Here is a 128931-nt window from a genome sequence, read left to right on the forward strand (position 1 = left end):
TAATTTAGGGAGAGAGGTGGTAGAGAAACGGTTTTGATAGTTTTACAGCGCTCATGCAACATCGCCAACAGCCTACCCAAGACAGTCCATAGACAGTCCGCTATATAGGTTCACTTGACTTGCAGACTCTGTTCTCTGACGCCTCACATGTAGAGGCGGAACGCATCACACCCGATCTGTTCAGCTTTAAGACTTTTGAAGCATAGATTTGATGGTCAAAGTGTAGAATATTTTGTTATTGCAGAGGACGGAATTAAATAAATCTCATTATCACTAACTCCATGTACTGCTCAACGGGTAAGTCGTTTTTTTTTACCAGTATTAATTTGTTATAGGGCCAAGTTAAAATTAAACATTGTGTTCTCTTTAATATGCATATAAATACGTTCATAATAACGTCTATATTGCATTATTTTCTAAAGGTGGGAGAAGTCTGTAGGGTTAGCCTATACATTACGTCAGTGGTGTAAAGTAGCCTACTTAAGTAAAAACACTTTAAAGTATTACTTAAGCCGTTTATTTTGGGTATATGTACTTTTATTTTTTTATTTTTACTTTTACTGCTCAGGCAGGACAGGATTATGATCCAGCTCACGCACCTATGAATATAACGCGTTGTCTTCCCTACTGCCTCGGATCTGGCGGACTCACTAAACAGAAATACTGCCCATGACTGTCCGTAAAAAACAAAAACAAATCGTGCCTTCTGGTTTGCTTAATATAAGGATTTTGATGTATAGCATTTACTTTTACTCAAGTATGACACTACTGTACACTCAAGTAGTATTTTACATGGCGACTTTTATTTTTACTTGAGTAATTTTCTATTAAAACATCTTTACGTTTACTCAAGTATGATCATTTAGTATTTTCCCACCACAGCATTACGTTAATAATATTGTTATAACAATTGTTTATATCATGTTTAGATATTTTTGTATCCCAGTGCAGTTTTTAATCAAGGATTATGTTAAATATAGCATCATATTGAAGTTGTATGAAATTGAAATTGTATTTTGTGCAATTGCCTTTTTTTGACTAGGACCTCATTCAACTCATGTGGATCATCTTTTAGTCTACATATTGCTAGTAGGCTTATCTCAACCTTTTATTGAATTCATATCGTCTATGTATCACCTTATATGCTCAATAGACCCCCCTTTCCCTCCAAAACAATGTCCTGTTATAATCAAATTGCCTAATCATGGCAGTGAATCCATCAACAGAACAATAGAAAACCCATAGGTTGGTACATCAACTGAACAAGCCTTAACAGGCTCTGTACTCCTCAAATGCCTACAGTGAATCAAGTCTGGTGATCTAATCACATAGAATGTCTGGACTCCCCAGTCTTTGATTTGGACATTAAGGAGTCCACACACCTTGTTACTGACAACTAAACAAACAGCTGTTGAAGATGTTAACCCTCTGCACACACCTGCACACTGTTTGGCCCTTGAGGACCAGTGTACTCTAACATGTTCCGTTCTTGTATAGGCCTACTGCCTGTGAAAGGCCAGGTTTTCCTTTACTCCGTGGCAATGAGGTTGACCTTTAAGTTTGTTGGCTGTGCCATGCACCCTTTGATATGGAATCAGTCAAACATGGCCCAGTAATCATCTATGCTATGATATTCAGTGAAATCCAAGTCAGTTTGATACAGGAATGGAGTTTCTGTGTCATGTTTTTCAAAGAGATGCCTGAGGGGCATGGATTCGAGGGTCTGTTATGGGACTGTTTCATCTTGAAATACTGGTTTCTATGTTTACATTCACTCCATATACTATGTTTTATTAACAATAAGATGTCAGAACTACTTTTTTAATGTGTATAGTGGAAAAAGAGAGGAGCCGTTTTAAACTTTGCCCAACGGGCAGACGGCATGTTTGAACCCAGACGGTTTACGTGGTAAAAGACCCAATGAACTGCCTATAAAAGACTGGTGGGTTAGCTCTGATCTGGCCGTGTGGTTATATCAGTTTTTCTTTCATTGTCTAAGTGAAGGTTGCCTCTGTAGCTGATCTGAGGTCAGTTTGGCTATGTACCTCCACAAGAGAAGGGATAATCATTGTGGTTGTGTAAACGGATCCCAAATCAGCTCTTAGGGACACCCTCTGCCTGGAGGGCTGTTTCTCCTTGCTTTGTCACAACTTCCCACTGGCTCTCTTAAACAAGTGGATTTCCCAGCAACGCAGACACAGGAGCTTAACCACAGTGTGTTTTTTATAGCCGCTGAACCACGCTGGGCTTGGCTGGCAGACCTCTAAGCCTATGTTCAGACAGACAGTGCTTTACAGTAGGCCTGAATCCTATAGGCTGCTGTACGTATCCACCATGCTCTATCATGGCTAGTACTGGCTGTTTAGTGGTCCCTCTGTTTCTTTTGTCAAAGACTCATCTTGCGTCGTTCACAGATTTTTGCTTCTGGTTTGATTGCACAAACGTGTTTTTTTGAGACCGGGGCCTGGTGCATTGCAGACATCAAAGCAGCACAGCTGGCCTTCTGTTTGCCAGGTGACTACAGTCTCAGTGGGTAGGAGTGCAGCACAGCTGGCCTTCTGTTTGCCAGGTGATTACACTCTCAGTGGGTAGGAGTGCAGCACAGCTGACCTTCCGTTTGCCAGGTGACTACAGTCTCAGTGGGTAGGAGTGCAGCACAGGGGTTAAGACCTATAATCTGACAGAACTGATGAGTATGCTGCTGCTGCTGTTGTTGATCTGTTGAGTCAATCCCCATGGCGATGGGACAAACATCAGACAAACAACACTGTTTGTGTCACTTTGCGTAACCAACCTGGTGCGGTGCAATGCTACTGAAAATAAGCTCCAATTGATTCGAGTTTAGTTTTCATCCACTAAGCAGAGTGTTATAATGCTACAGTACATCAAAGGTTAGAATGCAACGTTATACAGTGGCAAGAAAAAGTATGTGAACCCTTTGGAATTACCTGGATAAGATCTGATCTTCATCTAAGTCACAACAACAGACAAACACAGTGTGCTTAAACTAATAACACACAAATTATTGTATTTTTTCTTGTCTATTTTGAGTACATAATTTAAACATTCACAGTGTAGATTGGAAAAAGTATGTGAACACATAGGCTAATGACTTCTCCAAAAGCTAATTGGAGTCAGGAGTCAGCTAACCTGGAGTCCAATCAATGAGATGAGATTGGAGATGTTGGTTATAGCTGCCCTGCCCCATAAAAACACTCACAAAATTTGAGGTTGCTATTCACAAGAAGCATTGCCTGATGTGAACCATGTCTCGAACAAGAGAGATCTCAGAAGACCTAATTGTTGACTTGCTGTAACGCCCTGGCCATAGAGTGGGGTTTTTTGTTCTTTATTTTGGTTAGGCCAGGGTGTTACATTGGGTGGGCGTTCTATGTTTATTTTTCTATGTTGGTTTGTTTCTTTGGTTTGGCCGTGTGTGGCTCCCAATCAGGCACAGCTGTAGTTCGTTGTTGCTGATTGGGAGTCACACATAAGTAGCCTGTTTTTCCTTTGGGTTTTGTGGGTGATTGTCTTCTGTTAGTGTGTTTTTCCTGACAGGACTGTTTTGTTGTCGTCTTTGGTTTATTTTTGTCAAGTGTTCTCTTTTTTCAATTAAAATTCTAATGATGAACACATCCTCCGCTGCACCTTGGTCTAATTCTGACGACGGCCGTTACAGAATCACCCAACAACAACGGACCAAGCAGCGGAGGAAGGAGCAGCACAAGGAGGGGATGAAGCAGCGTGCTCGGGAGGTAATGGCATCCTGGTCGCTGGAGGTTTTGGAGTCAAGGATTGACTGGACATGGGAACAATTATTTGACCACTGCAACAACCTGCCGAGGGAGCGCGACGGACACGAGAGGCAGCCCCCCAATTTTTTTGGGGGGGGGCACACGGGGAGATTGGCGGAGTCAGGCGTTAGACCTGAGCCAACTCCCCGTGCTTACCGGAAGCAGCGTGGTACTGGTCAGGCACCATGTTATGCTGTGAAGCGCACGGTGTCTCCAGTGCGCGCTCATAGCCGGTGCGCTATAGGCCAGCCCCCCGCAAGTGCCATGCTCTCGCATGGCACTTGCGGGCATCGAGCCAGGTCGGAGTGTTCCAGCTCAGCGCATCTGGTCTCCGGTGCGCTGTCTTGGTCCAGGCTATCCTGCACCGGCGCTGCGCACTGTGTCTCCGGGGCACTGGGAGGGCTCAGTTTGGCCTATGCCTGCGCTCCGCCCATGCCGGGCCAAAGTGGGCATTCAGCCTGGAGTATGGGTGAATAGCCTACGTACCAGAACTCCAGTGCTCCCCCATAGCCCGGTTTATCCTGTGCCTCCTCCTCGGACCAGGCCTCCAGTGGGTCTCCCCATCCTGGTCAGTCCTGTGCCTCCTCCACGGACCAGGCCTCCAGTGGGTCTCCCCATCCTGGTCAGTCCTGTGCCTCCTCCACGGACCAGGCCTCCAGTGGGTCTCCCCAGCCTGGTGAGTCCAGTGCCTGCGCCCAGAGCCAGGCCTCCTTCATGTCTCCCCAGCCTGGTGAATCCTGGGCCAGAGCCGTCAGAGCCGCCCGCCAGTCCGGAGCCGCCAGAGCCGCCCGCCAGTCCGGAGCCGCCAGAGCCGCCCGCCAGTCCGGAGCCGCCAGAGCCGCCCGCCTGTCCGGAGCCGCCAGAGTCGCCCGCCTGTCCGGAGCCGCCAGAGCCGCCCGCCTTATCCGGAGCCGCCAGAGCCGCCCGCCTGTCCGGAGACGCCCGCCTGTCCGGAGCCGCCCGCCTGTCCGGAGCCGCTAGAGCCGCCCGCCAGCCCGGAGCAGCCAGAGCCGCCTGCCAGCCCGGAGCAGCCAGAGCCGCCCGCCAGCCGGGCGCAGCCAGGGTCGGTCGCCAGCCGGGCGCAGCCAGGGTCGGTCGCCAGCCGGGCGCAGCCAGGGTCGCCCGCCAGTCCTCCGGCGCAGCCATGGGCGCCACCTAAGTGGGCGAAGCCGAGGGTGGAGCGGAGGCCACGTCCCACACCTGAGCCGCCGCCGTAGGAAGGCCCACCCGGACCCTCCCCTTCAGAGTCAGGTTTTGCGGCCGGAGTCCGCACCTTTGGGGGGGTACTGTAATGCCCTGGCCATAGAGAGGGTTTTTTTGTTCTTTATTTTGGTTAGGCCAGGGTGCTACATTGGGTGGGCGTTCTATGTTCATTTTTCTATGTTGGTTTGTTTCTTTGGTTTGGCCGTGTGTGGCTCCCAATCAGGCACAGCTGTAGTTCGTTGTTGCTGATTGGGAGTCACACATAAGTAGCCTGTTTTTCCTTTGGGTTTTGTGGGTGATTGTTCCAGACCGTTGTGCAGGTCTGATCCGCAACTACAGAAAACATTTGGTTGAGGTTATTGCTGCCGAAGGAGTGTCAACCAGTTATTAAATCCAAGGGTTTACATACTTTTTCCACCCTGCACTGTGAATGTTTACACAGTGTGTTCAATAAAGACATGAAAACGTATAATTGTGTGTGTTATTACTTTAAGCAGAATGTGTTTGTCTATTGTTGTGACTTAGATGAAGATCAGTTCAAATTTTATGATCAGTACAGGTAATTCCAAAGGGTTCACAAACTTTTTTTCTTGCCACTGTAGGTTATAATGCTCTGTTATAATTGGTTATAATGCTGAATAGAGGGTTACAATGTTGAGAGAGTTGTGTCCTCCTCTGGTTCCTGGATCCAGCTACAGGAGTCCGTCTGCCAGTAAGATGAGGTTGCTACAACGCTGACCGACAACACGTCTCACAAACTGGATCACAGGTAGGGGAAGTAAAAATCAGATGAAACTTTATATGCTGAAGTTCATTGTGACTGTTGGCTGTGGATGTTCCATGGTGCTATTTTTAACAGTAGTCATGTTCTTTATCAGTAACCTGTATGCCACACACTCCTGCAGACCAAGATGTGTGGATCTGCCCTGTCTCGGTGGCTGATGCTGTGTCTGCAGCTATTGGTGATGCTGGTTTTCAGGACACAAGGTAGCCAACACTCAACATATTTCACTACGTTACAGTAGGTTTAGGTGCCATGTTGAATCAAAAGTAGTGGATATTTCCAATAGAAAATGCTATTCTTCCTTTGCAGTGAGAAAGCATGTTTGACTTGGTATGTGGTCGACCACCTTAAAATAGTGAATTGTATTGAGTTTCAGTGCTTCTCGTTGGTTGACTTCCTGTCATGTGTCAGGTGAGGTCATCGCCCCCTCCAGCATGACCGCTGTGGCGGGCCTCCCCTTCACGCTGGGCTGTAACATCACCATAGCGACTGGCGACACGGTCAAGCAGGTCCGCTGGCTGAACAAACACAAGCAGGTTCTCTTGGCGTACGAGCCGGGCGAGTCGGTCAGAACCACCTCCCGCCAAGACGACGTGGAGCTAACTTCATCGCACCGCAACGTCAGCGCCATCACCATCAAGAGGGCGGGGCCTAACGACGAGGGCTGCTACCACTGCATCTTTGACATCTACCCCAGCGGAGCACAGGAGGGAAAGACCTGCCTCAGTATCGAAGGTGAGTTTGGCCTCAGTCTAAACAAGGTGGTTTGGTAAACCACGCTCATGTGATGAGTAGCCTTGACTGAGATCTGAAGACTTGCATTAGTGCCCAGAGGTAATGCATAGGCTTTAGCTCAGCATGCAAACCCTGTCTTGGGGGAACAAGATTTGAACCCCGGTCAGTCACACTAGCAAGGACTTCCAGATATACTGTAGATTCCAGGACTATGGCATGCAATAGCTTCCTTAATTTCTCCTCCTCAAATACTCTCTCTCCAGCACCAGGTGACCTTTCTCATAGGGTTGGCACATTCCCAATTGTTACATTTTTCTAAATTGTAAAACAAAGCCGCCTGTGAATTTTGTTTATTTTTACAAGGCTTGTAGTTCCCATGTTTTTCAGCACAGTTGATTTGTCTGCTGATTGTGTAAGGTAATGAAAAGTCAGCATGCTCACTTGGCCCTCCCATCCCGGAATATATCAGTTGTGGATAATCAGAAACAGGAAGTGGGTTGAGGTCAGCCATACTCAACAGACCAGGGCCCAGATACTTTCTCTAACTGTAACGACCACAACAAGAGGACACCTCTAACCCTCTGTCGTATTACTGCCCCAAAGATACTGCTGAAAATATAGTGTATGTGGACACCCCTTCAAACTGGTGGATTCGGCTATTTCTGACAGGTGTTTAAAATCGGCTACACATCCATGCAATCTCCATAGACAAACATTGGCAGTAGAATGGCCTTACTGAAGAGCTCAGTGACTTTCAACGTGGCACCGTCATAGGATGCCGTGGAAACGCGTTCTCTGGATTTATGAATCACGCTTACCATCTGGCAGTCCGAAAGGACGAATCTGGGCTTGGCGGATGCCAGGTGAACGCTACCTGCCCGAATGCATAGTGCCAACTCAAAAATTTGGTGGAGGAGGAATAATGGTCTGGGGCTGTTTTTCATGGTTCGGGCTAGGCCCCTTAGTTCCAGTGAAGGGAAATATTTTTGTGTATATATATATATATATTATATATATATATATATTTCCCTTTATTATTTTCCCCTAACCCTACAACCCCTGCCCTAATTGGAATAAATTAATGGACAACAACACTTAGGCCTCTTCTTCCAGCTTATAAATACTATATACATTTTACAGACACAATGTATTTTACAATAATAATCTTTTGTTTGTTTTTAATCCCATCCTTCAACTACCTCCAACCCCTCTCATATACATTGGCAAGAAAAAGTATGTGAACCCTTTGGAATCACCTGGATTTCTGAATAAATTGGTCATATAATATAACATTTGATCTGATCTTCATCTAAGTCACAACAGTAGACAAACACAGTCTGCTTAAACTAATAACACACAAACAATTATACGTTTTCATGTCTTTATTGAACACACCATATACACATTCACAGTGCAGGGTGGAACAAGTATGTGAACCCTTGGATTTATTAACTGGTTGACCCTCCTTTGGCAGAAATAACCTCAACCAAACGTTTTCTGTAGTTGCGGATCAGACCTGCACAACGGTCTGGAGGAATTTTGGACCATTCCTCTTTACAAAACTGTTTCAGTTCAACAATATTCTTGGGCTGTCTGGTGTGAACCGCTCTCTTGAGGTCATGCCACAGCATCTCAATTGGGTTGAGGTCAGGACTGACTGGGCCACTCCAGAAGGCATATTTAATTTTTTCTGTTGAAACAATTCTGTTGATTTATTTCTGTGTTTTGGATCGTTGTGCTGTTGCATCACCCAACTTCTGTTGAGCTTCAATTAGAGGACAGATAGCCTTACATTCTCCAGCAAAATGTCTTGATAAATTTGGGAATTCATTTTCCCGTCGACGATAGCAAGCTGTCCAGGCCGTGAGACAGCAAAGCAGCCCCAAACCACGATGCTCCCTTCACTATACATTACAGTTGGGATGAGGTTTTGATGTTGGTGTGCTGTGCCTTTTTTTCTCCACACATATTGTTGTGTGTTCCTTCCAAACAACTCAACTGTAGTTTCATCTGTCCACAGAATATTCTGCCAGTAGCGCTGTGGGACATCCAAGAGCTCTTTTGCAAACTTCAGATGTGCAGCAATGTTTTTTTGGACAGCAGTGGCTTCTTCTGTGGTGTCCTCCCATGAACACCATTTTGGTTTAGTGTTTTACGTATCGTAGACTCGTCAACAGAGATGTTAGCATGTTCCAGAGATTTCTGTAAGTCTTTAGCTGACACTCTAGGATTCTTCTTAACCTCACTGAGCATTCTGTGCTGTGCTCTTGCAGTCATCTTTGCAGGACGGCCAGTCCTAGGGAGAGTAGCAACAGAGATACTTTAGAGATACTTTTGTAACTCTTTCCAGCTTTATTCAAGTCAACAATTCTTAATCTTAGGTCTTCTGAGATCTCCTTTGTTCGAGGCATGGTTCACATCAGGCAATACTTCTTGTACATTGTTGTGATTATTTTTATAGGGCAGGGCAGCTCTAACCAACATCTCCAATCTCGTCTCATCGATTGGACTCCAGGTTGGCTGACTCCTGACTCCAATTGGCTTTTGGAGAAGTCATTAGCCTCGGGGTTCACATACTTTTCCCCAATGTTTAAATTATGTTTTCAATATAGACAAGAAAAATACAACAATTTGTATGATGGTAGTTTAAGCACACTGTCTATTGTTGTGACATAGATAAAGATCATATAACATTTTATGACCAATTTATTCAGAAATCCAGGAAATTCCAAACGGTTTACATGCTTTCTCTTGCCACTGTATTTCTGAAAACCATCCAGTGAAGGGAAATCTTAACGCTACAACATACGACATTCTAGACGATTTTGTGCTTCCAACTTTGTGGCAAAATTTTGGGGAAGGCCCTTTCCTGTTTCAGCAAGACAATGTCCCCCTGCACAAAGCGAGGTCCATACAGAAATGGTTTATTGATATCGGTATGGAATAACTTGATTGGCCTGCACAGAGCCCTGACCTCAACCCCATCGAACACCTTTAGAATGAATTGGAACGCCTACTGCGGACCAGGCCTAATCGCCCAACATCAATGCCCGACCTCACTAATGCTCTTGTGGCTGAATGGAAGCAAGTCCCCACAGCAATGTTCCAACATCTAGTGGAAAGCCTTCCCAGAAGAGTGGAGGCTGTCATAGCAGCAAAGGGGGACCAACTCCATTTTAATGCCCATGATTTTTGAATGAGATGTTCATCGAGCAGGTGTCCACATACTTTTGTTCATGTAGTGTGCATAAGGTTTTAAATGGATCCAAATGATTTCTATATTTAAATGCCTTGCTGAAATGTAAGCCTCCAAACACTTTGTTATATCTCTCTAACCCACTACTATGAATGTGCTCCTCCCATTCCAATGCTCACTTACTGATACCTTCCTCTGTCTCCCTGTGTCTGACCCAGTCAAAGTGGGCAACGAGGGTAATAAAACAGCCATCAGCGGGAAGCTGGCCACCATGTCCTGCTGGTACGGCCTCCCAGACAAAGTACGCCAGGTCCTGTGGAGAAAGACTGCAGAGCAGGGCGACACGACCACGTTGGCCTCCTTTGCCAAGCGAGGCCAACCCAGCATTGAGGAACCTTATCGGGGACGCATGACCCTGAACCCCTCCCTGGGAGACACCCAGCTGTCCATCAGGCCGGTGAAGACGGAGGACGAGGGCTGCTACACCTGCGAGTTCCACACCTACCCAGAAGGCACCAGGAGTGCCACGGCCTGCCTCTTTGTATATGGTGTGTATGGATGGGGGTTATTAGGGGTCATTTGGAAGGTTGTATTGTTGAAATGAACTTATATCTCAGGGAGTATATCCACTGAGGCTATTGCTGTAAGGAAAGTTTTAATTGATAATGGTTTTTGCTGGAATGTCCTGCTGTCAATCTTCATTGATAAAGATGTGGCTCAAAACCAGTAGCAGTCATCTACTGCCCAGCCATTCTAGTATACTTTATATTTAGTTTGTTGGAAAACGTAGCCATGTGCCCCAAGGTAGTCAGTTGTTGTGCTCATTGAAGGCCAAACAGGCCCATTGAGACTGAATGAGAGGATGTGTGTTTATGTCTATACACTCCAGGTCATTAAAGGGCCATGTGTAATCACACTGTAATCACACTGTTATCACACTGTAATCACACTGTAATCACACTGTAATCACACTGTAAAAATGTGATGATTTCCCGGATGATGTTGTCATAGTAGACATTCTAATAGTAAATTGGAAGGAATAGTAGATAGGAAGGAAGTCGTATTATAAGATGATACACTTCTCCCTGTCTGTGTGTGTGTGTGTGTTTCCCAGATATAGCACAGGAAAGGGAAGAGCTTTATGTAGCCGGTGGAAGGAGCCAGAATGGGTCACAATGCTACTGTTTAGACCTGCTGTGGAGACACTATTGTACAGTTACTAAACCCAGGGCCCTTTAGGGGTGGAAGGCTACCCTTTAGTGCAGGGCTGCCCAACCCTGTTCCTGGAGAGATACCCTCCTGTAGGTTTATACTCCAACCCTGTTCCTGGAGAGATACCCTCCTGTAGGTTTATACTCCAACCCTGTTCCTGGAGAGATACCCTCCTGTAGGTTTATACTCCAACCCTGTAGGTTTATACTCCAACCCTGTAGGTTTATACTCCAACCCTGTAGGTTTATACTCCAACCCTGTAGGTTTATACTCCAACCCTGTAGGTTTATACTCCAACCCTGTAGGTTTATACTCCAACCCTGGAGGTTTATACTCCAACCCTGTAGGTTTATACTCCAACCCTGGAGGTTTATACTCCAACCCTGGAGGAGGGTATCTCTCCAGGAACAGGGTTGGAGTATAAACCTACAGGAGGGTATCTCTCCAGGAACAGGGTTGGAGTATAAACCTACAGGAGGGTATCTCTCCAGGAACAGGGTTGGAGTATAAACCTACAGGAGGGTATCTCTCCAGGAACAGGGTTGGAGTATAAACCTACAGGAGGGTATCTCTCCAGGAACAGGGTTGGAGTATAAACCTACAGGAGGGTATCTCTCCAGGAACAGGGTTGGAGTATAAACCTACAGGAGGGTATCTCTCCAGGAACAGGGTTGGAGTATAAACCTACAGGAGGGTATCTCTCCAGGAACAGGGTTGGAGTATAAACCTACAGGAGGGTATCTCTCCAGGAACAGGGTTGGAGTATAAACCTACAGGAGGGTATCTCTCCAGGAACAGGGTTGGAGTATAAACCTACAGGAGGGTATCTCTCCAGGAACAGGGTTGGAGTATAAACCTACAGGAGGGCATCTCTCCAGGAACAGGGCTGGAGTATAAACCTACAGGAGGGTATCTCTCCAGGAACAGGGTTGGAGTATAAACCTACAGGCGGGTATCTCTCCAGGAACAGGGTTGGAGTATAAACCTACAGGAGGGTATCTCTCCAGGAACAGGGTTGGAGTATAAACCTACAGGAGGGTATCTCTCCAGGAACAGGGTTGGAGTATAAACCTACAGGATGGTATCTCTCCAGGAACAGGGTTGGAGTATAAACCTACAGGAGGGCTTCTCTCCAGGAACAGGGTTGGAGTATAAACCTACAGGAGGGCATCTCTCCAGGAACAGGGTTGGAGTATAAACCTACAGGAGGGCATCTCTCCAGGAACAGGGTTGGAGTATAAACCTACAGGAGGGTATCTCTCCAGGAACAGGGTTGGAGTATAAACCTACAGGAGGGTATCTCTCCAGGAACAGGGTTGGAGTATAAACCTACAGGAGGGTCTCTCCAGGAACAGGGTTGGAGTATAAACCTACAGGAGGGCATCTCTCCAGGAACAGGGTTGGAGTATAAACCTACAGGAGGGCATCTCTCCAGGAACAGGGTTGGAGTATAAACCTACAGGAGGGCATCTCTCCAGGAACAGGGTTGGAGTATAAACCTACAGGATGGTATCTCTCCAGGAAGAGGGTTGGGCTGTTTTAGTGCATTCTGCCCACTGAAATATAAGAACCACAAATGTTATGCCCTTGGTGGCATACTGAGATAGATATGAGTATTTCACACTGGAAACTCAACATTGCCTATTGTAATTTCACAGTTATGGAATTTAACTTATAGAATTTGACTTTGATAGAATGCCTCTTAGATGCTGTGTGGCAGGCTATGGACTGATTACAGAACTCCTCTTAGATGCTGTGTGGCAGGCTATGGACTGATTACAGAAGTCCTTAGATGCTGTGTGGCAGGCTATGGACTGATTACAGAACTCCTCTTAGATGCTGTGTGGCAGGCTATGGACTGATTACAGAACTCCTCTTAGATGCTGTGTGGCAGGCTATGGACTGATTACAGAAGTCCTTAGATGTTGTGTGGCAGGCTATGGACTGATTACAGAACTCCTCTTAGATGCTGTGTGGCAGGCTATGGACTGATTACAGAAGTCCTCTTAGATGCTGTGTGGCAGGCTATGGACTGATTACAGAAGTCCTTAGATGCTGTGTGGCAGGCTATGGACTGATTACAGAACTACTCTTAGATGCTGTGTGGCAGGCTATGGACTGATTACAGAAGTCCTCTTAGATGCTGTGTGGCAGGCTATGGACTGATTACAGAAGTCCTCTTAGATGCTGTGTGGCAGGCTATGGACTGATTACAGAAGTCCTCTTAGATGCTGTGTGGCAGGCTATGGACTGATTACAGAAGTCCTTAGATGCTGTGTGGCAGGCTATGGATTGATTACAGAACTCCTCTTAGATGCTGTGTGGCAGGCTATGGACTGATTACAGAAGTCCTCTTAGATGCTGTGTGGCAGGCTATGGACTGATTACAGAAGTCCTCTTAGATGCTGTGTGGCAGGCTATGGACTGATTACAGAAGTCCTCTTAGATGCTGTGTGGCAGGCTATGGACTGATTACAGAATGTGAGTGTTGGGACTTGGGATTGATAAAGTTGTTAGAGGGTGGGGTGATGATTCTGGAGACAGGAAAGAGGGGATTTAAATGGGCTGAGACCCAGGGGATGACTGGGTCACTGTTTTCCCTAGACACAGGCCCTCTCTGTCTGTCTGTGTCTGTGTGTGTGTGGTGCTCTGATCAGTATGTCTCTGTGTGAGTCCCTCTGCTCCAATCTCATCCAAACAGCCCTGCTTTTGTCCACTGTAAAGACAGCAGAAAACCCAGGCACCGATGCCCATCTGTCATTCCGTCCTGTTTCCATGTTGTGCAGTCTGATATAGTGAGGTCTCATTGTGTCAGATGGAGACTGGAGGGTTGGAGGCCATGTCCTGTTTCCATGTTGTGCAGTCTGATATAGTGAGGTCTCATTGTGTCAGATAGAGACTGGAGGGTTGGAGGCCATGTCCTATTTCTCTGAGTCTGTTATGCCATGATGAAGACAGAGGAACTAACACAACACCAGACAACACAATAAAACAACAAATACCAGACAAGATAACACCAGTCAGACCACACCAGACCAGATAACACCAGTCAGACCACACCAGACTAGATAACACCAGACTAGATAACACCAGACTAGATAACACCAGACCACACCAGACTAGATAACACCAGACCACACCAGACTAGATAACACCAGCCAGACCACACCAGACAAGATAACACCAGTCTGACCACACCAGACCAGATAACACCAGACTAGATAACATCAGCCAGACTACACCAGACAAGATAACACCAGTCTGACCACACCAGACCAGATAACACCAGACAAGATAACATCAGTCAGACTACACCAGACTAGATAACATCAGTCAGACCACACCGGACCAGATAACACCAGTCAGACCACACCAGACAAGATAACGTCAGTCAGACTACACCAGACCAGATAACACCAGTCAGACTACCAGACCAGATAACATCAGTCTGACTACACCAGACCAGATAACACCAGTCTGACTACACCAGACAAGATAACACCAGCCAGACCGCACCAAACAAGATAACACCAGACAAGATAACACCAGTCAGACCACACCAGACTTGATTACACCAGACTAGATAACACCAGACTAGATAACACCAGACAAGATAACACCAGTCAGACCACACCAGACTAGATTACACCAGACAAGATAACACCAGACTAGATTACACCAGACAAGATAACAAGATCAGTCAGACCACACCAGACAAGATACCACCAGACTAGATTACAACATCAGTCAGACCACACCAGACAAGATAACACCAGACTAGATTACACCAGACTAGATTACACCAGACAAGATAACACCAGACAAGATTACACCAGACTAGATTACACCAGACTAGATTACACCAGACTAGATTACACCAGACAAGATAACACAAGACAAGATAACACCAGACTAGATAACACCAGTCAGACCACACCAGACTAGATAACACCAGACTAGATTACACCAGACTAGATAAACCCAGACTAGATAACACCAGACAAGATAACAAGATCAATCAGACCACACCAGACAAGATAACACCAGACAAGATAACAACATCAGTCAGACCACACCAGACAAGATAACACAAGACAAGATAACACCAGACTAGATAACACCAGACTAGATAACACCAGACTAGATTACACCAGACTAGATAACACCAGACTAGATAACACCAGACTAGATTACACCAGACTAGATTACACCAGACTAGATTACACCAGACTAGATTACACCAGACAAGATAACAACATCAGTCAGACCACACCAGACAAGATAACACAAGACAAGATAACACCAGACTAGATTACACCAGACTAGATTACACCAGACTAGATAACACCAGTCAGACCACACCAGACTAGATAACACCAGACTAGATTACACCAGACTAGATAACACCAGACTAGATAACACCAGACAAGATAACAAGATCAATCAGACCACACCAGACAAAATAACACCAGACAAGATAACAACATCAGTCAGACCACACCAGACAAGATAACACAAGACAAGATAACACCAGACTAGATAACACCAGACTAGATAACACCAGACTAGATAACACCAGACTAGATTACACCAGACTAGATAACACCAGACTAGATAACACCAGACTAGATTACACCAGACTAGATTACACCAGACTAGATTACACCAGACAAGATAACAACATCAGTCAGACCACACCAGACAAGATAACACAAGACAAGATAACACCAGACTAGATTACACCAGACTAGATTACACCAGACTAGATTACACCAGACTAGATTACACCAGACAAGATAACACCAGACTAGATTACACCAGACAAGATAACACCAGACAAGATAACACCAGTCAGACCACACCAGACAAGATAACACCAGTCAGACCACACCAGACTAGATAACACCAGTCAGACCACACCAGACTAGATAACACCAGACTAGATTACACCAGACTAGATTACACCAGACTAGATTACACCAGACAAGATAACACCAGACTAGATTACACCAGACTAGATTACACCAGACTAGATTACACCAGACAAGATAACAACACCAGTCAGACCACACCAGACAAGATAACACAAGACAAGATAACACCAGACTAGATAACACCAGACAAGATAACAATATCAATCAGACCACACCAGACAAGATAACACCAGACAAGATAACAACATCAGTCAGACCACACCAGACAAGATAACACCAGACTAGATAACACCAGACTAGATAACACCAGACTAGATAACACCAGACTAGATTACACCAGACAAGATAACAACAACATCAGTCAGACCACACCAGACAAGATAACACAAGACAAGATAACACCAGACTAGATTACACCAGACTAGATTACACCAGACTAGATTACACCAGACTAGATTACACCAGACAAGATAACACCAGACAAGATAACACCAGACAAGATAACACCAGACAAGATAACACCAGACTAGATAACACCAGACAAGATAACACCAGACAAGATAACAAGATCAGTCAGAGCACACCAGACAAGATAACACCAGACAAGATAACACCAGACAAGATAACACCAGACAAGATTACACCAGACAAGATAACACCAGACAAGATAACACCAGTCAGACCACACCAGACAAGATAACACCAGTCAGACCACACCAGACTAGATAACACCAGTCAGACCACACCAGACTAGATTACACCAGACTAGATTACACCAGACTAGATTACACCAGACTAGATTACGCCAGACTAGATTACACCAGACTAGATAACACCAGACTAGATAACACCAGACAAGATAGCAAGATCAATCAGACCACACCAGACAAGATACCACCAGACAAGATAACAACATCAGTCAGACCACACCAGACTAGATTACACCAGACTAGATTACACCAGACTAGATTACACCAGACTAGATTACACCAGACTAGATAACACCAGACAAGATAACAAGATCAGTCAGACCACACCAGACAACACAAGACAAGATAACACCAGACTAGATTACACCAGACTAGATAACACCAGACAAGATAACAATATCAATCAGACCACACCAGACAAGATAACACCAGACAAGATAACAACATCAGTCAGACCACACCAGACAAGATAACACCAGACTAGATTACACCAGACTAGATTACACCAGACTAGATAACACCAGACTAGATTACACCAGACTAGATTACACCAGACAAGATAACAACATCAGTCAGACCACACAAGACAAGATAACACCAGACTAGATTACACCAGACTAGATTACACCAGACTAGATTACACCAGACAAGGTAACACCAGACAAGATAACACCAGACAAGATAACACCAGACTAGATTACACCAGACTAGATTACACCAGACAAGATAACACCAGACAAGATAACACCAGACAAGATAACAAGATCAGTCAGACCACACCAGACAAGATAACACCAGTCAGACCACACCAGACTAGATAACACCAGTCAGACCACACCAGACTAGATTACACCAGACTAGATTACACCAGACTAGATTACACCAGACTAGATTACACCAGACTAGATAACACCAGACGAGATAACACCAGACAATATAGCAAGATCAATCAGACCACACCAGACAAGATACCACCAGACAAGATAACAACATCAGTCAGACCACACCAGACAAGATAACACCAGACTAGATTACACCAGACTAGATTACACCAGACTAGATTACACCAGACAAGATAACACCAGACAAGATAACAAGATCAGTCAGACCACACCAGACAACACAAGACAAGATAACACCAGACTAGATTACACCAGACTAGATAACACCAGACTAGATTACACCAGACTAGATTACACCAGACAAGATAACACCAGACAAGATAACACCAGACTAGATAACACCAACTGGAGTTGGGAACCACTGTTGGGGATCCTGGAGGACTGGAGTTGGGAACCACTGTTGGGGGTACTGGAGGACTGGAGTTGGGAACCACTGTTAGGGGTACTGGAGGACTGGAGTTGGGAACCACTGTTGGGGGTCCTGGAGGACTGGAGGGAACCACTGTTAGGGGTACTGGAGGACTGGAGTTGGGAACCACTGTTAGGGGTACTGAAGGACTGGAGTTGGGAACCACTGTTAGGGGTACTGGAGGACTGGAGTTGGGAACCACTGTTAGGGATACTGGAGGACTGGAGTTGGGAACCACTGTTAGGGGTACTGGAGGACTGGAGTTGGGAACCACTGTTAGGGGTACTGGAGGACTGGAGTTAGGAACCACTGTTAGGGGTACTGGAGGACTGGAGGGAACCACTGTTAGGGGTACTGGAAGACTGGAGTTGGGAACCACTGTTGGGGGTACTGAAGGACTGGAGTTGGGAACCACTGTTAGGGGTACTGGAGGACTGGAGTTGGGAACCACTGTTAGGGGTACTGAAGGACTGGAGTTGGGAACCACTGTTAGGGGTACTGGAGGACTGGAGGGAACCACTGTTAGGGGTCCTGGAGGACTGGAGGGAACCACTGTTAGGGGTCCTGGAGGACTGGAGTTGGGAACCACTGTTAGGGGTACTGGAGGACTGGAGTTGGGAACCACTGTTGGGGGTACTGGAGGACTGGAGTTGGGAACCACTGTTAGGGGTACTGGAGGACTGGAGGGAACCACTGTTAGGGGTACTGGAGGACTGGAGTTGGGAACCACTGTTAGGGGTCTTGGAGGACTGGAGTTGGGAACCACTGTTGGAGTACTGAAGGACTGGAGTTGGGAACCACTGTTAGGGGTACTGGAGGACTGGAGGGAACCACTGTTAGGGGTACTGGAGGACTGGAGTTAGGAACCACTGTTAGGGGTACTGAAGGACTGGAGTTAGGAACCACTGTCTTATACTGTAATTCACCATAAACATGATCTCTCATCCATTGTGTGTGATGTCTCCCTCAGTGCTGCCCAACCCAGAGATCACCTACATGGCCTCCAGCGGGGTCATCGAGGCCAACTGCACAGCCGCAGCCCGTCCTGCAGCCCAGATGGTGTGGAATGTGGAGGGGGACAACCGGACGCTGGGGCCGTCCGTGTCCTCGTCCTACGACCAGGGGGACGGCACCACCCTGGTCACCAGCACCCTCCTCCTCCAGGAGGGCCTGCCCCACGACCTATCCGTCAAATGCATGGTGCACCACCGAGGCCTGGACTCACCCATGTCCGTCAACCTCAATGGTGAGCAGCTCAGAGAATCACATTGGCTCAATGAAGATTTATATATTAGCAGTAAATCATTAATACATGTCTTATAATTGATCTAATAAAGGTATATTAATGATACTTTTTTTTAATAAAGTGTCACCCAGATTTTTTCTGCTTATGAAGACAAGTCTGCTTAACAGCCCTCGCAATGTGACAGTGCTGGGTTCAAATATTTTATTTTTTTCAAATGCCATACACGGAGTGCGATAGGCAGGGTTTGCACTTTTAGGACTATTGTTTTGGGTCCATTCCGCCAGGAGAGGTCAATCAAGCCCAGGACTTGGGACCACTGTTTGAACCCAGGTCTGCATTGTGGTTCAACATGTGTAGAGTTGTGTGTTGAAATCCTGTATTGTAACACTGTCCTTCCTGATCTAGTTTTGTGATTGGATCCATTTGGGGGAGTGATTCCTAGGAAAGCTTCAGTTGCTATTCTAGTTATGTACAATTATGGCTCGTTTGATAGACCATTAAGTGCTACAGTTTCCAGGAAGTGGAAAACCAAAATAAGCATCAAGCCTTTTCCACAGTACATCTATCTCTCTTGTTGTGAAGCTCATATCATGAGTTATGGTCAAAATGAGGCATAGTTTAATGTCCTTGAAGTCAATAATGTGGTCCTGTCTGGCTCAGTTGGTCATGACACTAGGAACGCCAGGGTCCTGGCTTCGATTCCCGAGGGGTCAGATTTGTTTACCAAAATGTATGCACTCACTGTACTGTAAGTCATTTTGGAGAAAAGCGCCTACTAAATGGTATATGCTATTAAATCAAATGTTATTTGTCACATGCGCCAAATATGACAGATGTAGACCTTACAGTGAAATGCTTACTTACAAGCCCTTAACCAACAATGCAATTTTAAGAAAATACAAAAAAAAAGAAAAAAGTAAGAGATAAGAATAACAAATAATTATAGAGCATAAGTAAATAACAATAGCGGGGCTATATACAGGGGGTACTGGTACAGAGTCAATGTGCGGAGGCACCGGTGGCCAGGTAATTGAGGTAATATGTACATGTAGGTAGAGTTATTAAAGTGACTATTTGATTAGCTGTTCAGGAGTCTTATGGCTTGGGGGTAGAAGCTGTTTAGAAGCCTCTTGGACCAAACTTGGCGCTCCGGTACTGCTTGCCGTGCGGTAGCAGAGAGAACAGTCTATGACTAGGGTGGCTGGAGTCTTTGACGATTTTTAGGGCCTTCCTCTGATACCGGCTGGTATAGATGTCCTGGATGGCAGGAAGCTTGGCCTCAGTGATGTACTGGGCCGTACACACTACCCTCTGTAGTGCCTTGCGGTCGGAGGCCGAGCAGTTGCCATACCAGGCAGTGATGCAACCCGTCAGGATGCTCTCGATGGTGCAGCTGTAAAACCTTTTGAGGATCTGAGGACCCATGCCAAATCGATGAGAATGGGGGCGTGCTCGGTCCTCCTTTTCCTGTAGTCCACAATCATCTCCTTTGTCTTGATCACGTTGAGGGAGAGGTTGTTGTCCTTGCACAACACGTTCTGGTCTCCATGACCTCCTCCCTGTAGGCTGTCTCATCGTTGTCGGTGATCAGGCCTACCACTGTTGTGTCATCAGCAAACTTAATGATGGTGTTGGAGTCGTGCCTGGCCATGCAGTCATGAGTGAACAGGGAGTACAGGAGGGGACTGAGCACGCACCCCTGATTGGCCCCCGTGTTGAGGATCAGCATGGCGGATGTGTTGTTACCTGCCCTTACCACCTGCGGGTGGCCCGTCAGGAAGTCCAGGATCCAGTTGCAGAGGGAGGTTTTTAGTCCCAGAGTCCTTAGCTTAGTGATGAGCTTTGAAGGCACTATGGTGTTGAACGCTGAGCTGTAGTCAATGAATAGCATTCTCACATAGGTGTTCCTTTTGTCCAGGTATGAAAGGGCAGTGTGGAGTGTAATAGAGATTGCATCATCTGTTGGTGTGGTATGCAAATTGGAGTGGGTCTAGGGGTTCTGGGATAATGTTATTGATGTGAGCCATGACCAGCCTTTCAAAGCATTTCATGGCTACAGACGTGAGTGCTACGGGTCGGTGGTCATTTAGGCAGGTTACCTTAGTGTTCTTGGGCAATGGCACTATGGTGGTATGCTTGAATCATGTTGGTATTACAGACACGGACAGGGAGAGGTTGAAAATGTCAGTGAAGACACCTGCCAGTTGGTCAGCCCATGCTCGCAGTACATGTCCTGGTAGTCCTTCTGGGCCTGCGGCCTTGTGAATGTTGACCTGTTTAAAGGTCTTTACTCACATCGGCTGCGGAGAGCGTGATCACACAGTCGTCCGGAACAGCTGATGCTCACATGCATGTTTCAGTGTTACTTGCCTCGAAGCGAGCATAGAAGTTGTTTAGCTCATCTGGTAGGCTCATGTCACTGGGAAGCTCTGTGCTTCCCTTTTGTAGTCTGTAATAGTTTGCAAGCCCTGCCACATCCGACGAGCGTCGGAGCCGGTGTAGTACGATTCGATCTAAGTCCTGTATTGACACTTTGCCTGTTTGATGGTTCGTCGGAGGGCATAGCGGGATTTCTTATAAGCTTCCGGGTTAGAGACCCGCACCTTGAAAGCGGCAGCTCTACCCTTTAGCTCATTGCGAATGTTGCCTGTAATCCATGGCTTCTGGTTGGGCTATATACGTAGTCACTGTGGGGACGACGTCCTCGATGCACTTATTGATAAAACCAGTGACTGATGTGGTGTACTCCTCAATGCCATCGGAAGAATTGTGGAACATATTTCAGTCTGTGCTAGCAAAACAGTCCTGTAGTTTAGCATCTGCTTCATCTGACCACTTTTTTTATAGAGCGAGTCACTGGTGCTTTCTGCTTTAATTTTTGATTGTAAGCAGGAGGATAGAAATATGGTCAGATTTGCCAAATTGAGGGCAAGGGAGAGCTTTGTACGCGTCTCTGTGTGTGGAGTAAAGGTTGTCTAGAATCTCTAGGTAGATAGTGTGGGCTACAGTTTATCATGAGATACCTCAGGTGAGCAAAACCTCGAGACTTCCTTTGATAACGTGCACCAGCTGTTGTTTGCAAATAAGCATAGGCCCCCGCCCCGTGTCTTACCAGAGGCTGCTGTTCTATCCTGCCGATAGTGTATAACCCGCCAGCTGTATGTTCTTCATGTCGTCGTTCAGCCATGACTCTGTGAAACATAAGATATTACAGTTTTTAATATCCCGTTGGTAGGATATACGTGCTTTCAGTTCGTCTCATTTATTTTCCAGCGATTGAACATTAGCTAGCAGGCAAAGGCAGAAGGCGAAGGCAGATTAGCCACTCGTCACCTGATCCTTACAAGACACCCTGATCCTTTTCCGCGAAATCTCAGTTTTCTTCTCCAGCCAATGACAGGGATCTGGGCATGTTCGCGTGTCTGTATTATATCCCTCCCGTCCGACTCATTGAAGAAAAACTCTTTGTTTAATCTGAGATGAGTAATCGCAGTTCTAATGTTCAGAAGCTCTTTTAGGTCATAAGAGACGGTAGCAGCAACATTATGTACTAAACAAGTTACGAACAACACGGAAAAACAAACAAAATCGCACGGTTGGTTAAGAGCCGATAAGACGGCAGCCATCCCCTCCGGCGCCATCCACATCTCATGGGTTGTCATATGTATGTTGGTAAACATGGTGTGTGTGTGTGTGTGTGTGTGTGTGTTGCAGTTGGTCCGGCCCTCACTACTATCATCTCAGTATCCTGTGTGGCAGCCCTGCTCCTGTGCTGTCTGTGTGTGTGCCTCTGCAAGTGCTTCCTGTGCCGAGACTGTGAGTAGCCAATCAGTTTCTGATCCTCCTTGAGTCCATTTCCTGGTCGAAAAGGTGACACTCCATGGGCTTATTTAGTGGGGCGCAACAGTCTCATGTAACCTGAACATAGAGAGTGGACACAATTCTCTCATTCAGAATAGAGAACCCTGTCCATTCAATATACATTGTAATTATATCTGCAATGTTTAAAATGTTGTGTCCTACTCAATACATTCCCTAGGTGTTTTGTAAACAGTCACAAAAAGGACATTACTGCTACTTTTGTGTAGTCTCCAACACCATGGATGTGTTGTTGCCATGGTGAGGCTAATGATACCAGTGTCCTTCAGAGTCAGTAGAGAATGTCAGTAGAGGATGCCTGGTTGCTCTTTAAAAGTGCTTACCTCACCATCTTAAATAAGCATGCCTCATTCAAAAAATGTTGAACAAAGAACAGATACAGCCCTTGGTTCACCCCAGACTTGACTGCCCTTGACCAGCACAAAAACATCATGTGGCGTTCTGCATTAGCATCGAATAGCCCTCGCGATATGCAACTTTTCAGGGAAGTCAGGAACCAATATACTCAGTCAGTTAGGAAAGCTAAGGCTAGCTTTTTCAAACAGAAATTTGCATCCTGTAGCACTAATTCCAAAAAGTTTTGGGACACTGTAAAGTCCATGGAGAATAAGAGCACCTCCTCCCAGCTGCTAACTGCACTGAGGCTAGGAAACACTGTCACCACCGATAAATCTACGATAATCGATAATTTCAATAAGCATTTTTATACAGCTGGCCATGCTGTCCACCTGGCTACCCCTACCCCGGCCAACAGGACCTTGCCCAAGCCCCCCTCCCCGCTTCTCCTTCACCAAAATCCAGACAGCTGATGTTCTGAAAAAGCTGCAAAATCTGGATCCCTACAAATCAGCTGAGCTAGACAATCTGGACCCTCTCTTTCTAAAATGATCCGCTGAAATTGTTGCAACCCCTATTACCAGCCTGTTCAACCTCTCTTTCATATCGTCTGCCACGGTCATCCCCCTCTTCAAAGGGAGACACTCTAGACCCAAACTGTTTTAGACCTATATCCATCCTGCCCTGCCTTTCTAAAATCTTCGAAAGCCAAGTTAACAAACAGATCACCGACCATTTCGAATCCCACCGTACCTTCTCCACTATGCAATCTGGTTTCCGAGCTGGTCATGGGTGCACCTCAGCCACGCTCAAGGTCCTAAACAATATCATAACCGCCATCGATAAAAGACAGTACTGTGCAGCCGACCTTGCCAAGGCTTTCGACTCTGTCAATCACCTCATTCTTATCGGCAGACTCAATAGCCTTGGTTTCTCAAATGACTGGCTCGCCTGGTTCACCAACTACTTCTCAGATAGAGTTCAGTGTGTCAAATCGGAGGGTCTGTTGTCCGGACCTTTGGCAGTCTCTATGGGGGTGTCACAGGGTTTAATTCTCGGGCCGACTCTTTTCTCTGTATATATCAATGATGTCGCTCTTGCTGCTGGTGATTCTCTGATCCACCTCAAAGCAGACGACACCATTCTTTGGACACTGTGTTAACAAACCTCCAAACAAGCTTCAATGCCATACAACACTCCTTCTGAGGCCTCCAACTGCTTTTAAATGCTAATAAAACTAAATGCATGCTCTTCAACTGATCGCTGCCTGCACCCGCCTGCCCGACTAGCATCACTACTCTGGACGGTTCTGACTTAGAATATGTGGACAACTACAAATAAAACTGACTATCCTACCGATCCTTGACTTCGGCGATGTCATTTACAAAATAGCCTCCAACACTCTACTCAGCAAACTGGATGTAGTCGATCACAGTGCCATCCGTTTTGTCACCAAAGCCCCATATACTACCCACCACTGCAACCTGTATACTCTCGTTGGCTGGCCCTCACTACATATTTGTCGCCAAACCCACTGGCTCCAGTCTTTGCTAGTTAAATCCCCGCCTTATCTCAGCTCACTGGTCACCATAGCAGCACCCACCCGTAGCACGCGCTCCAGCAGGTATATTTCACTGGTCATCCCCAAAGCCAACACTTCCTTTGGCCGCCTTTCCTTCCAGTTCTCTGCTGCCAATGACTGGAACGAATTGCAAAAATCACTGAAGCTGGAGTCTTATATCTTCCTCTCTAACTTTAAGCATCAGCAGTCCGAGCAGCTTACCGATCACTGTACCTGTACATAGCCAATCTGTAAATAGCACACCCAACTACCTCATCCCCATATTGTTATTTATCCTCTTGCTCTTTTGCACCCCAGTATCTCTACTTGCACATCATCATCTGCACATCTATCACTCCAGTGTTAATGCTAAATTGTAATTATTTCGGCTCTATGGCCTATTTTTTTGCATTACCTCCCTACTCTTCTACATTTGCACACAATGTACATAGATTTTTCTATTGTGTTATTGACTGTTTATGTGTAACTCTGTGTTGTTTTTGTCACACTACTTTGTCTTATCTTGGCCAGGTCGCAGTTGTAAATGAGAACTTGTTCTCAACTGGCCAACCTGGTTAAATAAAGGTGAAATAAAACAAAATCTAATAAATGAAAGAGTCCTGGGAACAAGCCTCTTCAGAACTGACACAGCAGACACAATGTGACCAGGGTTATGTTTGCTAAGTTATGAGTGCTTCTCATAACCCTAGTCATCTGTCTCCTACTGTGGTTGTTTCATGTGTTCTTGATGAAGAGGAGCCTTTTTGTTAGCATCGGAATGTGACGTCACCTTCCCTGAGATCTACGATCTCTAAAAGCCAACTGTCAATCTCAGAGGGAAAAGTTAGCATCTTGCTCTATGAGTTTGCACGGTTGGACCATGTCGTGTAAACAAAAGGTAGAAGGCAGCTCTAATGTTTCATTGATTGCGACTCCATCTTGATTGCAACTCCCACTGGTTAGCATGGGAGTTGCATGGGAGTTTTGGGTCAATCACTTTAACTGTATTGGGGAAAAAACTGAACTGTATGGGAAACTTAATTGAACAAATTTCCCCTCTGGGATGAATAAAGTATTTATGATATGGGGTCAAAGCCTCGTCATCATATCTCTATGTGACTTCAGTGGACTCTCAGGATGTCCTCTGGGGCTTAGTAGAGAGTAGTAATAACAGTTGATAAAACGAATTGTTTTATCTCTTTGGTAACAAGTATCTCAAACTTCTGCGACTATCAGTGTTGTTAAAGAACACTCAGTAACAGCTGGCACAAAGCTTGAAACAAAAACACAACAGTATGACCTTCAAAATGTACACTAATGGAAAGTTACCATTCCCCTAAATCACAAAACCAATGTCACAAAGGTAAGGAAACATGACTCAAAAGGATAACTCTTTGAGAGTGATGACATCTTTTAACATGGAGGTGGGAGGTCCACAGGAAAGGGAAAGGGGGCACGCCAGTCCTCTGTCATCGTCGCTCCCTTGACCCTTGACCTCTAACACCTTTTCCCATGACCTCTTCAGGGCTGGGTGAAATGGAAATAATAATAGGACTTCCCAGTTCCCAGGTAGATGCAGGAAACAGAACAGATCACACAACCAACAACAGTTGCCGTCAAAGTTAGCTTTTTGGTCGGCCAAAGGAGAGAGATTTCAGGAATGGTCCATTTTTTTGTTCTATTTCCGATTGTGAAATCCTGTGGAGACAGTTTCTGGCAGCACTAGTTTCCATTGGTATTTACCTGGCATTAAAAAGGAAATTGTATAAGTACTTTCAGGTAGTTCCTTCAAGGAATTCAACACAACAGTATTACTCAGTTTCCTACTGAGAAATCCTCCTGCCGTTTCAACATGTTTACGTCTCAACATGTTCAAACTGAAGAGGCTCATTACGCTCACTAATGATAAGATTTAGCCAATGAGAAGGAAGTGGTTCTGGGGTTACTGTGGTCTATGATAAGCAGTGGTGGGAGGGGTGAGCGGTATGTCAACTTATTCTGAGAGAGGTGTAGTCTGCAAAACACTGCTGCTGAGTCTGGCACTGAGGTGTCAAGATAAGCCAGGTAGGGTTGTGGAGGAATTATAATGACAGTGCATGAGTGTTGGCTCTGTTGGCTCATAGCCATATCTTAGAAGTGGTCTAGCATTTAGCAATAGGGACAATTTGATTTCTCAATTCTTACAGATAGGCCAAGACATTTTAAAAGTTGATCGGATTCGTCGGATCTCTTTTGCACTCTTGTAAAGTTTAAGGGTCATTGAACGAACCGTCCATGGTTTGCGTACTGCGTAGGTTTATTAATTATTTTAGTTTCCATAGCTGATGAAAGTGTCCGACTTGACTCATAAGTTTGACCCACTGGTCGGTCAGAGCTTTCATCACGACGTTGCGCTTCCTCATTGCTGTGTTCTTACGTGATAAGAAAGGCTGGAACTGATGAGGAAGACCTCTGCCATGTGGGTAGATGTGTTGAGGAGACAGATTCACTGGTACTAGTCAACACTATTTCCTGTTGAGTTACTTTTCTCAGACTGCCAGCAAAGGCTCCAAAATCAACATCCTGGAGGGCAGACATAGACATGTCCTTGTTGGTTCACCCCCTGAATCATGATGTGGATTCAAGACCACAGATGCGTCCCAAATGGCACCCTATTCCCTACGGGTCCTGGTCTAAAGTAGTGCACTATGAGTCCTGGTCTAAAGTAGTGCCCTATGGGTCCTGGTCTAAAGTAGTGCCCTATGGGTCCTGGTCTAAAGTAGTGCACTATGAGTCCTGGTCTAAAGTAGTGCACTGCCTGCAATTACCTGTGGAGGTAATAATTTACTTTGCATAGCTGTTTCTTATAAAGTCATTATGAGAAATATTCAGATTGGTAAATAGAATATGTGTGAGTAAATGTAACTCACTATGATTTTAATGTGTACAGAACTTAGAGGTGACACACTGTCACCCCTGCCAAAAAAACACCACAGAGGTCATTTAGATATTTTTACTAATTGAGTTTGTTTTAAGTGTTGTCTATGATTCGTGCTCCTCTCCCCCCAGAATAACAAGTGGTTGTGCAGGCTGTCCAGTGCTAGTTTCTCAGTAGAAAGGACTTTCTCTAATCCGCTACTTGGAGCCAGATTCACACAAAGGGCCGGGAGGAGGGAAGAGGGGGCAGAAAGAACCCAAAATCTGACAAACTGCCCAGTGGATAACAACGCCTCTCTTTTTCTCAAACTGTTCCTGCCGCATGCTAGCCCGGCCCTCACGCATTGCTGTGCCCTCAATGACATTGTGCAGAGTGACATGACCAATCACTTGCTGGGGTCAGAAGACGGTTTTGATTATGACGTTGCAGTGAGGTTGTTGTATCAAGAGAGGCACCTGCATCTCTGATTTCAGATGTATCTCCCACTGTGTTGTATTATAGGTCGAACAACTGTATGTCAGCGGCTGAAATTACACCAGCACTTGCGATGGAATGAGAGATGGCTTCTCTAATTGGTCTAATATAATCTCATAATTGACAATTACCTTTGTCCAATTTGAAAATGTGATATTTGTGCGTCTAACTTTCTCACTCATCATTATTCACGATTCGTTCAGGATTATCTTTAACCATGGTAGCATCCACATGAATGTAGAAGTGTTAAGAAACATTCTATTCTTATTTACAATAAAAGTGACTCAATCCATTATTTACCATTCATTTCTATTGGGCACAAAATAATCTGAAACACAACCAAAACAAACAGCAAGTGCATCCAAACAAGTTTATAGAGTCAGAGTTTGATGAAATCATTGTGTGCTAGGAATATGGGACCAAATACTACACTTTTGACTACTTACAAGTGAATTTGTCCCAATACTTTTGGTCCCCTAAAATGGGTGGACTATGTACAAAAAGTGCTGTAATTTCTAAACGGTTAAAAAATAAATAGATAAAAATACCCTCAAATGAAAGCTGACAGTCTGCACTTTAACCTCATAGTCATTGTATCATTTCAAATCACAAACAACAAAACATTTGTCACTGTACCAATACTTTTGGAGCTCAGAGATGTGGCTAGTCTGGATGGTGGAGTAGATTATTGACATGTGTGGGGAGAGACTGGGAGCAGCATGGAACCACAAGTGGGTTTCTGTGGTTCTACTATGGTTCTACTAAATCAATGGGCCAAAGTGGTGTCTGTCTGCTTCAATTACAGCTGGGAAATAGAACCCAACCCAGAACTAAAGGTATTCCAGTCAAATTCTACATTTCTATTTATGTCTACACAGAGTTAGCGTTTGTATGATAACATAGTCGTGGCACGCAGGAGACCCGGTCATCAGACATACTGTTAAAAAGTTTAATGTGTATCTTGTAGGATATGAACTTCAGCCAGTCATGCAGAAAGTAAAGTCCAGATAAGAACTTATGTTATTTGATGAAAGGGTAAGTTTGCATGGGGCACTTTTAATCTGCAACACAGGAGGAAGTGCGGGGAGTAACCATATCCTGTCTGGCACACAAACATGCTCAACCGACCTTACCTCGCCATGAGTGCAGCACTGTCGGCACAACTCTGATTGGTTGTGGGGAAGTAGGGAAGACAGTTTCAGAAACAGTCTAAGAGAAGAAGGGAAATAACAGTTTTAGTTTTATCACCTTCACGTTATCTTAACCGTTAAGCATGGTCATCTATCACCAATCTGGCAACCTGGTTAGAGATCCTCTTATTGGATGGTTAGGAGACACCTGCTGGTGGTTGCCTGTACATGTTCATTTACTTTTCAAGGCAAAGAAAGTAAAATATATTTTTTAAAGTTGATGCCTATTTTACTGATAATCCACCACTGACTATCCCACACTCACAAATGTACACTACTATGGAATTTCAGCCATGCTTTACTTCTTTTTATTTATTTTTTATTTCACCTTTATTTAACCAGGTAGGCTAGTTGAGAACAAGTCCTTTATTTAACCAGGTAGGCTAGTTGAGAACAAGTCCTTTATTTAACCAGGTAGGCTAGTTGAGAACAAGTCCTTTATTTAACCAGGTAGGCTAGTTGAGAACAAGTCCTTTATTTAACCAGGTAGGCTAGTTGAGAACAAGTCCTTTATTTAACCAGGTAGGCTAGTTGAGAACAAGTCCTTTATTTAACCAGGTAGGCTAGTTGAGAACAAGTCCTTTATTTAACCAGGTAGGCTAGTTGAGAACAAGTTCTCATTTGCAACTGCGACCTGACCAAGATAAAGCAAAGCAGTTCGACACATACAACAACACAGAGTTACACATGGAATAAACAAACACACAATCAATAATACAGTAGAAAAATCTATATACAGCATGTGCAAATGAGGTAGGATAAGAGAGGTAAGGCAATAAATAAGCCGTGGTGGCGAAGAAATTACAATATAACAATTAAACACTGGAATGGTAGAATGTGCAGAAGATGAATGTGCAAGTAGAGATACTGGGGTGCAAAGAAGCAAGATAAATAAATACAGTATGGGGATGAGGTAGGTAGATAGATGGGCTGTTTATAGATGGGCTATGTACAGGTGCAGTGATCTGTGAGCTGCTCTGACAGCTGGTGCTTAAAGCTAGTGAGGGAGATATGAGTCTCCAGCTTCAGTGATTTTTGCAGTTCGTTCCAGTCATTGGCAGCAGAGAACTGGAAGGAAAGGCGGCCAAAGGAAGAATTGGCTTTGGGGGTGACCAGAGAGATATACCTGCTGGAGCGCGTGCTACGGGTGGGTGCTGCTATGGTGACCAGTGAGCTGAGATAAGGGGGGACTTTACCTAGCAGAGACTTGTAGATGACCTGGAGCCAGTGGGTTTGGCGATGAGTATGAAGCAAGGGCCAGCCAACAAGACTGTACAGGTCGCAGTGGTGGGTAGTATATGGGGCTTTGGTGACAAAACGGATGGCACTGTGGTAGACTGCATCCAATTTGTTGAGTAGAGTGTTGGAGGCTATTTTGTAAATGACATCGCCGAAGTCGAGGATCGGTAGGATAGTCAGTTTTATGAGGGTATGTTTGGCAGCATGAGTGAAGGATGCTTTGTTGCGGAATAGGAAGCCAATTCTAGATTTAATTTTGGATTGGAGATGTTTAATGTGAGTCTGGAAGGAGAGTTTGCAGTCTAACCAGACACCTAGGTATTTGTAGTTGTCCACATATTCTAAGTCAGAACCGTCCAGAGTAGTGATGCTGGGCGGGCGGGCAGGTGCAGGCAGCGATCGGTTGAAGAGCATGCATTTAGTTTTACTTGCATTTAAGAGCAGTTGGAGGCCACGGAAGGAGAGTTGTATGGCACTGAAGCTCATCTGGAGGTTAGTTAACACAGTGTCCAAAGAAGGGCCAGAGGTATACAGAATGGTGTCGTCTGCGTAGAGGTGGATCAAAGAATCACCAGCAGCAAGAGCGACCTCATTGATATATACAGAGAAGAGAGTCGGCCCGAGAATTGAACCCTGTGGCACCCCCATAGAGACTGCCAGAGGTCCGGACAACAGGCCCTCTGATTTGACACACTGAACTCTATCTGAGAAGTAGTTGGTGAGTTCTAAGTGTGCATGTGGTCTTTCAGGGAAGGTTGTGTGTTTTGGGGTTTCCTCTGTTCCTGGAAATGGGTGGAATGAGTGTACTGTAGACACCCTCTATAACACAGGAGGTTGGTGGCACCTTAATTGGGGCGGATGGGCTCGGGGTAATGACTGGAGCGAAATGAGTGGAATGGTATCAAATACATCAAACACGTGGTTGCCAGGTGTTTGATGCTACCCCAGCCTCCTCTGTTTGATGCTACCCCAGCATCCACTGGTTGATGCCATTCCAGCATCCACTGTTTGATTCCATTCCAGCCTCCACTGTTTGATTCCATTCCAGCCTCCACTGTTTGATTCCATTCCAGCCTCCACTGTTTGATTCCATTCCAGCCTCCACTGTTTGATGCCATTCCAGCCTCCACTGTTTGATTCCATTCCAGCCTCCACTGTTTGATGCCATTCCAGCCTCCACTGTTTGATTCCATTCCAGCCTCCACTGTTTGATTCCATTCCAGTCTCCACTGTTTGATTCCATTCCAGCCTCCACTGTTTGATGCCATTCCAGCCTCCACTGTTTGATTCCATTCCAGCCTCCACTGTTTGATTCCATTCCAGTCTCCACTGTTTGATTCCATTCCAGCCTCCACTGTTTGATGCCATTCCAGCCTCCACTGTTTGATTCCATTCCAGCCTCCACTGTTTGATTCCATTCCAGCCTCCACTGTTTGATTCCATTCCAGCCTCCACTGTTTGATTCCATTCCAGCCTCCACTGTTTGATTCCATTCCAGCCTCCACTGTTTGATTCCATTCCAGCCTCCACTGTTTGATTCCATTCCAGCCTCCACTGTTTGATTCCATTCCAGCCTCCACTGTTTGATTCCATTCCAGACTCCACTGTTTGATTCCATTCCAGCCTCCACTGTTTGATTCCATTCCAGCCTCCACTGTTTGATTCCATTCCAGCCTCCACTGTTTGATGCCATTCCAGCCTCCACTGTTTGATTCCATTCCAGCCTCCACTGTTTGATTCCATTCCAGCCTCCACTGTTTGATTCCATTCCAGCCTCCACTGTTTGATTCCATTCCAGCCTCCACTGTTTGATTCCATTCCAGCCTCCACTGTTTGATTCCATTCCAGCCTCCACTGTTTGATTCCATTCCAGCTTCCACTGTTTGATTCCATTCCAGCCTCCACTGTTTGATTCCATTCCAGCCTCCACTGTTTGATGCCATTCCAGCCTCCACTGTTTGATGCCATTCCAGCCTCCACTGTTTGATTCCATTCCAGCTTCCACTGTTTGATTCCATTCCAGCATCCACTGCTCTATAATGTGTCTGGATGAGTGTCACACTTGGCCAGGATGTTATGATGTTTTTGGCAGGGAACATTACATGATTTAATCACTTTCAGGAAGAATAATAAGACGAGGTTTGGTCCTGCTCCTTAAGCAAACCAGAGGAAGTCTCTACTCCGACATTAGAGTGTCAGGAAGAGGGAGTGACTGACTGACAGGGGACTGTTGTTTTGAGTTGAAACTGTGGAGTAGATGATGGGAGAACTAGCACAATAACACCTCGTTTTTGGATATGATGATGAATTAAATATCTCTCTCTCTGCCCCCCTCCTACACTCTCCTCTCTCTCTCTCTCTCTCTCTCTCTCTCTCTCTCTCTCTCTCATTGTGTCTCCCCCGCCTCTCTCTGCCTCCCCTCCTCCCACCCACCCCCACTTTCTCTCTCAATTCAATTCAAGGGCTTTATTGGCATGGGAAACATATGTTAACATTGCCAATGCAAGTGAGGTAGATAATATACAAAAGTGAAATAAACAATAAAAATGAACAGAAAACATTACACTCACAGAAGTTCCAAAAGAATGAAGACATTACAAATGTCATATGTATATATACAGTGTTGTAACGATGTGCAAAAGGGAAGTGCAAAAGGGAAAATAAATAAACATAAATATGGGTTGTATTTACAATGGTGTTTGTTCTTCACTGGTTGACCTTTTCTTGTGGCAACAGGTCACAAATCTTGCTGCTGTGATGTCACACTGTGGTATTTCACCCAGTAGATATGGGAGTTTATCAAAATCGGGTTTGTTTTCAAATTCTTTGTGGATCTGTGTAATCTGAGGGAAATATGTGTCTCTAATATGGTCATACATTGGGCAGGAGGTTTGGAAGTGCAGCTCAGTTTCCACCTCATTTTGTGGGCAGTGTGCACATAGCCTGTCTTCTCTTGAGAGCCAGGTCTGCCTACGGCGGCCTTTCTCAATAGCAAGGCTATGCTCACTGAGTCTGTACATAGTCAAAGCTTTCCTTAAGCTTGGGTCAGTCACAGTGGTCAGGTATTCTGCCACTGTGTACTCTCTGTTTAGGGCCAAATAGCATTCTAGTTTGCTCAGTTTTTTTGTTAATTCTTTCCAATGTGTCAAGTAATTAACTTTTTGTATTCTCATGATTTGGTTTGGTCTAATTGTCTCTCTCTCTCTCGCTGTGTCTCTGCCCCCCTCCTCTCTCTCTCTCTCTCTCTCTCTCTCTCTCTCTCTCTCTCTCTGTGTCTCTCCCCCCTCTCTCTGCCCTCCCTCCTCCCACCCACCCACCCTCTCTCTTGCTGTGTCTCTCCCCCCTCTCTCTGCCCCCCCTCCTCCCACCCACCCACCCTCTCTCTTGCTGTGTCTCTCCCCCCTCTCTCTGCCCCCCCTCCTCCCACCCTCTCGCTCTCCCACCATCAAGATTGAGATTTGACCTGGAATGGTGGAAGAAGGACTGTTTTGATGAAAACCCAGTTCTGGTCATCCAGCTAGGCCTATCAGCTCCTCAGCACCATACGCTCCATGTCTGTTAGGAGGAACAGCTCACTACAGTACTACACATCACCATACGCTCCATGTCTGTTAGGAGGAACAGCTCACTACAGTACTACACATCACCATACGCTCCACGTCTGTTAGGAGGAACAGCTCGCTACAGTACTACACATCACCATACGCTCCACGTCTGTTAGGAGGAACAGCTCACTACAGTACTACACATCACCATACGCTCCACGTCTGTTAGGAGGAACAGCTCACTACAGTACTACACATCACCATACGCTCCACGTCTGTTAGGAGGAACAGCTCACTACAGTACTACACATCACCATACGCTCCATGTCTGTTAGGAGGAACAGCTCACTACAGTACTACACATCACCATACGCTCCACGTCTGTTAGGAGGAACAGCTCACTACAGTACTACACATCACCATACGCTCCATGTCTGTTAGGAGGAACAGCTCACTACAGTACTACACATCACCATACGCTCCACGTCTGTTAGGAGGAACAGCTCACTACAGTACTACACATCACCATACGCTCCATGTCTGTTAGGAGGAACAGCTCACTACAGTACTACACATCACCATACGCTCCACGTCTGTTAGGAGGAACAGCTCACTACAGTACTACACATCACCATACGCTCCACGTCTGTTAGGAGGAACAGCTCGCTACAGTACTACACATCACCATACGCTCCACGTCTGTTAGGAGGAACAGCTCACTACAGTACTACACATCACCATACGCTCCATGTCTGTTAGGAGGAACAGCTCACTACAGTACTACACATCACCATACGCTCCATGTCTGTTATACACATCACCATACGCTCCATGTCTGTTAGGAGGAACAGCTCACTACAGTACTACACATCACCATACGCTCCATGTCTGTTAGGAGGAACAGCTCACTACAGTACTACACATCACCATACGCTCCACGTCTGTTAGGAGGAACAGCTCACTACAGTACTACACATCACCAACAGTTGTTTCCCCAGGCCCCACTGGGTGAACTGGACATAAACCTTCATCCCACAAGTGACAACAACATCAACAACACTAAAGCCATGTTTCTATTAACAGTAGATATAGAGACACTTATCAAAATGTGGCTTTGAAGTTTAGTCTGTCGAGAATGGTCCCAGATCAGTTTGTAATGACTTGCCAACTCCTATAGTCATTGTTACGCCAATGGCTCAACAGATCTGGGATCAGGCTATAATCGGTCCACTCGATGAAGAAAAAAAAGTCTAGGACAAAGGCCCTTATTACAAAGTGCTTTAGAAGTAGGAGGTTTTTAAATGATACGTTCGCAAAAACGTCCTAATTATACACTGTAATGTTTTTAACAGTTACAGTGTGTTTAAGGACCAGGCTGCTTTTTTGTGTAGGAGTTCTCCTGTTATTTGTTTGTGTGATTTTGCTGCTGTTATGGGGGGGGGGGGTTGTGGTGTTTGTGTGTGTGTGTGAGAGAGATATCTTTATTTTATGACTCAAAAACACACAAGTTGACTTCATGGGAGTTCCAGTATTAAAATACAATTGCAACTTGCCATGTATATTACAGCTAGCTATATGACATTTAGAATACAACCAATATCATATATATTTCTCATGCTCAATATTTAACTTACATATTTACAACAGGGTATGACAAAATGTCTGTCTCGTGTGTGCCTTTCCTATTGAAGCATATTCCTACCATCTGCCCATTTCAATTGAAGGTGTAATTATAGCAGGAAAATGGCTTCCATACTTTACAGCCTGTTTAAACCTCACAACAGATGTAGGAATACAAATGAATTACTACTGTTTATTAGCAATAAACTCTTCAGCATCTTCCTAAAGTCAGTATTACAAACCCTATAGTTTAACGTCACACCAAATCAGCCGACCCAAAATAGTCTAGACAACGATGGAAGTTGACGTGATTGTGTCAATGAAATATGCCATTAGATGGCAGGTTGTGTATATCAGAATAGCTTTTTAGTCCGCTGTCCCTAACGACACTGTGAATATTCCTGTTGCAGTGTCAAACAGCACTAATAGTGAGCTTCGCTGTGTGTTTCTAAATGATGCCTGAGGATTACTGGTGAATAGATCTACTGCGGCTTCAGAAAGTAATCACCCTTTGTCTTTCTCCACATGCTGTTGTGTTACAGTCTGAATTTAAAATGGATTCAATTCAGATTTTGTGTCACTGGCCTATTACAAAGTAATTAAAAATGAAAAGCTGAAATGTCTTGAGTCAATTTAGTATTCAACAAGTACATTTTTCAGACATTTTCAGACTACTAAACTATTGATTTAGAACCACAGAGAGTTACCGCAAGTCGCGAAGAAAACATGCGCTGCCTCCACTAATCCAGCACCATTTCAACATCTAATCATCTATGCTTACTGTGATCCTGCGACTACCGTTTCTCAGTAAAGTATTATGTTTATCCTTAACCACTGATTCCTGGTCTGGTCTCTTCTCTGCACCTGGGTCCAACCTCACCACGTCACAAAGACTTGAAAATGGCTGTCCAGCAATGATCAACCACCAACTTAACAAAGCTTGAATCATTTATTAAAGAATAATGCACAAATATTGTACAATCCAGGTGTGAAAAACTCTTAGACTCACCCAGAAAGACTGACGGCTGTAATCACTGGCAAGGTGATTCTAACATGTAATGACTCAGGGGTGGGAATACTAATGTAAATGCCATATTTCTCTATTTCATTTTCAACACATTTGCAAAAAATGTCTATGAACATATGTTCACTTTGTCATTATGGGGTATTATGTGTAGATGGGTGAGAGAGTGTTTCACGGGGCGGAGCAGGTGAACCCAAGTGCAGACTCCGACGTGGAGACAGGGATAAGGTATTTATTGAAAAGCGGGGGGGGGGGGGGATTGGGGTGCAGGCCAGGGGAAGCTTGGGCGGGTAGCAGAGAGGCTGAGGCAAGGAGAGTAGGGGCAGGGTAAGCAAGTCCAGAGCAGAATCCAAGGAAGCAGTAATGCGGGGGTCCAGGGCAGGGAAGCAGGACTGACGAGACGAGGGACTGGAAACAGTGACCAGAGTCAGAGCGGACGGAACTGTAGCAGAGAGAAAAGCAGAGTCAGGCTAGGGAAAACCAGGCACAAGAGAATAACAAGATCTATGCAGGAACAGCTTGAACCGCAGACTGACTGAGCAGAGTCTACAAACTAGCAGTGTGGAAGTGGCAGGGCTGAGTATTTGTAAAGGCTTGATTATGGAACATGTTGCAGCTGGTAGGGATCTGCTCCGCCTCCAGCACACCTGTCTCCACTCACACAATCACATACACACACACACAGAGAGAGCGAGGGAGAGAGCACTGGGGAAGGGGCGGCAGGTTAGGGAGACACAGGATGAGAAGTAGATGGCATGGCAGGAGCAGATGTAACAGAGAAAAAAAATCTATTTAATACCTTTTTGAATTCAGGCTGTAACACAACAAAATGTGGAGTAAGTCAAAGGGTGTGAATACTTTCTGAAGGCGCTGTATGTACAGTATGTAATGCACTATTACAGGACCTACATGGACAATTAAACCATCCAGAGATGCTCTTTATTTCACTCTGTTGATCTTCATTATCAAATTAATTGTTGCAGATTACTCTGTTGCCTTTTGAAACTATGCTTTTTAAAGTATGTATTATGTGTTTATGATAATCACCATTGGAACCGCTCCTCCTTGTACCAGGATCTGAAAGTCTTGCTTGACTCCAGAGATGTTTGTGTGCCCCTTGCAACCTCCAAACGATACAAGCATGGCACCAGCCTGGTGCCAGATTTATCAGACCTATGCTTTTTGAAGATGTTTCAACTTTGAAGGGCTTTGTGAGCCATAACATACTTTTTGAGTGTGGGTGTGTTTACGGGTGTGTGTACCTGTATGAATTAGTGTGTGTTGTTCTTGAAGATTATTCACCAGGGTTTCACCACAAGAGTCCCTTTGGAAACAGATGGTCAGAATAGATTGTGGGAGGTAAGCTAACAGAAAGCCCATTCAGTCTGCCCCTCTTGTATCCAGTTTGGACTCAATGCTGTTTTTCTTGGACCATCTGAATGGCACTGCTTTTAAACATATCTACTCTTAAATGTTCTGTGACGATCTTTCTTTCCAGACTATTGTGGCACAGTGAATGTTCTGAAATAGCCTCAAAACAAACACACACCCAGTCTCACTCCAGTTTCAGGTAGTCATATGAGTCAGGGAAACTGGGCCTACACATAAACACACACACACACACACACACACACACACACACACTCATCCTGCCTCCGATTATGATTCTCTTCAGCATGTCTGTCTTGTCTTGACCTGTCTTGGTCTGTCTTGTCCCTTTCTTGTCTTTCCCTGTCCTGTCTTTGTCTATCTTATCCCTTTCCTGTCTTTGTCTGTCTTGTCCTGTCTTGTCTTTGTCTGTCCGGCCTTGTCTGTCTTGTCTTGTTTTGGTCTGTCTTGTCCGGGTCTGTCTTAAAAGAACAGTGTTTAAACAGTGGGATCCTAGCAGAACAGTGTTTAAACAGTGGGATCCTAACAGAACAGTGTTTAAACAGTGGGATCCTAGCAGAACAGTGTTTAAACAGTGGGATCCTAACAGAACAGTGTTTAAACAGTGGGATCCTAACAGAACAGTGTTTAAACAGTGGGATCCTAACAGAACAGTGTTTAAACAGTGGGATCCTAACAGAACAGTGTTTAAACAGTGGGATCCTAACAGAACAGTGTTTAAACAGTGGGATCCTAACAGAACAGTGGTTAAACAGTGGGATCCTAACAGAACAGTGTTTAAACAGTGGGATCCTAACAGAACAGTGTTTAAACAGTGGGATCCTAACAGAACAGTGTTTAAACAGTGGGATCCTAACAGAACAGTGTTTAAACAGTGGGATCCTAACAGAACAGTGTTTAAACAGTGGGATCCTAACAATACAGTGTTTAAACAGTGGGATCCTAACAGAACAGTGGTTAAACAGTGTGATCTAGTCACAGCTCTACTGGCCTCAGTTGGAATGTCTGCTTTAGTTGTATAGGATATTTTGTCAATTTATGGTTAAAATGCAAATGCCAATAAATCTATGGATGGTTGTAATGCAACTAATGCAGTGTTGGGTGGCCAGCTCTTCCTAGAGCTGCCCAGCCAAACTGAGCCATCTGGGGAGAAGGGCCTTAGTCAGGGAGGTGGCCAAGAACCAGATGGTTACTCTGACAGAGCTCTAGAGTTCCTCTGTGGAGATGGGAGAACCTTTCAGAAGGACAACCTTCTCTACAGCACTAGTGGCCAGACAGAAGCCACTTCTCAGTAAAAGGCACATGACGGTCCTCTTGGAGTTTACAAAAAGGAACCTAAAGAGTCTCAGACCATGAGAAACAAGATTCTCTGGTCTGATGAAACCAAGATGAAACTCTTTAGCCTGAATGCCAAGTGTTACGTCTGGAGGAAACCTGGCACCACCATGCTGTGGGGATGTTTTTCAACGGCAGGGACTGGGAGACTAGTCAGGATCGAGGCAAAGATGAACAGAGCAAAGTACAGAGAGATCCTTGATGAAACCTGTTCCAGAGCGCTCAGGACCTCAGACTGGGACGAAGGTTTACCTTCCAACAGGACAACGACCCTAAGCACACAGCCAAGAGGATGCAGGAGTGGATTCGGGACAAGTCTCTGAATGTCCTTGAGTGGGCCAGCCAGAGCTCGGACTTGAACCTGATCGAACATCTCTGGAGAGTCCTGAAAATAGCTGTGTAGCAACACTCCCCATCCAACCTGACAGAGCTTGAGAGGATCTGCAGAGAAGAATGGGAGAAACCTCCCAAATACAGGTGTGCCAAGCTTGTAGCGTCATACCCAAGAAGACTTGATGCTCTAATCGCTGACAAAAGTGCTTCAACAAAGTACTGAGTAAAGGGTCTGAATACTTATGTTAATGTGATATTTCAGTTTTTTATTTGTAATACATTTGCAAAAAAATTCTAAATATCTATTTTTGCTTTGTCATTAAGGGTTATTATGTGTAGATGAATGAGGAAAAACAAATATTAAATCAATTTTAGGACTAAGCTGTAACGTAACAAAAAGTGGAAAAAGTCAAGGGGTCTGAATACTTTCCGAAGGACCCCTAACCCCCCCAGAGTCCACACATGGTAATACTAGATATGTATGTTAGTTCTCTTGACTGCATGGTGAAACTGGAGCACTTCACAATGACAGGAAAGTGAACACAATCCGTTCCGTACAAACAAACGTTTATTACTGAGAATGTTCTGAATATTATTAAAGTTCTAAAAGCAAATAATTAATCTAGGAGTGTAAATCAAAGCCTTATCTGGAGGAAACCCTCTGTTACCTATGAATGAACCTCTTGACTCTGGAACTTGGCATCACTGGTTTTTCTTCGTCCTCCTGACTCCACAACTCTGTTAGACCAAAGACATTTATCATTATATCCAACTCTGTTTTTATTTTTATTTTATTTCACCTTTATTTAACCAGGTAGGCAAGTTGAGAACAAGTTCTCATTTACAACTGCGACCTGGCCAAGATAAAGCAAAGCAGTTTGACACATACAACAACACAGAGTTACACATGGAATAAACAAAACATACAGTCAATAATACAGTAGAAAAAAAGACCAAAGACATTTATCATTATATCCAACTCTGTTAGACCAAAGACATTTATCATTATATCCAACTCTGTTAGACCAAAGACATTTATCATTATATTGAATGTGTTTTTTCTTCATTTGAGTTGACATAACATGACATAAATTCGTAAAGTCTTCATAAGCACTACAAAGGGTCATGTGACAGATCTGACTGTACACCTGGTTCTTTACCAAATGTGGCATAACCTTTTTTCTACCCGTTTATATAGCATCACATTGGCTTATGGATGACTTATGAAGCATCTATAGGGCTTCATTATTCTTTAAAGGATATGCCTGGTTTTATGTGGGACCTACATATTTTAGTGGTCATACCCTGCCTCTTAACCTGAGCCCGAGCAGCAGACCCTGGTCTCATGTTGAAACTAGACGAATACATGTGGATTGAATCCGTTCATAACAACCAGTCCGAAACAAGACAACAGCTTAGTGGGAGGTTTAGCTAATTGTGTGTTATATACTATACATCCACTAGAGGGCAGTCTAGATCATCTTCTGTAAATGAACCCTTTAACTCCCCACCAACAGCGTTAACTCTGTAGTGGGGGTTCTAATAGAAGAGACTTTAAGACAGTCCACCTGTTTTGTATTTATATAGTTTTCAGATCTCTAATCTTGGTCCTCTGATGTCAGTTAAGCACATTTTTCAGACACACTCGTTTACCTGTAAAAGTATGTGAAATATCCAACTTCCTCCTGAGAGCAGAACAGGGAATTGAGACATGAGAATAACAGGAGGAAGTTGTCCCCCCTGACTCCCCTTCCCCTGTTATGGTGCTTGTATAGTACCAACACACACACACAAACACGCACACACACCCCAGCTAGACTTTATTGATTGCCTTATGATGAGGGTGATTAAAAATAAATGTTCATGGAAAGCTTTCTGCTCAATCTTTTCAGGTGTTGTTTTTCTCACTTCTACACATCCTCCCCTCCTCAGTGTCAGAGGTCAGGGGTCAGCCACACAGTCTACTGTAGGTGCAGGTCTACACATCCTCCCCTCCTCAGTGTCAGAGGTCAGGGGTCAGCCACACAGTCTGCTGTCGGTGTAGGTCTACACATCCTCCCCTCCTCAGTGTCAGAGGTCAGGGGTCAGCCACACAGTCTACTGTCGGTGTAGGTCTACACATCCTCCCCTCCTCAGTGTCAGGGGTCAGGGGTCAGCCACACAGTCTACTGTCGGTGTAGGTCTACACATCCTCCCCTCCTCAGTGTCAGAGGTCAGGGGTCAGCCACACAGTCTACTGTCGGTGTAGGTCTACACATCCTCTCCTCCTCAGTGTCAGAGGTCAGGGGTCAGCCACACAGTCTGCTGTAGGTGTAGGTCTACACATCCTCCCCTCCTCAGTGTCAGAGGTCAGGGGTCAGCCACACAGTCTGCTGTCGGTGTAGGTCTACACATCCTCTCAGTGTCAGAGGTCAGGGGTCAGCCACACAGTCTACTGTCGGTGTAGGTCTACACATCCTCCCCTCCTCAGTGTCAGAGGTCAGCCACACAGTCTACTGTCGGTGTAGGTCTACACATCCTCCCCTCCTCAGTGTCAGAGGTCAGGGGTCAGCCACACAGTCTGCTGTAGGTGTAGGTCTACACATCCTCTCCTCCTCAGTGTCAGAGGTCAGGGGTCAGCCACACAGTCTGCTGTAGGTGTAGGTCTACACATCCTCCCCTCCTCAGTGTCAGAGGTCAAGGGTCAGCCACACAGTCTGCTGTAGGTGTAGGTCTACACATCCTCCCCTCCTCAGTGTCAGAGGTCAGGGGTCAGCCACACAGTCTACTGTCGGTGTAGGTCTACACATCCTCTCCTCCTCAGTGTCAGGGGTCACGGGTCAGCCACACAGTCTGCTGTCGGTGTAGCTCTACATATCCTCTCCTCCTCAGTTTCAGGGTTCAGGGGTCAGCCACACAGTCTGGGTGTTGCTGTATAGTAGCACTTGGTGGGTGCACATATCAATCACATGTATTTATAAAGCCCTTTTTACATCGGCAGATGTCACAAAGTGCTTCTACAGAAACCCAGCCTAAACCCCATCCACGTGTCTGTCTGTCTGTGTGTGGGGGAGGGAGGGTGCTATCAGAGTCAGACAGTTATTTCCACTCACAGACCACAGAGAGGTGGCAGGAACAACCTACGTCCACCTCACACCACGGGACTGAAGTGGTTGAGACCAGACAATCACCACGTGGTCTAAGTTTTGGATCACTGTTTTGAACTGAAATGGCTCATTTCCCGGATTCAGTGGGACGTTGAGACGTTGAGCATGGGGGAGCATGGTCTGTAGGGGAACAGGTGCTTCCCTATCTCACTGTCTTAAATGTCACTCATGTTTTGGTTGGGAAAAAACATACAGGCTTAATAATCAGGTTAACTGTATATGCAGTTCAGACGCAGTTAAACAAAACATAATACATAGCTTCATCCTAATTCATGTACAGTTCATCATTTAGGACAGTTCGTCGTTCAGAAAATATCATACATTTATTGAATAATACATTTAAAAAAGCAACAACACATATTTTATATAAAGTCTCATTTTAAATAGCCAGTCAATGGCAATCATCATTGCAGTCCTGTTCCAGTACATTCTGTGAGAGAACAGCAAAGCAGTGTCTTATACAAGCAGCACCATGGAAAGATTAACACTCATTTAACATTTATTTAACCTTTATTTAACCAGGTTACTCTCGTTGATATAAAACATATCTATTTTTCAAGAGAGACCTGGAGACAATGCAGATTCTCATTTTTTTGAAAGATATTTTTGAGGTATTTTGACTTTTTATTGAGACAGTTCTGAAATGACAGAGAGGATACAGAGAGGATACAGATAGGATACAGATAGGATACAGATAGGATACAGATAGGATACAGATAGGATACAGATAGGATACAGATGGGGGGAGAAACAGATTGAAGGCTTGGAGCGGGGAATTGATCCCCGTTCTTCGGGCTCTGCACAACTTGCATTCATTTTTATTAAGTAAATGTATTCTTTTTTGGGGAGGAGGGGTGGTTCAATTTCAATTCACCCCTGAATAATTTCTTACGGTGTGGCTGTGTGGGTGAGTGGGTAAAATTCCAACAAAATGCACCATTTTACTGCACCTCCTGATTCTAATCTAAATAAAAGCATTGAAAAAAAATAAAGGTAGAACTCCACAAAAAATATTCTCCATAGCTCCTTATCATCAATCAATATTTAGGATTATAAACCATTTGCATTTATAAACTATTAATTGTATGAGAAACACAGTTTTTGTGTTTTGATGCTGCCTTTTACATGCACTGAAACCACAAAAAGTGTTTTCACAACACTCTCTTAAAAACACCAAGTCATGTTGATGAACCACTTTGGGTCTTTCAAAGTACATCATTTCTGTTTAAAACACATTCTGTGTATTAAAACACTTTCATTGGGTTTACATTCAAACACCCTCCAAACACCAGATCTCAGTTTAGCTGCACTATTTTCCATGGTTTCGTTACACAATCATGCATGGTGTTTTGAGACTTTCTGTTTTTACAGTGATGTAGACGGGAGGAACAAAAACCCGCAGACACTCGGCCCTCCGTGGAATGAGTTTGACACCTGTGCTGTACTGTAAAACAACACAGTCTCAATCCCACCATGTCAGGAGTACTTCACGACACTGTGGTCAGCCCTGTGTTTCCTGTTCAAGGCCCTGTGTCTTTGTGATGGTTAGGAGATCACAATCACATATAGTAACTCATGCAATCACATAAACACTCATGCAAGCACATAACACACTCATGCAAGCACATAAACACTCACATCCAGTCTACTAAATGTGGTTACTTGGAAGTCCGGGGGAACGTACGTTTTTGGTTTCCCATTGCTTCTGCGAAGGAAGACATACATTTCCTGACCGGTAAAACAGAAAGTGAAAACTTTCTGGGAATGTTCATTTGTAGCTTACAGGGAGGTTCTGAGAACGTTTACTATGGTTCCCGAAGGTTTTGGAATTAGTCCACTGCGCCACCAAGATGGAGCTAGCATGCCATGTATTTTTACTGATACAAAGCAGTTCATTTGAATCTATTCAAACAGACCCCATTTCAAAGGAAACAAGCACCCATTAAGGTCAACACACCTGAACACACTTAACAAGATAGAGGAGAGAGAGAGTTTTGTTGATGTTGAGAATGGAATGTATATGTTTTTAAATAACATTCTTAGAATGTTAATAATGTTTGCTTGTGCTTTTTATGGAAAGTTTTCTTAATGTACTGAGAACATGACTTTAAAGTAAAGATTCACCCATTTTGAATGTTATAATGTTTTTGTGCATCTCTGAGTGATGTTCTTTCGATTCCCTGGGTCATTTCATGTGTATCTGAGCTACTGCCATTAAAGCAGGCAGAACTTCTGCCAGTATGATGTAGCATTGTGTTAAAGTGTCTCTGGAAGTTAATAGGAATATGACTTTTAGATCGTTAAAACGTCTATCATACGTGTCAGATTCTAATACTGGCCGATGTCATAACGTGGGAGGTAGTCTTCTCTCCAATGAGCCATTGATCATATTTTCACGATATTCCTGCCTAGAGAGATGTGTAATTTAACAGGGTCTAACACATTTCTCCTATTTATCTGCCTCTTCAGTCCAGGGTGCATTGCATGATGCCGTTGTGAATGTCAGACTCCACTCTGAGGCACATCAATCTGCAGGTTTAACATGGTGAGATTGTAGACTCCTAAATTGATATTGCAGTTTTTTAGGCAATTCTAAAGCTAACTACCTACTTCACATGCTGATATTGACTTTGGTATTATTGTGTGTAGCTATGTTTGCTAGCTTGCTACTAGCCAGCCAGCCCATAGAGAGAGCATTGCATTGTCGGTTTTTTAGTCGTCTTGAGCTGCAACAGATTTCCACAATGATTTTCACGTTGCTACCAACCTTATAATAACGACAAGATAAAAAATGTGTTCACAAAAAATATTGTTCTCACATATTAGTGTTATGCAACACTGTAAATTATAGGAATGAGTGGTTTTGGGTGTAGTTTTCCTTTAAATAGAACCATGAGGAAACCTGCAGAAAACATTAGGCTGAAGTATGGTTCTTAGAACGTTATGTGCTAGCTGGGTATCCTGCACCATTCCCAGGACATTGTGGGAAGGATGTGTGCAGAATAATCATAGGACAAACATACTCTCACCAAGGTCTAAGAAATATATGGTTCTCAGAACATTATGTGCTAGCTGGGATAACACATGCACACACACATGCAGGAACAGTAGATCAGGCATGAACACACACACACACACACACACACACACACACACACACACACACACACACACACACACACACACACACACACACACACACACACACACACACACACACACACACACACACACACACACACACACACACACACACACAGAGAGAGAGAAAGCTTCTCACTGCATCACAGGATATGTAACTGTGTGCTGCAGCATGTGGGGCTTTTGGTTTGTGTAGCACAGGAAACCTCCTAATCACATCCCAGCACAAGAGGTAAACTGCAAAACACCCTGCATAACGACAGTAACACCTCAACTAAACCCAAGGCCAGGGGATTGTCATCACTCACAGTGATTTCACTGAAACTGGTTGATTACAGTAAGGAATGGAGAATAGTAACATTTCAGTGCAAATTATATTATAGTAAATCAAATCTGATTATTTGTTTAAATAGGTAACACGCAATCACAAAAAAAATGCATTAAAAAAAACAATCAATCACAGTTACATTCACAGTCAACTGATTTTCACGTGATTACAGTGCAGTAGAATATTTCATGTAGGCCTCAAGAATCAACCTCTATAAGAAAGTTTTACCCAAAAGACCATAGTTAAAGCTGATGTTATCATTGGTAGAAGTTCAAAGTTCAGAGGCAGCCAGCTGATCGATTTCTGTAATATCAAGTATGGGTATCTGCAGCCCAACATGGTGACAGAAGTATGGGTATCTGCAGCCCAACATGGTGACAGAAGTATAGGTATCTGCAGCCCAACATGGTGACAGAAGTATGGGTATCTGCAGCCCAACATGGTGACAGAAGTATGGGTATCTGCAGCCCAACATGGTGACAGAAGTATGGGTATCTGCAGCCCAACATGGTGACAGAAGTATAGGTATCTGCAGCCCAACATGGTGACAGAAGTATAGGTATCTGCAGCCCAACATGGTGACAGAAGTATGGGTATCTGCAGCCCAACATGGTGACAGAAGTATGGGTATCTGCAGCCCAACATGGTGACAGAAGTATGGGTATCTGCAGCCCAACATGGTGACAGAAGTATGGGTATCTGCAGCCCAACATGGTGACAGAAGTATGGGTATCTGCAGCCCAACATGGTGACAGAAGTATGGGTATCTGCAGCCCAACATGGTGACAGAAGTATGGGTATCTGCAGCCCAACATGGTGACAGAAGTATGGGTATCTGCAGCCCAACATGGTGACAGAAGTATAGGTATCTGCAGCCCAACATGGTGACAGAAGTATGGGTATCTGCAGCCCAACATGGTGACAGAAGTATGGGTATCTGCAGCCCAACATGGTGACAGAAGTATGGGTATCTGCAGCCCAACATGGTGACAGAAGTATAGGTATCTGCAGCCCAACATGGTGACAGAAGTATGGGTATCTGCAGCCCAACATGGTGACAGAAGTATGGGTATCTGCAGCCCAACATGGTGACAGAAGTATGGGTATCTGCAGCCCAACATGGTGACAGAAGTATGGTATCTGCAGCCCAACATGGTGACAGAAGTATGGGTATCTGCAGCCCAACATGGTGACAGAAGTATGGGTATCTGCAGCCCAACATGGTGACAGAAGTATGGGTATCTGCAGCCCAACATGGTGACAGAAGTATGGGTATCTGCAGCCCAACATGGTGACAGAAGTATGGGTATCTGCAGCCCAACATGGTGACAGAAGTATGGGTATCTGCAGCCCAACATGGTGACAGAAGTATGGGTATCTGCAGCCCAACATGGTGACAGAAGTATGGGTATCTGCAGCCCAACATGGTGACAGAAGTATGGGTATCTGCAGCCCAACATTGTGACAGAAGTATGGGTATCTGCAGCCCAACATGGTGACAGAAGTATGGGAGAGTGGGTGTATGGAAAGCGAAATCAGCTAATTGGGCAGATTTGTTGCCACTGAATACTGTTTCACATGGCTGATTGGGCTGCAAGACGAGTCGATAAGTTGGACCAGCGCACCGGGGTTGTATCGACATGCCTGCTGACTTGAAGTGCTTCCTACTGGGTATCATGCAGTGGAGGCTCCTCAGAGGAGGAAGGGGAGGAACATCTTCCTTAGTGAATTTCATAATAATTTAAATAGTAAAACATTTTTAAAAAGTTAGCCTTTTTAGAAAAAAATATTCTGAATACATTCACGTCACCAAATAATTGATTAAAACACACTGTTTTGCAATGTAGGTCTACAGTAGCCTAAAGAGCACCGTGATGTAGCTTTCATTCATAGGTTGAGGAAACCTCATGATGGGTACAGGGAAAATTTGAGTATCATGTAGTAGCCTAAACCTATCGATGTTACATTGAACTGGGTGAATGGAATATGAATGACAGTCATCCAAATAAGCTGTAATAGAAATAAGGCCAGGCTCATGAAAGAAGAAAAAAAGACGTCCTCCCTCATCCCTCATCAGGGCTCCCGAGTGGTGCAGCGGTCTAAGGCACTGCATCTCAGTGCTTGAGGTGTCACTACAGACACCCTGGTTCGATTCCAGGCTGTATCACAACCGGCCGTGATTAGTAGTCCCATAGGGTGGCGCACAATTGGCCTAGCGTTGGCCGGTGTAGGCCGTCATTGTAAATATGAATTTGTTCTTAAATGACTTGTCTAGTTAAATAAAGGTTAAAATAATAAAAAATCTTAAATGGCACCGATCGTCACTGGTATCATGGTCATTCATGTCACTGGCGGCAGCTAACGTGGCAACATTTTCTCTCAAATTATTTTATTTAAAAGAGGATAGCAGCCTACACAAGAAGTAACTAATATTGATAACCATCTAGATGTCACCTTGATACATACAGTACATACAGTCTACTACTCAATGGGGAGGGTACGCATGAAAAACAACAACACCGGGAGACAGTACCGTTCGCTCCCGCTTGACAGGCACTACTGTCCGGTAACGGCATGGGAAGTAGCTACCTAGTAGCCAATATCAGAGTGACAGTAATATATCAGGGTGACAGTCACAGTAATATATCCGAATGACAGTCACAGTAATATATCAGAGTGACAGTCACAGTAATATATCAGAGTGACAGTCACAGTAATATATCCAAGTGACAGTCACAGTAATATATCAGGGTGACAGTCACAGTAATATATCAGGGTGACAGTCACAGTAATATATCAGGGTGACAGTCACAGTAATATATCCGAGTGACAGTCACAGTAATATATCAGGGTGCCAGTCACAGTAATATATCAGAGTGCCAGTCACAGTAATATATCAGAGTGACAGTCACAGTAATATATCAGGGTGTCAGTCACAGTAATATATCAGTGTGCCAGTCACAGTAATATATCAGGGTGACAGTCACAGTAATATATCAGTGTGCCAGTCACAGTAATATATCAGAGTGCCAGTCACAGTAATATATCAGAGTGACAGTCACAATAATATATCAGGGTGACAGTCACAATAATATATCAGCGTGACAGTCACAGTAATATATCATAAGTGACAGTCGCAGTAATATATCAGGATGACAGTCACATTAATATATCAGGGTGACAGTCACAGTAATATATCAGGGTGACAGTCACAGTAATATATCAGAGTGCCAGTCACAGTAATATATCATAAGTGACAGTCGCAGTAATATATCAGGATGACAGTCACAGTAATATATCAGGGTGACAGTCACAGTAATATATCATAAGTGACAGTCGCAGTAATATATCAGGATGACAGTCACAGTAATATATCAGGGTGACAGTCACAGTAATATATCAGGGTGACAGTCACAGTAAGAACATGCGTACAACCCATAAAGCAACAGTACACCCATCATCAATACTTCCATTTTTTTATTTTTTATTTATTTAACTAGGCAAGTCAGTTAAGAACAAATTCTTATTTACAATGACGGCCTAGGAACAGTGGGTTAACTGCCTTGTTCAGGGGCAGAATATAGGATTTGACCTAGCAACCTTTCGGTTACTGGCCCAACGCTCTAACCACAAGGCTACCTGCCGCCCCAATAAACAATCTTCAGTTTTAAACCGGAAAATGTACAATTATTCATGTAATTCTAACACTCAGACTCATCCTCTGGCTTAAAAACAGAAGTCCCAACTCTCGCAGTATGGTAGCTCAATGTGAGGTACACTCGTAGAAAAAAGGGTTCCAAAAGGGTTTTATGACTGTCCCCATAGGATAACCCTTTTTGGTTCCAGGTAGAACTATTTTGGATTCCATGTAGAACCCTCTGTGGAAAGGGTTCTTCATGGAACCCAGAAGGGTTCTATCTGGAGCCAAAGGGGGTTCTTCAAAGGGTTCTCTGATGAGGACAGCCAAATAATCCTTTTTGGTTGTAGATAGCACCTAGTTGTGTGTCACAGTCTGGTTGAGTGGCAAGAAACGGAAGAGAAAAAATACAGCTCAATCAAAACCGTCTAACCTATAGCAGAGCGCTTTGACACACCCACTCCTTTCCACACGCCCACTACTTCCCTTTCGACACAACCACTTGCCCATACTCCGGTCGCCATATTGGGACGCAGCGACCCCCTTCTCGTAATCAGGGAGAAACAAAGACCAGTAGGACTGCGGCCCTCTGGGAAGAGAAGTTTTACTTCCTGGTTCCAGGGCTCAGGACACTCGTATGGCTGCGTACTCTGAGCCCTCCTCCTGAGGCTGTGCAGGGCGCGGTGCGGCTCGAGGCTTTACCTGATGGTTGAGCGCTGCGTACATGATATCACTCTCTTCCTCTTTCTCCTTCCCGTTGCTATAGGTATCATCCCTGTCCACCGGGACAGCTACCTGATTGGCTGCATCTTGGACGGGTGCCGGATGAGTGCGACGTGGGCCCCTGGCAGGTGCGTTGTCATAGATACAGTCCGGCGGTGGGGTGGGCTGGGCTTGTGCCTGGGCTTGGGGCCGGGGCTGGGCTTGGGGCCGGGGCTGGGCTTGGGGCCGGTCCTGGGCTTGGGGCCGGTCCTGGGTTTGGTGCGATCGGATGCTTGGTCTGTGGTGGGGTTGGGGGTTGGGTCGTGGGAATGCTTGCTGGGTCATTGGTATAGCCATATACTGCAACAACAAGTAAGTAACTTTAATACTTTGTGTATTTGCAAACCCCACCGTTGATTATAGTGGGCCACACTTGGGACTGACAGACAAGGAGCGCACCAAAAGACTCTGTTACATACTGTAAACACATTAAACACCATTCAGAATCTGTACTAATAGTACTAATATAGGACTAAATGAAAGGGAGATGTGTAAAGTGTATATCTGTTTGACCTGGTTCTCTGTTTGGTCCTCTTTCCTTGACTTCCTGGCCAGACAGGCACCTGCAATTTCAAGGGAATCATGAACAAAACATTGAAATTAGATGTCATGTCCTAGATATAAATGTCTGTATGAATGTACTATGGTCATCATTAGTCTGTATTAATGTACTATGGTCATCATTAGTCTGTATTAATGTGATATGGTCATCATTAGTCTGTATTAATGTACTATGGTCATCATTAGTCTGTATTAATGTACTATGGTCATCATTAGTCTGTATTAATGTGATATGGTCATCATTAGTCTGTATTAATGTACTATGGTCATCATTAGTCTGTATTAATGTACTATGGTCATCATTAGTCTGTATTAATGTACTATGGTCATCATTAGTCTGTAGTAATGTACTATGGTCATCATTAGTCTGTATTAATATGCAACGGTCATCATTAGGCTGTATTAATATGCTACGGTCATCATTAGTCTGTATTAATGTGCTATGGTCATCATTAGTCTGTATTAATGTGATATGGTCATCATCAGTCTGTATTTATGTACTATGGTCATCATTAGTCTGTATTAATGTACTATGGTCATCATTAGTCTGTAGTAATGTACTATGGTCATCATTAGTCTGTAGTAATGTACTATGGTCATCATTAGTCTGTATTAATATGCAACGGTCATCATTAGGCTGTATTAATATGCTACGGTCATCATTAGTCTGTATTAATGTGCTATGGTCATCATTAGTCTGTATTAATGTGATATGGTCATCATCAGTCTGTATTTATGTACTATGGTCATCATTAGTCTGTATTAATGTACTATGGTCATCATTAGTCTGTATTAATATGCTGAGGTAATCGTGAGCATCTTACCTTTACAACCACGCAATGAGAGCATGGATATGGTTATCACCACGATGACAAACACCACAATCCCAGCCGAGGAGTAAACATAAGGCCACAGCCACTCCAGGAAGCTGTCACTCCGACTCACTGTACTGTCTATAAGAGAAAGAGGCCTAATTTCCACTATGAACAGGGAGGAAATGTCCCACCACGCCACATTTTAATTCATAAAAGCTATAGACTCAAAAATATAAAATGCAGGAAATTAGTTTTCGATGGCAAAATAATTCTGCCTAATTACACACACACACATTTAAAATCAAAATTACACCCCTGAAGTGGAGGTTTGACTCAACAGGGATACTAGGTTGCTAGTTTTAACTGGCTGTTAGGGTGTTACTGGTTACCACAGTGTTTCAGAGTTAGGTGTGACATAGCATTGTGTTGTGGTGTGCCTTGATGTATATTCATACTGCAGCACCTTTCTGTTCGGTGTGCAATGCATGCTAAGCTATGAAGAGTGAAAATCTCCTCTTACTTGTTGTTTCATTGTTCTGATATAAATCTGTGGTGTCTTCAATTCTCTCTGAAATACATAACAATTGACACCCATCACAGGGGTTTGCTTCTATGAATACAATGGGAAAAAATAACTAAATGTTTATTGTTTAACTGATTAAACATTTCAAACTGAGAAAATGCATTAATAGATTGCTCACCTGAGACAGTAACATTAATAGAATGACCCACAGCCATGTGTAATTCACACCTGTATAGACCAGCATCACCTCTGGATATGTTTGTGAAAGTCAGAAATGAGATCCATGTAGTGTTTGTAAAATTGGTCCACTGTGTTTGAATGAGAGCTGTTGTGTTGACAGTATTGCATGTACTTGATTCAACAACCTTACACCACAGTGATGGTGGTGGTAAGTTGGAACATAAAACAACAGAACAGTTCATCTTCAGTTGTTTCCCAGGTGAAGTCTTGATTAATGTGTTCCGTGTCACTCTAATCTCTGGGAAACAATCAGAATCTTGACCTGCAAAGAATTAAACTGAAGTAAGTCACTGCCTGACCAATAGTCCCCCATAAGATCACCCATCATCTCTATATCAAATCATACACACACACACAAAAAATAAATTGTAATAATGGCTACAAGGATAGGCCTTTAAATGTCTTTATCTGGATCCTAGGTGGTGGAAAAAAATGTTTTACTGAGATGAGAGGTGATTAAAGATTGCAGACAGGTGAGGGAGATTTTCCCCTACATCAGAATTTCCCCGTGGTATCAGTGAAAGTGACATGTTCATGACTAATAGAACGGGGATACATACAGAGAGATAAAAAAAGGGACAAAACACATTTCACATCCTGAAGAGTGGGAACTCAATTAGCATAAAACAGTGGGACTACAGGTTCTAGGGAACTGAGATTCATTTTTAGTCATTTAGCAGACGCTCTTATCCAGAGCAACTTACAGTAGTGAATGCATACATTTCATGCATTATTTTTTTGTTTTTTGTACTAGCCCCCCGTGGGAATCGAACCCACAACCCTGGCGTTGCACACACCATGCTAGCGTTGCAAACACCATGCTCTACCAACTGAGCCACAAGGAAGACCTGCACTTATTCAGTGCTGCATCCTGTCTCAGACTAAATAGGACCACCTCATCATACCATGGGGGAACTTATCACAAACCTAAAGACTTTCAGACTTCATAATTGTCACTGAGGAACTGAGTATATCCAAAATGGTCTCAGTTTAACTCATTATAACTGACCTTCAATAACATTCAGAATGTCAATTAGTGGCAAGGAGTGTCAGACTTCTCAGTATCAATGAGAGGACAGTAGAGGTGACAAAACGATAGCATCATATACCACTTGACTGTAGGCCTACCACACAATGGCACACAACTCGATTATACCTTCCGACCACACAGGAAAGCCACAGTAGGGCTATAATAAAGATGCACTATGCAGAAATTCTTCCGCCACTTCCTGGTTGCTAAAATTCTAATAGTTCGCCTAATTTCAGTTTATGTGACAAAAAAAGCAAGTATAGTGTAGAGAATCATCGTACCATCTAAACCGCTATGAAATATACTGCTCAAAAAAATAAAGGGAACACTTAAACAACACAATGTAACTCCAAGTCAATCACACTTCTGTGAAATCAAACTGTCCACTTAGGAAGCAACACTGATTGACAATAAATTTCACATGCTGTTGTGCAAATGGAATAGACAATAGGTGGAAATTATAGGCAATAAGCAAGACACCCCCAATAAAGGAGTGGTTCTGCAGGTGGAGACCACAGACCACCTCTCAGTTTCTATGCTTCCTGGCTGATGTTTTGGTCATTTTTGAATGCTGGAGCATGGAGGCGCTACCAGGAGACAGGCCAGTACATCAGGAGATGTGCAGAAGGCCGTAGGAGGGCAACAACCCAGCAGCAGGACCGCTACCTCCGCCTTTGTGCAAGGAGGAGCAGGAGAAGCACTGCCAGAGCCCTGCAAAATGACCTCCAGCAGGCCACAAATGTGCATGTGTCTGCTCAAACGGTCAGAAACGGACTCCATGAGGGTGGTATGAGGGCCCAACGTCCCAGGTGGGGGTTGTGCTTACAGCCCAACACCGTGCAGGACGTTTGGCATTTGCCAGAGAACACCAAGATTGGCAAATTCGCCACTGGCGCCCTGTGCTCTTCACAGATGAAAGCAGGTTCACACTGAGCACATGTGACAGACGTGACAGTCTGGAGACGCCGTGGAGAACGTTCTGCTGCCTGCAACATTCTCCAGCATGACCGGTTTGGCGGTGGGTCAGTCATGGTGTGGGGTGGCATTTCTTTGGGGGGCCGCACAGCCCTCCATGTGCTCGACAGAGGTAGCCTGACTGCCATTAGGTACCGAGATGAGATCCTCAGACGCCTTGTGAGACCATATGCTGGTGCGGTTGGCCCTGGGTTCCTCCTAATGCAAGACAATGCTAGACCTCATGTGGCTGGAGTGTGTCAGCAGTTCCTGCAAGAGGAAGGCATTGATGCTATGGACTGGCCCGCCCGTTCCCCAAACCTGAATCCAATTGAGCACATCTGGGACATCATGTCTCGCTCCATCCACCAACGCCACGTTGCACCACAGACTGTCCAGGAGTTGGCGGATGCTTTAGTCCAGGTCTGGGAGGAGATCCCTCAGGAGACCATCCGCCACCTCATCAGGAGCATGCCCAGGCGTTGTAGGGAGGTCATACAGGCACGTGGAGGCCACACACACTACTGAGCCTCATTTTGACTTGTTTTAAGGACATTACATCAAAGTTGGATCAGCCTGTAGTGTGGTTTTCCACTTTAATTTTGAGTGTGACTCCAAATCCAGACCTCCATGGGTTGATCAATTGGATTTCCATTGATTATTTTTGTGTGATTGTGTTGTCAGCACATTCAACTATGTAAAGAAAAAAGTATTTAATAAGATTATTTCTTTCATTCAGATCTAGGATGTGTTGTTTAAGTGTTCCCTTTATTTTTTTGAGCAGTGTATATTTTCCATACCCAAAAATATTGTATTTTCAGCTGTTTGAAGCTGGTGTACAAAACTGAAAGTATAAGACTCAAAAAATGAAACTTAAAAACAGGGAGAATAGAAATAGCGCACATAGAACAGATCTACCGCTTATTAGACTTGATTTGAATGAGAATGACAGATCTATAACTCACATTTCTATGTGAATTTTGTTGGGTCGCCCAAAAAGTGACATATCGCAGCTTTAATAGAGACCATGGGTATGTTCACACAGGGGGATCTGATATATATAGTATGACTCATTGTGGTTAATAATAAGCTACTGAGGAAAAATAGGGCCTGTATTTTCATAATTATCAAGTTATAATAAGTTAATATAACAGTGGACAGCAGGTAGTCTAGCAGCTAAGAGCGTTGGGCCAGTTACCAAAAGGTTGCTGGTTTGAATCCCCGAGCCGACTAGGTAAAATCATTTGTCGATGTGTCCTTGAGCAAGGCACCTAACCCTAATTGCTCCTGTTAGTAGCTCTGGATAAATTTGTCTGCTAAAACAAAAATTTGAATTTAAATTAACTCATGATTGTTGTTGTTGAAATCATATAAATTAAAATACATGACACTAGTATTGGTATAACTGAGATGTGCCCCAAAAAATATTTCAGCTGGGTGTCAGTAAGCTACAATATCTCTGTAATGTCAATTATAAAATATTAATGTTGTTGATGGGTTCAAAATGCCAGTGTGAAATGTGGAGTATTTGCTATTCAGCGGAAACAAAATGGAAGCCAGAAGAGCGATTTGTTTCAACAACAACAACTGGAAAACAGGGAGGAGAACATTAACAACATAAATTATTCATCTTTAGGGAGGAAGATCGGGCGGACATTAAGATGACTTGGAACAAATTTTCCTACCCCGCTAATCTCTTATTTTTAGTCCCTTTATCTTTTTCTACAAATGGATATATTTTTTTCTGTCATCGAGCTCTCACACACAAATAAAAAAAGTGTTTTTTGCCAGGATGACAAAAACTGGAAGTCTTGAATGAGAGGATGACATTTCAGATATTTACAAAAATGTTCACTCAAAGAGAACCACAGTTATTTTATTTACCAGCAACACTTCTCTTACTTTGTGTTGGAACTGAACCAACCACAATACGCTGTAGTTTAATCACATACAAAACGTTTTTTTTCTCCCCTGGGTCTAACTTACCATGGGCATCCCGGGGGAAGAGAAGCACAACCAAGATGGTGAGAGGTAGGCTGGTCCAGGACCAGCAGTCACGGGGCCCCATGGTGACTTGTAGCCCACAGGCCTTCTATATCAGCAGGTTACACCAGAGGTGGTTTAGGAAGACAGCCACAGCATTGGTAGATGATCATCTCTGTGTGTGTGTGTGTGTGTGAGTGAGTGAAATACACTGTCTGTTCTCTCTCTCGCTCTCTTCCTCAATTTGAAATGTCTCTCACATCAGTCTGAACACACCCCAGCATCATAGTCTCTCCGTCACTGCACAAGTGTTTGTGGTAACATTTCTTCCGTTTTACTTCCTTTACCTACTCTCTCTTTCACTCGTTCTCTCTCTCCCCATGTGCTTCATCCTCTCTCATCTACATAACATTGACTGTGGTGATCACTATAGATTAGATTAGGTTTATTCGTCAGATGCACAAGGTTGCAGATGTAATAGCAGGGTACAGTGACATTCTTAAGCTCCGAGCTCCAACAGTGCTGGTCAAAGAGAAGTGGATGAAACAATAATACAAATAATAATAAATACATATTTACAACTGTAACAATTATAAATGTCCATTGGGGGGTGGGGGCAGGATGAACGTCAGTTGGGGACACAGGGGTAGCAGGTAGCTGACTAGTGGTGGCTATTCATCAGCCTGATGGTCTGGCGGTAGAAGTCTGACAGTTTTTGCCATGATGTACCTATACTGCCCACGTCTGAGTGATGGAAGCAGGGAGAACAGGCCATGGCTCGGGTGACTGAGGTCTTCTTATCACATACGACACCTGGTGTTGTAGGTGTCCTGGGGGGCAGGCAGTGTACACCCAATGGTGCGTTCGGCTGAGCGTACCACCTTCTGTAGAGCCTTGCAGGCTGTGGTCTAGCCGACAGTATGCTCTCGATGGTGCTCCTGTAGAACACTGTGAAGGCCCTCGGGAACAGGCAGGATTTCTTCAGCCTCCTGTCAGTGTGGTTTGAAGAGTCTCTGTCGTGCCTTCTTCACCACGGTGTCCGTGTGGGTTGAAGAGTCTCTGTCGTGTCTTCTTCACCACGGTGTCAGTGTGGGTTGAAGAGTCTCTGTCGTGTCTTCTTCACCAGGGTGTCAGTGTGGGTTGAAGAGTCTCTAGCGTGCCTTCTTCACCAGGGTGTCCGTGTGGGTTGAAGAGTCTCTGTCGTGTCTTCTTCACCAGGGTGTCAGTGTGGGTTGAAGAGTCTCTGTCGTGTTTCTTCACCAGGGTGTCAGTGTGAGTTGAAGAGTCTCTGTCGTGTTTCTTCACCAGGGTGTCAGTGTGGGTTGAAGAGTCTCTGTCGTGCTTCTTCACCAGGGTGTCAGTGTGGGTTGAAGAGTCTCTGTCGTGCTTCTTCACCAAGGTGTCAGTGTGGGTTGAAGAGTCTCTGTCGTGTCTTCTTCACCAGGGTGTCAGTGTGGGTTGAAGAGTCTCTAGCGTGCCTTCTTCACCAGGGTGTCCGTGTGGGTTGAAGAGTCTCTGTCGTGTCTTCTTCACCAGGGTGTCAGTGTGGGTTGAAGAGTCTCTGTCGTGTTTCTTCACCAGGGTGTCAGTGTGAGTTGAAGAGTCTCTGTCGTGTTTCTTCACCAGGGTGTCAGTGTGGGTTGAAGAGTCTCTGTCGTGCTTCTTCACCAGGGTGTCAGTGTGGGTTGAAGAGTCTCTGTCGTGCTTCTTCACCAAGGTGTCAGTGTGGGTTGAAGAGTCTCTGTCGTGCTTCTTCACCAGGGTGTCAGTGTGGGTTGAAGAGTCTCTGTCGTGTCTTCTTCACCAGGGTGTCAGTGTGGGTTGAAGAGTCTCTGTTGTGTTTCTTCACCAGGGTGTCACTGTGGGTTGAAGAGTCTCTGTCGTGTCTTCTTCACCAAGGTGTCAGTGTGGGTTGAAGAGTCTCTGTCGTGTCTTCTTCACCAGGGTGTCAGTGTGGGTTGAAAAGTCTCTGTCGTGTCTTCTTCACCAGGGTGTCCGTGTGGGTTGAAGAGTCTCTGTCGTGCTTCTTCACCAAGGTGTCAGTGTGGGTTGAAGAGTCTCTGTCGTGCCTTCTTCACCAAGGTGTCAGTGTGGGTTGAAGAGTCTCTGTCGTGCTTCTTCACCAGGGTGTCCGTGTGGGTTGAAGAGTCTCTGTCGTGCCTTCTTCACCAGGGTGTCAGTGTGAGTTGAAGAGTCTCTGTCGTGCCTTCTTCACCAGGGTGTCAGTGTGGGTTGAAGAGTCTCTGTCGTGCCTTCTTCACCAAGGTGTCAGTGTGGGTTGAAGAGTCTCTGTCGTGCTTCTTCACCAGGGTGTCAGTGTGGGTTGAAGAGTCTCTGTCGTGCTTCTTCACCAAGGTGTCCGTGTGGGTTGAAGAGTCTCTGTCGTGTCTTCTTCACCAAGGTGTCCATGTGGGTTGAAGAGTCTCTGTCGTGCTTCTTCACCAAGGTGTCCGTGTGGGTTGAAGAGTCTCTGTCGTGTCTTCTTCACCAGGGTGTCAGTGTGGGTTGAAGAGTCTCTGTCGTGCCTTCATCACCAAGGTGTCCGTGTGGGTTGAAGAGTCTCTGTCGTGCTTCTTCACCAGGGTGTCAGTGTGGGTTGAAGAGTCTCTGTCGTGCCTTCATCACCAAGGTGTCCGTGTGGGTTGAAGAGTCTCTGTCGTGTCTTCTTCACCAAGGTGTCCGTGTGGGTTGAAGAGTCTCTGTCGTGCCTTCTTCACCAGGGTGTCAGTGTGGGTTGAAGAGTCTCTGTCGTGCCTTCTTCACCAGGGTGTCAGTGTGGGTTGAAGAGTCTCTGTCGTGTTTCTTCACCACGGTGTCAGTGTGGGTTGAAGAGTCTCTGTCGTGCTTCTTCACCAAGGTGTCCGTGTGGGTTGAAGAATCTCTGTCATGTTTCTTCACCACGGTGTCAGTGTGGGTTGAAGAGTCTCTGTCGTGCCTTCTTCACCAGGGTGTCAGTGTGGGTTGAAGAGTCTCTGTCGTGTTTCTTCACCAAGGTGTCCGTGTGGGTTGAAGAGTCTCTGTCGTGCTTCTTCACCAAGGTGTCCGTGTGGGTTGAAGAGTCTGTCGTGCTTCTTCACCAAGGTGTCCGTGTGGGTTGAAGAGTCTCTGTCGTGTTTCTTCACCACGGTGTCAGTGTGGGTTGAAGAGTCTCTGTCATGTTTCTTCACCAGGGTGTCCGTGTGGGTTGAAGAGTCTCTGTCGTGTCTTCTTCACCAGGGTGTCCGTGTGGGTTGAAGAGTCTCTGTCGTGCCTTCTTCACCAGGGTGTCAGTGTGGGTTGAAGAGTCTCTGTCGTGTTTCTTCACCAAGGTGTCCGTGTGGGTTGAAGAGTCTCTGTCGTGCTTCTTCACCAAGGTGTCCGTGTGGGTTGAAGAGTCTCTGTCGTGTCTTCTTCACCAAGGTGTCCGTGTGGGTTGAAGAGTCTCTGTCGTGCCTTCTTCACCAGGGTGTCAGTGTGGGTTGAAGAGTCTCTGTCGTGCCTTCTTCACCAGGGTGTCAGTGTGGGTTGAAGAGTCTCTGTCGTGTTTCTTCACCAAGGTGTCCGTGTGGGTTGAAGAGTCTCTGTCGTGCTTCTTCACCAGGGTGTCCGTGTGGGTTGAAGAGTCTGTCGTGCTTCTTCACCAAGGTGTCCGTGTGGGTTGAAGAGTCTCTGTCGTGTTTCTTCACCACGGTGTCAGTGTGGGTTGAAGAGTCTCTGTCGTGCTTCTTCACCAAGGTGTCCGTGTGGGTTGAAGAGTCTGTCGTGCTTCTTCACCAAGGTGTCCGTGTGGGTTGAAGAGTCTCTGTCGTGTTTCTTCACCACGGTGTCAGTGTGGGTTGAAGAGTCTCTGTCATGTTTCTTCACCAGGGTGTCCGTGTGGGTTGAAGAGTCTCTGTCGTGCCTTCTTCACCAGGGTGTCCGTGTGGGTTGAAGAGTCTCTGTCGTGTTTCTTCACCAAGGTGTCCGTGTGGGTTGAAGAGTCTCTGTCGTGTCTTCTTCACCAAGGTGTCAGTGTGGGTTGAAGAGTCTCTGTCGTGTCTTCTTCACCAGGGTGTCCGTGTGGGTTGAAGAGTCTCTGTCGTGCCTTCTTCACCAGGGTGTCCGTGTGGGTTGAAGAGTCTCTGTCGTGTCTTCTTCACCAGGGTGTCAGTGTGGGTTGAAGAGTCTCTGTCGTGTTTCTTCACCAGGGTGTCCGTGTGGGTTGAAGAGTCTCTGTCGTGTCTTCTTCACCAGGGTGTCAGTGTGGGTTGAAGAGTCTCTGTCGTGTCTTCTTCACCAAGGTGTCAGTGTGGGTTGAAGAGTCTCTGTCGTGTCTTCTTCACCAGGGTGTCAGTGTGGGTTGAAAAGTCTCTGTCGTGTCTTCTTCACCAGGGTGTCCGTGTGGGTTGAAGAGTCTCTGTCGTGCTTCTTCACCAAGGTGTCAGTGTGGGTTGAAGAGTCTCTGTCGTGCCTTCTTCACCAAGGTGTCAGTGTGGGTTGAAGAGTCTCTGTCGTGCTTCTTCACCAGGGTGTCCGTGTGGGTTGAAGAGTCTCTGTCGTGCCTTCTTCACCAGGGTGTCAGTGTGAGTTGAAGAGTCTCTGTCGTGCCTTCTTCACCAGGGTGTCAGTGTGGGTTGAAGAGTCTCTGTCGTGCCTTCTTCACCAAGGTGTCAGTGTGGGTTGAAGAGTCTCTGTCGTGCTTCTTCACCAGGGTGTCAGTGTGGGTTGAAGAGTCTCTGTCGTGCTTCTTCACCAAGGTGTCCGTGTGGGTTGAAGAGTCTCTGTCGTGTCTTCTTCACCAAGGTGTCCATGTGGGTTGAAGAGTCTCTGTCGTGCTTCTTCACCAAGGTGTCCGTGTGGGTTGAAGAGTCTCTGTCGTGTCTTCTTCACCAGGGTGTCAGTGTGGGTTGAAGAGTCTCTGTCGTGCCTTCATCACCAAGGTGTCCGTGTGGGTTGAAGAGTCTCTGTCGTGCTTCTTCACCAGGGTGTCAGTGTGGGTTGAAGAGTCTCTGTCGTGCCTTCATCACCAAGGTGTCCGTGTGGGTTGAAGAGTCTCTGTCGTGTCTTCTTCACCAAGGTGTCCGTGTGGGTTGAAGAGTCTCTGTCGTGCCTTCTTCACCAGGGTGTCAGTGTGGGTTGAAGAGTCTCTGTCGTGCCTTCTTCACCAGGGTGTCAGTGTGGGTTGAAGAGTCTCTGTCGTGTTTCTTCACCACGGTGTCAGTGTGGGTTGAAGAGTCTCTGTCGTGCTTCTTCACCAAGGTGTCCGTGTGGGTTGAAGAATCTCTGTCATGTTTCTTCACCACGGTGTCAGTGTGGGTTGAAGAGTCTCTGTCGTGCCTTCTTCACCAGGGTGTCAGTGTGGGTTGAAGAGTCTCTGTCGTGTTTCTTCACCAAGGTGTCCGTGTGGGTTGAAGAGTCTCTGTCGTGCTTCTTCACCAAGGTGTCCGTGTGGGTTGAAGAGTCTGTCGTGCTTCTTCACCAAGGTGTCCGTGTGGGTTGAAGAGTCTCTGTCGTGTTTCTTCACCACGGTGTCAGTGTGGGTTGAAGAGTCTCTGTCATGTTTCTTCACCAGGGTGTCCGTGTGGGTTGAAGAGTCTCTGTCGTGTCTTCTTCACCAGGGTGTCCGTGTGGGTTGAAGAGTCTCTGTCGTGCCTTCTTCACCAGGGTGTCAGTGTGGGTTGAAGAGTCTCTGTCGTGTTTCTTCACCAAGGTGTCCGTGTGGGTTGAAGAGTCTCTGTCGTGCTTCTTCACCAAGGTGTCCGTGTGGGTTGAAGAGTCTCTGTCGTGTCTTCTTCACCAAGGTGTCCGTGTGGGTTGAAGAGTCTCTGTCGTGCCTTCTTCACCAGGGTGTCAGTGTGGGTTGAAGAGTCTCTGTCGTGCCTTCTTCACCAGGGTGTCAGTGTGGGTTGAAGAGTCTCTGTCGTGTTTCTTCACCAAGGTGTCCGTGTGGGTTGAAGAGTCTCTGTCGTGCTTCTTCACCAGGGTGTCCGTGTGGGTTGAAGAGTCTGTCGTGCTTCTTCACCAAGGTGTCCGTGTGGGTTGAAGAGTCTCTGTCGTGTTTCTTCACCACGGTGTCAGTGTGGGTTGAAGAGTCTCTGTCGTGCTTCTTCACCAAGGTGTCCGTGTGGGTTGAAGAGTCTGTCGTGCTTCTTCACCAAGGTGTCCGTGTGGGTTGAAGAGTCTCTGTCGTGTTTCTTCACCACGGTGTCAGTGTGGGTTGAAGAGTCTCTGTCATGTTTCTTCACCAGGGTGTCCGTGTGGGTTGAAGAGTCTCTGTCGTGCCTTCTTCACCAGGGTGTCCGTGTGGGTTGAAGAGTCTCTGTCGTGTTTCTTCACCAAGGTGTCCGTGTGGGTTGAAGAGTCTCTGTCGTGTCTTCTTCACCAAGGTGTCAGTGTGGGTTGAAGAGTCTCTGTCGTGTCTTCTTCACCAGGGTGTCCGTGTGGGTTGAAGAGTCTCTGTCGTGCCTTCTTCACCAGGGTGTCCGTGTGGGTTGAAGAGTCTCTGTCGTGTCTTCTTCACCAGGGTGTCAGTGTGGGTTGAAGAGTCTCTGTCGTGTTTCTTCACCAGGGTGTCCGTGTGGGTTGAAGAGTCTCTGTCGTGTCTTCTTCACCAGGGTGTCAGTGTGGGTTGAAGAGTCTCTGTCGTGCCTTCTTCACCAAGGTGTCCGTGTGGGTTGAAGAGTCTCTGTCGTGTTTCTTCACCACGGTGTCAGTGTGGGTTGAAGAATCTCTGTCGTGCTTCTTCACCATGGTGTCCGTGTGGGTTGAAGAGTCTCTGTCGTGTTTCTTCACCACGGTGTCAGTGTGGGTTGAAGAGTCTCTGTCGTGTTTCTTCACCACGGTGTCCGTGTGGGTTGAAGAGTCTCTGTCGTGTTTCTTCACCAAGGTGTCCGTGTGGTTAGACCAGTTCAGTTCCTCTGAGATGTGTACGCCGAGGAACTTGAATCTTTTTGACCGCCCCCACGGTGGCCCTGTTACTATAAATCAGCTATGATCATGAACAGATAGATGCAGGATGTGAGACTAGTTATACAGTAAATGAAACAAATGTACATTACTGTAGACTAAAGTTATTCACATTATAGTAGGCTAAAATGATACACATTACAGTAGGCTAAAGTTAAGCACATTACAGAGTAGGCTAAAGTTAAGCACGTTACAGAGTAGGCTAAAGTTATACACATTACAGTAGGCTAAAATGATACACATTACAGTAGGCTAAAATGATACACATTACAGTAGGCTAAAGTTATACACATTACAGAGTAGGCTAAAGTTAAGCTCATTATAGTAGGCTAAAGTTAAGCTCATTATAGTAGGCTAAAGTTATACACATTACAGTAGGCTAAAGTGATACACATTACAGTAGACTAAAGCTAAGCACATTACAGTAGGCTAAAGTTATACACATTACAGTAGGCTAAAGTTATACACATTACAGTAAGCTAAAGTGATACACATTACAGTAGTCTAAAGTTATACACATTACAGTAGACTAAGGTTATACACATTACAATAGGATAAAGTTATACTCATTAGAGTAGGCTAAGTTATACACATTACAGTAGACTAAAGTGATACACATTACAATAGGCTAAAGTTATACACATTACAATAGGCTAAAGTTAAGCACATTACAGTAAGCTAAAGTGATACACATTACAATAGGCTAAAGTTATACACATTACAGTAGGCTAAAGTTATACACATTACAGTAGGCTAAAGTTGTACACATTACAGTAGGCTAAAGTGATGCACATTACAGTAGACTACAGTTATACACATTACAGTAGGCTACAGTTATACACATTACAGTAGGCTCAATATCTCATACAATACCTGTCAGATCTCTCTGTGTGAACATACACATAGTGTTTAATATAACCCTGAGTCATGTGCCAACATTGTGTGGTGGCTTTAGGATCTATGCTGTTGTTGTTTTGTCAGCTCTACTATCCTCTCATTGAATGATACTAGGAAGTCTGAAACCCCTTGCTACTAATTTACATTATGAATGGACGTTAGACAATAAAGTCATCTTCTTCTTAAAACGTCTTCCCCTTCTTTTTCTTCTTCATTCAGAGTAGCATACAGACAGATATTTTCTACAGGGCCCTAAAACAGATGAAAGGGCTTTAGTTATCATAATCGTTGGCCCTATTCATGAAACCAAAATGGATGCAATTGCGCCCCCATGGGAGTATTAAGGGGAAAAAACAGACAAGATAAGAGCGTATGCAAACGACAATGACGAAGAGCACAATTTTTGCCTCTATCAAAAAAGCGGCAAGTGTTGAATACATGACGTAGAGCACAGTTTAGTTGACAAACCGAAGATGGCGGAGTACCTGGCCTCCATTTTCGGAACAGAGAAAGACAAGTAGGTTATTTCGTATTTTTGTGAAAAAGCTGAAATAATAATGCTAGTAAAATTCTATTCTGTAGAACGTGCACGTTTTAACCCAACAAGCTACCAGTTTACTTACAAATACGACTGCTGCTGCACCCGTTGCTTTTCATTCAGACTTGTGTGGCTAGCTAGCGTAGCTTCCTGACTATACTGTAGAGGGCTAGCTAACTTGCTTGAATGGAGGAGGCGGCGGCTTGGTTTGAAAATGTGGCATGTGCTGCGTCGCGTCAGTATCCCTCCAAATCGGCCAGACTAAGCTAAATCAGTCTTTATTTTCTAGAGTAATTTAGTATCAAATGTTTTACAAGTCAGTAGTTAAATAGTTTGCTAGTTAGGATAACCTCAAAGTTGGCTTGCTAAGCTAATCTGCAGCTAACTAGCGTGCTACTGTAGCTAGCTAACTCTTTAGCATTGTCTCGAGACGACTCCAGTGGCTAGGTTGGCTACTGCACAAGCACACACCGAATCGTGTTTGTTTTCCATTGTAGCTAGCTAGATGCAGCAACACAACTATACAAAGCAAACACTAATCTAGCCATTTATCAACATCTAATTTGTTTACTTTCTTGTCCATGTTCAAGGGTCAATTGTTCATTCTACTTTAAAATTGGAGCGTGCAGACATGGGGACCGCTGCTCTAGGTTGCACAACAAGCCAACTTTCAGCCAGGTGAGTGTACTTATTATGTCTTGAATATGATTAGGTAGCTAGGGGTTTATGGCAAGCAATTGCCCGATGCTTGTGATATAGCCCACTAGAATGTATCAGGACTTCCTTAGCTTTCTTTGTTAGCTAGCTCGCGTTACTGATTATAATCACATTTGATTGTTTACTTGTTTGTGTGGCGATTGGACTTAACCTTGTGTAGGATCAAATAATCATTCATGAAGTACTGAAACATGCAGTGTTGTCAATTAGCCCTAATTCCATTTACATTTGCAATGTTGCTTCCATGTTCCAATGGGCCTAGGTACATACTGCAATAGCATCATGTGGAAGAACAGGTTGCTGAGCAGATGTAAAGTAGACCTAAATGTTTCCACTAACCATGTGCACGTTTGCATTTCAGATTCCACGATTGGCTTACCTACAGAAGTGTGTGTATATAACATTGTGTTCTGTTGCCTTTCAGAGAACCTGCATTATGGTTGATGAGGATAGGGTTGGCAGCATGTCAATGCTTTTCAGTCAATATTTATCAGAAGAGAAGCAACTGCTGTTGGTAGGGTGACCACATTTTTAAAATACCCAAATGTGGTACAACAGGATGATTTTGCGAGATGTTTGTGGGACAGTGTAGCCTACATGAATACATGTTTTTTTGCAGCTGCACCAGGGTAATTGAAGCGCATGAAGCCTACTCTTTTTCCGGGCTCGCACAAAATTTGGTGACGCAAAAGAGACCACGTGACGCAAGAGAGACCACATGTCTGGCTGTTATGAAAATCAGGGAATATTTGGCCAAGGAACCATTTCTGGTTTGTCAGAGAATTTAATACAGTTAGGAAGGAGGACTTAAAACGGGATTGAGTGAAGTAGCAGCAATTACGTTGAATGAGGAACTGAGTAGGGAGTGCCTTACAAGTGTGAAAAAATGACCTTATCTGTCAGTCTAATATTTACTCTTTAACTATTCATCAGAAGCAAACTTTTTGTAAGTAGTTTACTCACTGTCAGCTGCAAATCTCGAAAGGATTTGACAAATGTGATTTTGGTTGACAATATGACATTGGCTTAAGTCTCATCTTGCGCTGTGCAGAATATCAGAGATCCTCAACGATTAGAGAAGTGTTCAACGTTACCAGTACCACGGCCATATAATATATCTTGTCAAAAGTGCAACATGACTACAAAAGAGACGGTTAAGAATGTCAATTCTCATCAAATGAATAGGAAATCTGACTTAAATACAGACATCTAACTTTTTTGTAAGTTAGTGGTGTTTTAATTTAAATGTGGGAGTGTCCTGCACAATCCGGGATATGTGGTCACCCTAGCCACTGGTAGGCTAATGCTGATTATGGTATGCAATGGCAGATGACACAACCTTGATGAAATGAAGTAGTGTTATCCTGAATGGTATATATTTTCCTCCAACCTGGGTCTTTTGACTATGCTCACATGGACATGTGGCCAACCTGCTCCCATCATTTAGTGACGGCTTGCCTGGCTCTTTGGTAGACATTTGATGGACACGATGGCAGCTCAGTTCCCCTGTCCTTGTGCTTCATTAAACAGCTCAGCCACTTCATATCGAAAGACTCAATCTGACCCAACCCTAGGTCTCCCAACTCAGGATAGTTGTGCTTGGCCCTATGCCGAACCATGAGAAACAAAACCAAGCTTTCTATCAGTAGACTGATTGGATGATCCTCCTCTACCAGAGCATGTGGGCGGAGTTGAGCCGGTCAGAAATCCCGCTCATGGAGGGGTGCTTGCGCGGCGATCCACGTCCTTTCCAATTGCTCCGCTAAAATACCGCTCTGCAGACACAGAAGAAAAAAAAACAGCCGCTCCATTCGTTTAAATCACAATTTAACAAATAATCCTATCAAAATGGAAAGCTCCTTGAAAGAGGTAATATGCCAGACCTATTGGGCCAAAATCAATTATTACATTTACATTTTAGTCATTTAGCAGACGCTCTTATCCAGAGCGACTTACAGTAGTGAATGCATACATTTCATTTCATACATTTTTTTTTTCTTTCTGGCCTATTGTATAGATAATAGAACCAAAATGAACAAAACTTAGTTTATAAATACTTTGCTACAATGACACTCTTAGCTAGCTACCCACCTCGTTCCTTTCTGTTATCATGTGCATGTAGTAAGTTCCCCATCATGCTTTCGGGATGTTTTTTCAGATTCCACAATGATTTTTTTTGGTGTAATTTTGACCCCCCTTTTTCTCCCTGATTTCGTGTTCACTATTTTGTCTCGTCGCTGCCACTCCCCAACGAGCTCTGGAGAGTTTAAGGTTGAGTTGTGTGTCCTTCGAAACATGACCCGCCAAGCCGCGCTTCTTAACACCCGCTCGCTTAACCCGGAAGCCAGACGCACCAATTTGTTGGAGGAAACCCCGTTCAACTGATGACCGAATACAGCCTTCAGGCGCCTGGCCTGTCACGAGTCACAAGAGAGCGATGAGCCAAGTAAAGCCCCCCCCCGGCCAAACCCTCCCCTAGCCCAGATGACGCTGGGCCAATTGTGCGCCGCCATATGGGACTCCCAGACACGGCCGGTTGTGACACGGCCCGGTTGTGACACGGCCCGGTTGTGACACGGCCCGGTTGTGACACGGCCCGGTTGTGACACGGCCCGGTTGTGACACGGCCCGGTTGTGACACGGCCGGTTGTGACACGGCCGGTTGTGACACGGCCGGTTGTGACACGGCCGGTTGTGACACGGCCTGGGATCGAACCCCTGGCTGTAGTGACTCCGCAACACTGCAATGCAGTGCCTTAGACCCGGGAAGCCACCAAAATGATTCTTTAGTTGTAGAGACTACATCACTGCACTCGCTCTTGATCCTCCTCGTCTTTTTAAGTCACCTTGATTATTATTTTTTTTATGGAAATATGTAGCATACTTGATGACAGTAGCTAAAGCAAGGGGCTATAGCAGCACACAGGTAGACTACAAATGCATGCTGGGCTGGGCATGCCCTGAGCTCTGGAAGTGAGCGCTATTGGAATCGGGTGAGAAGGCTGGCGCTCTAGCCTTTGGAAACTCGCTGCTCGCTCCGTTCACATTCTGTCCTCTACCCCAACTCCTCTGAAATACAGCCCATAGATTCTAAGGAGAGATTCGATTCCTAAGTCAGTAAACACAATAGTGTATTTACGTCAATAATCAGGGACCTAGACTCATTTGGGATTTACACAAATTTAATGATTTATCTCTTGTATTCTTGTCATCCCCGGCAGACCATCTTGATTCAAAACATCTACCGTAACCCCCAAAACAGTGCACAGACGGCCGACGCCTCTCGCTGTAAGTCCAAAGATCTGCCTCAGGGGTTCAGAAATCCCTCCTTTTCCCCCCTCCTGCTCCCCATATGTAGGTCACGTAGCAGCCGAGCTGTGAGGGACTGCCTCGGCACTGTTAGCAGGGAACCCAACATTATAGTACCTCTCTCACACATCGGCTACTGTAACTGCTCCTCCCAGTCCCCACCCTGAATGGCAAACCATTACTACCAGATAAATGAACAGGATGCTCCTCAATCTCTGTTTTGTATCGTCAAATATTTGTTTCCTCTGCCTCAGTCTTTGCCCTCTTATACACAATCTCTCAGCCACTCAAAACAGAAACATATTCCATTCTGCTATAGGCTATGTTGACCAATTGAAATCCCAAACTACCTTGAGCACAAGGCCTATAATTGGGTAGACCTAGTTGTAACCCTCCACTGTGTGAGCAGTACCCAGTGTTGAGCCCTGTCTTACCAGAGCTGACGCCTCTCCTCTCACACAGGTAGGTATGGCTGTGGACTCACAGGAGTCTGTCTGGGCCACGGTTCTGTTCTCTTCTGATGACTGACTTTCCAAACAAGGACCTCAGAACTAGCCAAACACCTCCCTCCCTCCATAGTCCAGAGATGGCTTCACATGTGCTTACTTAGATGGCTTTTGTGCTGTGACCTATTCACAAACGGCTATTTCCTTTGGGAAAATGCGTTGGATTGAATGTTCAACACATGAACCTACCAGAGTCCTTGATACTTCTCCAGTAACACTTGTCAGTAATGTCTCTTTTTAACTGGCATTACTTTGATTCGTTCAGAGTTCCTTGTGATTGCAGCCTCCTGTGAAGCCCTGGCAGAGACGTCTGTGGTCAGGAGACACACCGTTACCTTCTCTTTCAGCATTTCAGATCACACCATGCACTCTATGCTTCAGAGCAGAGTTCCATACAGGGGACTAATGAATCTAGTTATGGCTTCAAATGTGTCCATTGAGGAAGTATTAGCTGACCCTAGTGTGTTCTCTTCAGGGCCTGTTGTAAGGAGCATGATACTTTATCTAATTTAACTTTCTTCCCCCAAAACCCCATTTCTGCTTGACATGTATCACAAAAATGTCCGTTTTGTATTTCAGACCATTGCCCTGTTGAACATTTACCGTAACCCTCAAAACACTGCCCAGTCTGCCGATGGTATACGCTGTAAGTTCCCCCTACATTTGCAAGGCCCTGCGGCATGGACTGCTCATTATATTATACTGTTATCTGGTGTAAACCTACCTACACTACAACACCTCCATTATATTATACTGTTATCTGGTGTACACCTACCTACCTACACTACAACACCTCCATTATATTATACTGTTATCTGGTGTACACCTGCCTACCTACACTACAACACCTCCATTATACTGTTATCTGGTGTACACCTGCCTACCTACACTACAACACCTCCATTATATTATACTGTTATCTGGTGTACACCTACCTACCTTTGCTGCAACAACACCCCCATTTGCCAGGAAACAGTAGCAATATCTTAGATATTTTTCCTGGGAAACATTTCGTTTGATTTCAGGTCCAGGCTACTAAAAACAATGTGCCCAGCCAACACCCATATGCTATTATATTCCTATTAGCTGAATCCAAACATGTACACTGTTTTCCCTGGAGGCATCACTGATGTGAGCCTGGTGTGATGGGCTCAGTGTGGATAGCTTTCCCCATGGCACACAATAATGCTGTTGCTCATGCAAAATATACATTTTGAAGTAGTGTTTTTGTCATGGAGAAGGCCAGACATGTCACTTGATCAATAGCTCTGAAAAGCATACCATTCCCATAGACCCCCTCTGGCTGGCAAGATATCAGCTATATATTTACCTAGCCTAGGTTCTTATGTCGATTTAGTATGAGTAAATGTATCATGCTTGCATTATATTGCCTCTTGCATGGGGGTCATTCAGTTTAATACCAAGACCACAGGCAAGTGGAAAATGGGGAGCCATCTGTCCTGTCCTTCAGGTTGAATGTTATGGGTAAAATACTCCTGAAATGCAGTTAATGTTTCTGTATATTTCTAGACTTTCAACTTCTAAAATTGACTAGTTTGCATGCATTTCTTGCTCATACTAGCTTCGTTGGCACTCATTTTCAGCACCAGCCAGCTCCACTGCCAGTGTTCTCAAACGCCGTCACTGAAGCTGGCTTGTGCTGAGACACTGTCATTAAGATTGTTGTTCCAAAGTGATGTCATCTTAATGTATACATGAACTTGGCTTAATTGATACAATTCTAATAGATTACTGGCCTGATTTACTAAGCTGCTGCACCATTGTAATGTTTATCTGGGGATTTCCAAGGGGGATAAAGTAACAGGGATTTAAAATGGTGGCAATAGGACAAATGTGAAACGTACACAAAGTTAACTTGTATGTTAGTTTCATGGTTTAGCTTGGTATGTTGTCTATATATTCTCGTAAGTCGTTGGATGTGAAATTGCACTGATGCAGATGCTTAGTGACTCTGCCTCCGCCTAGCTGCTTTCTGACTGGTTATTTGTTCATGGTTTTAGGTGCCGTCAGCGACGTGGAGATGCAAGAGCACTATGACGAGTTCTTTGAGGTGAGTGACCTCGGCATGAGAGACTTGTGATGTTTCACCTTATCTCTGCCAAACCTGCCTGTTGTGCACGGTATCAACTTCCTCTCTCCCATTTACTTTTCACAACAGGATCAATCCTGCTGTGCCAATATTGTCCCTGTTCGCTGATGTGAAAGGGGCAGTATTTGTACAGTAGAGGATATGTAGTTGGGTAATGGAACAGACCCTCAGTGAGTGTCAGCCGTGTAGAAACCATGGGTATGTTCCACACTGCAGCTGACTTTGAAGGCGAGACATAACGGATGTACAAATCGCCTTGTATCATAAATAACTACTCAATATTATTTGTGGATTACTCATTCACCATTTACCCATAATACGTCATGGTTTTGATGCTCTCAAACAGTGTATGTCATTGGGTTGACCTGCGGTGATGACCTGTACTATAGAATAATGTTAGTATCGTTTCCAAGAGCAGGCTGTTGTTTACTGCTGCTGCTTAGATAACATTTAAAGAAAAGTCTAGACTAGTTGGTCTCTAGAGTAAGTCTAATGATAACAGATCTAGTTATTAATGGATCTCTAAATAAAGTGTTGGTTTCATGAGCTGAAATAAAATAAATCCCAGAAATGTTCCACACGCACAGATTTCTGTACAATTTTGTTTACATCCCTGTTATTGAGCATTTCTCCTTTGCCAAGATAATCCATCCACCTGACCGGTGTGTCATATCAACAAGCTGATTAAACGGCATGATCATTACACAGGTGCACCTTGTGCTGGTGACAAAAGGCTACTCTAAAATGTGCAGTTTTGTCACTCAACACAATGCCACAGATGTCTCAAGTTGAGGGAGTGTGCAGTTGGCATGCTGACTGCAGAACATGTCCACCAGAGCTGTTGCCAGAGAATTGAATGTTAATATCTCTCATAAGCCACCACTGTTGTTTTAGAGAATTTGGCAGTACTTCCAATCGCAGACCACGTGTATGGCGTTGCGTGGGCGAGCGGTTTGCTGATGTCAGCGTTATGAACAGAGTTCCCTATGGTAGGGTTATGGTATGGGCAGGCATACGCTATGGACAACAAACACAATTGCATTTTATCCATGGCAATTTGAATACACAGCAATATGTGACAAGATCCTGAGGCCCATTGTCGTGCCATTCATCCAGCGCCATCACCTCGTGTTTCAGCATAATGCACTGCCCCATGTCACAAGAAGCTGTACACAATTCCTGGGAGCTGACAGTGTCCCAGTTCTTCCATGGTCTGCATACTCACCAGACATGTCACCCATTCAGCATGTTTGGGATGCTCTGGATTGACGTGTACAACAGCTTGTTCCAGTTCCCGCCAATATCCAGCAACTTCGCACAGCCATTGACGAGGAGTGGAACAACATTCCTCAGGCCACAATCAACACCCTGATCAACTATGCGAAGGAGATGTGTCGCCCTGCATGAGGCAAATAATGGTCACACCAGATACTGACTGGTTTTCTGATCCACGCCCTACCTTTTTCTTTAAGGTATCTGTGACCAACAGATGCATATCTGTATTCCCAGTCATGTGAAATCCATAGAATAAAGCCTAATGAATTTATTTCAATGACTGATTTCCTTATGTGAACTGTAACTCGGTAAAGTCTTTGAAATTGTTGCATGTTGTGTTTCTATATTTTTGTTCAGTGTAGTTATTAGTGGGTCTTTAAAGTGGGTCTCTATGGTGCTGCTTTACTTATCAATCAGTGATTGTTTTGTCACACATGACCCTAACCCCATCTTCTGACCTTAACCCCTACAGGAAGTCTTCACAGAGATGGAGGAGAAGTACGGAGAGGTGGAGGAGATGAACGTGTGTGACAACCTCGGAGACCATCTGGTCGGCAACGTCTATGTGAAGGTGAGGGTCAGAGATCCCATGTCAGCCATGTTAAATTCTCTCTTCATCCATCTTCAGTGTGTTGCGTTAATCTGTCTGTGGGGAAACAGGAAAAATTCCTGTTTTTATAGTCTCTCGTCTTTGGGTTCATCAACCTTCATCAGTGTAAATCTGTCTAAAACATGGCCTCTCTTCTCTCTGTGTGTATAGTTTCGTCGGGAAGAGGATGCGGAGAAAGCGGTGATGGACCTGAACAACCGCTGGTTCAACGGTCAGCCTGTCCACTCAGAGCTCTCCCCCGTCACTGACTTCAGGGAAGCCTGCTGTCGGCAGTATGAGATGGGGTCAGTGTCGATCTCTCTTTCTGATGAATATCTATACACTACTGTGTTTGACAGTCAGTGTACCTTCAACAATAACCAGACGCCTTGTTTCACCACTGCATTCCACCATATTTTTACAGTTCCACCATGTAATCAGTAATCCTAAAACTCTTTTCAACGTAAACCAAACGGAAAAGTTTTACACCGAAAACTAGAGTTTCTATTGGACAAATTCAGAATCCTCCCTGTTTTGTTCCATTTGCTTCCTAATTAATTACACCCTTGGCTTAAGGCTTAAGTTGCCACCTCTTATCCAACAGGAAGAATGTAGTCTTGTCTCCCTGCAGCATATAACTCAGGCTGTTAGGAAATGGCATCCTATTCCCTATGGGCCCTGGTCAAAAGTAGTGCACTATATAGGGTGTCATTTGGGATGGTACCGCAAGTGTTTTTCCATTGGAACTACCCATCGTTTGCTTAGGCTACAGTTGAACTGTTTGGCTAACTCCAGCAGGAGAGATACATGTAGCTAGCTAAGCCTCTGGTTTGGAGTGCAGGGTGGTAAACGTGATTAGTCAGTGGATACAGGTGGAGATTGGAAAAGCTTTTCTCACGGTAACAGTATTAACCCTCTGCTTGCCTACCATCCACAGAGAGTGCACCAGAGGAGGCTTCTGTAACTTCATGCACCTGAAACCCATCTCCAGGGAACTTCGCCGGGACCTGTATGGACGCCGCAGAAAAGGGTAGGACACATTCTAGGGAATGTTTGTATTCCAGGAAGACCTTGTTCTGTGTCGCTGTCAACGTTTGACTGTTTCATGGGATTGAATGGTGAAGCATCCAATACCGTACTTGGCAGTGGTTTAAAGTACTACTTTAGTTTTTTGGGGTATCTGTACTTTACTATTTGTGTTTTTGATTGCTTTAACTTTTACTCCGCCACATTCCTAAAGAACATTATGTACTATTTCCTCATGATATTTTCCTTGACACCGAAAGGTACTCGTTCCATTTTTAATGCTTAACTGGACAGAAAAATTGTCTAAATCACGCAAAGAGAACATCCCTGGTCATCCCTACTGCATCTGATCTGGCAGACTCACTAAACACAAATGCTTTGTTTGTAAATTATGTCTGAGTGTTGGAGCGTGCTCCTGGCTATTCATAAATGTAAAAAAACAAGAAAATCGTGCCGTCTGGTTTGCTGAATAGAAGGAATTTGAAATGATTTATACTTTTACTTTTGATAAGTATATTTAAAACCAAATACTTTTAGACTATTACTCAAGTAGGATTTTGTTGTATGGCTTTCACTTTTACTTGAGTCATTTTCTGTTAAGGTATCTTTTACTTTAACTAAAGTATGACAATTGGGTACTTTTTTTCCCACCACTGGTACTTGTGTAGTTGACTAAAGTAAAAGCCTCATTTTTAGATGTTTTTGAGTATTCTCTAGGCTGGTTAAGTTGTGTGCTGCTGTTATGTGGTTCAAGCATTTTATTTCTCCCTTTCTAGCAAAGGAGGAGGAGGAGGAGGACACCGCTCTCGCTCACGATCCCGGGAAAGGCGTTCTCGCTCCCGAGACCGTGGCCGTGGTGGCGACGGCGGAAGAGGTGGCGGACGGGACCGCGAGAAAAGGAGGTCCAGGGATCGGGAACGTTCTGGAAGGTTTTAAGATGAGCCAAGACCTAATTATCCCCCTCTTCCAACCCCTTGTCCCCCTCCTACCTCTCTCCCATGATGAAAAATGTGTGTAACATGTTGCAATCGTCGTTAATTTCATTTCTTTTATCCCTTTTTTTAAAGACACAAATACAAGCTTCCGTTGCTTTCTCAATAAAACAGACTTTGTAGTGATTCTCTGCTGTGTCCTTTTTCATTGCTGCAGTTGGTTGGAGTTATAATCTAGCAGGGATAAGACTGGGTGAAAGGGTTTACTGCATAGGCCAGGGCTCTCCAACCCTGTTCTTGGAGCGATACCCTCCTGTAGGTTTTCGCTCCAACCCCAGTTGTAACTAACAGAATATCAACCTATAGGACGGTAGCGCTCCAGGAACAGGGTTGGAGAGCCCTGGCATAGGCAATGACCTTAAGAAATCCCCTCTGCATTTACCACACGTTTGAATGTAATGTATGCAGGGTTTCCCAAACTCGGTCCTGGGGCCCCATCTGGGTGCATGTTTTGGTTTTTATCCTAGCACTACACAGCTGGACGGAGTTTGGGCCTAATGTAGCCTAGTGGTTAGAGCGTTGGACTTGTAACTGAAAGGTTGCAAGATCGAATCCCCGAGCTGACAAGGTAAAAAAACTGTCGCTCTGCACCTGAACAAGGCAGTTAACCCACTGTTCCTAGGCTGTCATTGAAAATAAGAATTTGTTCTTAACTGACTTGCCTAGTTAAACAAAGGTCAAATAAAAAAAGTCTGCTGGTTTTGGGGTTTTCCTTTCAATTAAGACATAGACAACCAGGTGAGGGGCTTTCCTAATTAGTGACTTAATTCATCAATCAAGTACAAGGGAGGAGCGGAAAACCCGCAGACACTTGGCCCTCTGTGGAATGAGTTTGACATGTAGGGTAAAGCTACTGTCACTGGGTGTGTAAGAGACGACCTTAAACCCACTGACGTCATGATTTGACCTCGTATTTTTCAGAGTTCCCAGTTTTGAATGGAGCATTTGAACTTGGAAAAATACAAGGTCAAATCATGACGTCATTTGGAGCTCTAGAAAAAGGCCTGAGGTCCAGAGTTGGATCGTTTTTTTCCTCCAAGTTCCCAGTTATTTTGAATGCGCCACCAGTTGTCTTGAACGCACCAATAGTTAAGTGTGTCATGAGTTGAACAGTTGCCCCGTTCAAAAAAACTGGGAACTACTTCAGTCCTTTCAAAACAACTGGGATCTCGGTCGGGAAAAAAGGAGTGCCGACTGGGAAAAATCGTTTTGAATTGATCAAACTCGGGAACTCCAGCCTCTTTCCAGCGCTCCGACCTGAAGATCGCTGACGTCATGATTTGACCTCGTATTTTTCAGAGTACCCAGTTGTTTTGAACTCAGCAAATGTTATGACCATCATGTACCAAAAAGTATCCATCCGGATTTTGTCTCATGGTTACGCAAGGATGAACAACTCCATGGAAATTACATTGGACAACCAAGATCACCAGTTGGAAAAATACAATAAAGTCCTCAAAGAATAGACCTATAAAAAACGTCTTTACGACCATAAACCATGCGTGAAAGGCACGTTAACGCATTGGATGGCACATGGGATGCGCGAGTGGCGTATAGGTTCCGATGTTTCTGAAAATAACATTTGAAAAGGTTCTCTGCTTTTTGGAAATGAATAGAAATAGATCCCTGTTAGACTTCTAAACGTTTTCGCCATGTACCGACTTGTTTCCCCCAACGTTTCACCAAATCTGCATCTCTCATTGGAGGAGGGACAGAAATAGACTCCCTCGCTGCAGCCAATCAAAATGCGCCCTAAACATGCATTCTTCCCCAACGATTGGCCAACCTCCTCGCGCTGATAGTCCTCTTTATTATCTCACTGTTGTAAAAGTTTCTTTCTATCGCCGGAGGAAGATTCTTTACCTCTCCAGATTCCCAGATCATCAGATACATAGGTAAGTTCAAACTGATCGATCTCTTGCATGATGATGTTAGTGCTATTTTTTTATGCACTTTTTTTGTATGATGCCATGTTCCATTCATCGAAATAAAGTTCTGTGTCCTTATATAGTTTTATAATTATGCTGTACCTACTGAGTCATGGCAATCTAAATAATAGTAAAGAGGTGGGTTATTACAATGACAGTTCGTGTTTTAAACAAGCACATGGTCCATAAACCCCCGACCATATGGCTAGAAGGGATCCAACGTTTGTCAAATTAACGTCAGATTTGACTTTTCGTAGTACAGTAGGTTAGGAGAATTAGGGTACATTTAGGAAACGGGTTTGGGTTAGCTAAAATGCACACACAAACATCTGCCTCTGACCCACCATATGGGACTATTTCTGGGTCCTCCTGTCTATCATCAGTTACCTGAGTACAAGATCGCTTTGTGTTGAGAAATATAGTTATAAATTGCACTATTGAATGAATTGACCTGTGAATCCTCCATCACATTTGTTGTCTCTTTCTGCTCTGGTGACTGAGGGCTGCAGGCAATGAATTTGAGCTGCACCCTTAGTTCATTTTGCCCACCACAATTTGCCATAGTTGAGTGCACTCTTGTGCCATGGCCCTGAGAGCTGACTAAACACACATGTTTCTAGTATGGCCCTAAAAAGACATTGCCCAATAATGCCTATCATAACTATTCAGAGGCAGAGCCAATCTAGTCAGAGCTCGATTCCACAAAGCCTGATCTCTGCTCCACTCTGGTGGAGTCGTCAGAAACTTCCTTCACCATGGAGTTTAATCCGCTATGGGCTTGATGGCTCTGAATAGTTATGATAGAGGTTATTGGACATTGTCTTTTTAGGGCAGTTATATGTATTATTATGGGGTTGTAAATACTGTCCTTTTTGTTATTTACCCGTGTTTTTAGCCAGGCTATATATCATCGCAAACTATCTTTTAATTCCACTACTTTTGGGAATTCTGAAAGAAGAAATTAAAAAAAGAACATCGTTTTTGGTAGAAAGTATTGAGAATATCTGTTGAGAGAAGCTCCAAAGGCAGTTTATCTGATGTAGTAAAAGTGTTATAACCGGTGGGTTGGGTCTGGAGGGTGTCTGCTCAACTGGTTTGGTTACACACCCAAGGCCAGCTGTGACGTAACACAACCCTCTGAACATTTCAGCCTCAACTCAGCCTCATTGCCACTCAGTGAACCTGTCTGCAAGGGGGATCAGATTGCAAATGAACTCACCCAAGGAACACTCAAACCTCTGCTCCCATATCTGCCGTAGCAGTAGTTAGACAGACGCTGTAACAGAAGTAGCATGACCAGCAGTAGTAGTTCCATTAAGAAATGCGCTGGCTCAGAGGGAACGTTTCCTTTGGTCTCTCTCTGTCTCCAACCATACGTTGTTTTCCTAAGGACACAATGCTCTCCGGTGGGTTTATTGTGTGCTGGTCATTTGGTATCAAGCCACTCAGGCGAGGTTTGTGTCTTCAGTGCAGTTCAGAAAGAGGTCCATTTGAACAGCTGCTTGGAAGTGTACACTGCCTGTTAGTATTAGACAGGGGCAACCAAATGGACTGAACTCTCTGTCTGGGAATCCAAAGAATTAGTACCATTTTAACACGTTAGGGTCAGGAGTAGGTCTTGTTAATACATTAGGGACAGTATGTTGTATTGTTAATACATTAGGGACAGTATGTTGTCTTGTTAATACATTAGGGACAGTATGTTGTATTGTTAATACATTAGGGACAGTATGTTGTATTGTTAATACATTAGGGACAGTATGTTGTATTGTTAATACGTTAGGGACAGTATGTTGTCTTGTTAATACATTAGGGACAGTATGTTAATACATTAGGGACAGTATGTTGTATTGTTAATACATTAGGGACAGTATGTTGTCTTGTTAATACATTAGGGACAGTATGTTGTATTGTTAATACATTAGGGACAGTATGTTGTCTTGTTAACACGTTAGGGACAGTATGTTGTATTGTTAATACATTAGGGACAGTATGTTGTCTTGTTAATACATTAGGGACAGTATGTTGTCTTGTTAATACATTAGGGACAGTATGTTGTCTTGTTAATACATTAGGGACAGTATGTTGTATTGTTAATATGTTAGGGACAGTATGTTGTCTTGTTAATACATTAGGGACAGTATGTTGTCTTGTTAATACATTAGGGACAGTATGTTGTCTTGTTAATACATTAGGGACAGTATGTTGTATTGTTAATACATTAGGGACAGTATGTTGTATTGTTAATACGTTAGGGACAGTATGTTGTCTTGTTAATACATTAGGGACAGTATGTTGTCTTGTTAATACATTAGGGACAGTATGTTGTCTTGTTAATACATTAGGGACAGTATGTTGTCTTGTTAATACATTAGGGACAGTATGTTGTATTGTTAATATATTAGGGACAGTATGTTAATACATTAGGGACAGTATGTTGTCTTGTTAATACATTAGGGACAGTATGTTGTATTGTTAATACATTAGGGACAGTATGTTGTCTTGTTAATACATTAGGGACTGTATGTTGTCTTGTTAATACATTAGGGACAGTATGTTGTATTGTTAATACATTAGGGACAGTATGTTGTCTTGTTAATACATTAGGGACAGTATGTTGTCTTGTTAATACATTAGGGACAGTATGTTGTCTTGTTAATACATTAGGTAGAGTATGTTGTATTGTTAATACATTAGGGACAGTATGTTGTCTTGTTAATACATTAGGGACAGTATGTTGTATTGTTAATACATTAGGGACAGTATGTTGTCTTGTTAATACATTAGGGACAGTATGTTGTCTTGTTAATACATTAGGGACAGTATGTTGTCTTGTTAATACATTAGGGACAGTATGTTGTCTTGTTAATACATTAGGGACAGTATGTTAATACATTAGGGACAGTATGTTGTCTTGTTAATACATTAGGGACAGTAATGTTGTCTTGTAATACCATTAGGGACAGTATGTTGTCTTGTTAATTACATTAGGGACAGTATGTTGTAATACTTAGGACAGTATGTTGTATTGTTAATACAATAGGGACAGTATGTTGTATTGTTAATACGTAGGGGACAGTATGTTGTCTTGTTAATACATTAGGGACAGTATGTTGTCTTGTTAATACTTAGGGACTGTATGTTGTCTTGTTAATACATTAGGGACAGTATGTTGTCTTGTTAATACATTAGGGGACAGTATGTTTGTCTTGTTAAGACGTTAGGGCAGTATGTTGTCTTGTTAATACATTAGGGCAAGTATGTTGTCTGTTGTCTTAATACATTAGGGACTGTATGTTGTCTTGTTAATACATTAGGGACTGTATGTTGTCTTGTTAATACATTAGGGACTGTATGTTGTATTGTTAATACATTAGGGACAGTATGTTGTATTGTTAATACATTAGGGACAGTATGTTGTATTGTTAATACGTTAGGGACAGTATGGTTGTCTTGTTAATACTTAGGGACAGTATGTTGTCTTGTTAATACATTAGGGACAGTATGTTGTCTTGTTAATACGTTAGGGACAGTATGTTGTCTTGTTAATACATTAGGTAGAGTATGTTGTATTGTTAATACATTAGGGACAGTATGTTGTCTTGTTAATACATTAGGGACAGTATGTTGTATTGTTAATACATTAGGGACAGTATGTTGTCTTGTTAATACATTAGGGACAGTATGTTGTCTTGTTAATACATTAGGGACAGTATGTTGTATTGTTAATACGTTAGGGACAGTATGTTGTCTTGTTAATACATTAGGGACAGTATGTTGTCTTGTTAATATTTAGGGACAGTATGTTGTCTTGTTAATACATTAGGGACAGTATGTTGTATTGTTAATACATTAGGGACAGTATGTTGTATTGTTAATACGTTAGGGACAGTATGTTGTCTTGTTAATACATTAGGGACAGTATGTTAATACATTAGGGACAGTATGTTGTCCTTGTTAATACATTAGGGACAGTATGGTTGTATTGTTAATATATTAGGGACAGTATGTTAATACATTAGGGACAGTATGTTGTCTTGTTAATACATAGGGACAGTATGTTGTATTGTTAATACATTAAGGGACAGTATGTTGTCTTGTTAATACATTAGGGACAGTATGTGTCTTGTTAATACATTAGGGACAGTATGTTGTATTGTTAATACATTAGGGACAGTATGTTGTCTTGTTAATACATTAGGGACAGTAGTGTTGTCTTGTTATACATTAGGGACAGTAGGTTGTCTTGTTAATACATTAGGTAGAGTATGTTGTATTGTTAATACATTAGGGGACAGGTATGTTAATACATTAGGGACAGTATGTTGTATTGTTAATACATTAGTGGACAGTATGTTGTCTTGTTAATACATTAGGGGACAGTATGTTGTCTTGTTAATACATTAGGGACAGTATGTTGTCTTGTTAATACATTAGGGACAGTATGTTGTCTTGTTAATACATTAGGGACAGTATGTTAATACATTAGGGACAGTATGTTGTCTTGTTAATACATTAGGGACAGTATGTTGTCTTGTTAATACATTAGGGACAGTATGTTGTCTTGTTAATACATTAGGGACAGTATGTTAATACATTAGGGACAGTATGTTGTATTGTTAATACATTAGGGACAGTATGTTGTATTGTTAATACGTTAGGGACAGTATGTTGTCTTGTTAATACATTAGGGACAGTATGTTGTCTTGTTAATACATTAGGGACAGTATGTTGTCTTGTTAATACATTAGGGACAGTATGTTGTCTTGTTAATACATTAGGGACAGTATGTTAATACATTAGGGACAGTATGTTGTCTTGTTAATACATTAGGGACAGTATGTTGTCTTGTTAATACATTAGGGACAGTATGTTGTCTTGTTAATACATTAGGGACAGTATGTTAATACATTAGGGACAGTATGTTGTATTGTTAATACAATAGGGACAGTAGTTGTATTGTTAATACGTTAGGGACAGTATGTTGTCTTGTTAATACATTAGGGACAGTATGTTGTCTTGTTATACGTTAGGGACTGTATGTTGTCTTGTTAATACATTAGGGACAGTATGTTGTCTTGTTAATACATTAGGGACAGTATGTTGTCTTGTTAATACGTTAGGGACAGTATGTTGTCTTGTTAATACATTAGGGACAGTAGGTTAACACATTAGGGACTGTATGTTGTCTTGTTAATACATTAGGGACAGTATGTTGTCTTGTTAATACATTAGGGACTGTATGTTGTCTTGTTAATACATTAGGGACTGTATGTTGTATTGTTAATACATTAGGGACAGTATGTTGTCTTGTTAATACATTAGGGACAGTATGTTGTCTTGTTAATACATTAGGGACAGTATTATGTCTTGTTAATACATTAGGGACAGTATGTTGTCTTGTTAATACATTAGGTAGAGTATGTTGTATTGTTAATACATTAGGGACAGTATGTTGTCTTGTTAATACATTAGGGACAGTATGTTGTATTGTTAATACATTAGGACAGTATGTTGTCTTGTTAATACATTAGGGACAGTATGTTGTCTTGTTAATACATTAGGGACAGTATGTTGTCTTGTTAATACATTAGGGACAGTATGTTGTCTTGTTAATACATTAGGGACAGTATGTTAATACATTAGGGACAGTATGTTGTCTTGTTAATACATTAGGGACAGTATGTTGTCTTGTTAATACATTAGGGACAGTATGTTGTCTTGTTAATACATTAGGGACAGTATGTTAATACATTAGGGACAGTATGTTGTATTGTTAATACATTAGGGACAGTATGTTGTATTGTTAATACGTTAGGGACAGTATGTTGTCTTGTTAATACATTAGGGACAGTATGTTGTCTTGTTAATACGTTAGGGACTGTATGTTGTCTTGTTAATACATTAGGGACAGTATGTTGTCTTGTTAATACATTAGGGACAGTATGTTGTCTTGTTAATACGTTAGGGACAGTATGTTGTCTTGTTAATACATTAGGGACAGTATGTTAACACATTAGGGACTGTATGTTGTCTTGTTAATACATTAGGGACAGTATGTTGTCTTGTTAATACATTAGGGACTGTATGTTGTCTTGTTAATACATTAGGGACAGTATGTTGTATTGTTAATACATTAGGGACAGTATGTTGTATTGTTAATACGTTAGGGACAGTATGTTGTCTTGTTAATACATTAGGGACAGTATGTTGTCTTGTTAATACATTAGGGACAGTATGTTGTCTTGTTAATACATTAGGGACAGTATGTTGTCTTGTTAATACATTAGGGACAGTATGTTGTATTGTTAATATATTAGGGACAGTATGTTAATACATTAGGGACAGTATGTTGTCTTGTTAATACATTAGGGACAGTATGTTGTATTGTTAATACATTAGGGACAGTATGTTGTCTTGTTAATACATTAGGGACTGTATGTTGTCTTGTTAATACATTAGGGACAGTATGTTGTATTGTTAATACATTAGGGACAGTATGTTGTCTTGTTAATACATTAGGGACAGTATGTTGTCTTGTTAATACATTAGGGACAGTATGTTGTCTTGTTAATACATTAGGTAGAGTATGTTGTATTGTTAATACATTAGGGACAGTATGTTGTCTTGTTAATACATTAGGGACAGTATGTTGTATTGTTAATACATTAGGGACAGTATGTTGTCTTGTTAATACATTAGGGACAGTATGTTGTCTTGTTAATACATTAGGGACAGTATGTTGTCTTGTTAATACATTAGGGACAGTATGTTGTCTTGTTAATACATTAGGGACAGTATGTTAATACATTAGGGACAGTATGTTGTCTTGTTAATACATTAGGGACAGTATGTTGTCTTGTTAATACATTAGGGACAGTATGTTGTCTTGTTAATACATTAGGGACAGTATGTTAATACATTAGGGACTATTGTATTTAATACAATAGGGACAGTATGTTGTATTGTTAATACGTTAGGGACAGTATGTTGTCTTGTTAATACATTAGGGACAGTATGTTGTCTTGTTAATACGTTAGGGACTGTATGTTGTCTTGTTAATACATTAGGGACAGTATGTTGTCTTGTTAATACATTAGGGACAGTATGTTGTCTTGTTAATACGTTAGGGACAGTATGTTGTCTTGTTAATACATTAGGGACAGTATGTTAACACATTAGGGACTGTATGTTGTCTTGTTAATACATTAGGGACAGTATGTTGTCTTGTTAATACATTAGGGACTGGTATGTTGTCTTGTTAATACATTAGGGACTGTATGTTGTATTGTTAATACATTAGGGACAGTATGTTGTATTGTTAATACATTAGGGACAGTATGTTGTATTGTTAATACGTTAGGGACAGTATGTTGTCTTGTTAATACATTAGGGACAGTATGTTGTCTTGTTAATACATTAGGGACAGTATGTTGTCTTGTTAATACGTTAGGGACAGTATGTTGTCTTGTTAATACATTAGGTAGAGTATGTTGTATTGTTAATACATTAGGGACAGTATGTTGTCTTGTTAATACATTAGGACAGTATGTTGTATTGTTAATACATTAGGGACAGTATGTTGTCTTGTTAATACATTAGGGACAGTATGTTGTCTTGTTAATACATTAGGGACAGTATGTTGTATTGTTAATACGTTAGGGACAGTATGTTGTCTTGTTAATACATTAGGGACAGTATGTTGTCTTGTTAATATTTAGGGACAGTATGTTGTCTTGTTAATACATTAGGGACAGTATGTTGTATTGTTAATACATTAGGGACAGTATGTTGTATTGTTAATACGTTAGGGACAGTATGTTGTCTTGTTAATACATTAGGGACAGTATGTTGTCTTGTTAATACATTAGGGACAGTATGTTGTCTTGTTAATACATTAGGGACAGTATGTTGTATTGTTAATATATTAGGGACAGTAGTTAATACATTAGGGACAGTATGTTGTCTTGTTAATACATTAGGGACAGTATGTTGTATTGTTAATACATTAGGGACAGTATGTTGTCTTGTTAATACATTAGGGACAGTATGTTGTCTTGTTAATACATTAGGGACAGTATGTTGTATTGTTAATACATTAGGGACAGTATGTTGTCTTGTTAATACATTAGGGACAGTATGTTGTCTTGTTAATACATTAGGGACAGTATTTGTCTTGTTAATACATTAGGTAGAGTATGTTGTATTGTTAATACATTAGGACAGTAGTGTTAATTACATTAGGGACAGTATGTTGTATTGTTAATACATTAGGGACAGTATGTGTCTTGTTAATACATTAGGGACAGTATGTTGTCGTGTTAATACATTAGGACAGTATGTTGTCTTGTTAATACATTAGGGACAGTATGTTGGTCTTGTTAATACATTAGTGGACAGTATGTTAATACATTAGGGACCGTATGTATGTCTTGTATATACCATTAGGGACAGTATGTTGTCTTGTTATACATTAGGGCAGTATGTTGTCTTGTTAATACATTAGGACAGTATGTTGTCTTGTTAATACATTAGGGACAGTATGTTAATACATAGGGGACAGTATGTTGTATTGTTAATACATTAGGGACAGTATGTTGTATTGTTATACGTTAGGACAGTATGTTGTCTTGTTAATACATTAGGGACAGTATGTTGTCTTGTTAATACATTAGGGACAGTATGTTGTCTTGTTAATACATTTAGGGACAGTATGTTGTCTTGTTAATACATTAGGGACGTATGTTAATACATTAGGGACAGTAATGTTGTCATTGTTTTAATACATTAGGGACAGTATGTTGTCTTGTTAATACATTAGGGACAGTATGTTGTCTTGTTAATACATTAGGGACAGTATGTTAATACATTAGGGACAGTATGTGTATTGTTAATACAATAGGGACAGATATGTTGTATGGTTAATACGTTAGGGACAGTATGTTGTCTTGTTAATACATTAGGGACAGTATGTTAATACATTAGGGACTGTATGTTGTCTTGTTAATACATTAGGGACAGTATGTTGTCTTGTTAATACATTAGGGACAGTATGTTGTCTTGTTAATACGTTAGGGACAGTATGTTGTCTTGTTAATACATTAGGGACAGTATGTTAACACATTAGGGACTGTATGTTGTCTTGTTAATACATTAGGGACAGTATGTTGTCTTGTTAATACATTAGGGACTGTATGTTGTCTTGTTAATACATTAGGGACTGTATGTTGTATTGTTAATACATTAGGGACAGTATGTTGTCTTGTTAATACATTAGGGACAGTATGTTGTCTTGTTAATACATTAGGGACAGTATTATGTCTTGTTAATACATTAGGGACAGTATGTTGTCTTGTTAATACATTAGGTAGAGTATGTTGTATTGTTAATACATTAGGGACAGTATGTTGTCTTGTTAATACATTAGGGACAGTATGTTGTATTGTTAATACATTAGGGACAGTATGTTGTCTTGTTAATACATTAGGGACAGTATGTTGTCTTGTTAATACATTAGGGACAGTATGTTGTCTTGTTATACATAGGGACAGTATGTTGTCTTGTTAATACATTAGGGACAGTATGTTAATACATTAGGGACAGTATGTTGTCTTGTTAATACATTAGGGACAGTATGTTGTCTTGTTAATACATTAGGGACAGTATGTTGTCTTGTTAATACATTAGGGACAGTATGTTAATACATTAGGGACAGTATGTTGTATTGTTAATACATTAGGGACAGTATGGTTGTATTGTTAATACGTTAGGGACAGTATGTTGTCTTGTTAATACATTAGGGACAGTATGTTGTCTTGTTAATACGTTAGGGGACTGTATGTTGTCTTGTTAATACATTAGGGACAGTATGTTGTCTTGTTAATACATTAGGGACAAGTATGTTGTCTTGTTAATACGTTAGGGACAGTATTTGTCTTGTTAATACATTAGGGACAGTATGTTAACACATTAGGGACTGTATGTTGTCTTGTTAATACATTAGGGACAGTATGTTGTCTTGTTAATACATTAGGGACTGTATGTTGTCTTGTTAATACATTAGGGACAGTATGTTGTATTGTTAATACATTAGGGACAGTATGTTGTATTGTTAATACGTTAGGGACAGTATGTTGTATTGTTAATACATTAGGGACAGTATGTTGTATTGTTAATACGTTAGGGACAGTATGTTGTATTGTTAATACGTTAGGGACAGTATGTTGTCTTGTTAATACATTATGGACAGTATGTGTCTTGTTAATACATTAGGACAGTATGTTGTATTGTTAATACATTAGGGACAGTATGTTGTCTTGTTAATACATTAGGGACAGTATGTTATCTTGTTAATACATTAGGGACATTATGTTGTATTGTTAATACATTATGGACAGTATGTTAATACATTAGGGACTGTATGTTGTCTTGTTAATACATTAGGGACAGTATGTTGTATTGTTAATACATTAGGGACTGTATGTTGTCTTGTTAATACATTAGGGACAGTATGTTGTCTTGTTAATACATTAGGGACTTTATGTTGTCTTGTTAATACATTAGGACAGTATGTTGTATTGTTAATACATTAGGGACAGTATGTTGTCTTGTTAATACATTAGGACAGTATGTTGTCTTGTTAATACATTAGGGACAGTATGTTGTCTTGTTAATACATTAGGGACAGTATGTTGTCTTGTTAATATATTAGGGACAGTATGTTGTCTTGTTAATACATTAGGGACAGTATGTTGTCTTGTTAATATATTAGGGACAGTATGTTGTCTTGTTAATACATTAGGGACAGTATGTTGTCTTGTTAATACATTAGGGGACAGTATGTTAATACATTAGGGACAGTATGTTGTCTTGTTAATACATTAGGGACAGTATGTTGTCTTGTTAATACGTTAGAGACAGTATGTTGTCTTGTTAATACATTAGGGACAGTATGTTGTCTTGTTAATACATTAGGACAGTATGTTGTATTGTTAATACGTTAGGGACAGTATGTTGTCTTGTTAATACATTAGGGACAGTATGTTGTCTTGTTAATACATTAGGGACAGTATGTTGTCTTGTTAATACATTAGGGACAGTATGTTGTCTTGTTAATACGTTAGGGACTGTATGTTGTCTTGTTAATACATTAGGGACAGTATGTTGTCTTGTTAATACATTAGGGACAGTATGTTGTCTTGTTAATACGTTAGGGACAGTATGTTGTCTTGTTAATACATTAGGGACAGTATGTTAACACATTAGGGACTGTATGTTGTCTTGTTAATACATTAGGGACAGTATGTTGTCTTGTTAATACATTAGGGACTGTATGTTGTCTTGTTAATACATTAGGGACTGTATGTTGTATTGTTAATACATTAGGGACAGTATGTTGTCTTGTTAATACATTAGGGACAGTATGTTGTCTTGTTAATACATTAGGGACAGTATTATGTCTTGTTAATACATTAGGGACAGTATGTTGTCTTGTTAATACATTAGGTAGAGTATGTTGTATTGTTAATACATTAGGGACAGTATGTTGTCTTGTTAATACATTAGGGACAGTATGTTGTATTGTTAATACATTAGGGACAGTATGTTGTCTTGTTAATACATTAGGGACAGTATGTTGTCTTGTTAATACATTAGGGACAGTATGTTGTCTTGTTAATACATTAGGGACAGTATGTTGTCTTGTTAATACATTAGGGACAGTATGTTAATACATTAGGGACAGTATGTTGTCTTGTTAATACATTAGGGACAGTATGTTGTCTTGTTAATACATTAGGGACAGTATGTTGTCTTGTTAATACATTAGGGACAGTATGTTAATACATTAGGGACAGTATGTTGTATTGTTAATACATTAGGGACAGTATGTTGTATTGTTAATACGTTAGGGACAGTATGTTGTCTTGTTAATACATTAGGGACAGTATGTTGTCTTGTTAATACGTTAGGGACTGTATGTTGTCTTGTTAATACATTAGGGACAGTATGTTGTCTTGTTAATACATTAGGGACAGTATGTTGTCTTGTTAATACGTTAGGGACAGTATGTTGTCTTGTTAATACATTAGGGACAGTATGTTAACACATTAGGGACTGTATGTTGTCTTGTTAATACATTAGGGACAGTATGTTGTCTTGTTAATACATTAGGGACTGTATGTTGTCTTGTTAATACATTAGGGACTGTATGTTGTATTGTTAATACATTAGGGACAGTATGTTGTATTGTTAATACGTTAGGGACAGTATGTTGTATTGTTAATACATTAGGGACAGTATGTTGTATTGTTAATACGTTAGGGACAGTATGTTGTATTGTTAATACGTTAGGGACAGTATGTTGTCTTGTTAATACATTATGGACAGTATGTTGTCTTGTTAATACATTAGGGACAGTATGTTGTATTGTTAATACATTAGGGACAGTATGTTGTCTTGTTAATACATTAGGGACAGTATGTTATCTTGTTAATACATTAGGGACATTATGTTGATGTTAATACATTATGACAGTATGTTAATACATTAGGGACTGTATGTTGTCTTGTTAATACATTAGGGACAGTATGTTGTATTGTTAATACATTAGGGACTGTATGTTGTCTTGTTAATACATTAGGGACAGTATGTTGTCTTGTTAATACATTAGGGACTTTATGTTGTCTTGTTAATAAGGACAGTATGTTTGTATTGTTAATACATTAGGGACCGTATGTTGTCTTGTTAATACATTAGGGACAGTATGTTTCTTGTTAATACTACAGAGGACAGTATGTTGTCTTGTTAATACATTAGGGACAGTATGTTGTCTTGTTAATATATTAGGGACAGTATGTTGTCTTGTTAATACATTAGGGACAGTATGTTGTCTTGTTAATATATTAGGGACAGTATGTTGTCTTGTTAATACATTAGGGACAGTATGTTGTCTTGTTAATACATTAGGGACAGTATGTTAATACATTAGGGACAGTATGTTGTCTTGTTAATACATTAGGGACAGTATGTTGTCTTGTTAATACGTTAGAGACAGTATGTTGTCTTGTTAATACATTAGGGACAGTATGTTGTCTTGTTAATACATTAGGGACAGTATGTTGTATTGTTAATACGTTAGGGACAGTATGTTGTCTTGTTAATACATTAGGGACAGTATGTTGTCTTGTTAATACATTAGGGACAGTATGTTGTCTTGTTAATACATTAGGGACAGTATGTTAATACATTAGGGACTGTATGTTGTCTTGTTAATACATTAGGACAGTATGTTGTATTGTTAATACGTTAGGGACAGTATGTTGTCTTGTTAATACATTAGGACAGTATGTTGTCTTGTTAATACATTTAGGGACAGTATGTTGTCTTGTTAATACATTAGGGACAGTATGTTGTATTGTTAATACGTTAGGACAGTATGTGTATTGTTAATACATAGGGCAGTATGTTGTCTTGTTAATACATTAGGGACAGTATGTTGTATTTTAATACATTAGTGAGCAGTATGTTGTATTGTTAATACGTTAGGGACAGTATGTTTGTCTTGTTAATACATTAGGGACAGTATGTTAATACATTAGGGACTGTATGTTGTCTTGTTACATTAGGGACTGTATGTTGTCTTGTAATACATTAGGGACAGTATGTTAATACATTAGGGACAGTATGTTGTATTGTTAATACATTAGGGACAGTATGTTGTCTTGTTAATACATTAGGGACAGTATGTTGTCTTGTTATACATTAGGGACTGTATGTTGTCTTGTTATACATTAGGGACAGAATGTTGTATTGTTAATACGTTAGGGACAGTATGTTGTATTGTTAATACTTAGGGACAGTATGTTGTATGTTAATACATTAGGGACAGTATGTTGTATTGTTAACACGTTAGGGACAGTATGTTGTATTGGTTAATACATTAGGGGACAGTATGTTAATACATTAGGGACAGTATGTTGTCTTGTTAATACATTAAGGACAGTATGTTGTATTGTTAATACATTAGGGACAGTATGTTGTATTGTTAGATACGTTAGGGACAGTATGTTGTCTTGTTAATACATTAGGGACAGTATGTAATACATTAGGGACCGGTATGTTGTCTTGTAATAAATTAGGACAGTATGTTGTATTGTTAATACGTTAGGGACAGTATGGTGTCTTGTTAATACATTAGGGGACAGTATGTTGTCTTGTTAATACATTAGGGACAGTATGTTGTCTTGTTAATACATTAGGGACAGTATGTTGTATTGTTAATACGTTAGGGACAGTATGTTGTCTTGTTAATACATTAGGCACAGTATGTTGTATTGTTAATACGTTTAGGGACAGTATGTTGTATTGTTAATACATTAGGGACCCGTATGTTGTATTGTTAATACATTAGGGACAGTATGTTGTATTGTTAATACGTTAGGGACAGTATGTTGTATTGTTAATACATTAGGGACAGTATGTTGTATTGTTAACACGTTAGGGACAGTATGTTGTCTTGTTAATACATTAGGGACAGTAGTTGTATTGTTATACATTAGGGACAGTATGTGTATTGTTAATACATTAGGGACAGTATGTTTGTATTGTTAATACATTAGGGACAGTATGTTGTATTGTTAATACATTAGGGACAGTATGTTGTCTTGTTAATACATTAGGGACAGTATGTTGTATTGTTAATACATTAGGGACAGTATGTTAATACATTAGGGACAGTATGTTGTCTTGTTATTATACGTTAGGGACAGTATGTTGTCTTGTTAATACCATTAGGGACAGTATGTTAATACATTAGGGACAGTATGTTGTATTGTTAATACATTAGGGACAGTATGTTGTCTTGTTACTACATTAGGGACAGTATGTTGTATTGTTAATACATTAGGGACAGTATGTTGTCTTGTTAACACGTTAGGGACAGTATGTTGTATTGTTAAAACATTAGGGACAGTATGTTGTCTTGTTAATACATTAGGGACAGTATGTTTGTCTTGTTAATACATTAGGGACAGTATGTTGTCTTGTTATACATTAGGGACAGTATGTTGTATTGTTAATACGTTAGGGACAGTATGTTGTCTTGTTAATACATTAGGGACAGTATGTTGTCTTGTTAATACATTAGGGACAGTATGTTGTCTTGTTAATATTAGGGACAGTATAATTATTGTTATACCTTAGGGACAGTATGTTGTATTGTTAATACGTTAGGGCAGTATGTTGTCTTGTTAATACATTAGGACAGTATGTTGTCTTGTTAATACATTAGGGACAGTATGTTGTCTTGTTAATCATAGGGACAGTATGTTGTCTTGTTAATACATTAGGGACAGTATGTTGTATTGTTAATATATTAGGGACAGTATGTTAATCATTAGGACAGTATGTTGTCTTGTTAATACATTAGGGACAGTTGTATTGTACATTAGGGACAGTATGTTGTCTTGTTAATACATTAGGGACAGTATGTTTTCTTGTAATACATTGGGACAGTATGTTGTATTGTTAATACATTAGGGACAGTATGTTGTCTTGTTAATACATTAGGGAGCAGTATGTTGTCTTGTTAATACATTAGGGGACAGTATGTTGTCTTGTTAATACATTAGGGAGCAGTATGTTGTATTGTTAATACATTAGGGACAGTATGTTGTCTTGTTAATACATTAGGGACAGTATGTTGTATTGCTAATACATTAGGGACAGTATGTTGTCTTGTTAATACATTAGGGACAGTATGTTGTCTTGTTAATACATGAGGGACAGTATGTTGTCTTATATAATACATTAGGGACAGTATGTTGTCTTGTTAATACATTAGGGACAGTATGTTGTCTGTTAATACATTAGGGACAGTAGGTTGTCTTGTTAATACATTAGGGACAGTATGTTGTCCTTGTTAATACATTAGGGACAGTTATGGTCCTTTGTTAATACATTAGGGACAGTATGTTGTCTTGTTAATACATTAGGGACAGTATGTTATTGTTACATTAAGGGACAGTAGGTTGTTAATACATTAGGGACAGTATGTTGTATTGTTAATACATAGGGACAGTATGTTGTCTTGTTAATACATTAGGACAGTATGTTGTCTTGTTAATACATTAGGGACAGTATGTTGTCTTGTTTAATACATTAGGACAGTATGTTGTCTTGTTAATACATTAGGGAACAGTATGTGTCTTGTTAATACATTAGGGACAGTATGTTGTCTTGTTAATACATTAGGGACCTAGTATGTGTCTTGTTAATACATTAGGGACAGTATGTTGTCTTGTTAATACATTAGGGACAGTATGTTAATACATTAGGGGACAGTATGTTGTATTGTTAATACATTAGGGACAGTATGTTGTATTGTTAATACGTAGGGACAGTATGTTGTCTTGTTAATACATTAGGGACAGTATGTTGTCTTGTTAATACGTTAGGGACTGTATGTTGTCTTGTTAATACATTAGGGGACGTAGGTTGTCTTGTTAATACATTAGGGACAGTATGTTGTCTTGTTAATCGTAGGGGACAGTATGTTGTCTTGTTAATACATTAGGGACAGTATGTTAACACATTAGGGACTGTATGTGTCTTGTTAATACATTAGGGACAGTATGTTGTCTTGTTAATACATTAGGGACTGTATGTTGTCTTGTTAATACATTAGGGACTGTATGTTGTATTGTTAATACATTAGGGACAGTATGTTGTATTGTTAATACGTTAGGGACAGTATGTTGTATTGTTAATACATTAGGGACAGTATGTTGTATTGTTAATACGTTAGGGACAGTATGTTGTATTGTTAATACGTTAGGGACAGTATGTTGTCTTGTTAATACATTATGGACAGTATGTTGTCTTGTTAATACATTAGGACAGTATGTTGTATTGTTAATACATTAGGGACAGTATGTTGTCTTGTTAATACATTAGGGACAGTATGTTATCTTGTTAATACATTAGGGACATTATGTTGTATTGTTAATACATTATGGACAGTATGTTAATACATTAGGGACTGTATGTTGTCTTGTTAATACATTAGGGACAGTATGTTGTATTGTTAATACATTAGGGACTGTATGTTGTCTTGTTAATACATTAGGGACAGTATGTTGTCTTGTTAATACATTAGGGACTTTATGTTGTCTTGTTAATACATTAGGACAGTATGTTGTATTGTTAATACATTAGGGACAGTATGTTGTCTTGTTAATACATTAGGGACAGTATGTTGTCTTGTTAATACATTAGGGACAGTATGTTGTCTTGTTAATACATTAGGGACAGTATGTTGTCTTGTTAATATATTAGGGACAGTATGTTGTCATGTTAATACATTAGGGACAGTATGTTGTCTTGTTAATATATTAGGACAGTATGTTGTCTTGTTAATACATTAGGGACAGTATGTTGTCTTGTTAATACATTAGGGACAGTATGTTAATACATTAGGGACAGTATGTTGTCTTGTTAATACATTAGGGACAGTATGTTGTCTTGTTAATACGTTAGAGACAGTATGTTGTCTTGTTAATACATTAGGGACAGTATGTTGTCTTGTTAATACATTAGGGACAGTATGTTGTATTGTTAATACGTTAGGGACAGTATGTTGTCTTGTTAATACATTAGGGACAGTATGTTGTCTTGTTAATACATTAGGGACAGTATGTTGTCTTGTTAATACATTAGGGACAGTATGTTAATACATTAGGGACTGTATGTTGTCTTGTTAATACATTAGGACAGTATGTTGTATTGTTAATACGTTAGGGACAGTATGTTGTCTTGTTAATACATTAGGACAGTATGTTGTCTTGTTAATACATTAGGGACAGTATGTTGTCTTGTTAATACATTAGGGACAGTATGTTGTATTGTTAATACGTTAGGGACAGTATGTTGTATTGTTAATACATTAGGGACAGTATGTTGTCTTGTTAATACATTAGGGACAGTATGTTGTATTGTTAATACATTAGGGACAGTATGTTGTATTGTTAATACGTTAGGGACAGTATGTTGTCTTGTTAATACATTAGGGACAGTATGTTAATACATTAGGGACTGTATGTTGTCTTGTTAATACATTAGGGACTGTATGTTGTCTTGTTAATACATTAGGGACAGTATGTTAATACATTAGGGACAGTATGTTGTATTGTTAATACATTAGGGACAGTATGTTGTCTTGTTAATACATTAGGGACAGTATGTTGTCTTGTTAATACATTAGGGACTGTATGTTGTCTTGTTAATACATTAGGGACAGAATGTTGTATTGTTAATACGTTAGGGACAGTATGTTGTATTGTTAATACATTAGGGACAGTATGTTGTATTGTTAATACATTAGGGACAGTATGTTGTATTGTTAACACGTTAGGGACAGTATGTTGTATTGTTAATACATTAGGGACAGTATGTTAATACATTAGGGACAGTATGTTGTCTTGTTAATACATTAAGGACAGTATGTTGTATTGTTAATACATTAGGGACAGTATGTTGTATTGTTAATACGTTAGGGACAGTATGTTGTCTTGTTAATACATTAGGGACAGTATGTTAATACATTAGGGACTGTATGTTGTCTTGTTAATACATTAGGACAGTATGTTGTATTGTTAATACGTTAGGGACAGTATGTTGTCTTGTTAATACATTAGGACAGTATGTTGTCTTGTTAATACATTAGGGACAGTATGTTGTCTTGTTAATACATTAGGGACAGTATGTTGTATTGTTAATACGTTAGGGACAGTATGTTGTCTTGTTAATACATTAGGCACAGTATGTTGTATTGTTAATACGTTAGGGACAGTATGTTGTATTGTTAATACATTAGGGACAGTATGTTGTATTGTTAATACATTAGGGACAGTATGTTGTATTGTTAATACGTTAGGGACAGTATGTTGTATTGTTAATACATTAGGGACAGTATGTTGTATTGTTAACACGTTAGGGACAGTATGTTGTCTTGTTAATACATTAGGGACAGTATGTTGTATTGTTAATACATTAGGGACAGTATGTTGTATTGTTAATACATTAGGGACAGTATGTTGTATTGTTAATACATTAGGGACAGTATGTTGTATTGTTAATACATTAGGGACAGTATGTTGTCTTGTTAATACATTAGGGACAGTATGTTGTATTGTTAATACATTAGGGACAGTATGTTAATACATTAGGGACAGTATGTTGTCTTGTTAATACGTTAGGGACAGTATGTTGTCTTGTTAATACATTAGGGACAGTATGTTAATACATTAGGGACAGTATGTTGTATTGTTAATACATTAGGGACAGTATGTTGTCTTGTTAATACATTAGGGACAGTATGTTGTATTGTTAATACATTAGGGACAGTATGTTGTCTTGTTAACACGTTAGGGACAGTATGTTGTATTGTTAAAACATTAGGGACAGTATGTTGTCTTGTTAATACATTAGGGACAGTATGTTGTCTTGTTAATACATTAGGGACAGTATGTTGTCTTGTTAATACATTAGGGACAGTATGTTGTATTGTTAATACGTTAGGGACAGTATGTTGTCTTGTTAATACATTAGGGACAGTATGTTGTCTTGTTAATACATTAGGGACAGTATGTTGTCTTGTTAATACATTAGGGACAGTATAATGTATTGTTAATACATTAGGGACAGTATGTTGTATTGTTAATACGTTAGGGACAGTATGTTGTCTTGTTAATACATTAGGGACAGTATGTTGTCTTGTTAATACATTAGGGACAGTATGTTGTCTTGTTAATACATTAGGGACAGTATGTTGTCTTGTTAATACATTAGGGACAGTATGTTGTATTGTTAATATATTAGGGACAGTATGTTAATACATTAGGGACAGTATGTTGTCTTGTTAATACATTAGGGACAGTATGTTGTATTGTTAATACATTAGGGACAGTATGTTGTCTTGTTAATACATTAGGGACAGTATGTTGTCTTGTTAATACATTAGGGACAGTATGTTGTATTGTTAATACATTAGGGACAGTATGTTGTCTTGTTAATACATTAGGGACAGTATGTTGTCTTGTTAATACATTAGGGACAGTATGTTGTCTTGTTAATACATTAGGTAGAGTATGTTGTATTGTTAATACATTAGGGACAGTATGTTGTCTTGTTAATACATTAGGGACAGTATGTTGTATTGCTAATACATTAGGGACAGTATGTTGTCTTGTTAATACATTAGGGACAGTATGTTGTCTTGTTAATACATTAGGGACAGTATGTTGTCTTGTTAATACATTAGGGACAGTATGTTGTCTTGTTAATACATTAGGGACAGTATGTTAATACATTAGGGACAGTATGTTGTCTTGTTAATACATTAGGGACAGTATGTTGTCTTGTTAATACATTAGGGACAGTATGTTGTCTTGTTAATACATTAGGGACAGTATGTTAATACATTAGGGACAGTATGTTGTATTGTTAATACATTAGGGACAGTATGTTGTATTGTTAATACGTTAGGGACAGTATGTTGTCTTGTTAATACATTAGGGACAGTATGTTGTCTTGTTAATACGTTAGGGACTGTATGTTGTCTTGTTAATACATTAGGGACAGTATGTTGTCTTGTTAATACATTAGGGACAGTATGTTGTCTTGTTAATACGTTAGGGACAGTATGTTGTCTTGTTAATACATTAGGGACAGTATGTTAACACATTAGGGACTGTATGTTGTCTTGTTAATACATTAGGGACAGTATGTTGTCTTGTTAATACATTAGGGACTGTATGTTGTCTTGTTAATACATTAGGGACTGTATGTTGTATTGTTAATACATTAGGGACAGTATGTTGTATTGTTAATACGTTAGGGACAGTATGTTGTATTGTTAATACATTAGGGACAGTATGTTGTATTGTTAATACGTTAGGGACAGTATGTTGTATTGTTAATACGTTAGGGACAGTATGTTGTCTTGTTAATACATTAGGGACAGTATGTTGTCTTGTTAATACATTAGGACAGTATGTTGTATTGTTAATACATTAGGGACAGTATGTTGTCTTGTTAATACATTAGGGACAGTATGTTGTCTTGGTAATACATTAGGGACATTATGTTGTATTGTTAATACATTAGGGACAGTATGTTAATACATTAGGGACTGTATGTTGTCTTGTTAATACATTAGGGACAGTATGTTGTATTGTTAATACATTAGGGACTGTATGTTGTCTTGTTAATACATTAGGGACAGTATGTTGTCTTGTTAATACATTAGTGACTGTATGTTATCTTGTTAATACATTAGGACAGTATGTTGTATTGTCAATACATTAGGGACAGTATGTTGTCTTGTTAATACATTAGGGACAGTATGTTGTCTTGTTAATACATTAGGGACAGTATGTTGTCTTGTTAATACATTAGGGACAGTATGTTGTCTTGTTAATATATTAGGGACAGTATGTTGTCTTGTTAATACATTAGGGACAGTATGTTGTCTTGTTAATATATTAGGGACAGTATGTTGTCTTGTTAATACATTAGGGACAGTATGTTGTCTTGTTAATACATTAGGGACAGTATGTTAATACATTAGGGACAGTATGTTGTCTTGTTAATACATTAGGGACAGTATGTTGTCTTGTTAATACGTTAGAGACAGTATGTTGTCTTGTTAATACATTAGGGACAGTATGTTGTCTTGTTAATACATTAGGGACAGTATGTTGTATTGTTAATACGTTAGGGACAGTATGTTGTCTTGTTAATACATTAGGGACAGTATGTTGTCTTGTTAATACATTAGGGACAGTATGTTGTCTTGTTAATACATTAGGGACAGTATGTTAATACATTAGGGACTGTATGTTGTCTTTTTAATACATTAGGACAGTATGTTGTATTGTTAATACGTTAGGGACAGTATGTTGTCTTGTTAATACATTAGGACAGTATGTTGTCTTGTTAATACATTAGGGACAGTATGTTGTCTTGTTAATACATTAGGGACAGTATGTTGTATTGTTAATACGTTAGGGACAGTATGTTGTATTGTTAATACATTAGGGACAGTATGTTGTCTTGTTAATACATTAGGGACAGTATGTTGTATTGTTAATACATTAGGGACAGTATGTTGTATTGTTAATACGTTAGGGACAGTATGTTGTCTTGTTAATACATTAGGGACAGTATGTTAATACATTAGGGACTGTATGTTGTCTTGTTAATACATTAGGGACAGTATGTTGTATTGTTAATACATTAGGGACAGTATGTTAATACATTAGGGACAGTATGTTGTATTGTTAATACATTAGGGACAGTATGTTGTCTTGTTAATACATTAGGGACAGTATGTTGTCTTGTTAATACATTAGGGACTGTATGTTGTCTTGTTAATACATTAGGGACAGTATGTTGTATTGTTAATACGTTAGGGACAGTATGTTGTATTGTTAATACATTAGGGACAGTATGTTGTATTGTTAATACATTAGGGACAGTATGTTGTATTGTTAACACGTTAGGGACAGTATGTTGTATTGTTAATACATTAGGGACAGTATGTTAATACATTAGGGACAGTATGTTGTCTTGTTAATACATTAGGGACAGTATGTTGTATTGTTAATACATTAGGGACAGTATGTTGTATTGTTAATACGTTAGGGACAGTATGTTGTCTTGTTAATACATTAGGGACTGTATGTTGTCTTGTTAATACGTTAGGGACAGTATGTTGTCTTGTTAACACATTAGGGACAGTATGTTGTATTGTTAATACATTAGGGACAGTATGTTGTCTTGTTAATACATTAGGGACAGTATGTTGTCTTGTTAATACATTAGGGACAGTATGTTGTCTTGTTAATACATTAGGGACAGTATGTTGTATTGTTAATATGTTAGGGACAGTATGTTGTATTGTTAATACATTAGGGACAGTATGTTGTATTGTTAATACATTAGGGACAGTATGTTGTATTGTTAATACGTTAGGGACAGTATGTTGTATTGTTAATACATTAGGGACAGTATGTTGTATTGTTAACACGTTAGGGACAGTATGTTGTCTTGTTAATACATTAGGGACAGTATGTTGTATTGTTAATACATTAGGGACAGTATGTTGTATTGTTAATACATTAGGGACAGTATGTTGTATTGTTAATACATTAGGGACAGTATGTTGTATTGTTAATACATTAGGGACAGTATGTTGTCTTGTTAATACATTAGGGACAGTATGTTGTATTGTTAATACATTAGGGACAGTATGTTAATACATTAGGGACAGTATGTTGTCTTGTTAATACGTTAGGGACAGTATGTTGTCTTCTATAACCTTGGGTCTTTAGGCAAGACAAATTAGCTGGACACACAATTACCCCGTTAATGATTAGCCTTTCTGAACAAGGGACATTTCTTTCAATTGTAGCGCCTCACGCCTAGCAACTCTGGTCTAGGAGGCAATTTCGTAATTGGCCTTTCGCATTTTTTAAGTGATTGTTTTTTTCCTTTGACCTGAGGAAGTTCACTGACTTAAACATCAAACGTGTTGCGGTACTGCGTCTGCCTGAGTAATGTGTAACTGAGCGGTGGGGCTCCCAGTACCACTGTTCAGAGGGACATACAGCATGGTGGTGTCAGGTGTGCATGTTAATATGCACCTCACTAGGCCTCTCGGGGTCAAACCTTTTAGATTTCTTGTGTCATTTTTGTCAGGAATGTTCTTAATGGCTTCCTGACTGTAATTAGTTTGAAGTCGTCAGTCTGTCCAGCAGTGTGTAGTATGAGACAGACAGCAGCAGCAGCTCCTCAAATCCCTCAAACATTCTGAAGAGCGGCCTTCTGCTGCTCCTGTCCCTCAGACTGCTAGGTGGTGTTGAAACGCTGTCCCAAACCACTGATACAGAGTCAGATCACTTATTGTCCCGCTAACGGTTACAATTAGGACTGGGGTAAGGGGAATCTGATCCTAGATCTGTGCTTACGAGCAGGACAGAGGCTCTGTACCATTTACTAGCCCATGTGCCATTTACCTTCCTAGGTGAGACATGCCTGCGGTCCCCTCCCTTAAAGACAGCAGCGTCCTGGGTCCTATCGACCCTGTGTGCCCGCACGCTGCCAGGCTACGCGTCACCAACAGCAATGGGCATGCCAATGGATCCTCCAAGATCAGAGACAAGCTAGAGGTGGAGGACGTGACTGGAACCATCCAGGCGGTGGGGGAGAGGAAGTGGATCCGTCCCGACCTGCCCAGCCGGTGCACCTGGAGACTGGGGGGCAACCACGCCGACTCCCCCCACACCCATCCTCAACAGTAAGACTGCTAAACATTAACCCTCAACAGTAAGACTTGTAACCCTAAACATTAACCCTCAACAGTAAGACTGGTAACCCTCAACAGTAAGACTGGTAACCCTAAACATTAACCCTCAACAGTAAGACTGGTAACCCTAACCCTCAACAGTAAGACTGGTAACCCTCAACAGTAAGACTGGTAACCCTCAACAGTAAGACTGGTAACCCTCAACAGTAAGACTGGTAACCCTAAACATTAACCCTCAACAGTAAGACTGGTAACCCTCAACAGTAAGACTGGTAACCCTAAAAATTAACCCTCAACAGTAAGACTGGTAACCCTAACCCTCAACAGTAAGACAGGTAACCCTCAACAGTAAGACTGGTAACCCTCAACAGTAAGACTGGTAACCCTAACCCTCAACAGTAAGACTGGTAACCCTCAACAGTAAGACTGGTAACCCTCAACAGTAAGACTGGTAACCCTCAACAGTAAGACAGGTAACCCTCAACAGTAAGACTGGTAACCCTCAACAGTAAGACTGGTAACCCTCAACAGTAAGACAGGTAACCCTCAACAGTAAAACTGGTAACCCTCAATAGTAAGACTGGTAACCCTCAATAGTAAGACTGGTAACCCTCAATAGTAAAACTGGTAACCCTCAATAGTAAGACTTGTAACCCTCAACAGTAAGACTGGTAATCCTCAACAGTAAGACTGGTAACCCTCAACAGTAAGACAGTTAACCCTCAACAGTAAGACTGGTAATCCTCAACAGTAAGACTGGTAACCCTCAACAGTAAGACAGGTAACCCTCAACAGTAAGACAGGTAACCCTCAACAGTAAGACTGGTAACCCTCAATAGTAAGACAGGTAACCCTCAACAGTAAGACTGGTAACCCTCAATAGTAAGACTGGTAACCCTCAATAGTAAGACTGGTAACCCTCAACAGTAAGACTGGTAACCCTCAACAGTAAGACTGGTAACCCTCAATAGTAAGACTGGTAACCCTCAACAGTAAGACTGGTAATCCTAACCCTCAACAGTAAGACTGGTAATCCTAACCCTCAACAGTAAGACTGGTAACCCTCAACAGTAAGACTGGTAACCCTCAACAGTAAGACTGGTAACCCTCAACAGTAAGACCGGTAACCCTCAACAGTAAGACTGGTAACCCTAACCCTCAACAGTAAGACTGGTAACCCTCAACAGTAAGACTGGTAAGACTGGTAACCCTCAACAGTAAGACTGGTAACCCTCAACAGTAAGACTGGTAACCCTCAACAGTAAGACTGGTAACCCTCAATAGTAAGACTGGTAACCCTCAACAGTAAAACTGGTAACCCTCAACAGTAAAACTGGTAACCCTCAATAGTAAGACTGGTAACCCTCAACAGTAAGACTGGTAACCCTCAACAGTAAGACAGGTAACCCTCAATAGTAAGACTGGTAACCCTCAATAGTAAGACTGGTAACCCTCAACAGTAAGACTGGTAACCCTCAACAGTAAGACTGGTAACCCTCAACAGTAAAACTGGTAACCCTCAATAGTAAGACTGGTAACCCTCAACAGTAAAACTGGTAACCCTCAACAGTAAGACTGGTAACCCTCAACAGTAAGACTGGTAACCCTCAACTGTAAGACTGGTTACCCTCAACAGTAAGACTGGTAACCCTCAACAGTAAGACAGGTAACCCTCAACAGTAAGACAGGTAACCCTCAACAGTAAGACAGGTAACCCTCAACAGTAAGACTGGTAACCCTCAACAGTAAGACTGGTAACCCTCAACAGTAAGACTGGTAACCCTAAACATTAACCCTCAACAGTAAGACTGGTAACCCTCAACAGTAAGACTGGTAACCCTCAACAGTAAGACTGGTAACCCTCAACAGTAAGACTGGTAACCCTAAACATTAACCCTCAACAGTAAGACTGGTAACCCTCAACAGTAAGACTGGTAACCCTCAACAGTAAAACTGGTAACCCTCAACAGTAAGACTGGTAACCCTAAACATTAACCCTCAACAGTAAGACTGGTAACCCTCAATAGTAAGACTGGTAACCCTAAACATTAACCCTCAACAGTAAGACTGGTAACCCTCAATAGTAAGACTGGTAACCCTCAACAGTAAAACTGGTAACCCTCAACAGTAAGACTGGTAACCCTCAACTGTAAGACTGGTTACCCTCAACAGTAAGACTGGTAACCCTCAACAGTAAGACTGGTAACCCTCAACAGTAAGACAGGTAACCCTCAACAGTAAGACAGGTAACCCTCAACAGTAAGACAGGTAACCCTCAACAGTAAGACTGGTAACCCTCAACAGTAAGACTGGTAACCCTCAACAGTAAGACTGGTAACCCTAAACATTAACCCTCAACAGTAAGACTGGTAACCCTCAACAGTAAGACTGATAACCCTCAACAGTAAGACTGGTAACCCTCAACAGTAAGACTGGTAACCCTAAACATTAACCCTCAACAGTAAGACTGGTAACCCTCAACAGTAAGACTGGTAACCCTCAACAGTAAGACTGGTAACCCTCAACAGTAAGACTGGTAACCCTAAAAATTAACCCTCAACAGTAAGACTGGTAACCCTAACCCTCAACAGTAAGACAGGTAACCCTCAACAGTAAGACTGGTAACCCTCAACAGTAAGACTGGTAACCCTAACCCTCAACAGTAAGACTGGTAACCCTCAACAGTAAGACTGGTAACCCTCAACAGTAAGACTGGTAACCCTCAACAGTAAGACAGGTAACCCTCAACAGTAAGACTGGTAACCCTCAACAGTAAGACTGGTAACCCTCAACAGTAAGACAGGTAACCCTCAACAGTAAAACTGGTAACCCTCAATAGTAAGACTGGTAACCCTCAATAGTAAGACTGGTAACCCTCAATAGTAAAACTGGTAACCCTCAATAGTAAGACTTGTAACCCTCAACAGTAAGACTGGTAATCCTCAACAGTAAGACTGGTAACCCTCAACAGTAAGACAGGTAACCCTCAACAGTAAGACTGGTAATCCTCAACAGTAAGACTGGTAACCCTCAACAGTAAGACAGGTAACCCTCAACAGTAAGACAGGTAACCCTCAACAGTAAGACTGGTAACCCTCAATAGTAAGACAGGTAACCCTCAACAGTAAGACTGGTAACCCTCAATAGTAAGACTGGTAACCCTCAATAGTAAGACTGGTAACCCTCAACAGTAAGACTGGTAACCCTCAACAGTAAGACTGGTAACCCTCAATAGTAAGACTGGTAACCCTCAACAGTAAGACTGGTAATCCTAACCCTCAACAGTAAGACTGGTAATCCTAACCCTCAACAGTAAGACTGGTAACCCTCAACAGTAAGACTGGTAACCCTCAACAGTAAGACTGGTAACCCTCAACAGTAAGACCGGTAACCCTCAACAGTAAGACTGGTAACCCTAACCCTCAACAGTAAGACTGGTAACCCTCAACAGTAAGACTGGTAAGACTGGTAACCCTCAACAGTAAGACTGGTAACCCTCAACAGTAAGACTGGTAACCCTCAACAGTAAGACTGGTAACCCTCAATAGTAAGACTGGTAACCCTCAACAGTAAAACTGGTAACCCTCAACAGTAAAACTGGTAACCCTCAATAGTAAGACTGGTAACCCTCAACAGTAAGACTGGTAACCCTCAACAGTAAGACAGGTAACCCTCAATAGTAAGACTGGTAACCCTCAATAGTAAGACTGGTAACCCTCAACAGTAAGACTGGTAACCCTCAACAGTAAGACTGGTAACCCTCAACAGTAAAACTGGTAACCCTCAATAGTAAGACTGGTAACCCTCAACAGTAAAACTGGTAACCCTCAACAGTAAGACTGGTAACCCTCAACAGTAAGACTGGTAACCCTCAACTGTAAGACTGGTTACCCTCAACAGTAAGACTGGTAACCCTCAACAGTAAGACTGGTAACCCTCAACAGTAAGACAGGTAACCCTCAACAGTAAGACAGGTAACCCTCAACAGTAAGACAGGTAACCCTCAACAGTAAGACTGGTAACCCTCAACAGTAAGACTGGTAACCCTCAACAGTAAGACTGGTAACCCTAACCCTAACAGTAAGACTGGTAACCCTCAACAGTAAGACTGGTAACCCTCAACAGTAAGACTGGTAACCCTAAACATTAACCCTCAACAGTAAGACTGGTAACCCTCAACAGTAAGACTGGTAACCCTCAACAGTAAAACTGGTAACCCTCAACAGTAAGACTGGTAACCCTAAACATTAACCCTCAACAGTAAGACTGGTAACCCTCAATAGTAAGACTGGTAACCCTAAACATTAACCCTCAACAGTAAGACTGGTAACCCTCAATAGTAAGACTGGTAACCCTCAACAGTAAAACTGGTAACCCTCAACAGTAAGACTGGTAACCCTCAACAGTAAGACTGGTAACCCTCAACTGTAAGACTGGTTACCCTCAACAGTAAGACTGGTAACCCTCAACAGTAAGACTGGTAACCCTCAACAGTAAGACAGGTAACCCTCAACAGTAAGACAGGTAACCCTCAACAGTAAGACAGGTAACCCTCAACAGTAAGACTGGTAACCCTCAACAGTAAGACTGGTAACCCTCAACAGTAAGACTGGTAACCCTAAACATTAACCCTCAACAGTAAGACTGGTAACCCTCAACAGTAAGACTGGTAACCCTCAACAGTAAGACTGGTAACCCTAAACATTAACCCTCAACAGTAAGACTGGTAACCCTCAACAGTAAGACAGGTAACCCTCAACAGTAAGACAGGTAACCCTCAACAGTAAGACTGGTAACCCTCAACAGTAAGACAGGTAACCCTTAACAGTAAGACAGGTAACCCTCAACAGTAAGACTGGTAACCCTCAACAGTAAGACTGGTAACCTTTTATGTTATTCCTTCCACCTGTCTCCTTCTCTACTCATTTCCACTTTGTTCTATTATTCATATTTTAGTCAGATTCATTTAATGTGGTATGAGCATTGATCATTCATCAACGTCAATGAGTTAGTCAGTGACATCTAAACTCCCTTCTTCCAGGACCAAAGCTCCTAAAATCCTCCCCGACATCCTCCGGAGGATCGGTGACACCCCGCTGGTGCGCATGAACAAGATCCCCAAGACCTTCGGCCTCAAGTGTGAAATCTGTGAGTTTATCAGGGAGTCTTTTCTCAGAACCCTTTTGAGATGAATGGAGAAACCTTAACTTGCTACATGGGTGCAAAAGTTTCCCTCTCAATGTTTCAGCCTTGTTTGTCCACTTTTCTCACGGAGAGTTACCAATTTATCTGTGCCACCATGATAAAACCTTTCCTTCACCCATTTATTCGTGCCACCATGATATAACCTGTCCTTGAACGTTGCATTATCTGCCAGTTAGACATAGTCCAGAGAATACTGTTCAGACAGTATTCAAGGCTGTCTTCCCCCTCCATGTCTCTTTCTGTTGAGGCAGACATAGAACACAGGCAGTCAAAACCTTTTTCATTGGTCGGCTTAAGAAGTCATGTGAATTGGATTTACTTTGGGGCGTCTGTGTTCAGCTGACTTCTTGTTGAATTCTTCATGCTTGACTCCATAATCCCATTTGGGATTTATTGACAGTTATATTGTATCCAATGTAACAGTTTAATTATATTGTTGGCTTCGGACTTTTGCACAGCAAATGGCTCCACTTGTGTTTCATACATTTTATGGTACAATGGAATAGCTCCAAAAGTGCAAACTCTAAACTAAATGAAATGAACATGTTTGACCCAGGTCTGGTTACATTATCAGATGTTTTCAGACAAGGTGGTATTTCAATTCAGAATTAAAAACATTTTTGTGTGTGTGTGTCTGTGTGTGTGTGTGTGTGTGTGTGGGTGTGTGTGTGTGTCTGTGTGTGTGTGTGTGTGTGTGTGTGTGTGTGTGTGTGTGTGTGTGTGTGTGTGTGTGTGTGTGATCCAGTGTGATAATCCAGTGTGTACCATTCTGTTTTGTCTCTGTGCAGTGGCCAAGTGTGAGTACTTCAACGCGGGCGGCAGTGTGAAGGATAGGATCAGTCTGCGTATGGTGGAGGATGCAGAGAGGGCAGGACATCTCAAACCAGGAGACACCATCATAGAGCCCACCTCAGGGAATACAGGTAACTGTGTGTTACCTCAGTAAATGAAATACAGGTAACTGTGTGTTACCTCAGTAAATGAATAGGAATGTCTCATTAGTAGTAGATTCACTGATTAATACCTGTGTGTGTGTGTGTGTGTGTGTGTGTGTGTGTGTGTGTGTGTGTGTGTGTGTGTGTGTGTGTGTGTGTGTGTGTGTGTGTGTGTGTGTGTGTGTGTGTGTGTGTGTGACAGGTATCGGTCTGGCCCTGGCTGCAGCTGTGAAGGGTTACCGCTGTATCATTGTCATGCCTGAGAAGATGAGCATGGAGAAGGTAAGACTGCTGTATGCTGCCTCATCAATCTCCCCTCTGGGAATTTGACAGGACTTATTTGATTGTGAAATCTGCACAAATGATCATGAAAACGCTGCCTGTCTGTGTTTGCATGCACCCAGGTGGATGTTTTGAGAGCCCTGGGCGCAGAGATCGTCCGTACGCCCACCAGCGCTCGTTTCGATTCACCAGAGTCTCACGTGGGCGTGGCTTGGCGTCTGAAGAACGAGATCCCCAACTCTCACATCCTGGACCAGTACCGTAACCCTAGTAACCCCCTGGCCCACTATGACACCACAGCAGAGGAGATACTGGAGCAGTGTGATGGTGAGACAGACTTCCTCTCGGCTCCCTCCCTCTATTCCTCCCTCTCTTGTTCTCTCTTTCCTTCTCTCTTGTCTTGCTGGCATTCTCTCTCTCTCTCTCTCTCTCTCTCTCTCTCTCTCTCTCTCTCTCTCTCTCTCTCTCTCTCTCGCTCTCTCTCTCTCTCTCTCTTAAAATACTGTGATTGAAGAAAAATTGTTGAGAGATGAAGTTATTTAGAAATGTAAGTTCATTATTTCTACACACTTTCTACCTGGTTTAGGTTCAGACTGGAGTATTTTTTTCATAGAATAAGTAATAAAAAAAATATATAAAAAACCCTTCTTTTTTTTACTCAGACACCCGCGACCCATTCAAAACCTCGTCGTCATCCACTAGCTGAGAATCGCTGTTATACAAGTGTGTGTGTCTGAATAAGGTTTAACTGGTGGTTTTGGTCAACAGCAAAGCATTGTCTGAGCAGTTGTGTGGGCTTGTAGCCCTCACATATGAGCTGACCTGAACCCTCCACATCTGTGACCTGGCAGGGAAAGTGGACATGCTGGTGGCAAGCGCTGGCACAGGCGGCACCATCACTGGCATTGCCCGCAAACTGAAGGAGAGGTGCCCCAACATCAAGGTGAGTGAGCTCTGTCCACCTGGAATCAATTCCCATCCCCAGGTGCCATCTGACTAGGGTTGGGGACAGTTCAATTTAAATTCCTATTCAAGTATGGAAAGATCCGTACAAATAGAATCAGTCTCAACGTGGATCTTCACATTCACTACTTCAACATGACTGAATAGAAACGGTTCTGGTTCTGATCAGAGGCTATGGCTGTCCTTACTGGGTGTTAACTTGTGTCTGGCGTGGTGTGGGGTTCTGTCTGGTGTGGTTCTGTCTGGTCTGGTGTGGTTCTGTCTGGTGTGGTTCTGTCTGGTCTGGTGTGGGGTTCTGTCTGGTGTGGTTCTGTCGGGTCTGGTGTGGTTTTGTCTGGTCTGGTGTGGTTCTGTCTGGTGTGGTTCTGTCTGGTCTGGTGTGGTTCTGTCTGGTATGGTGTGGTTCTGTCTGGTGTGGTTCTGTCTGGTCTGGTGTGGTTCTGTCTGGTCTGGTGTGGTGTGGTTCTGTCTGGTCTGGTGTGGTTCTGTCTGGTCTGGTGTGGTTCTGTCTGGTGTGGTTCTGTCTGGTCTGGTGTGGTTCTGTCTGATGTGGTTCTGTCTGGTCTGGTGTGGTTCTGTCGGGTCTGGTGTGGTTCTGTCTGTGTGTGTGGTCAGATCATCGGTGTGGACCCTGAAGGCTCCATCCTGGCTGAACCAGAGGAGTTGAACAAGACAGACAAGACCCAGTACGAGGTGGAGGGCATCGGATACGACTTCATCCCCACTGTACTGGACAGATCAGTGAGTCAGATACACACACACACACTCGCACGCACGCACACACACACACACACACCACACACCACACACCACACACACACACACACACACACACACACACACACACACACCACACACCCACCACCCACCCACACACACACACACACAGCACGCACGCACGCACGCACGCACGCACGCACGCACGCACGCACACACACACACACACACACACACACACACACACACACACACACACACTACCTCATCAGTGTGTGTCTACCTGTAGGTGGTGGATAGCTGGTACAAGTCTAACGATGAGGAGTCCTTCAACATGTCCCGTATGCTGGTCAGAGACGAGGGCTTGCTGTGTGGTACGTTAGTCACCGTTCTGTCTCTCTGTCATTCATCTCACTGTCACCAGTGTGGACTCTATGGCCGTGTTCTCCAGGGACTGGGATATCTGCACATTCCCACTTCACTAAAGACCACCTAGAAAGCCACCTATATCATGTTCTGATTTGTGGGTTGACCTGCCCACGAGTCATCATGCCAACCAGTGTGCCCGTCTCTTGTCCCCTGTGCCAGGTGGCAGCTCGGGCACGGCCATGGCAGCGGCGGTGAGGGTGGCCAAGGACCTGAAGGAGGGCCAGCGATGTGTGGTCATCCTGCCAGACTCCATCCGCAACTACATGTGAGGAACCAGGGTCTAGAATATACTGTTATATTATGACTGTAATATACTGTAGTCCTATAGTGAATCTAATGATCTGTCTATGTTTAGCTTAGCCTGACCCCTTGTGGCCATGTCTGAATATTGCAGCTGTTGCCTCGTGGTTATCACTGATTCATGACCCCCTCTTTAATCTGAACCATTAACACCTGTTCCTAGTGGATGAAGTAACCAACAAACCTTCTCTTTAATCTGAACCATTAACAGCTGTTCCTAGTGGATGAAGTAACTAACAACCCTTCTCTTTAATCTGAACCATTAACAGCTGTTCCTAGTGGATGAAGTAACTAACAACCCTTCTCTTTAATCTGAACCATTAACAGCTGTTCCTAGAGGATGAAGTAACCAACAACCCTTCTCTTTAATCTGAACCATTAACAGCTGTTCCTAGTGGATGAAGTAACTAACAACCCTTCTCTTTAATCTGAACCATTAACAGCTGTTCCTAGTGGATGAAGTAACCAACAACCCTTCTCTTTAATCTGAACCATTAACAGCTGTTCCTAGAGGATGAAGTAACCAACAACGCTTCTCTTTAATCTGAACCATTAACAGCTGTTCCTAGAGGATGAAGTAACCAACAACCCTTCTCTTTAATCTGAACCATTAACAGCTGTTCCTAGTGGATGAAGTAACTAACAACCCTTCTCTTTAATCTGAACCATTAACAGCTGTTCCTAGTGGATGAAGTAACTAACAACCCTTCTCTTTAATCTGAACCATTAACAGCTGTTCCTAGTGGATGAAGTAACTAACAACCCTTCTCTTTAATCTGAACCATTAACAGCTGTTCCTAGTGGATGAAGTAACCAACAACGCTTCTCTTTAATCTGAACCATTAACAGCTGTTCCTAGTGGATGAAGTAACCAACAACGACTCTTCTCTTTTTTTCAGGACCAAGTTCCTGAGTGACAAGTGGATGTTCCAGAAAGGCTTCCTGAAGGAGTCAGACATCATGGTAAACAAACCCTGGTAGGTCTGAACAAACCCTGCTGGGTCTGTGTCTCTGAATAAACCTCTTGTGGGTCTGTGTCTCTGAATGAACCCTGCCGGGTCTGTGTCTCTGAACAAACCCTGGTGGGTCTGTGTCTCTGAACAAACCCTGGTGGGTCTGTGTCTCTGAACAAACCCTGGTGTCTCTGAATAAACCCTGGTGGGTCTGTGTCTCTGAACAAACCCTGGTGTCTCTGAATAAACCCTGGTGGGTCTGTGTCTCTGAATAAACCCTGGTGGGTCTGTGTCTCTGAACAAACCCTGGTGGGCCTGTGGGTCTGAACAAACCCTGGTGGGTCTGTGTCTCTGAACAAACCCTGGTGGGTCTGTGTCTCTGAACAAACCCTGGTGGGTCTGTGTCTCTGAACAAACCCTGGTGGGTCTGTGTCTCTAAATAAATCTTGGTGGGTCTGAATAAACCCTGGTGGGTCTGTGTCTCTAAATAAATCCTGGTGGGTCTGAATAAAACCTGGTGGGTCTGTGTCTTTAAATAAATCCTGGTGGGTCTGAATAAACCCTGGTGGGTCTGTGTCTTTAAATAAATCCTGGTGGGTCTGAAATGACCAGTCTATAATTTTAATGGTAGGTTTATTTGAACAGTGAGAGACAGAATAACAACAAAAATATCCAGAAAAACGCATGTCAAAAATGTTATAAATTGATATGCATTTTAATGAGGGAAATAAGTATTTGACCCCCTCTCAATCAGAAAAATGTCTGGCTCCCAGGTAACGAGCTGAGATTAGGAGCACACTCTTAAAGGGAGTGCTCCTAACCGCAGCTTGTTACCTGTAAAAAAGACACATGTCCACAGAAGCAATCAATCAATCAGATTCCAAACTCTCCACCATGGCCAAGACCAAAGAGCTCTCCAAGGATGTCAGGGACAAGATTGTAGACCTACACAAGGCTGGAATGGGCTACAAGACCATCGCCAAGCAGCTTGGTGAGAAGGTGACAACATTTGGTGCGATTATTCGCAAATGGAAGAAACACAAACGAACTGTCAATCTCCCTCGGCCTGGGGCTCCATGCAAGATCTCACCTCGTGGGGTTGCAATGATCACGAGAACGGTGAGGAATCAGCCCAGAACTACACGGGAGGATCTTGTCAATGATCTCAAGGCAGCTGGGACCATAGTCACCAAGAAAACAATTGGTAACACACTACGCCGTGAAGGACTGAAATCCTGCAGTGCCCGCAAGGTCCCCCTGCTCAAGAATACATATACATGCCCGTCTGAAGTTTGGCAATGAACATCTGAATGACTCAGAGGACAACTGGTGAAAGTGTTGTGGTCAGATGAGACCAAAATGGAGCTCTTTGGCATCAACTCAACTCGCCGTGTTTGGAGGAGGAGGATTGCTGCCTATGACCCCAAGAACACCATCTCCACCGTCAAACATGGAGATGGAAACATTATGCTTTGGGGGGGTTTTTCTGCTAAGGGGACAGGACAACTTCACCGCATCAAAGGGACGATGGACGGGGCCATGTACCGTGAAATCTTGGGTGAGAACCTCCTTCCCTCAGCCAGGGCATTGAAAATGGGTCGTGGATGGGTATTCCAGCATGACAATGACCCAATACACACGGCCAAGGCAACAAAGGAGTGGCTCAAGAAGAAGCACATTAAAGTCCTGGAGTGGCCTAGCCAGTCTCCAGACCTTAATCCCATAGAAAGTCTGTGGAGGGAGCTGAAGGTTCGAGTTGCCAAACGTCAGCCTCGAAACCTTAATGACTTGGAGAAGATCTGCAAAGAGGAGTGGGACAAAATCCCTCCTGAGATGTGTGCAAACCTGGTGGCCAACTACAAGAAACGTCTGACCTCTGTGATTGCCATCAAGGGTTTTGCCACCAAGTACTAAGTCATGTTTTGCAGAGGGGTCAAATACTTATTTCCCTCATTAAAATGCAAATCATTTTATAACATTTTTGACATGCGTTTTTCTGGATTTTTTTGTTGTTATTCTGTCTCTCACTGTTCAAATAAACCTACCATTAAAATTATAGACTGGTCATTTCTTTGTAAGTGGGCAAATGTACAAAATCAGCAGGGGATCAAATACTTTTTTCCCCCACTGTATGTCTGTGTCTCTGAGCATGTCTTCATCTAGTGCTCCATTGTCTATTTGTTTGTAGTTTTCTCTTAAAAGTGCAATATGAAGCTCAATGGGCGACCTGACCAAACTCACATAGAAATGTGAGTTATAGATCTGTCATTCTAATTGGAAGCAAGTCTAAGAAGTAGTAGATCCGTTCTATGTGCTATTTCTGTGCTTCCTGTCCTTAAGTGTAGTTTTGCGTCTTTTTACTTTCGGTTTGGTACCACAGCTTCAAACAGTTAAATACTATATATTTTGTTCATTGAAAATATGTTTCACAGCGGTTTAGATGGTACAATGATTTTGCACATTGCTTGTTTTGTCACAAACTGATATCAGGCGTATATTGTAGAATTTTAGCAACCAGGCAATTGTGGGGTGATTTCTGTATATTGTGCCTTTTTAAAGGTTGTATTTTGTTTTTATTTATTTAATTGGTTGTCTATTTCTCTCTCTCTCTCTCTCTCTCTCTCCCCCCAGGTGGTGGAACCTGAAGCTGCAGGGGTTGAACCTCTCTGCTCCTCTGACCGTCCTGCCCACGGTCAGCTGTCAGAAGACCATCAAGATCCTGAAGGAGAAAGGCTTTGACCAGGCCCCTGTAGTGGACGAGGCTGGGTGGGTGTCCTCCTTCACTGTCTCATCTCCTGCCTCTTTCATTAACCAGCGGCTGTATCCCAAATGGCACCCTATTCCCTTCATAGGGCACTAATGTTGACCATGTAGGGAATAGGGTGCCATTTGGGACATATCCATTATCTTTGTGTCGCTTACTAGTTCATGACGAAGAAATTAAATTATTGTAGATTATTGAATTATTGAAATAACCCTGGAATTCAATTCATTAGTATTGTTGATTTGTAAATGTTATAAACCCATGTTTCACTTCTGGACACTGACCATCTGATTCAAGTAATTCAACTGTTCTGGTGACATAATCCATGGGTTAGTGTTGTTCTGCTGCTAAAATAACAGTGTGTGTGTGTGAGTGTGTAGGCTGGTCCTAGGAATGGTTACTTTGGGGAACATGCTGGCCTCTGTGCTGGCTGGGAAGATTAAACCCTCAGACCCAGTCAACAAGGTGATCTACAACCAGTTCAAACAGGTCAGTCACACACGTGTTCGCAAGCACACTTTTTCTGTAAGTATTGTAAATAGGTCTCACACACACTGAAACCACCAATGTTTGTTTATATGATGAAACGGTCCTCTGTATCTTACGTCTGACTGATAACCTCCCGTCTCATCTAATTCTCAGATCCGTTTGACTGATAACCTGGGGAAGCTGTCTCGTATCCTGGAGACAGACCATTTTGCCCTGGTGGTACACGAACAGATCCAATGTAAGTCTTTCTGCCTGCTATAATGGTGGAGAACATGTTGCGATAAGATGGAGAGAAGGTTCATTGACCTTTTCTGAGGGCAGTAACAAGGTGGTAAGGTGGCTGGTCTGAACCCATTATAAACCAGCCTGGTTTAATGTCTGCTGTGTGCATGTAACTGGTATACAGGACATTCGGAAAGTATTCAGACCTCTTGACTTTTTCCACATTTTGTTACGTTACAACCTTATTCTAAAATGGATGAAATAAATAAAAGTTCTCATCAATCTACACACTATCTCATAATGACTGAAAACTGAAAAACGGTTTCAAGAACTTTTAGCACATTTATAAAAAATGTAAAAACACCTTATTTACATAAGTATTTAGAACCTTTGCTATGAGACTCAAAATTGAGCACAGGTCCATCCTGTTTCCAGTGATCATCCTTGAGATGTTCTACAACTTGATTGGAGTCCACATGATTTGGAATGACACACATCTGTCTCTATGTAAGGTCCCACAGTTGACAGTGCACATCAGAGCAAAAACCAAGCCATGAGGTTGAAGGAATTGTCCGTAGAGCTCCGAGACAGGATTTTGTCGAGGCACAGATCTGGGTAAGGCTACCAAAAAATATCTGCACCATTCTTAAATGGAAGAAGTTTGGAACCACCAAGACTCTTCCTAGAGCTGGCCGCACGGCTAAACTGTGCCTTGCCAGGGAGATAACCAAGAACCTGATGGTCACTCTAACAGAGCTCCAGAGTTCCTCTGTGGAAATGGGAGAACCTTCCAGAAGGACAGCCATCTCTGCAGCACTCCACCAATCAGGCCTTTATGGTAGAGTGGCCAGACGGAAGCCACTCTTCAGTAAAAGGCACGTGACAGCCCGCTTGGAGTTTGCAAAACAAGATTCTCTGGTCTGATGAAACCAAGGTTGAACTCTTTGGCCTGAATCCCAAGTGTCACCTCTGGAGGAAACCTGGCACCATCCCTAAGGTGAAGCATGGTGGTGGCAGCATCATGCTGTGGGGATGTTTTTCAGCGCAGGGACTGGGATCGAGAGAAAGATGAACGGCGCAAAGTACACAGAGATCCTTGATGAAAACCTGCTCCAGAGCGTTCAGGACCTCGGACTGGGGCGAAGGTTCACCTTCCAACAGGACAACGACCTTAAGCACACAGCCAAGACATTGCAGGAGTAGCTTCCGGACAAGTCTAAGAATTTTCTCAAGTGGCCTGGACTTGAACCCGATTGAACATCTCTGGAGAGACCTGAAAATAGCTGTGCAGCGATGCTCCCCATCCAACCTGACAGAGCTTGAGAGGATCTGTAGAGAACAATGGGAGAAACTCCCCAAATACAGGTGTGCCAAGCTTGTAGCGTCATACCCAAGAAGACTCAAGGCTGTAATCACTGCCAAAGGTGTTTCAACAAAGTATTTGGGGAAGGGGCTGAATATTTAAAGGGTTTGAATATTTATGTAAATGTGATTTCAAAAAACAAACATTCTTAGCATACATTTCTAAAAACTCTGTTTTTGCTTTGTCACTATGGGGTATTGTGTGTAAATTGATGAGGGGGAAAAAAACGATTTAATCCATTTTAGAATAAGGCTGTAACGTAACAAAATGTGGAAAAAGTCAAGGAGTCTGAGTACTTTACGAATGTACTGTATGTGCCAGTCTCAAAGTCCTCAGTTGTTTGGTCCCAACATTGATTTGGGCCTGCAACCAACCATAACCCCACCCTCCCCTGGTCCAATGAAGGCTGTAGGAGGGAGCTAATGCCACCCTCTCTATCCTTCCCTCTCTCCTACTCTCAGACTTGACGGACGGCTCCCCCAGCCTGAAGCAGATGGTGTTTGGTGTGGTGACGGCCATCGACCTGCTCAACTTCGTCACAGCCAGGGAGAAGAGGGAGAGGTCCTTCTCTGAGTGCAGTGACCTGTGACCCTGTCCCTGTGACGGCTGGGTCATGTGCGCACAAACACCTCGTGTACACACACCTCATGTACACACACATGGAACACATTAATTTCCACATACAGCTCACGACCATACACAAACACACTGTGATATTAATGACAATATAAAGAATACGAGGTCGTATGAACTTGATTGGTGAACAAACTGCTGTTGCTCCTTTCTCATGACATGTGAGTCATTTAGCAGATGCTCTTATCCAGAGCGACTTACAGATAGCGAGTACATACATTTTCATACTGTTTCCCCCCAACTGGTCCCCCGTGGGAATCCAACCCACAACCCTAGCGTTGCAAGCACAATGCGTTCATATGAAAGTCTTAAATCTTTGCTATATTTTGATAGCTTGATCATAGAATGTAGACACTGTCTACAGAGGGAATTGCCATGTTTCTCTGTAATGTTTATTCAAATGATCAGACTGTACACCTTCCCATGTACTGAATCAATAATTGTGAAACCAATCTTTACTGAAAAAAAACTGTTTTAATTGTGAAAACATCAATCAACGCATTTCAACGCTATGCATAATGACAAATAAGTATTTTACTGTGATTGTATTCAATTAAAACAAGTAGCTTCTTAGCAAAGAGCAATTTCTCAAGCAAGACTTTAGCTAGGACAGTGGGTGTGGTCTGAGTGGGGCGGGGAAAACTCAAAACTAGCTGTTTTTGGCAGAGAGGATTGGAACATTTTGCTGTTGGTCTATTAAAAAATGTATCGCATGATGTCACCATGGAAAGTCAAAACTCCCGCCCATGCAAACCTGCTGATTAGAAGGTCCTGTGTTGATTGCATTTTCAACCAGCAACTATCAGAAAATAACACTAATCAAATTTCTTCACATTTTTACAGTGTTAGTTTCATCAGCTGTATGATATAAAACACAGGAAAAACTGCATTTTCAGTTTTTCCTGTCGCACCAAAACAGGCTGGAATTTCAGGCGGTCTTTTCAAACAGCTCTTACACTAAAAGGGCATTGTAATTTTCAAAATTTAAATTTGAGTTATTTAGCAGACGCTCCTATCCGAGTGATTTACAGTAATGAGTGCATACTTTTTCAATCAATCTAATGTATTTCTAAAGCTCTTTTTATATCTGTAGATGTCACACAGTCCTTATAAAAAAACTCAAAGAGCAATGCAGATGTAGAACATATGAATTGTACCGTCCTCTTCAACATCATACTTAATGAAAAATCAGAGGTTTTGTTCTGGAATGGTCAAATATGTCTAGCTAGTAGCTACCAAAATATCTTTTTTTACAAATATGTCCAGCTAGTAAGTACCAAAATAGCCTTTTTGACAAGATCATATGAAATGAAATAGTATGATTGATATGCCAGTATAATACAAGGTCAGAGATCATTTGGAGTGCCAACAATGTATTTGTACGGTTGTTTTTGCTTTTCACTTTGGATGTATCAGAGTAAAAAGTCTTATCGGGATTTGTGTACTATAAAATCACTTTATAATCTTATGAAAAATAAAGTTGTTAAAACATCTCTGAATTTATATTTGCTATGCAATCATTTTATTTGTGTGTATAATGTGTATAGTGAAAATGCATGAGCTTTTAATAGCAGTTTGAGATTCTAATTATGTTGACCCTAAGCCATTACCTGTTTAACATGTACAAAGTGGCTGCGTGGCCGAATTCTCTGGACATCTCTTCTCGATAGCTAAACAACCGAACCTTCTGTGATAAAATGTATAGCCGAGCTGTGCATATAAATAACAGAATCAGCAGTTATACCACCCTACCACTAGGTGGCAGTGAAAGAGCATATATTTGGTTGGTCTAACGTTACATGTATGACTGCTCTTGAGTCTACTTGGGCTTGCAACAATTTCGTTATTTAAGATACTGTTTAGGGTTTTAAAGGGTACATCCATTTTTGGACTTTAATTAATTACATTTCTTGAATACAATTTATAAATGCCCCATGAGCTTAGTTCAACTGACATACCACAACAGACGCTCTACCAGGGGTATTCAACTCTTACCCACGAGGTCCGGAGCCTGCAGGTTTTCTGTTCCACCTGATCATTAATTGCACACTCCTGGTGTCCCAGGTCTAAATCAGTCCCTCGTTAGAGGGAAACAATGAAAAAATGCAGTGGAACTAGCTTTGAGGTACAGAGTTGAGTTTGAGGGCTGTATATCATCCAAACATGGTTAAAACCATAATATTGATATCATGGATGGTGAGTCCTCGCATAATTGTCAGTCTTGTAGGCTAGAAAATTCCTTCAACCGTGCAAACAGCATCTCTCGCAGACAGAAAGCTGTTTAGTTATTACATTGTAACACATTATGACCAATCCAAATCACACTTCAAATATCAATGGAACGTATAAGCTCATTGATCATTTCAGCCAATGAAATATAGGCCGCTCATTGAGTTTTGAATAACAGTGACTTATGAATGCCTAAACTAGTCCATTCCTGAAGTATTTTAGCTACTGTACAACTAGCTATAGTAAGGGTAGGCAACACTGCTCCTGGACTGCCACCTGAGACTGGAAGATCAGGTGTATTGAAGTTAGGCCATCACTGAACTGACCAATTAGCTCAGTTGGCCAGGTGTGGTGTCAAGCTGGAACACTATCCTGCAGTACCAGGAACAGGGTTGCTTGCCCCTGAGCTAGAGCAAGCACACAGGCCCTAAGCAAGGCCTCTAAAGGCTTCCTTCTTTCTTTCCTTATATCTATCCAGCCTTCCATCCTTCCTTCTCTCCTTCCATCTTTCCTTCCTTCCTTCCATCCTTCAGTAGTGGTGGTTCAGTGAATCACACTTGTGTGGTGAGTAACCTTTCCAGAGGTCCAAAACACCAATTTAGCTCAGTGTGCTAAACAGTCTTGTTGTGCACCTGGATTCAAACCTTGTCTACCACATTTCCTTCCTTTCCTATTTCCCTACTCACTATCGTTTTGTGATCACCTAAAGGAAGGAATACAAATCAGACCGTATTGGTAACGTACACAGTCGGCATAATAAAAGGTATAAAAGGTGCAGTGAAATGCTTGTGTGCTAGCTCCCTGAACATTCCAGTACAATAATCCATATCCCCATACGTCCCCAACACCCTCAGGTTAGCCCCAGGTTAGGATACACACCGCTGTTCCAACCAGAGCTGACGATGAATAGCCTGACCTGTCTAGCGTACTGTAGGATATACACAGACCAGGGCTTCCATTGTCTGGACCATTGATAAAACCCTCTCTGCCCCTAAACCTGCTGACAGGGCTGTTACAAGGCCCAACCCCCGCCACGTCCGGCACCCCTAACCTCTTCCCCATCCCCCCTCTGGCCTCCATCCAGCCCCACAATGTCCCCTAAGCACTCGGCCCTGGCCGAGGCCGGTTGGTCTTGGCGGGTGAGTCTGTGGGCTGGAAAAAGGGCCTGGCTGGTGCTTTGTGTAAGCCTCTGTGCTGGACCGGGTGAAAGCCCAGCGGGATTAGGTTAATACAGCAGTGAACAAGGCCCGGAGGGAAGTCACCGGGAGAGGGATCAGAGCCATGGGAACTGGGGGTGGGTGCAGTGGGCGTGGAGGGGTCTGTTTGGGTGCATAGCTCCTCTCTGAGTTTTTAGGCTTTAATACACACACACACACACAAGTGTTCAGACACAAACACACACTGGTTCAGACACACACACACAACACACACAACACACACACACACACACACACACACACACACACACACACACACACACAATGGTTCAGACACACACACACACAAGTTCAGACACACACACACACTGGTTCAGACACACACACACAATGGTTCAGACACACACACACACACAAGTTCAGACACACACACACTGGTTCAGACACACACACACACACACACACTGTTGCTTTAGAAACGATTTTGCACGCTATTTCACACAATGATACACACACACACACACACACACACACACACACACACACACACACACACACACACACACACACAGAGATCAGACAGACATAAACAAACAACGGCTTTCACACACACACACCACACACACACACACACACACACACACACACATACGCACATCAATAGAGACAGAAACTGTAAAAAGGCTACTGTATTTATTCATGTACATGACCCATGATACTGTAGGCTACATAACCCTGGGCCTAACATGACCCATGATACTGTAGGCTACATAACCCTGGGCCTAACATGACCCATGATACTGTAGGCCACATAACCCTGGGCCTAACATGACCCATGATACTGTAGGCTACATAACCCTGGGCCTAACATGACCCATGATACTGTAGGCTACATAACCCTGGGCCTAACATGACCCATGATACTGTAGGCTACATAACCCTGGGCCTAACATGACCCATGATACTGTAGTCTACATAACCCTGGGCCTAACATGACCCATGATACTGTAGGCCACATAACCCTGGGCCTAACATGACCCATGATACTGTAGGCTACATAACCCTGGGCCTAACATGACCCATGATACTGTAGGCTACATAACCCTGGGCCTAACATGACCCATGATACTGTAGCCTACATAACCCTGGGCCTAACATGACCCATGATACTGTAGCCTACATAACCCTGGGCCTAACATGACCCATGATACTGTAGGCTACATAACCCTGGGCCTAACATGACCCATGATACTGTAGGCCACATAACCCTGGGCCTAACATGACCCATGATACTGTAGGCTACATAACCGTGGGCCAAACATGACCCATGATACTGTAGCCTACATGACCCATGATACTGTAGGCTACATAGCTCCATTCAGTTGCACCCATCCCCTGCTGTTTCCCTGCTGTTTCCCCTGCTGTTTACCTGCTGTTTCCCCTGCTGTTTCCCCTGCTGTTTCCCCTGCTGTTTCCCTGCTGTTTCCCTGCTGTTTCCCTGCTGTTTTCCCTGCTGTTTACTTGCTGTTTTCCCTGCTGTTCCCCTGCTGTTTTCCCCTGCTGTTACCTGCTGTTTCCCCGCTGTTTCCCCTGCTGTTTCCCCGCTGTTTCCCCTGCTGTTTACCTGCTGTTTTCCCTGCTGTTTACCTGCTGTTTTCCCTGCTGTTTCCCCTGCTGTTTCCCCTGCTGTTTCCCCTGCTGTTTACCTGCTGTTCCCTGCTGTTTCCCCTGCTGTTTCCCTGCTGTTTCCCCTGCTGTTTACTGGCTGTTTTCCCTGCTGTTTACCAGCTGTTTCCCCTGCTGTTTACCTGCTGTTTCCCCTGCTGTTTCCCCTGCTGTTTCCCTTGCTGTTTCCCTGCTGTTTTCCCTGCTGTTTCCCCTGCTGTTTCCCCTGCTGTTTCCCCTGCTGTTTACCTGCTGTTTTCCCTGCTGTTTACCTGCTGTTTTCCCTGCTGTTTACCTGCTGTTTTCCCTGCTGTTTCCCCTGCTGTTTCCCCTGCTGTTTCCCTGCTGTTTCCCCTGCTGTTTCCCTGCTGTTTCCCCTGCTGTTTCCCTGCTGTTTCCCCTGCTGTTTACCTGCTGTTTCCCCTGCTGTTTACCTGCTGTTTCCTGCCTGCTTGTTCTCCCCTGCTGTTTCCCTGCTGTTTCCCCTGCTGTTTCCCTGCTGTTTACCCCCTGCTGTGTCCCCCTGCTGTTTACCTGCTGTTTCCCTGCTGTTTCCCAGCTGTTTCCCCGCTGTTTACCTGCGGTTTCCCTGGCTGTTACCTGCTGTTTCCCCTGCTGTTTACCTGCTGTTTCCCCTGATGTTTCCCCTGCTGTTTTCCCTGCTGTTTCCCCTGCTGTTTACCTGCTGTTTCCCCTGCTGTTTCCCCTGCTGTTTTCCCTGCTGTTTCCTCTGCTGTTACCTGCTGTTTCCCCTGCTGTTTACCTGCTGTTTCCCCTGCTGTTTACCTGCTGTTTCCCCTGCTGTTTACCTGCTGTTTCCCCTGCTGTTTCCCTGCTGTTTCCCTGCTGTTTCCCCTGCTGTTTTCCCTGCTGTTTCCCTGCTGTTTCCCTGCTGGTTTCCCTGCTGTTTACCTGCTGTGTCCCCTGCTGTTTTACCTGCTGTTTCCCCTGCTGTTTCCCAGCTGTTTCCCCTGCTGTTTACCTGCTGTTTCCCCTGCTGTTTACCTGCTGTTTCCCCTGCTGTTTTCCCTGCTGTTTCCCCTGCTGTTTCCCCTGCTGTTTTCCCTGCTGTTTCCCCTGCTGTTTCCCCTGCTGTTTCCCCTGCTGTTTCCCTGCTGTTTACCTGCTGTTCCCCTGCTGTTTCCCCTGCTGTTTTCCCTGCTGTTTCCTTGCTGTTTCCCCTGCTGTTTCCCCTGCTGTTTACCTGCTGTTTCCCCTGCTGTTTCCCTGCGTTTCCCCATGCGTGTTTCCCTGCTGTTTCCCTGCTGTTTCCCATGCTGTTTCCCCTGGCTGTTTCCTGCTGTTTCCCCTGCTGTTTCCCCTGCTGTTTCCCCTCTGTTTTAACTGCTGTTCCCCTTCTGTTTAACCTGCTGTTTCCCCTGCTGTTTACCTGCTGTTTCCCCTGCTGTTTACCTGCTGTTTCCCCTGCTGTTTACTGCTGTTTTCCCCTGCTGTTTAACCTTGCTTGTTACCTGCTGTTTTCCCTGCTGTTTCCCCTGCTGTTTCCCTGCTGTTTACCTGCTGTTTTCCCTGCTGTTTCCCCTGCTGTTTTCCCTCTACTTTACATTCCATACTGGTCAATCGGACAAATACCATCCTCACAATGTTTGACCGCTGTTGTTGTGATGTTGACCGCTCCACGCCCTCACACAGCCACCCCAGACTGTATTGTGACTGGAGTCTGCTCTTCATCCCAACAAAGTACCAGAACAATACTGTGTGTGTGTGTGTGTGTGTGGTGTGTGTGTGTGTGTTGTGTGTGTGTGTGTGTGTGTGTGTGTGTGTGTGTGTGTGTGTGTGTGTGTGTGTGTGTGTGTGTGGTGTGTGTGTGTGTGTGAAAGACAGAGAGAGAGGATGAGCATGTCGGTGCTCCACACCCGGACAGGTTTAATTACCATCCCCCGTATCCAGTGTCAGAAACCCCACCAACCACAGGAGGCTGCTGAGGGGAGGACGGCTCATGATAAACCATGTTTTTGATTTGTTCAATACCATTCTATTTATTCTTTCCAGCCATTACTATGAGCCAGTCCTCCCCAGTTAAGGTGCCACCAACCCATTTCTTTTCACCCCTGACCTCCTGATTCTCTCTCTCTCTCTCTCTCTTGCGCTCTCTCCGTCTCCCCCTTTTCCTCACCAACTCGTCAGGCCAAGCCTCGGCTTGTTTTGTCAGACCCTTGTCGTCCGGTTGGCGCTGGCACAGGTCCCGCCACGTTACGAGGGCCAGGCTGTAGCTGAACGGGCCAGCGTGCACACCGCCCACCGATTCTGCTGACTGAGCCCATCCCACCATGAGATAATGCCATTCCACAGAGATCCGCACTAAAGCCCCTCTTTTCTGCCCCACAGGTATATAAAGAGGGGGCGGCTGCAGAGGAGAGCACACGCACCACTTGGGACCCCTACTCCTCTCTACTACTACTACTGCTTTTGTTTCTCTCCCACGGCACCTCTAGTCCTCCCTCACGCCTCTCTCTCTCTACTCCTAACAGAACACAGGCACTAGCCAGCCGAGCTAAAGCCGAGCAGCAAGAAACTGCCTGTATTGAGTTTGGGCCCGTCAAGCTAAAACCTAAGCTACGCTAGTATGGATATTGCCATCCAGCACCCCTGGTTCAGACGTGCCATGGGTTCCATGTATCCCGCCCGTCTCTTTGACCAGTTTTTCGGGGAGGGCATGTTCGACTATGACCTGTTCCCCTACGCTGCCTCCACCATCAGCCCCTACTACAGACAGTCGCTGTTCCGCAACTTCCTGGACTCCACCAACTCTGGCATGTCTGAGGTAACAACTAACCTGTTCAACCTGACTGACTGATCACTGTGCTCAACATTGGAAGTATTCAGTCTGATTTACCAGGCTGACCTGCTCTATCCTCTGGGGAAGAATAGGACCCACTAAGACCTATTCATTCACCATCATTCTAAATCTGTAGTCACTTTAGTTTAGTTCAAACTACCCAAATGTATCATTTGCATGTTTTTTGATGTCTATCTTTATGGATAGAAAGCAGACTTGGTTGTCAGTGTTTGATGGGGAAAGTTGTAATATATCATAGACAGAAGAGCCTGCATGTTGTCCTAGCTTACAGAGAGAGCTTGTGTGTCCTTGGGGGAATCGAATCATCCCCAGTTTACAATCCGCTCATTCATCCCCCCCTCCTCTCCCCTGTAACAATTCTCCAGGTCGTTGCTGTGAATGAGAATGTGGTCTCAGTCAACAGATCTGGTAAAATAAGAGTAAAATAAATAAATAAATCAATTGAAGCCGGGTTATTAGTGCCATGATGCATTGGTTACATCATTGGTTACAGTTTTCATTAAAAAAGAGGATTTGCAAAATGGACTGAGATTGGACAGATTTGAATCGCACTGTAATTGCCCCAAAGGTGGTCTATGTGTGCATATCTTTCACAGAGAAACTCAATGTATTTAATCTAGGAGGCCTACATTAAATTCATTACTAATACAGGGAGATGTAACAGTTATAGAGAAGAGAAAGCTGAGTGGGGGAGACAAGGACATGACCCAGGGGAAGTCACTATACTAAATCAGAGAGAAGCAGTAGTGCTAGCCAGATCTGTTATTGAATGGCTACGACAGCAGTAGCGCTAGTCAGATCTGTTATTGAATGGCTATGACAGCAGTAGCGCTAGTCAGATCTGTTATTGAATGGCTATGACAGCAGTAGCGCTAGCCAGATCTGTTATTGAATGGCTATGACAGCAGTAGCGCTAGCCAGATCTGTTATTGAATGGCTACGACAGCAGTAGCGCTAGCCAGATCTGTTATTGAATGGCTACGACAGCAGTAGCGCTAGCCAGATCTGTTATTGAATGGGCTATGACAGCAGTAGCGCTAGCCAGATCTGTTATTGAATGGCTACGACAGCAGTAGCGCTAGCCAGATCTGTTATTGAATGGCTACGACAGCAGTAGCGCTAGCCAGATCTGTTATTGAATGGCTACGACAGCAGTAGCGCTAGCCAGCTGATTATTGAATGGCTATGACAGCAAGTAGCGCTAGCCAGATCTGTTATGAATGGCTACGACAGCAGTAGCGCTAGCCAGATCTGTTATTGAATGGCTATGACAAGCAGTTAGCAGCTAGCCAGATCTGTTATTGAATTGGCTACAGACAGCAAGTAGCGCTAGCCAGATCGTTATTGAATGGCTCTGACAGCGAGTAGCGCTAGCCAGGTCTGTTATTGAATGGCTATGACATCAGTAAGCGCTAGCCATGTCTTGTTTATGAATGCTATGACCGCATAGCGCTAGCCAGATCTGTTATGAATGGCTACAGACAGCAGTAGCGCTAGCCAGATCTGTTATTGAATGGCTACGACAGCAGTAGCGCTAGCCAGATCTGTATTGAATGGCTACGACAGCAGTAGCGCTAGCCAGATCTGTTATTGAATGGCTATGACAGCAGTAGCTGCTAGCCCAGATCTGTTATTGAATGGCTACGACAGCAGTAGCGCTAGCCAGATCTGTTATTGAATGGCTACGACATTCTGCTATCCTATACAGCTGCAGTAGATGTTGCTGATTGTCATAAGAGAGTACAGAGAACAGAGAGGTCAAATATCCCCACTACTGGAGCTGTAAACAACGATAAGAAGTGCATTTTGCAGTTTGCAAGATTATTGCAAGTATGTTGAAAATGAGCGGCAAATTGAATGCACTAATGTTGAGTGATTCTCGGCAGGGAGGAGCTCAGAGACTGCTGCAGTGTTATCCACCTAGTCTAAACCAGGCCAAACAGAGTCATGCTCTGTCCTGCCCATAATATACTGACTCATTCCATTACTAGCTCAAACTGCATTTCAACTTGGGTTATATGCCAGGATATCAGAATTTCGATGTCCAAACAACATCTAGTGTTTTGGTGACTAGTGACACACATTTTGTTTTGCATCATCTACATACACACTTTAGAAATGGATAATCTTCATATCTCTCTGAGATATGACTCCATAACAACATATAGAACTGAACTGATATGGGGAAAAAACTACATTTCAGAAGATGAGCATCACTGTGGTTTCCAGGTTCCCGCCACCCGCCACCCGCCACCCGTGACCTTTAACCTTCAACCCCTTTCCCTCTATCTCTCCAGGTGAGGTCCGACAGGGACAAGTTCTCGGTCTTCATGGATGTGAAGCACTTCTCTCCTGATGAACTCAACGTGAAGGTGACTGATGACTACGTGGAGATCCAGGGAAAGCATGGAGAGAGACAGGTGAGGCCTTCCACCAGGGGTTAACATTCCATCCCATCCAAGCAGCACACAGCCTAATCTCTCTGGACAGACAGGCCGAGCTAGCTCAAAACGGTCACTATGACTTGTGGTAGTACACCCACTCCTGAGTTCGAACACAATCCCTCTACTATGGCTTGGAACACCAAAGCCTGGTTTCTCACATGTGCACATCTATATCAGTGGGGGCTGCTGACGGGAGGACGGCTCATAATAATGTCTGGAACGGAAAGAATAGAATGGAATCAACACCTGGAAACCATGGAAACCATGTGTTGGATGTATTTGATACCATTCCACTGATTCCGCTCCTGTCATTACCACGAGCCCATCCTCCCCTATTAAGGTGCCACCAACCTCCTGTGACATACTGTATATACTGTACATGTATATTGTGAGTGCCTGCGCGTCTGTCACATCGAAACACCCTGTGGCAGTAATTGAACCAACAAGCGCACCAGATACTGTCATCACTGTGCTTTCCAGGTCAGTGCGTTCATCCTTAGGCAGGTCGCTCACTCCAACTACCTAGACAGAGCCACTGCTACAACAACCAGCTTTAACCAGCCACGTCCTCCAAGAGATGCTAACAAGATGTGTTATTAGATTCAACATTTTGAGTCAGAGGAGAATTTCTCAACCTAATTAATTCAAAGAATGTGTGTGTTGTTCACACGTGTGTTAAGTGAGTGTATGTGTGTGTTGATGAGCACACACACCCACAGCCCTGTTTTGTTTACTCTGGGAATTGGTCGGCTTACGCGCATTGCCCCTCATACAAATTCAATTCAACCCTTTTCAAGGCCCATGTTCAGCAAGGATGAAGTCAAACAACCAAGCAGTTACGTGTCCTCAGACCAAACTATACACACTGACACACTTTGCTAGGAAAAACATCTCCAATGATAGGGATTCCTACATAAACAATGGGACACATTGTTTGGGATCATTTCATTGCCTTGGCCACACGGTGACACAGAACAAATGTGATGTATGTTAGTCATAGAGGTGAACGTGACCCACAATGTTTTGTGTTTTCCTTTGTAAGATTTAAGCGTCATTAAATTAGATTACAATATGCTACTTATCTTTCTCTTCTCTCTC

At 42.9% G+C, this 128931-nt stretch overlaps 5 protein-coding genes across 10 annotated transcripts in view; 4 read left to right on the forward strand and 1 right to left on the reverse strand.

Moving 5' to 3' along the window:
• Positions 1-5697: 5697 nt before the first annotated feature.
• On the forward strand, positions 5698-51599 carry LOC115180889 (OX-2 membrane glycoprotein-like). Of its 3 annotated transcripts, XR_003873173.1 has the most exons (8): positions 5698-5766; positions 5876-5984; positions 6193-6516; positions 9931-10260; positions 18845-19125; positions 22840-22941; positions 50986-51070; positions 51541-51599. XR_003873173.1 is itself a non-coding variant. In XM_029743030.1 (7 exons), the coding sequence occupies exons 2-7, from the start codon at positions 5909-5911 to the stop codon at positions 34181-34183; spliced, it is 1125 nt and encodes a 374-aa protein (XP_029598890.1). In that variant the 5' UTR covers positions 5698-5766; positions 5876-5908; the 3' UTR covers positions 34184-34377. The 3 variants fall into 3 exon arrangements, 2 of the variants coding, with proteins under 2 accessions (XP_029598890.1, XP_029598891.1); XM_029743030.1 differs by lacking the exons at positions 50986-51070; positions 51541-51599 and adding an exon at positions 34172-34377; XM_029743031.1 differs by lacking the exons at positions 50986-51070; positions 51541-51599 and adding an exon at positions 34172-34377 and having other exon boundaries at positions 18850-19125.
• LOC115180890 (uncharacterized) lies at positions 50557-58102 on the reverse strand. 2 transcript variants are annotated; one of them, XM_029743033.1, is made up of 6 exons: positions 57091-58102; positions 53059-53382; positions 52878-52925; positions 52367-52495; positions 51495-51544; positions 50557-51281 (listed from the first exon to the last, which is right to left on the reverse strand). In XM_029743033.1, the coding sequence occupies exons 1-6, from the start codon at positions 57170-57172 to the stop codon at positions 50844-50846; spliced, it is 1071 nt and encodes a 356-aa protein (XP_029598893.1). In that variant the 5' UTR covers positions 57173-58102; the 3' UTR covers positions 50557-50843. The 2 variants fall into 2 exon arrangements, with proteins under 2 accessions (XP_029598893.1, XP_029598894.1); XM_029743034.1 differs by lacking the exon at positions 52878-52925.
• A 7217-nt stretch (positions 58103-65319) lies between these two features.
• LOC115180869 (splicing factor U2AF 35 kDa subunit) lies at positions 65320-76097 on the forward strand. The gene is made up of 8 exons (XM_029743013.1): positions 65320-65425; positions 66037-66124; positions 70558-70624; positions 72000-72049; positions 73836-73934; positions 74124-74257; positions 74890-74982; positions 75755-76097. Exons 1-8 carry the CDS (start codon positions 65382-65384, stop codon positions 75912-75914), a joined length of 735 nt encoding a protein of 244 aa, XP_029598873.1. The 5' UTR covers positions 65320-65381; the 3' UTR covers positions 75915-76097.
• A 1640-nt stretch (positions 76098-77737) lies between these two features.
• On the forward strand, positions 77738-119020 carry LOC115180906 (cystathionine beta-synthase). 3 transcript variants are annotated; one of them, XM_029743065.1, is made up of 15 exons: positions 77738-77865; positions 101981-102253; positions 107304-107410; positions 108256-108390; positions 108605-108684; positions 108807-109011; positions 109536-109627; positions 110263-110388; positions 110654-110738; positions 110953-111058; positions 111993-112070; positions 114678-114812; positions 115191-115299; positions 115453-115537; positions 117346-117591. In XM_029743065.1, exons 2-15 carry the CDS (start codon positions 101988-101990, stop codon positions 117471-117473), a joined length of 1737 nt encoding a protein of 578 aa, XP_029598925.1. In that variant the 5' UTR covers positions 77738-77865; positions 101981-101987; the 3' UTR covers positions 117474-117591. The 3 variants fall into 3 exon arrangements, with proteins under 3 accessions (XP_029598925.1, XP_029598924.1, XP_029598926.1); XM_029743064.1 differs by lacking the exon at positions 77738-77865 and having other exon boundaries at positions 101988-102253; positions 117346-119020; XM_029743066.1 differs by lacking the exons at positions 77738-77865; positions 101981-102253 and adding an exon at positions 106919-106922.
• A 5912-nt stretch (positions 119021-124932) lies between these two features.
• The window catches only part of LOC115180876 (alpha-crystallin A chain), a 4713-nt gene continuing 714 nt past the window's right edge, over positions 124933-128931 (forward strand). Inside the window, exons 1-2 of the mRNA XM_029743019.1 lie at positions 124933-125353; positions 127687-127809. Coding sequence (XP_029598879.1) covers positions 125156-125353; positions 127687-127809 — 321 coding nt within the window. The 5' untranslated portion in view covers positions 124933-125155. The remainder of the gene's footprint in view (positions 125354-127686; positions 127810-128931) is intronic.

The sequence above is a fragment of the Salmo trutta genome, unplaced genomic scaffold (genome assembly GCF_901001165.1).
Source record: "Salmo trutta unplaced genomic scaffold, fSalTru1.1, whole genome shotgun sequence".
NCBI lineage: Eukaryota > Metazoa > Chordata > Actinopteri > Salmoniformes > Salmonidae > Salmo > Salmo trutta.

Coding starts and splice junctions, on each gene's coding strand:
- LOC115180889 (XM_029743030.1), top strand. CDS start 5,909: ATGTGTGGATCTGCCCTGTCTCGGTGGCTGATGCTGTGTCTGCAGCTA. Junction 5,985..6,192: donor GCTGGTTTTCAGGACACAAG/GTAGCCAACACT, acceptor GTCATGTGTCAG/GTGAGGTCATCGCCCCCTCC. Junction 19,126..22,839: donor CATGTCCGTCAACCTCAATG/GTGAGCAGCTCA, acceptor TGTGTGTTGCAG/TTGGTCCGGCCCTCACTACT.
- LOC115180890 (XM_029743033.1), bottom strand. CDS start 57,172: ATGGGGCCCCGTGACTGCTGGTCCTGGACCAGCCTACCTCTCACCATC. Junction 52,496..52,877: donor TCAGAACAATGAAACAACAA/GTAAGAGGAGAT, acceptor TTTCTCTTATAG/ACAGTACAGTGAGTCGGAGT. Junction 51,545..52,366: donor CTCATTGCGTGGTTGTAAAG/GTAAGATGCTCA, acceptor TTGAAATTGCAG/GTGCCTGTCTGGCCAGGAAG.
- LOC115180869 (XM_029743013.1), top strand. CDS start 65,382: ATGGCGGAGTACCTGGCCTCCATTTTCGGAACAGAGAAAGACAA. Junction 65,426..66,036: donor TTCGGAACAGAGAAAGACAA/GTAGGTTATTTC, acceptor TCCATGTTCAAG/GGTCAATTGTTCATTCTACT. Junction 70,625..71,999: donor GTCTGCCGATGGTATACGCT/GTAAGTTCCCCC, acceptor TCATGGTTTTAG/GTGCCGTCAGCGACGTGGAG.
- LOC115180906 (XM_029743065.1), top strand. CDS start 101,988: ATGCCTGCGGTCCCCTCCCTTAAAGACAGCAGCGTCCTGGGTCCTATC. Junction 109,012..109,535: donor GATACTGGAGCAGTGTGATG/GTGAGACAGACT, acceptor GTGACCTGGCAG/GGAAAGTGGACATGCTGGTG. Junction 110,389..110,653: donor CCACTGTACTGGACAGATCA/GTGAGTCAGATA, acceptor GTCTACCTGTAG/GTGGTGGATAGCTGGTACAA.